Source organism: Prinia subflava, chromosome 6 (genome assembly GCF_021018805.1).
Source record: "Prinia subflava isolate CZ2003 ecotype Zambia chromosome 6, Cam_Psub_1.2, whole genome shotgun sequence".
In the NCBI taxonomy this organism is placed as follows: Eukaryota; Metazoa; Chordata; class Aves; order Passeriformes; family Cisticolidae; genus Prinia; species Prinia subflava.
Window position 1 is genome coordinate 34,517,225 of NC_086252.1, and position 144,179 is coordinate 34,661,403.

Below are 144,179 nucleotides of genomic sequence, written 5' to 3' on the forward strand. Positions count from 1 at the left end.
GACTTAAAACACAAAAAAAAAAATATATAAGACAGTTATAATAATTATCCAGCACTGGAAATTTTTAATCCTGTGTCATTTAATCCAGAGAAATTCACAGAAAAAAGCGAAATATTGAAGAATATAAATGTAAACAGATCTTAATGAATCAATACTATTCTCTGAGAAACACTCACCTGCAACCTCACAAAGTTTCAGTACAGGCCAAATAATGCTTTGGCCAGTTTAACTTCTGGGGGTTTTTTGGATGCTGGGCCCAGTGCTAAACCCAATGTGCTGACACAAATTTTGATTTTGTGTAATGCTCATTGAACAAGCACTATGAAACAGTTGAGCCTTCAAGAAAAGAAATGATTCCCATCACTGTGAATAAGAACTGTCATATATTTTATGACAGCCTGTATCCTCACCTGGTTCTATAAAAATAACTATTTGCAGTTTTGTGAAGTCAGCAGTATCGTACTGATTAATTCCAGATGGCTCTTCTTTTTTTTTCTAATTTTAATTTTTTTTCCCATGTGGCTTACTTTTGGTGTAGGCTTAGATTTTACTCTGACAGCTCTGAAAATATGTCCACATGAAATTTTAAATTTTAATTTAACATTCTGAACTCTACCATTCATTGTATCTTTCACTGTATATTGTCTTTTTGGATCTGTCTCTGAGTTTCTGGTTTGGAACATGAGCTCTGTTGAGCATCATCAACAATCACTCATCACTCATCTGGAAATCCACTAATTAAAAATAACTGATTCAAGGTACCCAAGATTTGGCCCTGTAACTATCCTCAATGCAGACCTCAAAAAGTCATCTCAGTAGAGCTGAGATAATAAATATTCTGAACTTCACCAGTTTCTATTTAAGGTTTCTCATTGTCAAAATTTGGTGACTACACTATTAAACAGAAGATTATTTCCATAAAACCCTCCTGAAACAAAGTCCATGTAAAATAATGCTCATAGCAAATTTGATATATTTTTCAGTGGTTTTCTTTAGCTTTTTTTTTTTTTTTTTTTTTGGGCAGAAGTTATAAGAAAAAGAAAAATCATCCTGGCAAACAGTGTGCTGCCTAACTTTGGCTCAGTAAAGAGCTTCCTCATCCTTTTTTGATAGAAGATTTTCCATCATATCAGCTCAGTAATTAATGCAGCAAAAGCCTGAAAATCTCTGTATGCTTATTACTTGCATTTCATTCACACAAAAAATACGTATATTTTTTAAATTACCTTGAAACACATATTAAAATATGCTTCTATCAGTTCACTTTTGGTTGTTTTACATATATTCAGGCACCTGTATATACGTATCTGTATTCCCAAGGAGTAAATTCTGGTTCTTTTTGAATTTAGAACTGAGGTTTAAGCATTTTTCACTCACCCCTGCAATGCACCCCTTCGTCGTAGCCGTCGGAGCAGTCGTAGACCCCGTTGCAGAGCTGGGACAAGTGGATGCATTTGTTGGTACCAATGCAGCTGATGAAATTCGGGCTGCACTTGAAATCCGATTCCTCAGGACCTAAAGAACAGATGGAAAATTTCTTACACGTGTTTTTACATCCACCACAAGGCAAAGAAAGTTCTGTGCCTTGTTTCCTTTTTAAAGCTAAGGGCAACGCTCTGTATTCGTTCATTTTGAAGGTTTTGTTCATTTTGCAGATTTTAGGGCCTTGTTATCACACATAAAGTCATCAAGAAATAATTAGTGCAATTACAAATCAATGGCTCAGAGGATTATTTCCTAAAATACAGGTGTTTTACAAAATCAGCTTTGCAGACACTAAAAAGCATCATAAGATTTTCAATTGTCCTGTGAATACCCTAACAAGAATCATATCAAGAGCAATAGGTACCAGTATTTACTTCCACTGTTGAGCTATGCAGATAATTGTAGATATTTATGAAAATACATATAAATGTCACATATTTGTGGCTGCATTAGATGAGAGAAAGTGTTGCTCCAGCCCAGGAGACTGCCTCAGAAACTGCACAGCCCAGGATAGGGGGAGGAGGAGGATGCTGTGATTGCCCCCTTTGGGATACCACCCCTGCTGCAATCACTTATCTCTGTCCCCTTTTCCCTGAAGTGTTTGGTTCAGGGAGTTTTGAGGGAGCTTGGGGACTCTTGAGAATCACTTTTGTTTATCCCTTAGCAAGGGTTCTAGCTGATAAAATTCCCCACCGTAATTCCACATTATAAAGACTTTGAGATTTTGAACACAGCAAAGAACATTTAGAGGTCTGAGGGGTTTGGCTCAGTTAGACGCTGCACCGTGATTTATACATTGTGTATCATTAGCTACTCAATTTTTTAGGAAAAAACAGCTTGAACCTCCTTGATTTCTTGTGTTGGAGCCTTGGGTCTGTGCTGAACTCTGGCAGCTTGTACCAGTCCTTTGGGGAAATCTATCCTTGGATGCAGAGTGCTCAACTGCAAGATGCTCTCACCTCCTCCGAGGCACCAGGAGAAGGACAGAAATCACTGGCAGCAGCTGAAAGCTCCCTAATTAAAAAGCTGGAAGATCTCAGCTTTCTCAGCTCTTGTCTCTTGGAGTCAGCAGGACAAACCATTTGAGGCGAGTCTACAACTTCCATGACAAATGGAGATGCCTCTCAGCACAGACCATGGAATATAAATCTAATATACAAAATGTGTCCCAATTTGCAAACCCCCAGCACAGGGCAGCTCTCCTTCCCCAGGCAAAGCACGAGCACATCCCTGGTGGAGAAAAGTGGGATGCAGTGCCCTGCTCCCTCCTCTGACCTTCCAGCCATGGAGGGACACCGAGGACATCCCTGAGGAATTCCTGGTGAACAGAGACACGGAACAGTCTCCAGGGATGGAAAGGTAATGCTGGTGGGGATGAATGTACCCTGTCTCAAAGGATTTGTGTGCTCCCAGCACGAAACACAAACTGTTCTCAACAAGCTCTGGGTTAAATACACACTGTTCAAACGTAGAGGGATTAAAACGTTCCACAAAGAAAAAGTATTCCCTGTATTTTTCAGTAAAATATAAGAAGAACTTAAAGACAGAACATTGAAAGTTGATCAAAATTTATCCTAGATGTCAGGATTTGATGACTATGGCAATGAGAAACAGAGAACCAGAGAGTTTGGGGCTCAGGCATTTTATTCCTCCTTTTGTACCCTGGGGCAGGACACTGCCATGAAGGCTCCCATCACATGAAGTTCCCTACAGTACCCACAGCCCCTGGCAGTGCCAGGCACTCCCCCAGCACTGTCTGACTCTGCAGACATCCCAAGGAAGAGCATAAATAAAGCAGCCCAATGCTCAGGTAGGTCACGGAAAACCACAAGGTTTAATTTCATTCCCATTTCAGCTGCATCAGTACTTGAAGGCACATAACAAGTTACAAAACCCAACAAATTTTCTGATTTGCCAGTAATAAATTGCTTATTCTTTGTTAGAGCATCTGTGATAAAATGTGAGGAGTGAAAAAGGTCTTTTCTTCTAAAACAGAGAACATTCATTTAAAAAAATGAGATCTGTGAAGCACATGAACCATGGTACCTGCACTACTATAAAACTTAGATCACTAGAGGGTTTTCATACTTTAGCGAACAGAAAATTTTATCTGTGACCTAAACTATGTAAACATATTTACATATATCCTAAACTTAATAAATGAAAGAAGGAATCTCTTATTACCATTTAAACTGTTAATAGACTAGTCTGACATGTTCTTGTCTACAACATTTTTGATTTGATGCCACTTGCTTTTAAAATACAAGATTCCTCCAGGAAACAAACACTGTGCAATTCTAAAAACATGCTCTAACTCAAAATACTAATAGAGGAGCTTCCTAATTAGATTTCTTTGATTGGGAACATAGGATGGTACACGGAAAAACACTTCAGGAAGTATTACTTGAATTGTTTTGGTTTCAAGAGAAATTTTGTGCACCACTTGTGAAAGCAAAAGATGGGAAGTGATTTTCTTATTCATGGCATTAAGATAAATTCATTTGTGCTTTGACTTGTTACAAGGATGATGCTTTGGAAGGCAACTTGACCTAAAAATGAAGATGAGCTTCAGGCCCAAAAAGTCCTGTTTTATAGAAGCTTTGTGACTTACTTTGTCTGCAAAGAACTCTAAATGGTAATAAGTCTCCACCATCAACACCAGTAGAATAAGAGAGCAGGCCTGCCTGCCCACAATTTCTACCACCTCTATTGAAAAAATTTAAAAAAAAATTAAAAACCAAATCAGGCTGCATGTTGTGATGCCTTTGAAGCAGCACTTGCTTCTCCCACTGAATCCTTCCCAGCTGCTGCACTTTCTGAAATGTCTAATGCAAATGAAGAAGAGGAGCTTTTTATCTTGTTTACTCCTCTTCGCTCTCCCTTTAACAGACAGCCACTTCTGGCAGTGTTATCAAGTGAACTTCGGGAAAAGGAATTTAAAAGTGTTCTTCTTCAAAATAATCTCGGTGTATTTTACATCAGTGCAAGAATGCCAAGAATATAAAAGACGGATGGTGTCTTTTCTTCCCTTCAAAAGACATAATAATTCCTAGCCTTGCCAGTTGGTGGAAAAATAGTCAAAACTACTGGCTGCAATTATGGTAATACAACATCTCAATGTTTCAAACATTCATCCTGGGACGCTGCTTGGAGGGCAAAGAGGATGCAGGAGCTCAAGAGAGTCGGCTCAGGCAGCAGAATATCCAACTGTTTCCGTGAGTGATTGTCTCGGAACAGATGGCAGGGAACGGGAAAAGAGCTGAGCTGCAGGAGCTGAGCCAGGGCCAGGGGGAACCCCGGCCTGCAGGCAGGGCTTCCCAGCCCCAGGGGAGGGGGTCTGGGCACTGGGTGCTTCCCCAGGGATGGGGATTGGCCAGGGGGGTACCACGGCCAGGGACATTCCGTGGGCAGGTGGACGGACTATTGCTGCTGTCCCTAAATGTCCAGAAAACAACCTGTGCCTGGAGACAGGCTGGAAACAAAAGAGAGAGTCACTTTGGATCCAGATTCCCTTGGCTGTCACATCACCTAGGAAGGCCATTTCTGATCTGGTCACACGTGTCACACTCACTGGAAGGGAACTGGATGGTGTTCTGGCAATTCCTGTGCAGCTCTCAGGGAATCCAGCTCGAGCCCCTTCAGGGAAGGTGCCCTAGGTTGGGAAGGTTGGGGAGAGGTAAGGGAGTCCTTGTGATGTGCCCCAGCAGGACACGAGGGGAGGAATCGGTCTCTGGGAGGAATCAGTCTCTGGGTTCACACTAAAGCAGCATCATGAGAAAGTATGAGAAGTATTCTCAGTCAGAACCAGCAGACATTTCACCATGGACTCCTCACACGGCACCTGTGACTTTGAGCTTAATGAAAACCCTGCCTGCCTCACCTCAGGCTGCTGCTCTCCTCAATTTCAAACTGGAGAACGCAACTAAGACTCTTCAAACTGGTAATTTCCACTATTTGTATATTGTATATTCATATTATATATGAAATTACCATGAGCGATATACCAGTGTTAATTAGCAAAAATTATGAATGAGCATTATTTCATGATGTACATTTCCTTCTTCTGAAGAAAGCACTCTCTTAGAGAAACATTCTCTCTAATCTAACATAAATTAAGGTACAACTTTACATACTTTAAGTATGTATAAGTTTAGGGGGGTTGCAAAGTATGACAAAAGGATATTTGCAAGTTTCCATCTTGGGCGCACAACACAAATTCAAGGTTCAAAGGAAGTTATTAATTACAGTAAAACATACATAACCATTTATTGGAAGTTCAGGAAATGATGCTTCTATTTGACAACTGTTACCAAAAACCCATCAAAGCTGCTGTTTTTTGGTTTATTTTTTCACCTTTGTCTCTCTCAGCTATGTTTTTACAAAGCGCTTTCTGCTTGAACAACTTAGGCGAGTAGTTGGAATTTTAAGCAACAGGCGAGGCAGTCAGATGTGGTACATCCTTTTCCATCACTGCATCCAATTTGCCTCAGGACCTCAGCATTTTTTGAGCAGCTCTAATCCTGGGCTGTCCTCAGCCATGAGAACTAATTATACCAGACTGGGGGATGTCTTCAAAATTCCCATTTGTGCTGTACACCAGTGACTTGCACACCCTTCCTGCTCTCCTAAGTGTCTCGTTGGAGTGAAAGTTCTCCACAGTGAGCAGTTATCCTGAGAAAAATCTTATTCCACAGCCTCTGAATTCAATTCTATCCTTAAGAAGAAGAATCAACACTAATTTTGGGATATGTCTGGATAAATACAGGTTTAAATGAAAAATAATGGTAGAAAAGAGTATGTGGCTTGTCAAACACAAATGTAAAATTGTGAGGATTTTTCTCTCTGTTCACTTTCTTCAAAAGCACTGTGGTACATCATTTGATATTTAAGCTTGCAGAATTGATTTCAAAACTTTATTCTTTAAAATCACTCTTGGCAACAAGAAATGACCTGCAACATGTGGCCAAAGTAACATAAAATATCTGATATAATTTTAATTGTTAGTAGTCTTCTCACAGATGGGGTTTTAAATTTATTTTCTGCCCAGGTAATTACTGAAAAACAGAGATTTCAAAAGTGCTTATCTTTTAGAAAATTTAAAATCACAACATCCTAAAATAATATCTCTGACCCTGCCAAGACAAGATATATTGTACCTTAATGAAGATATTGCTTTTACGGGAAAATCAGGTGGTTTTGTATTGGGTTTTGCTTTTTATTTTTATTTTTTTAAAGTTAAATATTTGAACTCTCACAAGAGGTTGAACACTGTCTATTAATTTCTGTAGTTATGAGTTAATGTAAGTGTAAACTAAACACATAGGGTATCTAATGGTATCACAACTGCTTTATAAAGTCAATTTTTACACAGAGTAGAGGCACATTTCTAATACCAAGACTTTGAAACAGTGGGATAAATGTATGGAAATTACTTAAAATCTTTACTCTGTGCTATATTATATATATGCAAAGAAAGAATTTCATATTTAATAAGGATTTATGAAGCATAAGTAACCCCTTATCCATAGTTATTTTTATCCATATGCTTGATCCAACCACGTAGACTGATAATTAATATAAATTTGAAGTCACCTTCAATTAAATCAGGTATTCAGCTGCCCATGTAGAAGGACAATAATAAACATTTACAGCAGGACGTGGATAACTGAAAAGAAGAACAAAGTAGAAATACTGGGCTGTAAAAGCACAAAAAGTGTAAACTAATGATGGCTTAGAAATGCCATGGAATAGGAGGGACATCGTTGAGAGAGAAATAGAACTGGAAACAAGTTTCAAAGGATGGCCTTGCAAATAAGACTGGATACTTTGGAGAAGTAGGACTATGAAAGATGCATTGTAATAGGACCTACAAGGGGTAATTTTAGATGATTGGCTTTAAGGCATTTACAGCATTGTGTGGCAAAAGCTGATATGCCAAGAAATGCTTGTGATTTATTGTAATTAAGAAATAGTTGGCTTCTGATTGTGATGGCGTGAATTGTAACATCTGTATTGTCCCAGCCTTCACATGAGACAGAAAATGGAATAAAAGTTTTTGAAACGCCTCTCAGTTGCCCCGTCTGAGTCAGAAAAGGGCCTAATCCCACAAACTCTGACCTCGCAGACACAGCATTTTATCTCCAAAATAACCCTTCCCAAGAAACAATAAAACCAGTGGCAACCGGTGGCCTGGTGAGTTGGCAAGTGGGCAAATGCAGCTACAGCACTCAAAAGTCACAGCCTATGACCAAAGCTAAGAGAGGAGCTGTGACTGCAGAAACCAGCACTGAAATGAACAGAAACCAAAGAGCAAATGAGGAACTCCAGAAAGGAGAAGCTGCCTTTGAGCCGCCGCAGTGTGACAATCTGTGCTGGCTCACCTGCCTGGTGACAGCCTCTGCTCTCTGCCCTCCACGTGGGGGACGCCAGCAGCTCCTTCTGCTCTGCACGGGGAGCACAGAAACAGCAACCAGGGCAAACATTCCAAACCCAACAGAGCTGCATCGACCTCGGATCCTGCGCTCAGTCCTGTGCTCCTCACACACCGCAGGCTTTGAGGGGCTTCGGGGCCAGGGAGGGGAACGGAGCTGGGAAGGGGCTGGAGCCCCGGGAGGGGCTGAGGGAGCTGGGGAAGGGGCTGAGGGAGCTGGGGAAGGGGCTGGAGCCCCAGGAGAGGCTGAGGGAGCTGGGGAAGGGGCTGGAGCCCCAGGAGGGGCTGAGGGAGCTGGGGAAGGGGCTGGAGTCCCAGGAGGGGCTGATTGAGCTGGGGAAGGGGCTGAGGGAGCTGGGGAAGGGGCTGGAGCCCCAGGAGAGGCTGAGGGAGCTGGGGAAGGGGCTGGAGTCCCAGGAGGGGCTGAGGGAGATGGGGAAGGGGTTTTGAGCCCCAGGAGAATCTGAAGGAGCTGGAAAAGGGGCTCAGCCAGGAGAAAAGAAGGCTCAGGAGGAACTTTTTGGTTCTGCAAAACTCCCTGGCAGGAGGGGACAGCCGGGGGGGGTCTGTCCTTTCTCCAAAGTGATAGGGCAAGAGAAAATGGAATCAGTTTGAGCAAGGGGAGGTTTAGATTGGATACTGGGAAAATCTTCTGCCTCAAAAGGGTGATCAGGCATTGAGACGGGCTGCCCAGGGCAGTGGTGGGGTCACCATCCCTGGAGGTATTTAAGACATGTAGATGTGGCCCTTGGAGACACGGGTTGGTGGTGAACACAGTGATGAACACTCAATAATCTTAGCAGGCTTTTCAAATCTAAGTAATTCTGTGATATATAATTTGGTCAGTCAAAAACACATAATTAAAAAAAATATTTAAAAAATCCACATTAAAATTCAGTTCCAAGGGATAGTTCCCAATTCTGTGCATTAGAGCAGGCAAAACAGCTCAAGAGGTTATCTGGCTGTAAAGCTTAACAAGGCTCACAGTGGCTCACCAAACTCCCATTCCTGCACTCCTGTGCCACTGTGGGCACCAGAATTGTGCACAAATGCACTCACAGGTGCAGCACACGGCAGAGGGACATTGGCTGTATGAGCATCACACTTTTAGAGTGGTGCTCTACACTCATCTTTTCCTCTGTGTGCATTTGTACACACCAGACAAAAGCAAACAGCAAGGCAGTCTAAATCTAGTATCGCACAACAACTCGAATTTTTTAAATACTTCATTTCAAACCACGAGCACTGTTTGCACAGTGCCACAGAAGGGCTCTGACAGCTCTGTTTGAGAGGGCTCTCCAGCAAACACTTCCCCTCTGGCTCCTTTCCTGCTCACTGCTTTCTGCGTGTCAGACACTTGCTCATCTCCACTGCACACACGTAAATAATTAACACAGCCACAGGACTCATCTTTCTCCTGTAACGGAGCTGATGGCCACTGGAGACAGGAGGAAATCTGTGCTGGAGGTTGCACAAAAGCTGATGAAGAGGAAAAAGGAGGTGGAGGAAATCCTCCTGCAACAGCTCAGCGCTGAATCATTATCCAAAAATCCCTCTGGGCAGTCTCTGGCTGGAGCCAGAGCTCAGCTCTTGGGGTGCTCAGGCCAAGAGCAGCCACCAGAATTGGGATCTGAATTAAGTGTGCACGCAGGATGTATCAGAATATAAAGGGAGGTCCTTGTATGTACCAACATAAGCAAAGTCATTGAAAATTTATATTCCCTTATTTATTTTATTTTTAGGGAATGGCTTTGAAAACATTTGTCAATGAAGAGGAGAAAGGAAAAAAAAGTTTGTTCTCAGGAAGCAAAAATAATTAATATTCTTTGTACTTGCAGGGAAAAAAAAAGCTTTGCTAATGGATTTTTTGGTGATTTACTACAACACACCGCAGCAATAATGTATGATCAATGAAGTAAAAAATGAATATTGTCCCATGTAGATGGTCACTCCTCATTAGTTATAAGGAAGCTATTTTTAATTTGGAGGTTTTGATTTAATTAGTGTCACACATCTCAGGGCTGCCTCGTGTCAGCTGCTGCAATGACTCGGTGTCTGTGTGTGCCACACAGGCAGCTGCCACCGGGCTCTCACCGAGAAAATGGCACCAGGTCAACTAAAAAAGTGTTAATTACCTAAATATGGGAATACACAAGACAGAGAGTCAAACAGACTGGATTAGCATAGCTGGTTTGATAACCAAGATGCCATGGCAGGAACAAACACAATGCGAAAATTACAGAGGATGAGATTACACCTGCTTACAGGAAGAGAGAAGATTCAATCAACTTCTGCAAGCAAAGAATTGTTGTAAAATGCATGAGTTTTCTGTGTGATTTTTAATCTAATTATTGTAGTGGAAATTATTAATCTGTTTGAAATAGTATATAAGCTTTTGGGAAACCTGAGTAAAATCGAATTCTGATCACCGAATCAGTCTTCCCCTCTCTCAATCATCACCAATACCTAAACAATTAAAGCACCCAACACCAGCAATATTGTAGCAGATCAAGGCTCACATTATCGATGTTTACATAGCCAAAGTGTGTAAATGTCATTGGGAAGATGTTTGTAGATGTTCCTTCTCCAGCAGAGTGATGTGAAATAGAGCAGCTGGGAGGATCTGCAGCACCCAGGTCTGTGTGACACTGGGAAAGGGTGTGTGAGAACATTTACACACATCACCCATCCATGGACCTGCCCATCTGACACTGGGAAAGTGTGTGTGAGAACATTTACACACATCACCCATCCCTGCATGGACCTGTCCATCTGGGAAAGTGTGTGTGAGCACATTTACACACATCATCCATCCTGCATGGACCTGTCCATCTGACACTGGGAAAGTGTGTGTGACCACACTTACACACATCATCCATCCATGGACCTGTCCATCTGGAAAAGTGTGTGTGAGCACATTTACACACATCATCCATCCATGGACCTGTCCATCTGGAAAAGTGTGTGTGAGCACATTTACACACATCATCCATCCTGCATGGACCTGCCCATCTGACACTGGGAAAGTGTGTGTGAGCACATTTACACACATCACCCATCCATGGACCTGTCCATCTGGAAAAGTGTGTGTGAGCACATTTACACACATCATCCATCCATGGACCTGCCCATCTGACACTGGGAAAGGGTGTGTGAGCACATTTACACACATCACCCATCCTGCATGGATCTGTCCATTGTGCTCCAGCTCAGCTCCTCACTAGGCTCAGAAATCACACTCAAACAAGGTCCCCTTAGAAGATTTTAGTGGGTCCTAGCAATACCAAGCTCTGGAAATTTTGACAGAAACCCCAGGTCTGCATTTATGACCACGCTCCCACACAAGCTCACAAGTGTCCATGGACTGAGAAGAATTTACCAAGCTCACTTTTCCATCAGCAGAACTGGAATTCACACACACAGACTGTTCTCAAGCCCTAAATAACACGAAATTCCACAGGGTTGGATAAAATTTGTAATATAAGACTTTTTTAAAAAAAGAAAGGACTAAAACATGCACTGATACTTTAACTCCTTTTAACGGCAAAACACAAAGTTTTCATATTTGCAACACATTAAGACTTGGCAATACATTAAGATACATTGCAATACATTTGCAATACATTAAGACTTTTCAGCAGATGACGTTGGTATCAACATGCATGTTTTATTTATGATTTTGGGGTAAAAAAATACCATTAAAATGTTGTGTTCTATAACCACATGAAAAAATAGCTTTGAGGGCAAATGTCTAAGTATTTGAGCTTAAAAAAAATCTGTATTACTTATTCATTTTAAAATTATCTTATATGTGTAATTCAGCTTTAATACAGAAACCTAGAAATAGTTCTCATGCATTTTTAAACCAAGCTAGGCAGTTTGCAATCATAAACTTATTCATTTTTGTTTTGTACACAGACATATAAATTAGGTCCAATTAAAGTAAGTGTTTTACTTGTCTTTTACTACCTAGTCATGCACTGAAAGGATGAGGGCCAATTTCAATTGCTACAAGTACAAAATATAACACTATAAAAGATTTAATCAGCTTTGTTGGAGTTTACAGTGTGTCAAAATGATAAAAATGGCAGAGCTTTGTGTTGTCCAGGCACTGAGGATCCTATTTGATTGAGAATTGGCTCATAACTATAAAGTGACCTGGAATTTCTTTCATTTGGAACAAGAAATAACATATGTTGGTGTGTATATCACAGTAAAATTTCCATTTGTCACAACATCTGTGTGTCTTCCCTTCCTTAGTGATGAAAACAGGAGAACAAAACCTCAGATGGGCAAAAAAAGATTAGAACAACTGATAAAAGAATCTTGCATTGCAGGATTCTATTACAGGAAATGTTAGATTATTGGTTCTTAGAGACTTCTAAAGGGCTTTGTAGTGTTACAGGTGCTGCAGTTCAGAGACAAAATTAGTTTCACGTGTTTACCAGGAAGAAACTAAACAGCCTTCCCTGCTCGTTTCTGTGCTCTTAGAATATTCTAGAGAGGCACTATTGAAGGTGATTCAGTCCTGGCTGGATCAGTTTCCCTGCCAAACCCCAAAGTGCCTCCTGATTCCAGCAGGGTGGGAGCAAAGAGCCCATGTCAGACACAGCCAGGGGTATTTTGGCCCTTTCAAGGCAAACCTTCCCCATTATTGGGCAAGTACTGATGGAATTCATGGGCAAACTTCCAGCTCATCCTGCATTCCCTCGGGAACAGGATTCTGCTGGACCCAAGGCCAGGAGCACCTCCAGACGTGATCCTTACCCAGCTCCTGGAGCCTTCTGCAGGTGCAAATTGCAAAGAGCTGCAGTGCTCAGGGTGTGTCTGAGGCTTTAAAATGCCTTGTTCAGTTCCGTTCTGTGTGATCACGTTTGAAACAGAAATTGGTGTTTCATCATCCACAGAATAGTCCAGAACACTGGAATTCCCAGGAACCCATGCCTGGATTGTAGCAGAATCCTCACCAAGTGAAGGGGACTGGCCAGGCTGAAGGAGCAACAACTTCATGTGAAATTCAGAGAGAATACACTGGGGTTAAAACTATTATTTTCCTGCAAAGTTCTGCTCACCGGGGAGAGGCACTGAGACATTTTCCCCCTCATCACCAACAGCACAGCTTCTCAGAGCTGGGCATTCAGATTTTCACTGTTTATGGCATATTTTAAGCTTTCCATCATGTTTTCGAAGAACTAAACACTTCAGAGAACTCAAGAGTAAAGGAAGTCCAGAAGTGCAGGGCCACTGACAGAGAGGAATGAATGAAAACACCCCAAATGCTGGAAGACAATAACCAAAACCACTTTCAGCTTTCCATCTTTCACCACATCCAGCACCATTTTTTCTACAAGTTATAATGCCAAAAAATATTCTATGCTCTCAATCTTCTGTCTCTCTTCTCTCTTCAAAAAAAACCAGTGTTGCTAAACCACGAGATTCATCATTTCTGACTAAGGAAATCACTTCCATCATGGGCAGCTTCAGAGAGTGGTGACACAGAAATCCAGCCTTTACTGGTACTCATCAAGGTCTAGCAGAGAGGTGTGTGTGGCAGAGAACAATCTTAAAAATTTATACACCAAGATGAGAAAACACCCTTTTGGTTTTTATATATATATATATGTGTGTGTGTGTGTGCGTGTAAACCAAAACAAAAAAAACCCAAACAAACCAACCAAAAAAACCCCACCAAAAACAACACAACCAAAAAAATTTTGCATGAACCCAAGCCCTTAATAAAAGCCTGTGCATTAAAAAAAAAGAAACAAAAACCAACAAAACTTGTACTGAAATGATGAAATAAAATCAAACCTCTTTTATATAAATCTATGAAATGGTAATAAAATTACCAAGTAAAAAATACAATGTATTTTTACACTGTTTTTAGGAAGTTTTTTATGTACCTGAACTAGAAGTTTATGGTAATAAACTAATTCTTAGGTAAAATTTGTGTGTTGAAGATAGAAATGAAGACATGCTTCTATTTTTTAACAGGCATAAAAAACAGTTTATGGAAACTATTTCCTCTCTTTCACAATAGGACTGGTGGTGGAAAGATTTCCAGATAATTGCAGCAGAGTGTACTGAGCTGGACTGATGATTGCTGCTAAGACTGTTTCCTCCAATATTGGACTTTACCTGTCAAGAGTTGAGATTTAAAACTGTATTCAGGTGAATAGTTGTAATGTTTTCAAATATCAAACCCAAGAAAGTGTCAAAATGGTTTATAAAGAAGATATATATTATGTTGGTTTTATATATAATATTCTAAACCTTAAAACATGCTACTTTGTCAAAATGAAAGTAGAGTTTCTGTCTAAAACTTTTTTTTTACTGTCTTGTGCTAACACATTGTGACTCAACAGCTAAAGTTCAATATGGGGAAAAAATTCTTAGGCCTATATTTAGCAAATATTCTAAAGTTCTTATATAGAGCTGAAAAAAAATTTTCAGATTTAAACAAAAAAGCATATAATTGTCCTTGTAATTTCATGACGATTAAAAAATATAATCCTTTATATTTTTGTTGAATATATAAGTGTTGAATGCAGACATCACACCCTTCCCACTGATTTATCTGTAGCAAACAGGCCTGGGCCATGTTGGTATGGAAAGTTCTGGAATGAACTTGGTATTTTCAGGTCCAACTTTGTAATGAGTCCTCCTCTTCCAAGAAAGGGATGACATGAATGACATCAAACTGATTATTTTTCTATTTTATATATATAAAAAAAGCCCGAAAAAAAATTTAAATACATGGTTCCAAAATATTACCAGTGACTCAGTATTCAGTAATTCTTACTGAGAATCAGCAATGCCTAAAGAAATGGAAAGGCTCAGTGCAGCTGGGAATAAGTGCTGCAATTTAAGTATCTTTAGAGCAGGGACATTTATTGTTCACTTAAAATAGAAAGCAGACATTTTCCAGGAAAATGACAGTATATAACAGATATTGTTGGAGTATTGGTGGTTTTTTGGTTTTTTTTTTTTTTAAGTCTACAGTGGTTGACTAAATAATGACAAAGTCTATATTTGATAACTACCCAAGACACATGGGTGAGTCTGAGTGCTGCCAGGATCATTTACACCCTTTACAGAGAGGTTCTAGCAGAAGGAGTTCATTTACTTGAATATAATTTCAAGAAATTCCCTTTGTGTTTAGTGAACCTATCTGCTGTGCACTGGCATTTGGTGAAGCACAAAAGACACTTTATTCTGATGAAAGCAGCTCAGAAAGAAAAGAACGGAATATTCATATTTTACCTGAATACACTCCTAAAGACTTTTAGGACACATATATTTAAAGGATTCAATTTGGAGCCTGTTACATTGACAACGTTATCCAATTAATCTCCATAGTTTGGCTTTGTGCTGTATATTTCTGGGTTAGAACCTAAAAAATAACATAACTGTGCTCCTTTTCTTAGCACTGCTTAGTTTTCATCCATGCTCACTCATACTGACCTTAAGCAGCTTCCACAAGAGCAGGATGTGATTTTAGTTATCACCCATTCACATTTTTATAACATCCAGCTTCTCACAGATAAATATCTTCTATTTCTTTCCTACGTAAAGCAGTTAATGGTGTCCACAGATATTTTGCTTTAAAAACATTTTGCAAATATTTAATTTTCTGTCTGTTCATTACCTCTCACACCTTCAAAAAGTTCTAGGTGCAGATCCAGAGCTCACAGAGCATGTGGGGTGAAACTCGATGAAATTTGGACAACTAAACTCAATGCTAGGACTGGAAAAATCTCCTAAAGTCACTGAGGGAAATTCATTTTCATTCCAAAGCACTGCTATGTAAAGCACCTCAAAGAGCTGGAAAGGGAGGTGTTTGCACAACACACAGGAAGAGAACTCAGCTGCCACAAACTAACTTCAAAATAATTAATTTCCCTTTATCATTAATTCCAGCTGGGATCAGCCTGGGCTTTGAGGGCGGTATCTGCATCAGTGCTGGCTCTAATTGCTCCAAGAGGAGACTGAATATTGCTTGTTATTTCCTGGGCTAAGACCTGAATTGCAAGTTGAGAAGGCTGGAGAGAAGAATTTGTGCTGTCCTTTAGTGTTTGACTGAAGAAGGTGGAGGTGGGGCATTGCCACAGTCTCCTTTTTCTCTCCCTTTGCTACAGGAACACCCTGCAGCAGTTTGCTCTGTGAAAATACCTCATTTTTAAGAACAAAGCCTGAAGGGATCCAGTCTTGTGCCCAAATATCCATTTTTACCTTGTTAGTTGTGCTTAAAAAAAAGGAAAAAAAAATGCCAGGGCCTCTCCACAGTGAAACTTGCATTTGTCCTCTGACTAAAAACAGACACCAAAATCAATTGTGTTGGTTTTACTGTCCATTAGTGATGGTTGAGTCGCCCACTCTGTCTGAGATTTTTCTGATGTCCTTCTAAGAGGATCAGTAGCTGGGATGGCATTTTATCCCCATTTTGCTGGTTCAAAAATGATGTTTCATTCCAGTGCCATTGAAATTTGTTTCAGTTTTAAAAGAATGTAGGATTTTTTTTTTCTTCCTGATCTTTGACCCATGTGTCTCAATTATAAAGAGTTTAAGTAAACAATGGAGTTGGAGGGAAATATTTTAAATCTATCTTTTATTCATACCCTTTCTCACAGAAGCTTTTTCTTTTTTTCCCATGCTACAGATGATTAAAAAGGAGAAGTCTACACCATGAAGAATGGTCTCTGTCTCGGGACCTCTTAACTACAACAAATATTTGAAAGGTGATGTTTCCCTTTCTCTCTGCTATTATCCATGGATGCTTTTATGGAAAAAAAATGTTATATATATATATATATTCAATATGCTGTTTGGAAGACCTATCTCCCATTTTTGTTATCTCTGCCTCCTGGTGGTCTTTGTTTTTTGAGTTTTTATTAAAAAAAAAAATCCACTTTTAAGCATTTCTTTAGTCCTGACTCATGTTCTGCTATTCACATGTCTTTGCCTGACAGTCACTGGCTTTACCCTGGTGCATTTATTTTAAACATTAAAAGAAAGGTATTGAAGCTGAGATCACAATACCAAAGAATTGGCCCCATTTTTCCTAGCAAATACACTGCCTGCTTTTCAGATCTCTTCCTTGGAATCTCATTCCTCAACTTTGCCTGTCTCGGGTTTGCTTCAAGGTAAAACTCACTTGCCAGAGGAACAATAAGGACTCACCCTCCCAGCCTGTGAGCCAGTATCCAAACAAATGTCAAGGCCTTTATTTTGCACTTAAACAGAAGTGGTTTTTTTCTCATTTACTTTCATAAAACAGCAGTTGTGAGGCTCCTTGCTGCAGGCAGTGGCTCGTGTATATATCAGTTTACAGAGTTTCTCCCCCTCACGCTGCCTGCAGAGCAGAATCCATCAGTCAGTGCAGACATCAAGGAGAAAATAAAATGAAAAATGGTATTAGTGTGAACATATCTGCATAGACAAAGAAATACTGGCAGCATAACCCAGGAGCAGAGAGAGAGAGAAAGCACAGAATGTTTTGGGTTGGAAGGAACCTTAAAGATCATTTAATTCCAACCTCCTGCTAAGGGAAGAGATGCCACCAAGAGACAAGAAATTAGGCAACAGACACATGCAGCAAATGGGGAAAAAATAAAAACAAAGCCAACCCCCTCAAGATCTACATCTGCTATAACATTTTTGTGCACTTTTTTTCAAGACCTACAATGCTTGCTGAAAGGCTTTGACTGATGAGCAGGAAAATAGTTTCTTTCCTAATTTAAATGAGTTGAAAAAATCAGGTCTGACATATGTCTGTATTGAATGACTGTATTTATATGTCCACAAATAGATAAATGGATTGTTTATTCACTTCCATGAAGGCACCTTTATATGTTGGAAGATAAACAAGAGGGAGATTTGTAGAGCTCCATAAGAGTCCCAAAACCCTGTCAGTACTCACATTGTTTCCCTGTGTTTTACTGGTGTGCAGACACAACCAGCTATTACCTGAAAGATTTTCAGTCACAGGTCTAAGTGAACTTCTTTAGTTCCCAGTTGAGCTTTTAGAGAAATTGCCATGGGTTCTGAGAAAAAAAAAAAAGAAAGTCCTAGACTTAAGTGCCTCAAAGCAGAAATCCATTTTTAAGCTACTTAAAGTCTTGAGGCGTTCTGAGTTCCCAAAAATCCTTTGTAGTCAAGAAATTATTCAAAGTTTAAGTTTTACATCTTCAAATTCAGTTTATCAGATTATTGGAATTCTGTACATCCACTGCCAGGATCTGAACTGGTTTAGGAGGTGGATTTCAAGCCAGGCACGGTTTTATTCATCACTGGGCTCCTTTTTTGGGGGGTTATGTTATTGCTGCCTGAGTGCTGTACTGAACATCCTCCTCCCTGTTCCTCACGCTGACTTTTACACAGTTTTGGGCAGGGTACAGCGAGCTCTGCCTTCTGTGCCATGGGGATAATGGAATTCATGCTTGGCCTATTGTGCAGAACTGCCAATTTCGCTCCGGCCCGGCTGTTTCATAGCATGACTTTTAATTCAGAGCAAATCTCTTCCTTTTCTGAACATGAACTGTGAATTATACAATTAGTGTCCTTTTATATCTGAAGAAAGAAATCTAAATGTTAACTAAATACAATTTTCCTCTTGATGTGTATTCACAATGCTGGCTCAGTCTTCTTAGTCCACCAACCACACACTCTTAATAGCCCTTTTTTATTTTCCTTCAGACCTATTTCATCTCACTTCTAAAACTCTATTTACTGCTAAGATTTCATTTTTTCTGAACACTTTTGCATCTTTGTTTTCATCAGCTTCAGTTAGTGCCTGTGCCACAGCAATTCCAGGGGGACTCTGCATTTCACCATCATTCCCTCATCTTCCAGAAAAGCAGATTTCCCAACAGAGCTCACTAAAAGCAAAGGAGATTTTTGTAACAAAATGTAGGCACTCTTTGGAATGAGCCCTTTTGTCATTTATAGAATTGTATGGCTTTTTTAACCTATCCTTTCTAGTGAGAATTTTCCTAGCTTTTCTGTAGCTAATATTCATTAGCTGATTTGCTATAACTTTTTTTTACTTCCAAGCAGAAATGCAAAAGGAAGAATATTTGTTGTTGTTGTTGTTTGTGAACACTGTGCACAAAATGCTGGAATCTTATTGAGCTATCTCAACTGGAGCTGAAGAAACACACGAACTTGAGTTATGCACATCTTTGATGAAGAGTCACTGGATTAGTCCATGCTTTCTGATTTCATAATTTGCTCAATAACATTGAATTAAAACTGATATTTCCCATGCATGGTAACTACTTAAAAAATCAGCAGCTTCTGTTCACCAAAGTCTGTATATTCCGAGACAACCACATCGCTCCTACACACCAATGCCATTTTCTCACCAGTTCATATCTGTGAGATTACACCCAAAGTGCCTTCACTGCTCATTACTGCAGCTCCAGGACAACCTTGGTTCGATCAATAACTAAAACAATTTTGTTTTGCTTTGTTTTTAACGGGCAAGCTGAGACTCCTTCAGCCTGTAGCTTAAATTGTTCGGCATTCCCGATACCATCTGCTTGGAGCTGGACACCTGCCACAGACAGATAAATACTCCTAGAAAGAGATGTGGTTGTTACTGCTTAATTCATCCTTTGGCTCTGGTTTATTTACACTGCAGGTCTTTCCTGGTTTATAACCATATTTACTCTCACTTGCAGGAAATCATCCCCTTTTAATAAAGTTTGGGTTTTTTGTTTGTCCGGGGAAAAGGGGGTTTGGGTTTTTGTTTGATTGGGGGTTTTTGTTTCTGTGGTTTTTTGGGGGGTTTATTTGCTTGGTGTTGTTTCGTTTTGGTTTCATTTTTTAGTACAGCATCAAATGAACTTAAGAAAACAAATAATCAGTTTTAATAAGGGCTTGGAACCCTCTACCTCCCATCACTTCTGATACAAGAGCAGGTGCTGTTATCACGTGGGCAACTTTCAGACCAAGAACAAGTGATGTTCCAAGAGTTATTCCAGCCTTGACTGACACCTCCAGCCCCCGGCCCCTCACGGACACGTTACGACTCAGTGAAATGAAAAGCAGCTTTCAATGGGGACAAATTGATTTTATGCCTGCGCTGAACTTGCCAAAACTGCCTCATGAAGAAAGGAGTATTGCTTTTTCTTCCAAGATTTGAAAATTACTTAAAACAAAAGTAAGTTTTTCTGCTCTCTCTCTCAGTTTTTTGGGTTTTTTAATGAAAGGGTATTTCTTCCAGTCCCAGCCTGTTGGAAAGCCAGGGCACAGCCATGTGTCTGCACTCACAGTCCAGTTCTCCTCAATTCTCATTATGTCTTCTAAGAGTTTCCCAGCAGAAAGCTGCAGGTGATTAAACCCTTCTCCCTCCCCTGTGCAAGTCTGCAGGCACCGTGCCCACGGTTCTGTTTTTCCTTTACAGGAAATTGGTAGGAGCAAACTGCAGCAGTGTGGAGCTGCAGGGAAGTCAGGGCAAGCTCAGACATCCCTCGAGCACGGCTGGGTTTGATCGTGTTCATCCTGAAAGCTACAGTGCATCACATGTTCCAGGAATGGATCATCACTCCTGATTCGTGTGTGTGTCTCCAATTCATCCCTCAAACCCACAGCTTTCTTTTTTCTTGGTGGCAAAGCTGTAATCACCAGCTCCACCCCTTGGATGATTTTTTTTAAGCAAGACTTCTTGTCTGAAGGCTGCATCATCACAACATATTTCAAGAATTAAAGTAGGAATTTGAATTTCTTCATAGTTACTGATGTGAAGGAATTTAACCCTTTATGAGCTGTTTTTCCAACTCTTATGTCACTTTTTCACCTCAATCTCCCTGTGCCTTCTCAAAAGTGGTTTTAGTTTTGTTTTTTTTTTCTCTTGACCTGAAGTGATTTACAACTTAAGTATGTTCAACAACTGGGCAGACTCCTGGAGTGCCTCGACATCAGTTTCCATCCAGCTGGAGATGTCTGTGTCACTCGTGATGCACAGAGACTCAAATGATTGTCAGATCTGACTGTGATCCCTCCCTGGCAGAGCTTCAGTGAGCTGCTGAGCACTCCCCAGCTCAGGAGAACAACTCCCTCAGCTCTGACATTTATTCCTTAGGCCAGCACAGCAATCAGGCTTTGACCCTGTTTTGGGGCTTGATACTAAACAATCCTGAATAAAAACAGTAAAGAGGAAAAAAAAAAACAACAAAACCTTGCCCTTCCCTCATCCAAACCTCACATCTTCACCAACAAATAAAAGAGAAATAAAAGCAAACAAACAAACAAAACCACAAAAAAACCCCAAAACCAAAAACAAACAAACAAACAAAACAAACAAACAAACCCACAAAAGCCAGATGACCCTTACAAATAAGGTGCATCTGATCAAATCTCTTACTAAGTTAAAATTATTCCAGATTCTGACAGGACTATGAGATTTGATCCTAATAGAGTTCATTAACCCAATCTTATCAAAACCCATGTGCATCTGACACAAAATGAGCAAGGCAAATGTTAAACCTTGCAAAATACAAAGTGTCAGTGCAGAGCAGGATGTCAGAGCTGTCTGGAGGACGTGGGATGAGTCCTGTCCACACTGGTTAAACTGGTGAGAAGACTGGGAGAAAGGCAGGTACAGGTGGGAAATTTGGTTACTTGTCCCTGAGTTCATGTCAGAGGAAGCAGCTTTGTGAAAGGAAGGGACAGCATAGGCTGGATAAAAAGCACACCCAGCATTGATTTTTTCTATTTCTGCTTTAGCTAAGGCATGAAGAAAGCATGTGAAAACACCATTTTACACTGACAGAGACTTCAAAAAGAGAAAAGGCAAATATCAGCAAAAAGATACAATATAATGTATGTGGAATCATTTTAAGAGGACAGAAAGAACAGGAAGGTTGAAGAACAGTAATTACATTTAGAACAGAAAAAAGCTTTGAGAGCACTGGGTTTGATAAGTGTTTCAGTGGATACATCTTCAAGAGCAACAGCTTTTATGCTGCTGACCCTTTAATGAAAAAAAAAAAGCTACCAACTCTTAGTGAGAGAAATCTTTTCTGTTACTAAGTCACTCAGCAAAAGCCATTCCTGGTGTGTTTGTGACTGATTTTTTTTTATGCTTTTGTAGAGACACACCTGATCTGGGTTCTTGGCAGAAAACAAAACCATTAATCTCAACAATTAATGTAATCAAATGACCCAAGTCACGAGCTGGGAGAAAAACAATAATAAAAATACTATCAGACATCCGAAAAAGCCAGAGTGAAATACCAAGTACAAGAAACAGCAACAACACGCCTCTGTGATGGCCTGAATAATTATTCTGCTTATTCAGAACCATTTAAAAGAAGTTCAAAATGACAACTTCCCACTTTGAAACAACATATTCAACTGCTGGACAAATAATTCAAATCCCTGTGGAACACAGACACTAGAGCTGAACACCTGCAGAACCACAGCACATTTACCTTGACATTAAATGTTGCTACTAAAGGTATATAAAAAAGGTAAAATTAACTTTATTTTAATTATTCTGGAACAAAACCTTTCTACACTAACCTCACACATGGAATAAGGACAACATGGTTTAATATATTTATGATACTCACTCTGTTGCCACCCACTTCAAATAAAGTGCTTACTGTACTATGGCACCCTGTAACTCCCTCCAGAAATATGTATAATTACACAAATCATCCAGAAATATTAATGGAAAAATGTGAAAGTTTCATTTCAATAAAATCTTCCAACAAGGTGCAGATGGAGATTTCAATGTGAGTTTTACTCCAGACTCTGAATTCCAGGAGGAGTTGTCAATATTGGTTGGTCCTTCTCATTTTTCTGAATTATATATTTAGCTTCATTTAACATAACCAATGAGGCTTTAATGTGGGAAACATCAGATGAGGGTTCCCAAGGGTGTGTTGATGAAGAGTATGTAAATTATTAAATTCAAGTAATCAAATATAGAGGAAAAGCAAAAAAATGCCTGCTAGATCCTGCATAATTAACTGCATACTAGGAGCACACACAATACATCTTTGGGTAATTTGTTTATTAGGCTCATAATTGAATTTTTTCCTTCTGTTCAGGGCTATTAATATTCTCTAACCTTTCTGTAAAACACCTGATGTTCTTTATTCCAGACTTTCGAGTGGGATGCTGAGAGGCTAATCCAGCTCACATCTGTATCATTATGTGGAGATTGTGTGGCTGTATTAGTTAATATTTGTTCTTTATTTATTCATAGCAACATCAATCACAAATAAGTTCACAGAAATCAAGGATATTATTGGGCCATAAAATAGATGCAGGTAAAGATGACCTACCCCATTAAAACTGAGGCTCATTAAGGCTGCTCCTCAAGTTGGAAAAAGTGATGGATGACAGGGGGATTATTTCCCAGGGGTAAAGTATCCCAGAAATATAGAACCTTTTACCTGGCAGTAACGATCACATTTAGCCATTACTCAAAATCAGATTAATCATTAATGCAATGCACTTGCCAGCACACGCCTCTCACTGGCCATTTGATTATTTATGCATCCCATGGTGCTGCACAATTAATTCCTGAATTCCAGTGACATTCCTGCCCTGATCTGAGCTCTCCTCAATCAAACCTGCTATGAATACCAGGTCACAGAGCTGTTCTTATCATTCACTCTGCACAATTTTTTATGAAAGCATGATATTCTTATTGTGACAAAGTGAAAATAAAAGGCAAAAGGAGAAAATAAAACAAACAAACAAAAAACACATGAATTTTCTTTCAACTTGGACCAGCAGAACCCTTTTTGCAATATTTGCTTTGCTCTAATTGCTGATATATCTTGACATTTTTACTTAAACTAAAGATCAAATCAAGGTTATTTGCAGTAATTAAGGCTGCAGTCTCCAAGTACCGACTGGGTGAGAAAAAAAAAAGTGTACTGGAGGAATTCCTTCCAATTCCCCTGGGCTCTCTGCTGTTCGTTCTGTGGCTCCACAAGTGGAGTTAGCAGCACAACATCCACCCCGTGTTTGACACTGGAGAAAGATCTGTACACTGTTATTCAGATTAATGAGATGTGAAAAAAAGAACCAAAACCCCAAAACTAAACAAACAAACACAAAAACCCCCACAAACCAAACCAACCCCAAAATACCCTTCATCCTCCTTGCACACTCATTGCCATTCCTTCCTCCAAAATTTGGAAAACCTCTTCTATATGACAATCACAAAATGTCAGTAAATTAAGGATCTATGTATATTTGTACCCTTTCAACATAATCTCTCTCCATTTAAGTGAATGAAGAAGGGAAGTATCCAAAATTGCCAGAACAGAAAGAACTAGTTTTGAAAAACTGCTGATATTTCTATGGTGAACTTCCAGGGGATTTGAAGATCTCTTTTATTTACTTAAGAAGTGCACCATAAACCTTTTCTCTTTTCATTTAGTAAAGATTTAACCTCATCTGTTTAATGAGACACTAAGTAAAAGCAGCAAGGTGATATTTTCTAATGATATTTTCAAGTGCAAGTTGATTTTCAGTCTATACTCGCTCACACGATTTTTTTAACCACTTTTAAATACAGTTCATGTCACTGAAATCTATAAAACTTCTTTGCAGAGTATCCACAAAGTAATAGATAACTCAAATTTATATCCATGTACACAGTGACACAAGATTCATCAAAGTCTTACTTCTGGCTTATTTTTCTTAATTCAAGTTAGAGACATTAAGACAGGAAGCTTTTTCTGACATTGGTAGCTGTCAAAAAGCTTTCCTAAAAAAAGAACCTGGGAGACAGTGCTGCATTTTAATTTCCATCTGATTTCAAAACAAGATATTTTTCTGTCCTACAGGCAAATTACTTCAGCACACAATGGTGTGAATGTGCCATTGTTTCAGCCTGATAAACGCTCTGCTTCCAGCTACTTTCTCCACTCCTGTGCTTTGGCTTTCCTGTGTAGTCCCTGTTGCTTTTGCTAATCCTTCTTCACCTTCAGGATTTCTCAGATACCCCTGGTTGGGTCCTCTGCTCTTGGATTTGATGTGGTTTGAGTTTGATGATTTTTTTCCCCAATTTTTTATCTACTTTCTTCTTTAATATATGATCTTTGCTCTCAATAGTCCTGGTTGTTTCATAGTTTTTTTTCCCCTTAGTTTTCACGACAGAACTTTTAACCCAAGTCCTGGCAGTAGCTTGACCATTCACTTTGTATTAAGGAACATATTTTAGTATTGCCCAGTTACAAAGCCCATGTGAAATTTAGCTAAAATGTACTAAGGGCTAAATAGAAAATTCTTTGCAGGTAGGCCCTTGACTTATAATCATTCACTCTATGATTCCGTGTGAATAAACTCAAAAAGGATTCAAAAATTTCTTCTTGTCTTGAAGAAACTCTGAGAATTTCATCTGTCAGTATTCATCTCTCATTTCACAGCTATTTTTCTCTCAAACATCAATCTGAATAGCATTTGCTTTCCACAAGTGTTTGCAGAAAGAAAAAAAACCCAAAAAACTTTTGCATCTTGTCGGTGTTTTCTAAAAAAATTATTTGTTCAACAGCTTTAAGATGCTCTTTATCTTCCCTCCATTCCTAAAAGTGTGGGATTTCACAGGAATTAAAACTCCATTCACAGTTCATTACTCTGCCGACTAACAGCGTTAATTGGTCAAATAATTATTTGCTAAGAACATTTCAGCCAATTATCTTGAAGTATGCTGCCGGGGAAGAGGGAGGGTTGTTTGTCAAGAGGATGCAGCTGCCAAACACATTCCACATAATCATAAAATAATCTGTGTCGGGATAGGCTGAGGAACATGGCTTTTGTAATGCTTTTTTCATTAAAATGAATCTAAAGGAATCCTTAAGCCAGCTCTTCCTTTTATCCAAACTTCCCAATAACTTTTAATCTTAGGAAAAAAAAAAATCAAAACCCAAGAACTCCAAAAACCTCGATGGGAGGTAATCCTACTACAGCAGAAAAGGTAAAATATCTGTTCAACCTTTGTGTCCTGCAACAGGAAAAAGTTGTAATTGCCCCACAACTCCACTGTCCACAGGAGAACAGAGAAATTCTCAGCAGCTGGTTACAAGCAGAATTAAATTTCTTTAGAACAGGACCTATCTATAGTGGCAACACCACCTTATCTCTGCAGCTTTGTTTATTTCTCCCATTGATTTAGATCCAGAAGATAGGACTTCTTTCAGTGATAAACTTCTGAACAATGTGGGTGCAGTATTTATCCTCTTCTGTGCCATCTTTTCAAAAACTCATAAATCTTTTTATTACAAGCACACCTTCAAAACGCTACTGATTTCCTGAGATGTGCCCCTCAGTCACACTTCATGAGACAAGGACAATATGAAAGTTCAGATTTAAAGGAAAAAAATGCTCCAGTTCTCAACTTGGAAAATATTAAGATTTTAAGTCAATGGGGAAAAACCAATCAGAAGAGCATATACCAATTTCAAAAGACAATTTGCCAATCATTTGCTCTGCTCTGAGCTTCTGTGGGGAAGTTCTCCTAAATAACAATAATTTGACTGGTAAATTGAAGAGCTGCAAAAGCTCATCTTTGGCATCTCCGTTAAAAGGCTTTCAGCTACTCCTTAGCTCACTGAATGTAGTTTTATTTTGTTTACTTGTTTGACTGTAATTGCATGCAATTTGTAATTGTGTCTTCCCTATAATTACACATGCCACTTTTCCTAGTGAAAAAATGATGCAGCAACGTGGCAGTCTAAAGATATATGTGGTGAGAATTGACAGATTTTCACTACTACATGTTTTTGGTGTGTATAGGTGCCATGGAAAGGAATGAAGACCTAGCAGGGCACACAGATCAAAGCTGCTCAGTTTTGCAATGGAAATCTAAACATGCATTAAAGTTCTTTTCATCTTGGTGATCACAGTGCAATAAATACTTTGCTAAATGAAAACCCTTTCATTGTTTCAAATATTTTTTTTTCAGATAACTGTGTAGACTCACAACACTATAATTAGCTGAAATAGAGATTTTTGCAAACTTGTATAAGGTGCCCAGTGATCCATGAGGGTTATAAATACAATGCTGTATTTCACTAATTTCTAAAAATAGGGCTGAAACACCCAAGTCTTTCAGTCACCAAAGGGATGCTTTTGATAACCCTTTCAGAAATAAATAGAACACTCTGTTTATACAGAAATGGGGATGAGTTATATGGAGAATTGTACAGCAGTAGAAACAGATGTTAAATGCGATTCACTGAAATGAAAACGTTATCCAGAGTTTAAGAATTCCAAACCTAAACAATCCAAAATTTGACCCTGAACTAAGATTACCGCAACTGTGGATGAGAAATGATGAGGAACTAGAGGAAATCCTCATTTTCCTTCCCTCAGGAGATGAAGAGAGGACAACACCCTAAATGCCAGCTCATTAAAAGCATTTGGATTCCTTTAGGATCAAAGTTAACCAGGAGAAGAGAAGGAATAACACATCTCAAGCAAGTGGCCACACTGACAACATTTCAGTCACTTAGATAAAGAGCTGCAATTTTATCAGCAGCATTCCTAACATGCATAAAAAGGCACGAGCATGAATCCTACTAACCACCAGCAGTGTGTGTGTTGGTGTGGGTACTGCAGCCTCCTCCAGGCACACCTGGATATTTGGAAAACATGGATTAAAGGGCTGGTTGTGCTCACGAGTCACTGGCCACACTTCTGTGATGACAGCTAAATTACAGTTTATCTGTCACATCACAGTCACTCTGCGTGTGTGGATGTCTGGGTGCACACAAACCACACCTCATTTCCCAAGGATAGTGCACATGGGTTCAGCTTTCACATTTTACTCTCAAAAACGATGGAATACCCACACAGTTTTTGCTGCTGCTTTGACAAGCAGTAACTTCCTGAGCTCTTGCAATTTGTGGACGTGACCACGTTCTGACCAACCCACCCAGACTTCCTACTGTCCTCATTTTACAGGTAAAACAACTGAAACATTACACCACAATGGTGACAGATAAACCTCTGATTCTTCAACTCAAATCTGCCCCTGCTGTCTCCAATTTACAGCCAGGCTTCAGTAATCTTCCATACTTTGCCTTTTTTTAACATTTTTTTATGATCTTTTTAGTACTGCAATAATTGTAATATATGTACGTGTAGATCATGGTGGGAAGTAAAACTATTAAGAAATTTTACTAAAATAAAGCATGTCGGGTACTAGAGAAGCTTCACTGATGCGACTTTTATTGTTTTCCAATTTTATTCACATATTTTATCCCTCCCAACCCCAATTGTTATTCGGAGCAGACTTTTGTAATGCTATGCACAACCTTTTACTGTCTCCATCAGTAGCTGGAAACATTCAGAATGGGTAAATATAAAAATGCAGATGGATTTCTAGGCAGTGCAAGTCCATCAGTCTCTAACATTTCCATTGGCCAGTTATTTCTGGTGACTGGGGAGGTGGAGGGAAAGAATGAAAAAGCCAAGCCTTATTCAAATGCCTGAGAATATTCCCTTCAAAAACAATCTTAATTTATTTCTCCATCAGCATTTCAACTGACTTCAGAAAAAGAAACTATTCCTGATTTCTGTGTCATCAGCAGAGAACAGCAGATGTGATGGACACTGAGCATTTCTGGGGCAGGAGAGGAGAGCAGGAGTTTCCTGAGACCCTGCTGGGCTCCAGCCCCACTTCCCATCCTGTCCTTTGCCACTCCGGCCGTGAGCTGGGCACAGCCTCAACTCCAACACTCCTGCTCTCACTCAGGTAGGGATTTAGAGATGAGCTGCAATGAAGTTCCCCCAGTGTGACACCCCTGTCACCTGCTGGGGAGGGTTTGATCCCCGTCAGAGGTGGGGCTGTGCTCAGGGACTGCCCCTGTGCACGTGAATCACTCATGGCTGCTGCCTCTGCAAAGTTGTGTTTGCACTAATGAAAAACATTTCCTCTGAGTACCTACTCACCTGTGTTCTAAAATCTGACATTATAAGAAAAAAAAAACCAAAAACCTCATGTATAAAGCTACTGTTTAAATATATCCAAGTTTTTATCCCATACTAGAATATAGTCTAGTGAATCTATCAACCAGAGGAAGCTTTTCTACATCACACCATGGGTATTTGGCATTCTAACGTCAGCCATCCCCAGCCACCCGTGGTGCCTTTCTCAGAGCATTCTTTTGTAATTGTGTGTTTGCAGCTTTCAGAGTCTGTCACCAACATCACAGAACGGTTTGGGATACACAGGACCTTAAAGCTCATCCCATTCCACCTCCCACCATCCCAGGCTGTCCCAGCCCTGGCCTTGGGCACTTCCAACCTCACTGGGCCACCTGAACCAGCGCCCTGCCACACTCAGAGTAAAGAACTTATTCCTGAAATACGATCTGGAATATTTGAAATCCGGATAATTGAGACAAAATTTGTGTGTTGCTTCTCTTCCACACCAACAAACCCACTGTGGGGTGAACCAGCTCTTCTCCAACATGTTCTGCTGCTGCAGATGGCCACAATCTACTGAAGATCCCCATTTAAAAATCAGTTTGCAAAAACAATATCAATTTATTTCCTGAGTTTCCTCCAGGTACAGACATATGCAGCTCTGACTGTGGGGGTACCAATGGAAAACAGGAGTTGCTGGTACTGTATGCATTTTTCATTTAAACTAATTCTTTAGAAGGCTTATTATGTCAAAATAAAAGTGTTAGTATCATTTATATCCTTCTGAGAAATATATTACCTTATATATCAAGAAAACTAATTAGAGCCAAGAACATTGTTCTCTGGTCCTTTCTAAATTGTACACAACCTTTTTATTGGCACAGCGAATTGTCCCTGGTTGAAAGTGATGATTCCTTCAGAGCCAAACACTTAAATCTTTATTTAATAGTGGAGCAAGCCCTGAAGAAACAATATTCCCATGTGTCAAAGTAGTGTGGTTTTGAAAATACAACCTTCTGCAGAAACAGATTTCAGTTCCACTTCTTTCACTCTTAAAATGCAGTTACCTCATTGACTAATTTTCCATCCAGCATATAACTATGGAACGTATAACAATTTCAATATAAATGTAGCTGCCCATAACAAAAAAAAGAGAAAAAAAAATACTTGAGAAATGAAACACTGCAAATCATTGCTTAATTGACTCACAAATGTCACTAGCTCCAACCGTGTCACAGCAATGACAAGTTACTATGGAAACTAATGTATAAATTATGTTTTAGAATAATTAAAGTGTGCATTACTTCCCATTGCAGCATTTAATAGAGCTCTGTAGAAACAAACCATCTTGCAGAGAGGCATCCCCCATCCCAGAAGTGACTCCTGAACCCCATGGAAATGGGAAAGGATGCATTTTCCTGACAATGGAATACTTGAGGCTTGAGCTAGCGACACTCGTACTCTTTGAGAGGAGCCATCATCTGTGTTTTGTATCTCCATCAGGCACAGAACTAAATGCAGAATGCACAAGCTGTGGGCTCTATTTCTGCTTTTTCCCAGGGAGACAAGGACAAAGCAAGCTGGAAGGAGGGAGACAATCAGGTTGGATACTCTAAACACCAGTGATGGAAAACAATTCTGAAGTGGATGTAGACGCAAATGCATCCTCCTGATCTGTGTCTTCACAGACAGCAGCAAAGTAACTCATTGTTTTCCCTCACATGTTAACACTGTGATAAGCAAATGAGAAAAAAGAAAAAAGAAAAGAAACAAAAACATTCCAGAGAATTATTTTCCCCAAAGATCAACGCCTTTGTCTGCAGAGCATGTCAGTGTATCTGCAGAGGGATCCATGAGAGGGGAGGGAGTTAATTGCCTTGTGAGTCCAATGCACTGTTAATAGAAATTTCTTCTGAATAAATAATGAGGAAATAAGAATATTAAACAGCTCATGATCTCCTAATTCACCTTAATTGGCGCTCATTTGGAATTGCCAGAGCTGAATGTGTTCTGTTTCTCAGCCGAGCCAGGAGTGCAGAAAGCTCCCCCTGCCCTGGAGGTGAGGGCTGGGCCGGGGGAGCTCCCGGACTCCCGAGGGAATTCCGTGTGCTGGAGGCTGAACAGGACCACTGGGAGATGTTCCTTGAGCTTTATTGCAGCATCAGCCTCAGAACAAAGTTTGAGACAATTGAAAGATGGCAACAGCTCACGTCTGCCAGCAGCAGCCAAAGATTTCTTTGTCACAGGGCATTTTAAAAACTTTCTAGCCAATAGCACATTGCTAAAGCTTGCAGACAATTGTTCTAGCCAAACACTGAAAACACCAAACACCTGCTTCAAACAATGCCTGCTTGTGTGCCTTCTATTAACAACACACAATATTCTACTATTAAGCTTAAAACTTTCTTCTTTCTTGCTGGGCATATTTCTCTGCAGCCTTAAGATCTATCCCAGCCAACCCTGAGACTCCGACTATTGTTTCATGTCTTTGCTTGCTGTACTCTTCTAACTTTTCCTTCTTTCAAACTTTGCAGTTGTAGCTAATTCTAAATTCTTCTGCTCTTTCTATTTCTGAAGCTTCTGAAAATCTTCTTACCTTCAGTATTCCCCACAGCTCTGCAGCCCCCAGGGTTCTCACCTTACACCTTCTGAGGGACAACAGTAAAAAACAGCTTTTTTGGGTATTGACTCTCAAAAAGAATAAAAAACTTCAGTAGAACTTGATCCTTCATCATTTTGGGCAGTGCCATGTCTCTTCTTCCAAGTGATAAATGTCCTTTGTGCCTGCCTCTTCTCTCCACAGCTAGTGAAAGAAGTGAAGTAATTAAAAATATTTCGTATCTCAGATAATTTTTGTTTTTGGGAAGAAGCCTCCATGCTCCTATGACCTGTACATTTATATTTTTTTTTCCATTTTGACTAATTAAAATCCTACTCACTAATAAACAAATAAATATTTATTTTCCTAATGCAGTGTGGCTTAGTTTTAATACAATATTTGTGCCCAGTGATTCAGACAGGACCTGAAACTCAGGACTGCTCGGTTCTGCTCACAGTCCTAACTCAGGGAAATAAACACTGGTTTTGCAAACTTTTGCTTTTCTTTATTATCATTTCCATGGTTTTAACAGTTATCTTCTACATCACAATTAATTATGTGTATATAACATTTGAACTGTATCACTGGAAGGTGCTATATAAGTGTTATTTAACCTTGAGTTCATTATGAAGTCTTAGAATAACTGGAAAATCTCATTCATATTAAGTCCTCACCAAAACATGAATCATTCAGAAGGTTAGAAACATTATTAATACCAAATCTCTTTCCTTTTTCAGCTTTATGGAACAACTTACAACGGGAAAAAAAAAAAAAAAGAGGGGGGATAAAAAGAGAACAATTAGAGCTTTTGAAGAGAGGTGTGGGTTATTTATTCCCACCTCTCCATAACACCATTGCAGACAGCTTTGTGTTGTGAGAGCTGCTGGGTCAGAACACATTTCAGTGACAGAGAATCGTGAGTTGACACTCATTTGCAATTTCTCATTGCTGGGAATTTATTTGAGAAAGACAATTTTTTTTTTCCTTAAACTGAGTAAGTTTGCTAAGAAAACACCGAATTTTGCTGTTCAAAAGACAGTGCTACTGCACTGGTGACAATGAGTTTGGAAAATTGCCTTCTAACAGCAATGGGAAATGTTCCTTAAAGGAAAGCCTAGCAGGACTTGCTTCTTCCTACTGTCTTGGGGTCTGCACAATGTCACATTTTAACTGTTAAATATTGAATTTTCTCAATTTTCTTTCCCCCCATATAAGTTGATTATGGAAAACTTCATTTAGAGATGGATTGAGAGTTTCTAAATGAGTTAAAATTCTGTTTCACTATATTCTAAATTTAATCATGAAAGCTAAATTTATATAGAACAATTCTTCAGAGGCAAGTCATCATCATAATGTGAGCTCAGTAAAACCCCAAATTTAAAAAAATTGCTAAGGGAATCTTTTTTTTTCCTCTTTATGTAAACAAATAACCACAATCCAAACATCCCCCAAAGTAAAATCAATGCAATGCACTACAAAAATTAAAGTATTTCTCTTCATTTCCATTTTTTTGGAGGACAAATGAAGAACCTACATGTGACAGATCATACTCACATCCCTCAGTAGCAGGAGCAGCATTACAGCAATTAGAGGGTTATTAGTATTCACATAAAACAGAAGTTGCTAGGGACAAAATGAGACTTCCAATCTTAGAAAACAGGTGGAAACTGTATCAAAAAAAGAACCAACAAACACATGATAGGGAAATTAATAAGATACATAAAGGAAGCTAAAAAAGGCATAGAATTAAAATAAAAATTAAGTGTCTCTCAAGTTTATACAGGCCTATTAAGAAGGTGAGAAGCTTCTGGAAAAAAAATAATGAATTTAATCTATATCTATATGATAACATTTTTACTGGAGTCCCTTACCTAAATATCTTAAAATAACTGTGCCACCATGAGGTAAGAGAGAAGGTCACCCTGTGAATTATAGAGTCTCTGAAAGATTAAAAGCATATGGCAGAATTTTTATTTCCCCCTGTAATAGATGTTAGGTTGTTTCAAGGGTTCAGGGCTCAGAGCCGTGATATTCAACATTTAGGTAAATGTGGCAAATTGGAAGGTTTGTACATAAATTTGATGGAAAAGGCACAGACAACACAGACTGGTGATAAATGGCAGATCCACCTGAATGGCAGCACAGAAGTTAAAATAACCCAACCCAGAGCAATACTAAACCCTGGATAAGACATTGCCACTCACACAAGGCGTCTGGTGCTGTGTCAGACAGCTCCCTGAAAGTGTCAGCTGAATGCTCAGTAGCTCTCAAAAAGGCAGATAGAAAACTATTAAGAATATCTCAAAACCATCATCGTGCCATTGTGTGAATTCATGATGCACGGCTGGAATTCTCCACGCAATCCCAGGCATCTCACCTCAAGAAAGCCTTAAGGCAGAACCATGAAAAAAAGAAAATAAATAAACAAATAAATAAAAAGATATGCTTCACAGAAGTTTCTAAATAGAAAAAAAAATACACATGTAATGGAAAAGGGGAAAATACTACAAGTAGAGCAAAATTTTTCAGACCAATGAAGAAACACAAAGAAAACGAGACAAAATAAAATACTAAATCATATGAGGACATTAAAAAAATATATTTCACGCTTTTCAAGAAAAAAAAGAGAATAAACTGAAACAGACTCTTATAAAGCTACCATTTGAAATGACAGTTCTGCAACAGTGTTGAGGATTTGATTGAAGCCAGTGTGTTCAAAAAAGGGTCAGGGCAAAGTCTGCCATTGCCAACCTGTCAGGATGGTGCAGGTGTAAACCCTGGCTCAGAAGGGCTTTTTCTTTGTCCTTTAAACTTCAGTTTAAATCTGTGAAGTATTCCAAGGTTGGATAAGTCTCCCTGTGCCCTGGATGCTTTATGTTTCCCTGCTGGCCACTGTCCAGAAGACTTTATCAAATTGCTTGGGCCTTTGGATTCTCCATCTTAGAAATTTTTATGCTTCTGAATCCTTAAACTTATTTATTGTTAATGCACACCTGATCCAATTAAACTTTAATTTAGCTACTATTTAATATTGGGTATGAATTATCTAGTTGAAATATCTCTTTATAACCGTTTGTTACAAAGTTATTTCCAAGTATCACACATTTTCCCCCTTCCTTATTTCTCATTTATTTTTTTTTTGTGGCTTCATTCTCACAGCTTTCCAAATAAAAGTTATTTAAACAGCGAGACAGCATTTAAACCAGTGTGAACCTCCTCACACAGACCTATTAGCTAACCCAGAGCTGAAAATTGGTTGGAAATTTGCTGTACTGCAGAAAGTGAAAGACAACTCCATGGCAAAGGTCAAGGACTGAAATAAACAGGCAGAGATTCTGTCTGAGTCAGTGGACGGTAATATCTGGAATTTTTCTCCAAAACAACAACTTAGCCAGCAAATTGCTAAATTGCTGCCATTCAAGGGCCACAGGACTCAGACAATACTCTGGGAGTGCAGTTTGAAATATCTGCTCCTGCTCTCCTCTGTTCCCAGGACTGGCTGTCCCCTCCTCTGTGCCAGCGCTGGCACTTGAGGGATCCAAGACTGCACAGAAAGCTGGAGCGTGCCAAAATTATCCCAAAGGATGGAAAAGCACAGCCTGCAGAGGGATCAGCTCCCAACACCCAGAGCTATCCCAAAGGATGGAAAAGCACAGAGAGATCAGCTCCCAACACCCAGAGTTATCCCAAAGGATGGAAAAGCACAGAGAGATCAGCTCCCAACACCCAGAGTTATCCCAAAGGATGGAAAAGCAGAGCCTGCAGAGGGATCAGCTCCCAACACAGCTCACCCTGCCCATGGTAGATTCTAAGTGACAGCAATGAAGGAAACAACAGAAATGCTGCTGTTTCTGCTGAAGACTGTTTGCATATGCAAATAGTCTGATTCAATCTATTTTTATCATCATCACCAACATTGTTATTCAGCATAAAGCAAGAGCAAGTTATGTAACTTCCATAATATCTTGTATCCACTAAAAAGTCCTTACTGAAGAGGAAAAAGCTGGAGTTTTTCAGGACTATTCACTTCTCTCTACAAAGATATTTTTCCAGAGAGATTTAAAATGCTTTCAGTCCCATGGATAAATAAAGACCTGCCAGCAGTACAAGGAGATTCTAATGGATTATCATTAGCAACATGTCCAGCTACAGAAAAATAATTGAATTGGTCAGTGAGCAGCTCTGCTTGCTGTGTTGTGCCATTAGGAAGGCACAGGAGGACAGGGAGAATGTGCTGTTACAGAACCATGTCAGGTTCTGTACTCCCAGCATTATTAGCAGATCAGATCTTGTAAAATCCCAGCTGCAGGCAGATAAATGTGATGTAACACTGGTACTGCCCATGCACGGCACCTCTGGGAGGGTTTTGTGGGATCAGTGCAGACTCAGAGTTTGGTCTGAGCTCTAGGGCCCCATCCTGAAATGGGAGAAATGACTCTTCCACCACAGCAAGCCACAGGCTACCAGAGTAAACAACAACCTCTTAAATCCATTCTTTAATAGTTATCTTTAGACAAAAAACACCAACACAGACATGCAACTAAACCCTGGCAAGGCTACTTTGCCATAGCATTTGAGTATTTCAAAACCTATGGTTGGTCTAAACTGCGAAAAATTAAGTGTTTTGAATGGTTATCCAGAACTGGCAGGTTGAAATATTATTTTCAAAGTTATATTCACACTCCTTCATTTCCTCATAAAAAGGAAGAGGGTTCTGTCACTGTTGATGTGGTTAAATAATAAGGGATGTAAATCCCTGCCCCTGTGTGCAGGGCTCATCCTCAAGGCAGTCTTGCTGTTGTTATATAGATATTTTTAACTGCCTTATTGTTTTTGTGCATTACTCGAACTTCAGGGTAATCAGGATAATAATTAAGTATTAAGGATGGTCTTTGAGAGGAATATAAAGCCCATCACAGCCCCTGCCCAAGGCTCTGCTCTCCGTGTTCAGAACATTCCAAAACACGCATTTTAGATGATTTCAGCACAGTTCTTACACAGTGTTTTCGGAAGCCCTTCTTCCCCTTCCCCTCTTCACCCAAAACATCAAACTGACAGATCCCCTGCAAAATATTTTAGCTGTACAAAGCCAACAAGGCCTTCATGTAATGTTTGCTGTTCACCAGCACCTTGTCATGTCACAGGAGCCGCCTTTTCCCTGCCTCCCTCCTGACGGGTTTGCACAGAGCTCCATCTCCCCTCCTTGGCACCGTCAGTGACGAGCACAGAGCGTTTAATCAGCTCCAAACAAACCTCCCAGCCAGCAGCGAGGCTGAGGAATAACAGCACTGCCTCAAAAGGGAACGGGATCCTTTCAGAAATAATCATCTCTCAGCCCGTCATTTTTCAATAGCTTAGATGCGGGATTTCTCTGCCAGTTCAGGAGGCTTCCAGATTTCCTTTCACGTCTGCTCAGAGCTGGAAATCCTACTCGTAATGAATTTTGTTTAGCTTCTCCAGAGGGAATTTATGTAATCATTTAATTGAGGATTCCTTTTGTTCAGCTGGCCAGCCTGGGTCAGGGGCTGCAGGGATCCCGGGCCCAGGCAGGATGAGTGTGTGTTCTGCTAAATCACGCTAATGGTGGATTACACCGGACTTTTTAATATCCCTTTAAAGAAAAATGTCAATAGAACTGAAAAAAAAAATTGCTTTCAATGAAATATTTGTTCAATACCAGCTAGAGATGTAGTTAATTGAGCCTGAGGCTAATTCATGAGGTGGTCATTTGTGTTTCTGATTTTCAAAAGAATCTCCTGTTAAGAAAGAAGATTTGGAAACTCAGAAATCTGCTTCCATTGGAAGATTTAAAGCATTCCTCATATTTCTAGCATAGCACAAATGACAACTTGCCTTAGATTATATTCAACAATTTTCCCCTCACCCTAAGAAGAGGTCATGAACCCAAGGGCAGAGTTCTGAAAAAACAAAATACAGGATCACTGTGTAAAGCATGTGGGTGTTTAGGAATATTGAATGAATATTAGCTTCAGGTTTGACAAATTTTAGTCTGGGTTTACTCATGTTCTTATTATCCTGATTACCCTGAAGTTCGAGTAATGCACAAAAACAATAGGGCAGTTAAAAATATCTATACAACAACAGCAAGAGTGTCTTGAGGGTGAGCCCTGCACACAGGGGCAGGGATTTCCATCCCTTATTATTTAACCACATCAACAGTGAGGGAACCCTCTTTTCATGAGCTCACAGAGGCAGCAGGAGAGAAGAAAAGCAACTTTAGGTGTGCTCAAAATCTGGGCTTAGGACTATTGTCTGATCCTTTCAGAGACATATTTTAGTCAAGTTAGCCCTTGACACAAAAATGAATTTGCACAGAAATTCTAGGTCAACTCTATATTAAAATTAGCACTAACTTTCCCACTGCCAGGTTCTCCAGTCCTCCCTACATGATCATCTGCTTTCTCCCTTTACCAGAAAGAACCTCTCTTAATTCTACACCAAATCTTAACCCAAGGTAATAGTTAAAATTAAAAGCAAAACTGAGAATAAAACTCCATTTCATCTCTTCTAGTACTCTCAACGTAGTTCTACCAGATACTTAGCAAAAATTAAACAGAAAATTATGATTTTTTTTAACTGAAGCATTTAATCTCCTTTTTGATTTAACAAATGAATATGTGAAGACCATTTCTCCAAGAAAGATCAACTGTAATGGCTTTTTTTCATTTGCATTATGAAATGCTGACAAAATTTCAGCCTTCTCTGTCCTATTTCATTATCCTTCCGCAGATTTTAACAACATATGCTTTGTCAGCACTCTTCATTTATAGCATATTGCTCTGTTCTCTACCACTGCTTTATCTTACTAAAAATAAAATTGGGAATCTGTCTTGCTTAACTTGGCTGTGGGGCTTGTTCTGTGTGTCTTCCTTTCTTTCTCACCCTCCAAAAATCCACTTACTGTCATCCCTGTCTTGAGGCTTCTCAAATAATAGCTATACCAGTAAGGTTTATATTGCTCTTTCTTGACAACTGATGATTCCTTAGTTTGATAAAGATTTTCCCAACCTTACATGCAGCACTGGAGCAGCCAAAACTGACTCACCTTTGTGTTTATGCATGGAATTTTATAACGAGTCTTTAGCTAGAAATTCCCACTTCACTGCTATGAAGACAGAAATGTGACAGGAGTTGCATGTTTCCCCATACAACTGTGAGTGGAATTTTTTGTTGTAATAAGTTTTGATGTCCTCACTGAGCAAAGCTCCAATTTAATTCCAAAGTAATTCTTCTAAGTTTTGGTGAGCAGTGGCTCAGCTGCCCTCCCAAATGCACCAGTGCCCCCAGCCTGGTGATGGTCCTCCAGAGTAAAATGGAGAATGGGAGTAAAATCTCACTGCAGTGACATTGATCAGTCAGCTCTGCAATTAAAGCTAAAAAAAGTTTGGATTTTCTACTCTGAGGTGCCAAAATTGTTTAAACCAGAACTGAAAATCCACCATCTGGTTATTGCTAACCCACAGCACTGAGTTGTTTTGCTGCTGATCCTAAGGTAGCTCATGCTACAGGTATTTTTTCAAAGGTGCATGATTAATGTTAACATCTTTGTTTTATCAATCAACTTCTAATCTCATAAAAAACCAATACCGAGGTAGCTTGGTAGGATCTATTTTCCCTCAGCCAATGCTAATAGGCATTAATTACATTACATTCCTTACATTTTTATTAAGCAAGCCTTGCATTAACCACTGCATTATTTTGCTCTGGATCAATACCAGGCTAACAGGCCAGCAATCAGCAGGACCAGCAGTGACTATTTTTAAATATCAGCACAACGTTACCCTTCTGCCTCATATCTGTACCTTCCCAAGATGAATTATTTTAGTTATTAAAAACAACAATTCTACAAAAACAACAAAAATGGCATTGCTGAAGTAACTTCATTCATTCAACCACAATTACACAGTTATTCATATATTTAATATTAAAGACCCTACTGAAATAAAAATTGGCATCCTGATAGGACATGAAGAGTACTGGAAGTTCTGAAACAAATGAAATGTCATTTCTTTTTCCTTCTACTTTTGGATATTGGACCGTAGAATAATCACCCACTTGCTGTCTTAAAAAAAAAAAAAAAAGAAGGAAAAATTTACAGCATAGATCGAGCATAGTTTATTCATCTCAATAAAAAAAAAAATCAAACTTGTGAAACAAAAATGGAATAATATGGGTGTCCAGCTGAAAAGTTTTGACACTATCAGAGACAAAATGAGGAGCTTATATAAACTGACTGAAGACAGCAGTGATACAGCTGGGAGCTAATAAAAGATTTAGGTCTTGTAAAAGTTCATACTCTGGTCAAAATCAATGGATAGAAAATTGGTGCAATTATATTCATATCCATCTTTTTTTCTTTTTTTGGAGAAATAAACAGTCTTCCACAAACTATACAGTATTTTGAATCAGTGCAAATTATTTAATTGACTTTCCCTAAAATGTTCGAATCAGTGACATAATTACAATAGTTCTTTATCAATTTTTTTTCCAAATATGGACTCTTTTGCTTATGACATTCAACTCTCAAGTGCCCAGCAGATTTCCTTTTTCCCTTTACAAACTTTTGAAGCAGCAATATTAGAAAACAAAAGCACACAGTACCCAGAGGAGCAGTTTCTGTTCACTGACTTTCTACCTCCCCACTGAAAGTAACCATGTTCTTAGGCTAATCTGGGCCTAAATATTTAATTTTTTTACTTTATTCATTGAAAAGAGCCCCAAAAGTGGCTAATAACTCTAAACCACATGAAATAAAGTTCTGCCCTGGCACAAAGAACCCAACATCTTTGAAACTTGTGTCCCAGCTCTGCCTGGGAACATCTGAGAGAAACACGAGGTGCTGTGGAAGTCTCCCTGACACATCTCCCAAAATAAGAGAACTGCTCATTTGCTGAGTGCCTGTGGTGTATGAAAAAGGAAAATTTTGTATTGTTTCCAAACCTTTTCATCCACACAGCACAGCAATGACAACGAGCTGTTTGCAGTAAAGTGAATAAGTGGCACAGGAGTAATTCCAATCCCCTTCTACACGACTGTGCTCAAAGCTGAACGCTTTTCCATTTCACTCACCACCTCAACAAACACACATAAATAATGCACAACAAAAGATTCTCCATGGAAACATTCTGCTTAATGGTTTGGGGGTTTTTTCCTACTAATTCTTAATGCATAATGAAATAGCTGGTTTCTCACTTTGCTCATCTAAGGAAAGTGGAAGTCAGGACCTGTACTGAATCCTGGATTTGGGTTGGAAAGGACTCCACAGATCATTTTGTACCAATCCCCTGCAATTGCCAGGACACTTTCCACTAAACCAATGGTGTCCATCAGCTGCCTCATTTTGACACAAATATTCCCACCATATTCTGAATAATTCAAATTTTGGCTTATGAAACCATCCAATATTAAGAACATTCTAATTTTGAATATCCTGGCCAGCCTAGCTGGAACAGGCTGGGAGGAGACAGAGGTTTAAAGAACATCTCTGGAGGCTCTGCTGCTGGAGATTTGCAGAGATAAACCTTTGTGCCTGATACAAACACATCAACAGTGACAATATTCCACCTGGGCTTTCTGTTTCCTCAGTCTTTCCATTAAAGACTCCATTTCTTAAAAAATATTTCCATTTGCCTACTGTCAAATAAACTGCTGCTGAGCTACAGGAATTCCAGATATTTGTAGCTACACAAACTGATTCATTAGTTCTCAGAACAGTGTGGTAGACAGCTCTAAAAATCACATTTTCATCAGAGGAAGGTTGCCTGAGCTTCAGGGGGTAGTTATAGATCTGAAATAAAATGTATTCTAAGGAATAGTTCCAGAAACTACAATAGAGAATTAGTAGAAAAATGCTGAAAAGAACAAATTAAATGGCCCTTTTGGTAACAGGATTCTAGAAATTAGATTGCATTATAGGAAACATGTCACAGCTTGACTTTGGGTGGTTTTGATAACTCAAGAAAAGAGTTTTTAGAAGATTACATTTCTTAAACATTGCTTCTCAAATCAGAAACACAATTTTTATTTATAGATATGTATTTAAAACCCACGTGAGCTTTCTACAGGTTCTGTACTTTGCAGAATTCAGAGCTGGAGGAGAGAGGGAAAAGAGGAGACAGAGAGTACCAAAAAACCCCAAAATATGTTAAACAATGATGCTTCAGTGGCAGGAAAACATGGAAAATTAAAATGCCTTTTATCAGAATAAGCTCTGTAAAAAAAAAAAAAAGCTGTAATTTAAATTCCTTGTCTAATAATTCTGCATGATCCTAAAGAGAAACAAGACTCAGATTAAGTTTTGGTGGTTTTTTTTTCCTTTCCAAGAGGCAAAGTTTGGAGAGTCCCACCTGCAGCTTGGTGTCAGCCCCATGTGCTGCCGTGTCACCAACAACAGAGCACTAAACCCAAAGGAAAAGTACATGCAATTTTTTTGCCAGCAATTAGCAGGGTTTATGAGCTCACTCAGAACGTTATTCTGTGAATTGATGGAAAAAACTGTTATTTCTTTCACGAGCAGTTGACATTTGTGAACAACAAGGCACCAGACCATCAGGTGGCTAATTTAAGCATTAACAGTCCTTGGCAGTAAAGGCAGCCAGACTGCACGCAGGCATTCATGACAGCATTTCTAAATGTAGGTTTTGGTCTGTAATCCTATAAATGAACATTCTTTTGTGCAATATTTTGACAAATCAAGGGAAAAAATGCCAGGAAAAATCCAGCAGATAGCATGAGTCACACCTTTCCTAAGCCATTTCAGGCATCTGTTGCTATGGGACCATATGGGTAAAACAGAAGATGCAGGTACCTTTTCCAGTCACAAGTATTCTAAAGATAAACATATGGGGAGAAAAATGCTAAAAAAATAAATAAAAAAGAGACTGATTTAATTGTTTGTTAATACGATGTACTATGCTCGCAACAGCTTTTCTTTTATCACTGTTACAGTTAATTGTGATTCACTGTTGCTCTTGGCACTCTGACATCCAAGTGCCAAAACCAAAAGTAAAACAATTTTAACTTTTAAAGTTGTGGTTTTACAGTTTCTAGGGTTTTGTTGTTGTGAGGGTTTGTTTGTTTGTTTGTTTTTAATTGGGAGTAGGTTTCTGTGACAACATAAACCTCATTCTTCACCCACATTTTAAATTTTGATCATTATTCTACAAGTTTATTGTACCGTTAGAAAATGGACCAGCTGAACAGAGTAGGCTGAAATTGTATTTATTTTCCCCATATCAGAAGGTTGATGAATGATGAATAGCTTTGACACCAGGGGTTAATGGATCATTGCCTGCATTTGCATAAAAAGGACTTAATCATGGCTTGCTCTTTTGTTTTGTGGTAGAAGATGATTATAAGAGCTATCAGCACCTAAAATAAAATAAAATAAAATAAAATAAAACAAAACAAAACAAAACAAAACAAAATAAAATAAAATAAAATAAAATAAAATAAAATAAAATAAAATAACCACAACCCCTTACAGGCATTAAATGCTATAAATAACATTTGCTGACTTCATATATTTCTATATATGGCAGACCTAAGAAAAATCAAAACCCTGGGGGCAGAACAGCCCCTGCTGGCACTGCCTGTGCCCAGCTGCACCTCAGGGAGAGGTGCCCCCACCAAAATCCAACTTTTACCACAGATATGGGAATCAAAGCACAGGTCTTGCCAAGGTTATTAATCTCTCTCATACTGACCATAATTAAGAAGTGACACTGACTAAATTGATAAATGTTGTGATTTTTGCACTTTGTTCATGGTATGATTATCAGGTTAAGGTTTGTAAAAGTACAGGTTACTTTTACTGCACTTTATCATTTTGAGTACCAGAAAAAATTCAAGAGCAGACTGGTAGGTAATTTTCAAGATGCGAGTAAACTCTAGCAGTTCCCAAAACCATGAGAATTCACAAATTTGAGGAAAGTGCAATTTTCAGGCACCTAAAGAGTTACAAAAACTAGAGAGCAAAGCCTCAAATAATGTCTCTTTTCAAATAAAAGATCACATACATATACATATATATGTATACACAAATACCATAAAATGGTTTAGGTTGGAAAGGATGCTAAAAATCATCTAATTCCAACCTCACTGCTATAGACACTTTCCACAAGACCAAGTTGCTCAGAGCACCACAGAGATACAGACAGATAAAATCTGTATATCAGAATTTCAGTTCAATTCAGCTAGGCTAAACTTACAGCAGAAGGTGAATTACAGCAACATTTAAAGACTTCATCACAATATTTTGAGGAATATCCGAATCTTAAAATAATCTGATTTTATTGTGAGTGTTGTGCACTGTGTTTATTGCACTGTTTATTGCACTGTGTTGTTTTATATGCATTTTTTGTTAAATAATTGGTGCTCTGTCCTGGATTTCAGCTCTTTAGTTTGCATTCACACCTCCAGCCCTGCTGCAGCACTCTGTGCTGATTTGGACCCAGCAGAAATGTTAACACTGTCAAAGCTTTCACCTTCCTTCCCTCTCCTCTTCCTTCCAACCTGAAGATTTTTTTAAATACAGTATTTCCACTCCAACTTCCTTATCAGCAAACCATATGCAGAGCTAATCATGAAAGCTCTGTTATCAGCCCCGCTCTTCCAATGACAGTCCAATAACAGAAATCAGCTTTAGATCACTTACAGCATCAATCACCCTCCCTGCACTCCAAATTCAACAGGACCTCGTGTTTGAAAATACTCACTCCAAAGGAGGGGCTGACAATATGCACAGCTGTCTCTCCTCTTTCTCTCAGTGGCAATGTCTTTTTATCATAATGATAAGCAGTGACACTTGAAATAAAAGTGCTGGAAATCTGAATATCACAGCCTGAACAATGTTAGTGTCTCAGGACATTTAAAATGAAAAAAGCTCAAATCAAAGCCTAACGCTGCCCGTTTTATCTTCTGGGCCTCTTCCTGTCAGGTGAAATAAAAGCACAAATCCATGGAATACACGAGGAATTTGAAATGTTCCTGCTTTCCCTGAACACCCCTTGCTGGCCTGCACTAAAGGTAATTGCAGTTGAGTCAGAAATTACTGAAAAATAAGAGAAGAAGCTGCAAAAGGCAAGTGCAAATGTAACATAACAGAGGTGACAGGACCTGCCTCAGAATGTGCTCTACTGCAAGCCAGCATCCTCCCATTTGTCCTTTCAAATCTGGCTAGAAAAAAGGATTTATTTTCTGTTACAAGGTTGTGTTTTTTTCCAGATCCAATACACAAATAACACTTCTCTACATTGAAATGTGCATTTATTATCTGTCTCTCAAGTTCATATTTCACTGAAATTGTATTTCTGGTTGTTTTGTTTGGTTTTTTTTTCATTAGTAAAATGTATACATCAACAAATAATTTTGACTTGCACACCCCTCAGTGTTCCACATGCCAGTCCTAGCACCAGTGTGGCTGCAATTACATCCCAGTACTGCTGAGAGTTTTATTTGGGCTGATTGTGTTTCACATGGCCACAGAAATCTTTCAGTCAACCTTCACAAACTGCTGTAATGATATTCTGCTTTGAGATTTCCATGTGTGTAGCCCAACACTAAATTTTAAGCAGATTTGAAAACAAATACAGCATTGAAACGTATCCTAACATATGCATGGGGGACTCTTTTAGGTTGCTTTGCTTAAAAGTGGACCCAGATGTAAATTAATATAAATGCAAATGGGTTGGCTTTTTAAAATCAAAATAAATCAAGAAAGATGGTCTTTCTTCCTCTTTTTGTTTACTCCAGAGGAAGTAACCAAGATGCATTTTGAAAACTAAAGGATATTAGTGCAAAATTATTTTACTAGGTACAATTAGAAAATAATCCTATTTCCAATTGTCAGTGAGAAATATGTGCTCTTACTAAAACCTTAATTACAGATAATTTAATTATTACTCAGAATTAAGTTTTGGGGATTTTGTTAAACTTTTATTTCTATTTAAGGCACTTCACAAACCTCACTCTCATAGTGGTTAGAAGATGTCTTTTTAGAGATAAGGAAATAATAGCACTAAAATATTATTCAGTGAGAGCCTTTGACCAAATCCAATCCCCAGTCTGAACTGAAGGCTTTGTAAATGTTCTCCAACATTTCATTAGAACTATTTGCATATCCTTGATCTTTGTTTCTCTCTGGGCTGAGTTTTAAGTGTCAAAATAGAAAGAACAAAACCAAGTCCAAAGTTGGAAGTGTCTACAGTGACCATCAAATCCAAGTGTCAATCACTTAAGGGATGACCAAAAGTTAAACTCTATTATTAAGGAAATAGTCCAAATCCCGCTTAAACACAGACAAGGATGCAGCAAACTCCCAGGCAATATTTCAGTGATGCTCCCAGAGAAAGAGAACCTCCCTTCTAACAGGAATATCCAATTATATTAATTTTATTCTGGGAGTATAACAAAGGAGTAGTCAGTTTTCTTGTTAAACCTTGTAAACAATAAGTGTGAAATAAGAAAACACACTTTGGGATAAGAAATTAAATGTTGCATCACAGAATAACTTGGGGTTTTTGGTTTTTTATTTCCTCTACACAGATGACAAACTCCAGCCATTATTTTTTGTCCATTTAACAACCCACAAGGTTGTTATTTAACAATCTACAAGACTTTCTCCCTTGTTTTACCTCTGTGTATGAACGCTGCCTCTATAGGCACAAGCTCTGCTCGAGTCAGAGGCAGAGGTGAGCTTTCTGTAACTGGCAAAAAGACATGGGTTTATATGAAAATTTTAAAATCTAAGTTGGCTTAAACAGAGATGCACTGGAAGATCTTCCAAAGGGCCTTATCCCCTTGGGGAAAGGCACCATTTACTGTTCATTATCCCAGCAATCTTCCCCAGTATTATATTTAACTATGCATTTAAGGCAAATCAGCAAAGCCCAGAGCTGTGTGCCTACACTTGAGGATGTGTCCAAGTCTCTCTGTGCCACTGACCCCGTCCAGCAAAGCACTCAGAAATCCCTGCACAAGCCTGAAAGCACACACACACTGAGAATCTGCAATGTGCATTACCACCAGTTTTGCTTAAAAGCAAGTAAATTGCCTACAAAATACTTAAATCATCGCCATGCATGTAAAATACTCTTATTCCTGTTCGGTGTGATAAACTCCTCTCCCAGGAGTTAATGGCTTTGCTATGTTCAGAGCTCTGCAAGTGCACAGAAGAAAGTGAAGTGTGAGTTGCTCTGTGCTGATAGCAAATGTTGCAATTTTCCTCAATTTCTACAGTCCGGCCCACAATGCAATCCTCAGTGGAATATGGTTAAACATTCAGCAGTTCAATGTGTTTGTCACTCGGCCTCTTGGCTCTGCAGAACCTGAGGAGAAACAGATAGGCCACTTGTGGATTCACTCTGTGAGTGTTACACAATCAGCCTGGACACAGGAGATGTGTGCCCTGCACCAAAGACACTGACATGATGTGATGGTGTGCTACCAGTCCTGATCCTCCCAAAAAAACCCAAGATTTAAGAGAAAATGCACAGAGGAGAGGAAAAGAGGCACAACAGGGGCAGGCTGGATGAGGCTGTGACCAGCCTGGCCTGGTGGGAGGTGTCCCTGCCCACGGAAGTCTCTGAGGTTCCCTCCAACCCAAACCATTCCATGATCCTAAGATCCAGCTCACCACTTTGAATGACACCACACAAACACCAGAATGAGTTTTGACCTTTTAGAATCTGCTGAAAGGTCTTTGACAAGTCTGTAGGTTGAGAGGTTTTCTCAGAATTTCCTAGGAAATCAATCAGAAATAGACTCTATACACATATAATAGATTATGCTTTGCTCAAAGCTCCTAAATTTGCAAGTGTTACTACAATTCAAAGTATATTTACAAGACATTTTGTTCAATCCTCACACAGTTTTTAATACTATGGACCGTTTGTTTGGATTTTTTTTTTTCCCCTGAACTTGTTTCTTGGTAAATCAAGAGATCATAAAAATACAAATGGTCCAAAGAATTTGCTTTGACAAATCACATCAGTAAGTTACAAAACACAAAAAAACCCCACCTGACTTCAAGGACAGAATTTCCCAAAGACTCTACTGGGAAGACAAAACTGCACTTAGTATGTGAGGTTATTGTATAGAAAGCCCCGGAGAGTTCTGTATTTGCAGATCAGACATCTGAATGCTGCTTTAGGAAGGCTGGATTCTGAGAGGAGCTGTCGCCCAGAGGCTCTCGGATATTACCAGCAAATCACTCCTGATGGTGTGTTTTGAATCCCATCATGGCATTTTGATCTTTAGTTAAACATTCATGTAATAGCCACGAGGGTGAATAGTAACTGCTCTCCAGTGAAATCCCTCTTTGCATGTAGGTGTCAATATGAAAGAGCCACAGAGGAACCTTTCCTTTTGGTTGTTAAGGGAGAGCATGGACAGGATAGAGGAGTTCTTACAACTCCCAACCCAAAGTCCCAGGTTTAGCCTGATGGTTTGTGTTGCCCTGCCACGAACCAGAGCTAAGGTCTCATTGTTTCTGAGTGTTCAAATGCTGCTTTTGTGTCCCACTTCTGTTTCAGCAACTACAGCGATCTAACAGCATCGACTTCCTGAACCTTCCAGGGTTTTCTTTTTTTGATATTGAATTAATGTGGTCTTAGGTAGAAGGCAGAGATTTAGGAAGCTATGCCAAGTGATTCCATCATGACAGGTTTTTTTTTTTCCCTCCCCTTCATCTTGTTTCATGTTGTATTTAAACCAAATTAACCCAGCCTTAACCCAGCTAATCAACCAGTAGAACACAATGGCCTTCACCCTGTTTGTCTGATATGGCTTCTTGATGAGATAAAGGCTGCTACTAAGGAAATTATTACACTACATTTATTCTAATTTCGGATATTGATATCTCAGATATGAAATTATTAGAAAACATAATGACCTGAATTGTAATTAAACCCAATATTGAAGGTGTTGTGCAATAATGAATGACTAATGATGACCCTGCTACCACTGGAGAGAAAGCAGACTGCAGCCTAAAGCTCTTTATCTCCCTGTAATGGGAACATTTCCTTTCCCTCCATGCCCTGGTGAAGGTTTGGCCTTTCTGACATCGTGGTTTGAGTCAAAACCCCAACAAAGGCTAAAGAGAAGAGCTGATCTATTGAGCTTGCTCTGATATTCTCCTTCTACTGTTTATGAGAATAAGCATTTCGACCTCGACCGATGTCACCGCAAAACACCGACGCAGCCGGAGCTGAGGAGAGAGAAAAGCTGAGGGACAGCGGGCTGGGCTGTGGATTAAACTGAGCCCTATCCTGAGGCTGCTGGCAGGCCCTGTCACCGCAGAGCAGTGACAGTGACAAGTGCCACCAGGCAAACCACAGCGCTGGAGATGCTCAGTGTGTGCAGGGACAGGGACATCACCAGGAGGGCTCATCCTCCAGCTGTCCCCTACTGACTTCTGATGAGAACCACAGCCCTCAGAAATACCTGAGCAACACCAAAAGGAATCTTTAAATATCTTCTAAGGTGATTTTAAAGAGAATTAAATACAAGGCTCTGCTCCTGGAACGGTTCATACCCCAAAGCTAACTTACTTCTATTTCATGCCAAATAAAAGCTTTATGGATCACATAATAAAATGTTATGGCTGCTGGCACAATTAATTAGAGATGGAGGACAGCACAACTTTTACCTCAAACAGAAGAGTCATACTAAAAGAAAAAAAGATGTTAAAATACTGTGACCACAACCAGTTCAAACTGATTCAGTACAGAAATTAAGAGATGTAAAGAAAATATTAATTTAACGGAGATAAGGACAGTCTGCATCACTGTGGTGTTTGTAAAACACCTGGAGATCATATTGAGAGGAGGGTGGATCAATACTTCAGATGACAACCTCTAATTTCTCTACTGCTACTTATGGCTACAAAAAAGGTGTATCAGCATCTGTACATGGGTCAATAAAGCCATTTACACATTTGGGAAAAGAAACTTTCACAATTAATGCACTGATTTCCAACTTCCTGCACGATTCTGAATCTTCCTTCTAGACTTACAGAATTACATTCCTAACATTTCAGAAAAGAAAAATGAATTCACGAATTATTCAGGATTGCTGAAAACTGATTGCCCTGCTGAAGGGTGACACGAGTGCCATGGAAAGGAAACCCCACTGTGTATTTTATTTGTGGCTGGCTCCATGGAGCACCATCTTTATGCAATTTAGCACATGAAGTCCATACACTACGTGCTGTGCTGACCTGCACTGCACAAAAAGCCAGGAAACACCTTAAAAATACAGCAAAGCAACAGTTTTGAATCAATGAGAACAAATGTGACATTTTTCAGAGAATATTTCTACTTCAAGCACAGGTAACCCCCTAAGTGTCTATTAAGTACCCCTTCAGTTCCATTCACACTGACTGAGTTCCAGGTGTGACAGCTTAACCCGAACAGAAAACTTGCAGTCCTTGCTCTGAGTTCTACATTTCTGAAGTGGCATGCATGGTTCATTTGGAAGAAATACAAATACAACATTGCTCAGGTTCAAAAAAAAAAAAAAAAAAAAGGCAGCTAACAGTGGTCAAAACATTCCCTCTGCTCACCAAACCTGCTCAGTCACTGCTCTCAGAAGAGACGTGGATTTGGTTTTGGCATGGCAGGATTACCCTCCCCACATCCCACTCCCTTCACACAAAATGAGCAGTCACCCTTTGCACAAATCATTGTGTGACTGCACAGTGACAGCTGAGATGGCACTTGCAGCCTCTGATGCCTGATTATGTCACTTTGGAGAAACTCTATTTTAGAAGTGCTTATGCACACAGTGCAGCGCTGCAGAAATTGGGGACCCGCTTTTGACAGAAGCAGGCAACGGTGACACAAGGGCTCATTCATAATCTGCCTGCTATGTGTCAGTTCTAATTTCTAAAAATGTCTATTTGGAAGACCTAGAGATTATATGGAAGTATTTTGACTAGATGTAATTATTAAACATTCTCAAAGTTTGTTTCAGCCTTTTTTAAGAGAGGTGCTGTTCGCTATGGAACCCGGGAAACTTTCTGCAGAACAAGTTATTAGAAAATAAGACTTTTCTTGGTCTTTTTTTTAATTTGGTTTGGGGTTTTTTTGTTTGTGGGTTTTTTGTTGTTATGATGGTTTGTATGGTTTGTTAGGCAGGAGTTCTGCCCGACTGGCTCGATGCAAATTGCAACACTTCTGTCTCCACCACCCCTGATTAACAACGAGCATCCACGAGGAGCTCTGCCTCTCACAAATGAAACTTAACTAGGTTGCCTTCTGTGATGTTTGCCCACAGGGAATGAGGAAAAATTTGTATTCCTGGTTAGGATTTTTTTCCTCCTTGCATGTAAGAGGAAGCAAGTTTCCCCTAGGTAAACATCCCTCTATGTTTATGAACAGATGTAGGAAGGAAGCAGAGTTTATAGTATACTACTTTTAAATTGACTCATTTGTGATCTCATTAAAATGCAGAATAAATTTGATATCCCCAGGCAATATTTCAACAGAATTCTTTAGGTTAAGATTTTCTATTTCTCTAAAAAGCAAAGGAGATTTTCTAAAGGCTTGCTGATTTTATATATAATTTAAAGTGCTGTTCAAAGAGGAAAGGAAAAAAGAAGAAATTTTATTCCTCAATATTCTTCATTACTTCTTGAAACAGCATATGTTTCATGAAACTCAGAAACTCAATCAGAAAGTTAGAGAGCCTCCACCTGTAGAGCACCTGTGAAAAATCCACACAGAGTAAATGTCTTTGCATATGTTATACTTTTAAATTCTCTTTTTCTTTCTGCTAATGTATTTATTCTGGATTAGCTTAACATAACTTTAGGCACTAAAAAAGGAAAGACAGCTGCTGAAGTTACAAAGAGTTACAAAGTGCAAGAAACTACAATATTTTTGCCTTCATGTCAGGAGTCTGTAAAATAAACATGAATATTTCCTAAATTCTATGATCAACTAAAAAAAAAAGTTCCGTAGTTTAGCATTCTATATTCTATATAAAATTTAACCTTACAACCTACTTTGATGATGAACAGTCAACTTTGGTGAACAATAAAAGGTACCAATGTACTTCTGGTTAAATATTCACTAGGCCTGGAAAATTTTTATCTTTAATGACATGACTAAAAATGCCATTAGTGACCCTAGATTCCATCCTCAGACAGTTTTTGAGCTGAGGCTCGAAACTTTGGCACACACCGCGTGCATCTGAAACGCCCAGATGAAAAACCATTTCAGAATCTGGAAATTACAGTGAGGTTCTATCCAGGCAGTAGAAGATAACCCCAGAGCTGTGCTGCAGGTGATCAAGGGGTATTATTCTTTGAGAAATCTCCATTTCTGCTGTTGCAACCACAGTAATTAATGGAGGAAGTGGCAGGCAGATGCTTTTGACAGAGCCAGCAAGAGGGTTTGGAGTCCTCCACTGCCGGCTCGTGTCGGGCTCCTGGTACCAACCTCTTCTGGCTGAACTCCTCCTGACTGGAGTGCTCCTCACACCACAAAGCACTCAGCTGTGGGATACATGGATTTTAGTGGAAATTGGGCAGTCTTTTAAATTTATTAACAGCTGGACTTTCAGCTCGGTACCAGGAATCGCTTAATGAATGTACAAATTGCTGCTGAGGCAGGAGACGTTGTCTAGAGGTTACCTGAAATGTTTCTCTGATCAGGAAAGCCACAGGGCAAACAACACAAAACAGTGTTTGTCCTACTCTGCTTAGGGTGAAGAAATAATAGAAATGTAGGGGGAAATAATTAAGAGAAAAGCACCTTTATTTTTCCATCACTTTCCCACCTTACAGATCCATCATTACAGCTATTATTCTGTGAACAAAGAATGAAATTTAGTTTTGAACGCTTAATTGAAGTTTTTTGGCTTTGTGACAGAACCAATTCAGATCTGTTTGCTTCAAATAATCTCACTGCTCCTTCAGAATTCCTGGACTTGAACAACAGCAGTCAAGTAAGTGATGTAACAGATTCTACCACTAAAACCCTCTGAGAAATCTGGAGATTTTAACATGAATTCCACATTTCTTAGTCTCACATGCTTCTATAAGAAAAAAGTAGAATTATTTTTATGAAGCATTTTTTGTTAGCATACGTTTCTTATTTATAAACCAGCTATTTGAAAATCCTGACCCTTGGGCTGCTGCAAACTGTTCAGGGAGAGCGTAACAAACAAAGATTAAGGGATGAGGAAGATCATGAAACTGGGCCAGGGCTCACTCCTGAATTACCGTGACCTGCTGGGACTCCTGAACTTTTCTAAAAATTGGAATTCAGAGGGAAACATTCAGCGTGACCTACGTATCTGTGACTGGCCTGAATTAGACTGCAAAAGCTATGGGGACAGCCAGACAAATCTTCTCCCTCCTGCATAATCCAGGCAAGGAGTGATGTAAAAGCAGGCAGCATTTCCCAAGTGCACACAGAAGGTAAGTGTTGCAATCGAGGCTTTTATTATTTCTGTCTGAACTGCTTATCTTCTGAAAAGCCCTTTCTCTCAGAAAGAGATGAACAATTCATTGCAAAGTTAGCTGGAAAGGCAAATGTGGGACCCACTGGGAACCCGAGGTTGGAAATGGAAGGCACTGTCACTAAGTAATAAGTCCTATTTACCACATTAGGGGATTTTCTTTCATTTTGGTTTTGTGCTAAACAACTGTAAGTGAGGGAAAAAGCCAGGCTCCAAACCCTTAATTTACAAACAGCCTTGTACTCTAGACAGGGTAGGGGGAAATAGATGTATTCCACTTGATTAGGTTAGAACTGCTCTGAGAACAATATAAATTGAGTAGAAAACAACTATGGGGTACAGAGTGATGCAGGGAATATCACTCCTCTCATGTCAGCTTCCAGTTTCAGCTCAAATCCATATATTTCTTCCCATTAATTAGTGCATATCTTTATTACTTCTCCACTTAACTGAAGAAATTTAGTTCTTCTGTAAATGGATGTTACATCAGGTATTTCAAAGACTTAATTTGGCCAAACACATACTCTGGAGCTCATCTACGGATTTCAGTTTCTCTCTGATCCTGCAAACATTGAAATTCATGTGAAAAACACCTTTTTATGTCTTATGCATTGCTCACTTCCAGATCACAAAGGGCTAATTAAAAATGTGTTACTTTTGCAAGGTTTCAGCTCTGACTATTAACACTGAAAGTATGTGAAGATGAAATATCCAGAGGCCAAACCTGCCTGTCTAATAGGCAGATTAATGCACATCAATTTTGGTGAAGAATCCCATTCCAGCAGGGAACCTTCCTGGGATGACACCTGAGACTGTGCTTTGTATAAAGCAAACCCTTAGAGGAGGGCAGATATGGAAGAACCTGTCCTGTGCTGGGGACAGACTGGGAAACAAAAACCAAAGAGAGGGGAAAACAACACTGCACCACTTTCATGGGTGTATGGAATGTGCCCTGTGGAAAAGAGCACAGGAGCAGCTAAGAAAGTAGGTGCTAAAATGTAGGAAAATACACTAAATATGCAAGAACTTTGAGATGTTTATACCTTGGCAAAACACAGATATGAAGAATAAAGATACAGCTGTACATTATGGGCAGGAGTAAGAATAAGTGTACTCTTAACAACACCTTTTAATGCCTGAATGAAGAAGCTCATAAGTCACTTAAGGAATGGAGGAATAAAGGAATTTGGGAAATGCTTCCTTGCTTCATGGAATCTTTACAACACATCCCATGAAAGGCTGCACCATTTGCACATATAATAATTTGTATACCATTTGTATATATATATAATAATCGGGCAAAGAATATATTTTCCCATCATCTCTCTCTCTCTGAAACACAGAACACATTTCACTGACTGAAATATCCTGGTATTTGGCTTAGCTCATACAAGTGATGCTAAAGTTTCTGCAATATTTGTAAAGCTGAGCAGAAGAGAAGCATCAGAGAGCAGGGTATGGCCTGGGAAGGCAGCAAACAACCTCCCCAGGAACCCCTGGGTTCTGTGAGTCCTGCCAGGAACAGACACCAAGCAGAGCTTTTCCCACAACCTCCAAAGAAATTACATTGGATTCTTGTCAACTACCAAATTATGAAGCTGTCTGTGACTGAACTGAGCTGCCACTTGCCACATCTCTCGTGGTAGAGAAGAAGTTGCTTTCGAGAGGGAGCTGTGACTTCTGACTCCTCTAATGCTTCCTCAGAAGAGTAACAGAAACAGTCTGTCTGAAGAGTGTTCAAAAAGCAATTTACATAGCAAAACAACACACAATAACAGAAAAAAAAAAACCAAAACAAACAAACCAAAATAAAACCACTCACTTTTGAAACAGGAAGGGCACTTGCAAACTAAGTATTCCATACAATTTCTATTTCATTTATAACTATACAAACAAAACACACACTGTAGGCATAGTAGGTGGCAACTCTCAGTTGCTCTTATCCTTGACCCAATTTCAAAACATTAGGTAAGATGTCAAGAAACCATTCTGAGGGACAGTGAACACTTTCAACTCAGGACTTATATACTACTATTTTTTTCAATATTTCATCTGCCTGTCCTATGCCTCCTTAGTTGGAATGTTCTTTATTAGCCTTCACGCAACACGACTGAGTGCCAAAAATACAAGCACTCTAAATGCTCAGGATGTTTCTCTCCTGAAGATGGTAAGGATAATTGAATACTACTTGCCTGGGGAGATTAGAGTTGCAATATGCCTTATATATCCTAGTTGATTGGGTAATATACTTAATGGGACATACCTGGGAAGATGAACTGCTTATCTGGCCATAGCATGTCTCCAGGAAAGATAAGACAATTGACTTTTTTTTTTCCCCCTGAACTGATAATTCTTGATAATTCACCTGTTTGTTCATTTGCATATACCAAATGTTTTATGAAGCCTTTTACACGCACTCATCAAAGGGAAATGTGGAGAGCAGCAGCAGGCAGGCAGCAGCTCTCTGAGAGCCCTGAGCAGGTCTCTGTGCACAGAGCAGCAGATCAGACACTGCACATGCCATGGTCTGTAAAGGGCTGGGGCAGGGAAAGCTGCAGCCCACTGACATCAGCCCAACAGCACCAGGCATGAGCGCTTTGGTTTATGATCCTTCTTTTCAGAAAACCCTTTTATTGACTCAACAGAGATGAGATTTTAATGTGACAGGGTGTGACAGCTGGCTGTCCCAACTTTGAGTCATCCCAGAGCTTTCCTGAGAAGGTGGGAACCATCAGCAGGTAAGTGGGAATGGCAGGCCAGTCTGAGAAGTGATTTTAGTCACAAATAATCAGAGTGGGGTCCAGCTTGGAATTCAAGCTTCAGTCTGGTGGGTTTCTGTATGGCACAGCTCTGTGCCAGGCAATAAGGCAGCATTGTGGTGAAGTGAGGTAGGAAACCAACACAAAAAACACCACTTCTAAAGCCATTTGGCTGACTCATGGCCAAACTGAAGAAAACAGTGATATAAAAACAAAAAGTCTACAAAACTTCAACATTTCTGAGGATTCTTTGGTGTACTTTGCTGTGCCACATTTAAATTCCAAACTCCTTATGCCTGTAAGGGTCAGAATTCCAACCTCTCCCTTTCAGTACTCCACAGAAAGAGCTGCTTTGGGAAGGCAAAAAGGCTCCAGAGAAAGATGTTGACAAAAGAGAGAGAAAGAAAATGGCTTTTGGCAAATTCCTTTTTTACTTTCATTACTAAAGCAAGGGAATGGACACCTTTTACTGCCAACAACCCTGCTAGCCAGCAGTTCACAACAAAATGACTTAATAGATTTAATAGGTGAATCATTTCCTATATTAAGTTACCAATAACTATAAATACAGTTATGACAGCTCAGGTTCCATAGTCTGGAAGAAGCAGGTCACCCTAGGGCCACATTTTCTCACAGCAGCTGGTTCATAATTTAAAGGTCAGTTTTAAGAGTTTAAAAACTCACTGAGTCACCACTGCAGGAACAACAAGTTCTTGGTTCATGGACATTACATCACTTAAAAATGCTGATATTGCTCACAACTGAAAAATAAACAAATAAACAAACAAATTCAGACAAAAAAAAAAAGCTATAAGCTTGCCTGCAGCCTTTTATTTAGGCAGGTTGGTGTTACTGAAGGCTGAACACCTACTGTAGTATGTGTTATTGTAGTAAACAGTAGGTTGACTGTAGTAAAATCTTGGCGTAAATCACCATAATCCACATTAAATTCAACTGTGTTCCCTTTGAGTTTAGTGAGAACAGTGAATTGGATTGAATTTATACATTAAAAGATTAACAGACTAAGAACATTCATGGAATCACAGAAGGGTTTGGGTTGAAAGGGACTTTAATCTCATTTCAAACCTCTGCCATAGGCACCTTCCACAACAAAACTTCCCTATGTGATCAGGGAATGTCTTCCTGAAACTTAAAATTCTCTCACTTTTAAACATTTCAAAATATTTTCTTTCTATTTGCTGGAAACTATCAAATGTTGTGAACAAAGTAGTTGTGAAAAGCTGAGTGCAAAGCTAAAATGTCTTTCTATTTTTAATACAGGTCAGACTTTTAGAGCAGGGTAGAGTTTATGAAAAATCCTCTTTTCCTCTGCTCCTTTTCTCACTCCCTGTTGTTGTTTTCCTTTTCTTGGTGATGCTTTTCCACATCAATTTCTATCAAAAGAATTGTTAAGTTTTACTGTCTACATCTCAAAATGCCTTTCAATAAAATGAACCCGCAGGTGCAGTGCTTTGAAGGGAGTAACTTCTCCAGCTGGGACAAAATGATACCATTTTATTGACAATAAAGAACAAAACCAAAAAGAATGGTGTAGAGAAATAAAAACACACCTAGAGCCATACCTTAAATCAGATAATTGTGGCACTAAAGATGGGTCAGTAAAAGAGAGCAAAACCAGTATTTAAGGGAAGGAGAAAACCTACTCTGATATCTTTTATTTGGGCTGGTATTTGAGGAACTATTCCAGATACTTTGAAAATGGAGAATTTGACTGGACTTTTCTCTTGGAAGACTGCTCTTAAAAACATGTAGAGTATTTCTGTTGATGTTCTTTAGTGTCTGGTAACAGTGTGAAAAATGGAAGAACTGATTCACTAATTCACATAAACATTTTACTCAGAGTCCGACAGAAGGCAATAAGTAGTTCAATATTAATTGCACTTGTGAAAATGAAAATGCTTCAGAACCAGTCACACTGATACACAGCCCTGGCACTCCTAAACACTCAATGCCAGCAATAAAATGTTGACCACCACACCAACCCATTTTCAAACCTACAATTCATATTTTAAATCTCTCCTCCACCCAAATACAAAGCCTAACTAAAACATGAATTTTAAATTAAACATCCAAGTGACACAATAAATTAAAATAATTATGAAGTGGTTAAGAGTAGTTTTGATCTGTGTGTTTACTTGGAATGGTCAGCTGCAGAAGCAACACAAGTCAATGCCTGTCAATAAAACATTTTGAATACAAAGTGCAATAAATGTTTTCAGTCTTGATGTATATATGTCTCCAACACTAAACTGCACAAAAGCTTTATACTTCCATTCCTTTGTTTTCCACAATAAATCTTTTAAAATGCCTAAAGAACAGAAGTTCAAGGCCCAGCTGCTCTCACAATCAACTTTATCTTTCAAAGCAGTTGAAACAAATTAGATTAAATTGATTATCTTGAATTTCATTGTGATTGGGGAACATGCTGTTTCCAAGCATTTGGATTAATTGCTTCCCTTTCAGGCCTCCAAGGCCCTGCTGTGGTACAAGGAACCCATAAGTTCTAACTAAGTTTATTTTTATAAGGTGAAATACGCCAAGCTGGAGGGAAAAAAAAATACAAATGGAAGAGTGAAAGCAAAAGAAAAATATAGATAATCAAAAAGTTTCTGTTCCTTTGACTTGAAGTGTGTTAGCTGTCTGTCCTCACACCATTCAGCAACCACAGAGAGAAACTTAGGTTTCTGTTCTGCTCTTTAAGAGAAGGATTAGCCAGAACTTGGAGTTGCAAGTTTTAGTTAAGCCTGGATTCTCTGCTCCCGGCTAAAAACAGCAAGATCACATGGATTCATATGTCCTGACAGAGCTTTCAAGTAAATGAAACCAATTTGGATGAGCTTACTTGATTAATAAAATCCTCAAGCTTCAGAATGTTTCATTTTGATGGACAGGAAAGAAAACACACAAAGCTGTGAGAGAAGAAATGTGAGCATGTTACTGAGCTGGCACAAAGCTTTGCATCACCAGAATTCTGATACCGTGCTCAGGGTGTCTCCTTGTGTTTGTGGTGTATCTTGGCAAATCTCCCAAATTCAAGGGCATGTAGCAGAAATAAAACACTTTCCAAAGAGTTGCCACCAGTTCATTTTCCAATGGTTTACCTTTAGTGACGCAGTAAAATGTAACGATTTTTATCAACCTGAGCTCAACAAGAAAATTTATTAAAAATTCCAGATGAAGAAATGAAAACTCCAGACTTTGAAATCCCATATTAGGATATGGTACATGACAGCTCACTATACTGATAGTGAATAAAAACATAACTTTATCTTAATGACAATATTTTTAAATTGGTTTTGAAGTACTACTGTGACTCCCTAACGTGAAAGTCAAAAATTGAAAACTGAATAGTTAGATGTTAACATGTTAAAAATTTCAAATCTTCCAGCAGTTTAGCATGCACGTTCATACATCACTGACATTCATTTTATAATTCATGAAACATTTCTCCACATTATCAGATTCAAAAACATGTTTCTGCTTTTGTTTTGCAAATGCTACCATGAGAAACATGGAAGGATCTGAGAAACTGCAGAGAGGAAATCACCGACCCAAATTTGCTACAATAACCCAATTCTACCTACAAAATCCATCTGACTGAGCAGATTAATTGTTCTTTTGCAGCTCCCTTGGCAAGATAAACCCCACAGAAATAGAGCAGGACTCCAGGAACTCCTATCATTTCTCAGTTTCATGCAGGGATCAAAGCTCCACAACCACACACAGATTTGAGAGAAATGAGAAGGGACCACCTGAAGTTACAGCAGCTCCTGCAGCGATGCCCACAGGAGCACCAGAATGATTTAGGTGCCGACACCTTCCCACTTTACTGATGGAATTGGTTCAGTCTGCAGTGCTGAGGTGCTCTGGGAACACCTCCCCTTCACAGTGTGCACTCAGAGTGTTGCAGCAGTGCTAGAATCACCACGGGGTTTAAATGTGCAGTCCTTTCTCTCAACCTGACCCAAAACGTGTTTTGGCACATGACAAACTTGAATTCCATCTGCCTTCACTGAGTCATTCCAAGGGATTCCCTGGCATGGTGAGAATTGAGCAGCATCTGCAGTAACAGAGGTGGGAAGGGGCAGGTGAAGACAAAGCATCTTCACATCTTCCTTGGGAAAGTCTAAAACCTCAAAATCTCATGTTCTGCCTTTTCAAGGAAACCTAGGGATTTTAGCTGTAGGAGTTACTAAGGGTTGCTCTTTGTCTTGTTAGTAAAGCACAAGAATGAGAACAAACAGAGGAAGAATATTTACAGAAGTGCGCTCATTAGAATAAAGTCACCATTTCTTGCAAATTTTCATCCTTCAGTGTAATAATTACAACTCAAACCCCAAGGTCAACCTGAATAAACACATTACAACAAACACACTTTAAGGATCAGCACTAAATCTCTCCCACTGAGCACTTTCAAGCCAAGTACGGACCAAAATGAGACCATGCACAGTTACAGAAAGGAGGAAATGTCAAATAAAAGCAAATTGTGCACCAGAAGTAAAGAGAAAGATTTTTTTCTTGTGAAGTATCTGTGTGGCCTCTTATTACTCCAAGAGACACCTACAGAGAAACCTCGTCAGTGAAGTCACACACTGCTGTTACTTCTGGTTTGAATTTTACACAGCAAATTACTCATGTAAGATGCAAACTGTTTTCTCAGTAATCTGATTTTAACCTGTCTTTTGAGGCTTCTTTTCCTTGATTAATGGTAAATTACTGTGACTATTCAATGTCTTTCAGTAGTCTACTTCTACATATTAACAACAAGATAATGATAGGTAATTCATTTTAACAAAATTAAAAGCTTTCACATGTGCTACTTTCAGCCCAAAGATGATTTGCATTTATTCCAATAAGACCGCAGCATATGGACAGGTGCCAGTACTTTTTTTATTGCCACTTTACTCCTGGAGTTTTGCATGGCTTCTGCTTTTTAATTCTGTAGTCTTTTTATTCAACATCCACACCAGGACAGCTTCTCAAGCTTTTGAAACGAAGCCCAACATCATCAAAATCGACATAAGCAATTTCTTGCAGCGAGGCAGGCTGCACCTGGCATTCAGCAAATACCCAGGGAAGGCTGGGAGGGGCTGCAGGGGCTTTTTAATTGCTGCAGCCTGTCCTGCTGCCTCACGCCCGGGCTGGCAGCAGCAGTGACTGCTCAGCCTCCTGCAGCAGGATGTGTAGCAATGCATTTGTGGCTTAGGCCACAGAGTGCTCCAGCCAAACCACCCTTAATCACTCTTATCAAAACCCCCTGGAATTCATCAAGGTTACTAAGACATAAATTGTACTAAAATAACAAAACACCAAGACTGCAAGAACTAGATAAAGGAGGGCCATGAAGCACTGGGTTGTAACCAATCCTATTTCTGGTGACAGAGGCACCAATCTGTCACCCTGGTTTTGAAGACTTTTCTAACACTTCTGTAATGTCCTTCATATTGGAGTCAGAAATTTTACTTTATCACACTTTCTACCACAAACACTGGCCATGTTTTGCTAACTGTCTTTCATTGTTTATGTATTTCTAGGTGGGAGAAGAAAGTTGATTGGCAGTTGGCTTGACCAATGTGGATTGAGAGGTGGAATTCCATCCTCCAATCCACAGGCCCCATAGGAAATGTATAAAATTGAGTTTGGTAAATAAACTCACCCCTTTTTCCTGCTTTGCTCACCAGCGTGTCCTCGTGTGATTCTTTTCGAGTCATCTGTGACACCAATCCAGTAACGCGTGATCACGTGAAGAGTAGAACATTTTAGAATGTATAAATACAGCTGAATGTAAAGAGTAAACAGCTTCTGCTCAATGATATTAGTCAGTTGCCCAGAAGTCCAGAGCTCCTGCAAGGATGTACCCTGCAATGAAGCCACTCTCTGTGTTTCCACCTCTCTCGAGCCTTTTTTCACAGTCTCTGCTCCATGTGAGGACCAAACCTGGCCATTAATTTCTGCACAGCAGTTCCCCATTGATCAGGAGGATCAATAATGCGGGGCTGCTGCCGAGGCAGCATCCCTGGGAGGCAGCAGGGATTCCAGGGGAGCACGGAGCCACCCCTGCTCCCACAGCGCCGCAATCCACGGCCAAGAGCCTCCACCACCCCCAGGGCCTGTCTGCAGAAGAAACACGCCACAGAAACCAGACATATAAATCATGTGCTGAATAAAAGTTGCTTTGAGGACAGGCTTGGCAGAAAATAATCCTTTAAGGCCCCCAGCTATTTTTTATTTTTACTGTGTCATTAAGACTCACGTATTCCCGTCCTGGATTACCTAAACAGAAATGCACACACACCTGCAGATCCCATGGTCGGTGTCTCCTGCTTGTTTGGGCTCCCTGTGGAGCACAAGCCCTGATCTGTTGACCCAGCGTGGCTCAAGAGCAGACCTGGATTTTTCCAGTCTAACCAAAGCACTGCCCATGGCACAGCTACAGGATGTCTGTCCTGAAATTTTCCGGTTCAGCCAGAAATGATGTTCATTAGGAAAGTAAACACATCTGGGAATAGACACACAGCAGTTCTATTCTGCCCAGCTCTGCCAAACTAGAGTGCAGGAAAAAAAAAAAATTAAAATTTCAAACATAGTTCTGTGGTGCAATGTCAAACTGCACTACAAAATTTTCAGGAAGAAACACAGATAATACAAACCAAATTCAAGAATCAGAAAGAGCTGAAAGTATAAAAGAAAATAGATTCAAACACAAGCAATGGAAAAACTTTATGTACATGAAATAATTCTCTGCCACAAAACATAATTGAGACAGGCTGCTCAGTAACATTCAGTGTATGTTTTGGCATCTATATGAATCCCTAAAAGATGTCAGAGTTGTCATCACTAAGAGTTGTGAATTTGACAGAACAATATAAAAAAAAAAAATCTACGATCAGAAATAACTTTACTCATTTGTACATAATGGTAGGAGCAAAATAGCTGACACTTCATTACAGTGTTCCCAAACTATCAATTAGAAAATCAATAATTTCATCAATAAACAGTTGTCAAGAGATGTCACTTTCTCACAAGTCTCTGACTCTGAGGGTGCTGAATTCTGTCATTTACTGGCTTTCCCACACATTTTCTGTTTAATGTGTGTTTTAGTTGTCTCCAGATGCAGCAAGTATTTTTTTAATTCTCATAGAATCATTAAGGTTGAAAAAACCCTTTAAGATCACTGAGTGCAACCAATGCCCTGGCAACCACTGAGCCCTGTCCCCAGGTGCCACAGCTTTTAAATCCCTCCAGGACAGGGATTCTGCCACCCCCCTGCCCAGCTGAGCCAGGGCTTGACAACCCATTCAGTGAAGAAATTTTCACTAATATCTAATCTAAACCTCCCCTGGTACAACCTAAGGCTGTTTCTTCTTTGCCTATTGCTTGTCACCAAGGAGAAGGGACAGACTCCACTTGGCTGCCCCCTCCTGTCAGGGAGTTTGGGAGAGTCAGAAGCTCCCCCTGAGCCTCCTTTTCTCCAGGCTGACCCTTCCCCACAGCTCCCTCAGCTGCTCCTGGCTCTCCAGACCCTTCCCTGGAAATGCTCCAGCCCTTCAAGAGTTTTCTTGCAGTGAGGGACCAAAAGGGACCCGGGATTCACGGTGTGGCCTCAGCAGTGCCAGCACAGGGGGCAATCCTGCCCTGTTCCTGCTGAACACAACATTCCCCACACAATCCAAGCTCCAGCACCAGGAGTCAGCCCTGATCATTCATGCCATGACCACCTCTGGTTGCCAATCTCTGGTGCAAAACCAAGTGTGACCTTCCCAACCAATCCTAATTGATGCCACTGATTCATTTGTAAAGAGCAGCCACAAGGGAAGCCTAAACCTTGCTAAATAGACCATTGGTGAGAGAATATCCTAAGGAAATAAAAGGTGAAAACCCATTGTTTGGGAGCATTAAAACACAATGTGACAAAATCCATTGTAAGGATATCACCTGGAACATCATTGCCCTGGAGGGGAGATTAACTCCTGTGTCTGCTCTCCAGTGAGCCTGAGCTTATTTGCTCCGTATTGAGCTCTGCTATTCAAAGCGACTTGGAGGCAAATCACTTATCACTAATTGCTATCTGTTCACCAAGCTACGAAAATGTACACATCAGTTTTTAGGGCACTTCTCCTGTATTTCATTTGTAATTTAAATTAACTCTCAAGTCAATATGAAACATCCCTCTTTAGCTCAGTGAAATGCTCTTAATTATTTTTGTAGTTATAGGAGCTATAAAAATCAATGTCATTATAAAGACAAATACATTTTATGCAAGTCACAGAAAATATTGTTACAGGCAAGTTCCCTTTTCAACGTCTATTTTATTTTCTTTGTAAGAAAAATAACCCTTCTTTTAACAGCATAATTCTGTCCTTACATAAATCACAAGCTACCTAGAAACTTTTCTAAGTGAATTAACCAGACCCTGCAAAATTCTGGATTTAGGCACTGGAAAAAATGATTTTTCAAGTGGAGAAGGGCCATTCTTTTATGCTAAAGTAGAATTTAACTGCACAAGTTTGACTAATACCCAAGTTGTTTATGAATCAAGAGAAGACTCATCCTCACAAAGCACTTCTGAGTCAACCTCATTGAGTAACCATCAAAAAAAAGCTCCACTGATACTTCTGAATATTTATTCCATGTCACACTGATGGGCTGCAGAAAAATCACTGTTAGTTGAGTTAATCTACTGTGGTTTTATGAACCAAAGGAAAAGAGAGATAACATTCTACGCCATATTCTCAAAAAACAGTTGTTTCCCCTTTTATGCTACTGCTTCAACAGTCTCAAGGAGCCAGGCCCCATTTGGATCATTCAGAACATCTGAAAAAGTGAAATCCAGGGAGAGAGAACAACAGAGACATTGTGTGAAGGCCACAGATGGGTTTGTTGTTTGTTTTTTTTTTTAAGTAGGTAAAGGAACAGAGGAAAACCATACCACCATGGACTAAAAATAATAATAAAATTTAAAATCTTTAAAGACAGAAAAACTACCAAGAGTGAAGATCCTGAACCACGTTGGAGGAAAGAGTTTTAGGAGACAGGAATGTTGTCGCAGCCCCTCACACTGACCCATGGTTTTGCTGAAGAGTTTATCCATGAGGCTGACAAGCTTCAGAGACACAATTTTATATATTTATTTATTGGCAAGAAGTGACTCAAAATTAAAAAGTTCCTAACTTTGCAACAAACTGGAGAGTGAAATCAGGAGCTGACATTTATTGGGATTTGCTTTCCCCTTTTGTTGCCTCCTTGTGACATTATCTCCCTCGTTCTGTTACAGTTTACATGTAAATCTATTTTGTGTGTTTTATGGTAGTACCTCCACAGTTTAGCATTGTAATACAGAGAGTCCATTTAAAGCTCTAAGTGCTCCCAAAAGGTATCTGTCATACTGCCTCGTTTTATTATTCTCCAGCATCACTGAGAGCAGGGAGAGGGCCAATTCTCATACATTATGCTGCTTTACATCCAGTTTTTCCCCCTGGTTCTGCAGGAAACTGCACATCCGTGCACTTTTGGATTGGTGCTCATAAAAAAAGAAGAAGAAAAAAACCAGAAGCAATTTTACTTTTAGGGTCACTAACGCTGAAATGTAAATAATTTGTTTCAAACTACTTCCTATTAAGATTCCCAAGTTATTTAAGAGGATCTCTTCAAGCATCCCTCTTGTCTCACTAAAGTCTCCCCACCTTAACACCCACCTTCATCGTTGGCAGAGGCAACAGAGGCAGCACAGCCTGCCCTAGGAGGGTCAGGTGAGTCCCCACCAGGCAGGAGCTATAATCACATTTATCAGACAAAAAACCCCCCAGAGCCATCAGGGTCACAGATGATGCTCAGAGCATCCATTTCAGTGACACAGGGTGATTTCAGTGACACAGGGTGATTTCAGTGACAGGGTGATTTCAGTGACACGGGGTGATTTCAGTGACACTGGGTGATTTCAGTGACAGGGTGATTTCAGTGACACGGGGTGATTTCAGTGACAGGGTGATTTCAGTGACACAGGGTGATTTCAGTGACACGGGGTGGTTTCAGTGACACGGGGTGATTTCAGTGACACTGGGTGATTTCAGTGACACGGGGTGATTTCAGTGACAGGGTGATTTCAGTGACACAGGGTGATTTCAGTGACACGGGGTGGTTTCAGTGACACGGGGTGATTTCAGTGACACTGGGTGATTTCAGTGACACGGGGTGATTTCAGTGACACAGGGTGATTTCAGTGACACTGGGTGGTTTCAGTGACACTGGGTGATTTCAGTGACACAGGGTGATTTCAGTGACACAGGGTGATTTCAGTGACAGGGTGATTTCAGTGACACAGGGTGATTTCAGTGACACGGGGTGGTTTCAGTGACACGGGGTGATTTCAGTGACACTGGGTGATTTCAGTGACACGGGGTGATTTCAGTGACAGGGTGATTTCAGTGACACAGGGTGATTTCAGTGACACGGGGTGGTTTCAGTGACACGGGGTGATTTCAGTGACACTGGGTGATTTCAGTGACACGGGGTGATTTCAGTGACACGGGGTGATTTCAGTGACACTGGGTGGTTTCAGTGACACTGGGTGATTTCAGTGACACAGGGTGATTTCAGTGACAGGGTGATTTCAGTGACACAGGGTGATTTCAGTGACACGGGGTGATTTCAGTGACAGGGTGATTTCAGTGACACAGGGTGATTTCAGTGACACGGGGTGGTTTCAGTGACACGGGGTGATTTCAGTGACACGGGGTGATTTCAGTGACACGGGGTGATTTCAGTGACACAGGGTGATTTCAGCATCTCCTCTGACTGAGGTCCAAGGCTGCTTTGGGTACGGGTGACTGCCCTGCTCCACACAGCATCACGGTGATAGCTGGCTAATCAAAACTAACTGCACTAATTACATCATCAGCAACACCATTTCTAAGATGCAGCTTTCTGATTTAACACCAAGTATGACATAGGTATTAACGAGCAAATAGCAGAGCGTTTATCTCACCTGCTTCAACAATTTTCAGAATAAAAGACTCAGGGAGGAAATTTAGAGTTACAGAAAGCAGTTTGAGATTTCTCCCCATGACTGAAAATGCAACTGTTATTTCCTTTAGTCCACATTAAGCCATTGTAGGAAAAAAAATGTTCCTGCAGTCGATGCATGAAGCAAGTTCTCAAGAAAAGCTTTTGAGAAGATACCTCACAAATTGGTGGATAGTAGGAAATGCCAGGATGTTTATGTATCTCTTTTAAAAATACATACATTTAGAACAGGAGAACAACTCAGAAGTATATGCTCTTACCAGTTCCTTATATGGTATTTCAGTCCTATATACAAGTTACAAACCCATAAAACCAAGTTTATTTCCCAATATGAAATGGTCACATGATGCTCTAAATCGTGTGAGATGACCAAATCCTGCAGCACCACTATTGCAAATCACATCTGTTCTTGTGTTCTTTACCATCCAGAGGATGGCAGATCAACTGATATTTTTCTACCATATAAACATTGCCAATGAGATTATTATTAAAATTATTTGGTATTATGCATTCCATCCCTCCTTATGATTTCAATAAATACTCACTAAAACATAAACAGGTTTTGCAGCCCCAAAGTCTGTGTTTCATAGGCTGGGCTGAGTTTCCTGCTCACTTTTGTTTAAGTTGGATTTAGGTGTTTCAGTGCTCATGCAACACAAAGCAATATCTTCTCATTTGTATGTGTCTGACCTAATTGGATTCCATGTTTTTCCAAAACCTCGGAGGTAAGATACAAATATCAATACAAATTAAACTCTGGCCAGTGAAAATCTCTTTAGTCTTTTATTTCTTTTTAAAAGAAAGCAGTGTGCCAGAAAAGAAAGAAACAAAGAGAGAAGCAAGCTTCAATCTCCTGTGACTTTGGTTTGAAAATAACTATTTAATTAAAAATTAGCATTATCTTGAGTATAAACAGCCGTATTACCTTCCACTAACTGCTACATGTGAAAATTATGATTAATGGTTGAATGTGCACAACTGAAAATTCTCTATCCGATGAAAATTCTACATATGTCTTATAAACAACCAGTCCAGCTTCTCATTCAATGTCTTTAAATTCAGTGAGTATGTAGAAGAGATTTGTAAAATGGAAATTTTACAATAAACACAGAATCAGATTCTTTATTTTATTGAAAATTACTTTAAAAAAGGACATAGATTTTCTATGAAGCTATGAGAGAAACCTATGGTATTTTCTGAAGTGCCTGTATAGTACTTCAGCCTTCTCACTGTTTACTGAAATCAGAACAATTATGTATAAACAGAAGTAGACTTCCTCATTTTGAGCAACAAAAATCCTACCCCCATCCTGTCTGCAGCTCATGAATGTGTGGGATGTGTTTAATGCACATTGGGACAGGGAGCTTTGGATATCACTTCTCCCAGTTTTTGTTCAGCTTCCAAAAAACCTTTGCAGAACAACCAGCCCGTGACAGTGGGAGATCTGGGACCAGCATTATTCTCTTCCTCCACCCTCCCTCTTCCTCTCAGATCTGCTGTGCTGCCTCCACCACCCTCTTGTGCCCACAGCACCAAGCAGACACATCCAGGCTCTGTATTTATTTCTCAGGCTGTTTAACAGCTCCTTGCAGTAATTTACCCCTTTTTCCAAGATTTAATCACACTCCAGCAGACGTTCTGCAAGTGTCACTACCGTACTCCAAGTGTGGGATATATTACAGGGGTTTTATCTTTATGAAGTTTTACAAAAGCTACATCAAGATTGCTGTCTGCCTTTTCCATCAGTGCTGATAAATAAACGGGGTAAAATAACAACTTTCTGCTGTGGAGTTTATAGCTGGAGCTCCCTAATGAATGAAAATTAATTGGCTGTGCTGGCAAAGGATGAGATCTTCACTTCCCTCACCTTCAGCTTTGAGCTGAAACCTTTTCAAAGTCAGCCCAGCAGAGCAGTTCCTGCTCCAAGGTTCAGAAATCCCCACTGCTGGAAGCTCCTGCTTCCCCTCTCCTCCCAGCTACCTTTCCACATTGTGTTTTATTCAAAAATATCCAAATTTAACAATAATGACTGCTGCACATCCCACTCAGTTCAATGGCTGCTCTTAGTTTCAGATGAAATAATATTTTCAATGTTTATTTCTTGGCATTGGGGGAAGCAGAAAGAAAGGAAAAGGATGAAAATATACTCTTAGCAGACTTTTCAAAAATACATGAATAACATTCACTGCTCAGAAAACATGAAATAAATTACATTCTACAACAAGCTGCTAGCAGGAGCTTGAAACAAATTCTGCTAATTGTACTTTTCAGAAAAAACCCTGCGGTTAAGATAACTAATCAGCTGGGAATATTGTAATCTGGCAAAGAAAGCTGTCAATTGGGGGAGGAATTTTTAGCATTGCTTATGAGCCAGAATTAGGACAGCTACAAATGGTTCCTAGTATTTGGAAATATTTGAGGAAAGTTTAAGTAGGTTAAAAAAGAAAAAAAAAAGAAAAAAAGGAAAGAAAGAAAGAAAGAAACTGAAGCTATGACCAGCAAAACAAGATGGTTGAGGAAAATAATCTGTATTTTTAACACTGCATATATATATGTAAGCACTGCAAATACACACTGTACATATGTTTAATGCTAAAATCCAGGTTTCTATTATTCCACTATTCTCATTTTCACTGGAGAAAACCACATTACTCCTTTGTGCCTCAGTGTCAAATCAAGTAAAAGAGCAAGGAAAATAATTGTTTTTCAAACTCTGAAGTACGCTTAGAGATTTCAGTGCTAGAAATTCTCAGGAAACTAAAGAAAAAGTGACTGACAGTTAAAAAACCAGCTCAAGAAACTGATGAGACATTACACTCAAATATTTAAAAAAAAAATCCCTTCTCCTGCTGTTTTCTTGTCTCCAGTCCCAGCTCCTACATCCTGTCCCATGTTCCATTAAAAGAGGGATGGCTCAAATTGGTCAGAGGGCTTTTTCTGCTGTGTTATACAGCAATAAAAAGCTGAAATGAAAATAAAAACCCTGATAATAAAAACAAAAACAAACAAGCACCTAACCAAAACTTACATCCCTGTTATGGAGACTTCCCTGTCCGACTGCCCACATCACTGAAGGGGATGGAACCATTCTCACATATATCATACAGAAGAGACCCAACTGATGAACAGCTGAGAGCAAAAAGAAAACTACAGAAAAGTGTTACCAAAGCTTCAGCCACCTCAGTTAGCAAGTGAAATTATGATCATCAAAATAACCCTTGTGTGTTCTAATTTATTGATTTTATATCTTAGTTACGTATTATTGGTATTTGTCACCACAGATTGATGAAGTGTCCTTGGATTACACTCGGTCCTCTCTCTGAACAGAATACAACACCTGCTCCAGCCTGAAGAATTCAAATGGGTGGAGGCTGTACTCAAATGTGGGGTCTCTTACTTGACTAGTAAACATAATTTTGGTGTAAAACTCCACAGCAAACAGATAAAATACAGAGTTTTTATTCAGATAGCTGCTATGTACAAGGCTTGTATTTTTTATCTGTATCAAATTACAGACATTGCCCACCCCTACAAAATATGAGTCTTCAACCTTAAAACAGTAAAATTAGTGAAGATGATGTTATATGACAGTGTCACTTGACTTTACTTCCTATGAAGAAGGAAAAAAAAAAAGAACTTTAGATATCCATGCATATTTAAGGAGTTCCTCAGACTTTTAGTTCTTCACTGGGGTAGATGAAGTATTTGTACTCAAGGCTAATAAGCTCATCAGGGGAATAACCACTAATGATTAAAAGCCAGAAAACAAAATTTGCAACATTGAATGGCACTCAGGCTGAAGTGATCCGGCACATTTAGGAAAGATCACATCCCAATTAACTAGAATGTTTAAGGCATTTATGGAAATGTGTAGTTCTGTTTCTCAAAAGGTAATAAATAGATTTCATATGATTACCAACTGGAGTATTTGCCTGTGCATATGTTATATGATACCTTTATTTAAAAAAAAATTAGAGGATCTATATTAAAACTAAAATATTATTGAAAGAAATCTAGAGCTTCTAAATAAAAAGTAATTAAATAATGGCTAACAGATGAGAGAGAAAGAAAACTAATGGGTTGCATTAAGTAAATGATGTGTGTTGGTACAGGCATAAAGCAAAGGAAGAGATTTACTTCAATTGACTTTACTCCAATCTAAAAGCAGTAACGCAGACCCAGAAGAAAAAAAAATTAAAAATTATTCAGATTGGAGTTAGGACAGTGCCAAGCAGCCCTGATGTAACAGGGAAATGCTGATCAGAGAAAGAGTATCAAATTCATCTTCTAATTGAAGACTAATTGATCCCAGTCCACTGGAAATCGATGAAGCCTTTCCCAATGACTTCAGGGGCAGGGAAATGCCAAAGGAACCCCTGCAGCCTCTGCCCAGGGCACAAGGGCACCCCAGAGCTGGCCCTGGGGGCTCCTCCCAGGGAGGGTGCCAGGGGTACAAACCTGGCCACAAAGCACTCACTCAGCACGGCTCACTCCAGGTGGGCTTTATGATTCATAGTTTGATTTACTAAAGATCACAGAACTGTAAAGTTCCAGTGAAATCCAAAAATGGTATGGGGCATTTGTTTTGGAGATTTAAATAAAGAATCTACAGAATATCCAAAGAAAAAATCTGTCAGTGCTACCATAAACAAAACGAGGTGACAGGGTGGACGAGGAGTGATGCACACAATGATTCACAAGTTACTGCTAACAAAAGATGGGCCATGACCATGTCTTTTAAATACAACATTTTTTTCTGGATCTCCCATACATTGGCACAGTCATCAAACACTTACATTGGGACTGCTTATAAAAAAAAATAGTTGCTCCTAGTCCTACTACCAGAACACCTTTTCCCCCTGTGTAATCACTATTTAATCCATCTCCTGCTTCTCCAGTTATTCATTGCTTTGACTGTGACTCAACTGGCATTTGAGTGACTCGAGCTGCTTTGGCTGTGACTCAAGCTCAGCCTTTTCTGAACACACTGAAACAAAGTCCCATTGTGGGGATGAGTTTGTTGCTTTTGTTGCCTCTCTCAGCAAGTCCCCTCTAATCTCTGACTCCACTCCTGGGGACAATTTGTGGTGCAGCTGGAGGTGCCCTGAGCCATCACCACAGGGCTGTCAGTCTCTGCACTTCCAAAGAACACCTCCAGCTTCCAGACTCCAGGGGAAATCCACCCAGCACAGAATTTAGGAACTGCCCACTGACAATGAAGTTGACACTGCACTGGGCAAGAAATGTTGACATTGCAGAGAGAGAGACTGGAAGCACTCTGCTCGTTAAAGGAGGATCCATGTCCATTCATCCTTCCATGGGGATTATCTTTACCATTGTGTTTTATCTGTTTCTGATTTTCTGTCACTGCAAAAAAGTTTCAATAAAGGCTGTTTCAGATCCCAACTCAGAACAGGTAAAAGTGCAATGTCAAAAGAAAAAACAAAGAATTAAACCCCAGCACTGCACAACAGTCAGCCCAAGCTGAATCATTTCCACCCATACAATCTGCAGCCTTGTGATTCTGTATTTGCTTCTTTTTTTCTGTCTCTGTTGAAAATTACTACAATTATTTTCACTCCCATCTTCCAGTTAGTACCCTTAATGATGATACTGAGGTAATTAAATCACCTCCAAAATGCATTCAGGTTTTACTACTAATTCAACATGAACACAACAATGCATATTCTGAGTCTTTTGACAGAAACATCTCTGTTCCATCGGAATTAGCAGGTTTGGAGCTCAATAAGCCTCAGATGCCAACTCCCACATCCATGTTCCAGGTCAGCTCTGTAGAGCAGAGCCCTTGGCACCTCAGGACTGCATGGAAAGGGTCGCAGGGCCCCACAGCCTGAGGGAACAGAACTGGCTGAGAAAACAGTAAGAAACTTATGGAGGAGTTGGAAAACAACAAGAAAAAAATAATGAAACTCAGGGAAAATTAAATAGAGATGTTTCAAGCAAACTCTTAAAATTAGCATGCTTTTAAGCAATTTCACAATATCTGTTCTAGGCTGTTTAGAAGCAATCAAAAGAGGAGATATTACAAACCACGGGTGTGGTGTTTATACAGAGGCCACTGTTCACCCTCCAGGAGAGAAATCATTTTTGGGGGGACCAGGGCATGCAAAGGTATTAGCTCTGAACCCAAAACCACAGCCAGATGTTGCAGACTTGTCATTAGAACCACATGAAGAGGCTGTTTGAAAACAGTTTCATCCCAGAACCTCTTGACTGATGCTTGAAGAGCAGCCCAGTTTGCCAACTGGCACCAGTTAGGGAGGCTCCCAGGCAAATTGGCATTTGTGTCATTTGTGTCATTTGCTGGTTCTTATGGATGCAGCACTTCCCCCTTCCCCACCCGCAGAGCAAAGGGACAAACACAAGTTTTTTCTGGAAAACAGAATCACTGTAGATTTCCCCTCTTTGCAGTGTTTGCCAGGCCGCTCTCCCCAGCAAATGCCAAGTCCTGAAAGCCTCACAGCACCAGGAAGGCTGTTCCTGACGTGCTCTGCACCCAGTCCCTGTGCTTGAAATCTGCCTCAGCCTTCTGCTGCTCCTCCACAGCTTCCCCTGGTTTGCTTTCCCTTTCAGGACCTGGACTTTTACAGCAGCAGTAAATAACGCTCTCCCAGGCCTCTGTGGACAGAAATTGAGAACGACCAGGGAGTGGAACCTGTTTTATCTCCACGCTGTTCTCCTTCAGAGGATGAGCTTTTATGATTTTGTACACCAGATGGACTCTGGAAACTCCTTTCTGCAGGAGGTCATAACTTATTTCACACAACAGTGTCTGTGTTCAAGTCCCGGAGGTGAAGGGAAATTATTGTGTGCCCTTTCTAGTTTAGTGGGAACTTTAAAACTGCTTGTGCTTTGTTCTCCACAATCTTCAAACAGCACTAATAAATAAATAGGGCCAGTTTGTTTGGGAAAAAAAAAAAAAAACACACCTTGAATAAAGACTAGACTTTACTGGTTTGGAACAAATTATGGGATTAGTCCCAGCCAAGATTTTCTTTTTTTGAATCACTGTCTTTTTTCTTTTCTTTTTTTTTTGAACTAAATGACACCTGTAAGTAATATCAGTATGGCAAAGCCACCAAGAGTATAGTTATCCCACAGATAAAATATTCAAACTACTACTTTAAAAATGAAAGACATTAGTTGCACTGGAATAATAAGTTTTCTCTGAATCTAATATAATTCCCACTGAAACAGATTTCCTGAACTGAAAAAGATGTAGTTGAACACTATTCCACTTGAAAAATTTTTGAAAGCAATTCTGTAAAAGGAATTCCTTCATAAACCACATTCCTGCTTCATTAACCCTCATATAGTTACAAAAAATTATAATGTAATTATTAACCTTAACAAAGATTAAAGTGTGTCTGCAGAGACCCCTACGGTATTAAGAAGTGTGGTAGGACTCTGAATACTTTTTCATTTAGTAGGTTCAATTCCTATTCCAAGGTTTAATACCTGTGACACAGACACCACGTTATAGGAAACAAATACACCAAAGGGATGTTTGAAAGGGAAAGGCAGAGGATGAAAATATTACACTTTGCAGTTTACAAGTGAACTTTTCTTGTTTCTGCATCACATTGAGAAAAGGGGTTTTTTTACTGAACCACTGATCCCTCCTTTCCCCTGAACACCCCACAAGCAAATTGGGTCACCCAGGGCCATTGGAGGGGCACGATTTGGGCTTTCAGTCCCCGAGGGTGAGGGCACAGCACCTCTGGGTGCTGGTGCTGTCAGTAATTGCCCCAGCAGAGAGGATCTCTGGGCCTGCAGCAGCACAGCAGCTCACCTGCCCAAAGACAGGCTTGGCTGGCCAAGATCCTCTGCACAAACTGAATTTCAAACCGTCCTTCAGCCCACTCCCATCCCCTTAACCTGGCAGGGCAGGATGAAGGGGAAGGCAGGATCAAGAGATTCCTGAGTTAAAGTTAAAAGATTCTAAGTCTATCATAACCTAAATGAGGAGTAGTAGAAAGTGAACTGGAATGTTGAAGGTGAAAAACCATTTATGAATAATGAGCTTTTTATTTTTCATCTTTCTGTAACTTTAATTAAAATACGAAAAGCAGATATGAAATGCAGCCCTTTGCTTTGTGGCATTAAGATGAAAGCATGCTGCTGCTTTCATTCCCATCTCAGGGCCACTCCACCACACCTCTGCAGTAAGTTTGTCTTTCATGAACTGTCCTGGGCCACATCAGAGGGGTCTGAGGGTGCATCCCCTGTTCTGGCACTCCACAGGCTGCCCTGTGCAGCATCTCTGGGCAAGGCAATCTCTGCTCACTGGCACTGCTCCACATCACAGACAATATTCACTGGAGAGCATTTGGAGTCAAAACTCGCATTCCAGACCCAGCTACCCAGCACAGCCAGCTAATGACGACTGCCTCACTCAGAGCCCTGCTCCAGCGAGGGCCAAATCCTCCATCTCCAGCTGCCACCAGCATTTCCTGCATACCCCAACCCATCATCCACCCTCCGCAGGGCTGAGCGCCACTCCCGCACAGGCACGCGCGGCTGGGGAAAGCTGCCAGTCTGAGCAGCAGCTGAGCTGCCTGTGGAGGATCTGAAGCCTGGAATTACACCTGAGAAGCGACAGGCACCTGTCCTACCTGTGTGGAGGCAGCCTGGGAGTGCTGGGCAGCCCGGGCAGGCGGGAGCGCGGCCGTGCCCGTGTCGCGCTCCAGCGCGATGTGCCCAGCACGGAGCACCAGGGGAAAGGCTCTGCCAGCTGGGGCTGCTCACCTGAACCCACAGAGAAAACGAGCCCTGGGCAAGGGCCCTGCTCCAGGATGGGCTCTGCTGGAGGCAGAGGAGCAGCTCCACTTGTAGATCCAGAGGGAGACAAAGCGAACAGGGATGTTCTGGAGGAGATCTCTCCTCACTGCTACCCTCTGTGTAACTGGAGTGATGAAAACTAACACAGCCTAGGAGAGGTGCCACAAACGGGCAGGTAAAGTTCCAGAAGGCAAATCTGTAAAACACACAGGAACTGAGACCCATCAGGGCCTAGGGCTGCAAGCTGACCTTTGCTTTTCCAACCCAACCATTCCTTCTGGATTGGGAGACAAAGGCATTTTGCAATAACTTTCTTTTCAATTACATTACCCCTTTACACTTTGCAATATAAAAATTAGGAGCACCTTGCTGATACAGGATAATTCCTTCTGTGAATCTGAGGTTTTGGCATTGTACTTTGAACAGCAACACCTGGGAGATCTGCATTAAAAAGTGTAGGAAAAACACAGTCCCTGGAGGGAGTTTAGACTGCAAATTACTGATGTGCTAATAAGATTCCTTATGTACAAACAGGAATAAAGAAATGAAGAATACAGGCAATTTCAGTAGGATACATACAGACAAAATTAAATAACGCTGTGGGAGTAATCCTCTATAAAAGACATACTTTGGGGCATTTTATTTTTCTCTGCTTAGTTAAATAAATGAATTGCCTAATAGAAAGACAGAGGGTTTTGTTTTTTGGTTTTTTTTTAATTTAACTAATGCTTCATTTTTTTAATTGCTTAAAGAGTCTAGTTTTACCAAAAATACCTATGCAATCAAAAATGCTGGAGCTATGAAAATTCATCCTCATACATTATTTTAGAAAGTTCTCCAGATAAGAACTTAAAATTGAAAGCTAAAAATATGAAAAATAAGGCAGGAATTGCTGCTTTTAATCCCTCTGAAACATGCTTTATGCCTAGAACTATCCAATGTACTTAAAACCTCAGGAAAAAAAAATCAGAGACCAAATTGTGTCTTTCTTAATCTGGTTTCTTAGTTCTGTTTTATTTTAGTTAATCAAGTCTGCTCATAATTAATTTTGGCCTTCTATCAAGAAAATCTATTTCTCTAAGAGCACATGGACTCAGGATACTGAACATATAAACCCATTTTTAGTTTTTTGTGGTATAGGGCAGAAACCTGTTTCCAATCTTCAGCAGAACAAATCCTAAAAATACTTAGTGTTTTACTTCTGAAGAGTATATTCTGTAGAAATAATGAGAAAAAAGGTCTATATTGATAACTAAGAGGAGTTTCGGACAAAAAAAAAAAAAAAAAGGAAAATAGAACAAAGGAAAAATCACACCCTGGGGTTAACACCAGATAGAATCTGATGCACAAGTTCAAGAGGGCAGGTTCACACAAAATTCTAAAAATCTGAGATGTTTCCTCTTGCTGTATTATCCAAAGTGTTCTCTCTTTCTACTTTTAAGTAACATCAATCATTTTCCTGCATTAAACATTAAAAAAAAAAAAAAAAAAAAAAAAAAAAAAAAAAAAAAAAAAACCATAAAAAATAAAAGACCAATTATGTTGTGGGGTTTTAATCAGCATAAGTGATTTAAGTCATCCATTGGCATCAGAGAGAAGAAAAACTAATAATTTACAGGGCCCTTCTTGTGATAATTTTTTCATTTTTTCACAAAGATTTTTTCTTTTCATTTTTTCACAGAGATTAAACCAGGAGTGATTGGGAAATTGGTGATATATTTCAGAACTACAGATGAGTTTTAATTTCTGAACTGATGTTTCAGTCACTGGCTGTGACATAAAATCCAACGTGTCACCCCGAAAAGCAGAAAGGAGTCTCTCTCATAAAAAACGTTTTCTTCTTTTTCCATATAATTTCAATTTTTACCTCTTTGGAACAGTGTAACAATGAGTGAGTATCTCTTATTTAATTGAAAGCTTAAAAAGAATGGGTACATTTTATACATTACATAAGTCAGAGCAAGAGATTAGAATTCCTCCCTACAAGAATTTTTTCCAATTTCCAAGGGCTTGAAAAGATGGAGTTTTCTAATATATAAAGTTCTTAGAAACTGACTTTGACAAAAGATTTTTTTTAACTTGGGATATTCCAGAAGACAAATAACTTTTAATATTGTAAGAAATTCAGTATAACTCAGCACACTAAACCATGGGCATATGGTCATTCATATAGGCTGCACTCTGCTGGTCTCAATGTACTTAGGACTGATGTCTGAGCATCTTCCCCCAATTTATTGAAAAAAAACCCCAAACATTTTTCCCCCTTTTTAAAAATAAACCAACAAAATTAAAAATCCTACTAATTACATTTAAGTACCTGGTAATATTTTCCTAATTATTTTCCACCTTCAGTCATTTGTAGCCTCATACCATTGCTATTAATGAGTCATAATAACAGTTTAAAACTGTATTAAAAGTGATTTCCTTTAGATGCAAGAGCTTCCATCCATGTGGACAGTTATTTGGTTATCCTGCGTAGAGCATTTCCTGAAAAATTGTATTTTTGGTTCTTCAACCAAATACTGCAAATCCTGCTTGTGCTTATTCTGCCTAATAAAGGGAAATTACCTTGGTGAAAGGAAGGCATCTTTGGCAGGAAACAGACTCAAAAGGCTTGCAAATATCACTTTTCTCTGAAAAAATGACTATGAAAATTCATAGCCTTGACTTAATGCTGGACTGAAGATTTTTTTTTCTTTCAACTCCCTCCCACAGCCAGGTTCTTTTTTTCCTCTTTTCTAGTCTCGGGAGCATCCTCCCATTTCAGCATCCTGCTCCTTTTACACCTCCCTCTTATTTTTTGGAGAAAAAAATATTAAAAACTGGGGAATAATGCAGCTATGCAGCAGTGGGATTTCAACAGCTACTACATGAAGGTGAAGAAACAGCAAGCAGGCAAGGAGCCAGAAGTGAAAAGGTTTAAGGATTTGCTAAAATCCTGCTCAGGATCAACTGCAGTTGGAGGAACAGGAGTTTCCAGGAGCTCTGGGGGGACCGGGAGCTGCCCATCCCCTGGGGGATGCTCCAGGGGCTTCCCGACAGCAAATCTTGGCAGAAGCCTGGAGGCAGCTCAGGAGCCTCACACAGAGATACAACTGCTCATTTTCTCCCTTGTCTGAGCTCAGTGTCCCTCTCCAGGAACGCTGAGAGCTCTCCCTGATCCCAGGCAGCATCAGCAGCCTCCCTGACACACCCTGGCTCCTGCACTGGAACTCGCTCCTCACTGGCTCTGCCTGTGCCTGGGATGGACAGGGACCTTATCCATCCTTAACCAGAATGAAACAGTGAAATGAAACTCCCCAAGGCTTCTCCAAAGAGGACAGCAGATTGAGGAAGCAGGAGAGGAAAGCTGGAGGTGCTAAAAGTGCCTCTCAGAAACACCAGCAGGATCTGGGTTTGTCTGCACAGTTGTTCAGAGGGATGAAACTCATGATTTTCCATTCTATTTTTCCATTCTATTACATAGCTTTAAGATGTGATTTTCTATGTAATTGAGAGATCCAAAAGCACCACATCACTGGTTCCAACAGAATTTAGGTCAAAACCATTCTTGACCACAACACCCATCACACCAACTAACACTCCTCTGCCTCCTGTGCTACAAGGCAGTGTAAACAGCGAGTAGCTACAATTAACAGAACACCCACACACGAGTTAATGTTTGGTTAACGTGGCACTGGAGCCGTAGATGATGTATTATAGAGACTATTGCTACAAAAACTCTGCACCGATCAATTTAAAATAACCTTGTAAAGCTTAATTGCTATCTTACATGAGTAATGAATTGAACAAATGTCACATCCCAGTAAAAGTGCCTTTTATCATAAATCAGTATTCCACATACAATAATTATCCCATTAATGCTGAATGAAATGCTTATTGAGTTTGTTTAGCATGCACTGTCAGTGGATAAAGTGACCAGGAATACCTAATAATTTTCTGACAGGCATATTCAGAAAAATATTACTTTGTAAGGGAAATGATAATTTATTGAAAAAGTACTATACAGAAGATAATTTAAACAGAAGCAAAAGTATAGTGCCCTGAATTCCCTTTAACATTTTCTGAGTTTAATAAATAAAAAATACACCAGCAAACTCCAGCATCTTCCTAAAGCAAGAAGGCTCAATGTTTCATTTTGGTTTAGTTCTGTCTTATGAGATAAAAAATGGAGCAGTTGCCAATTTATCTAACTTAAAAAGTCCAAGACTTGCCAAGTATGCTGTGATAAATAGTTTTAACTACCTTCTGCTCATATTTTATTATAGGACATGACAAAGGGATTTGTAGATTAAGTCTTCAACTTTATTTGTGGTACTTTGCAGAAGATAGATAAGAAGGGCACTTTAGAGGTTTAGCGTGAAAAATACAGTTAAAAAGGTAAACAAACAGCAGAACTGTACTTTACATTGAAAATATCTACGGGTTTAGAAAAGCCTTTAAAGACAGCTCAGTGTTGTTGCAACCACTGAGCAATGACCTAAATAACCACAATCTTCTTGCTTTCTGAAATTCATCTGTATAGATTCTGTCTACAGAGGCAGCCACGTGCAAGTACTCGACTGTCTCAGCCTGGGACTGTGAGGGAAGAAATCCTTTGCTATGACATGGAGAGGAAATGTAGACAAACACACAAATGTGCCAATAATCCAATTCAGTGAGCTCTGCACAGCTGGAACACTCCTAACACAGCCTCCCACTGCCACAACAAAGGGACGCCACCAAAGCTGCCATCTCCTCCTCCTCTTCGCTTCTCAAGCTCAAACCCATCACACACTTTTCTCGTGTGGGTTTCAGAGTGAGAACTCCTTTTCACATTTTTCTCTGAAAATCACTGTGACATGAGTCTTGGCCCTCACTGAACCAGTTTGCCTGCAGGCCACCACAAACCCTGCCACAGCCTCTTCTGACAACTTCACGCTGCCGTGACCAGTGAAAGAAACCCTGCATCTGTATTTGCCACCTTGGAAATTAAAGACTTTCCAGAAAGCTTAGGAAAGCTACAAGTGCTCCTCCTGGTTCATTAGCAATTTATGTGCACCAGTGATTACCACTATCATTAAGTCATTAGCATAAATCATTAGCATTACATGGTTCTTGCCCTCATCCTCTAGAGCACGTGAACGGATCCTGCATCATGACAGAAAGTTTCTTGAACTCTTTTATTATATTTTGCACAACGTATCAGGTAGGGAGGCACTTTTTACCTGCTATGGAGCAAATGGTGCCCAAGTTATTTGGCATCTTAATTTACATTTTACCTGTTACAAAGCAACTCTTCTCCCAGCATTTCAAAGCAGTGGTTCTAACCTGCCAGTTTTAACACTCCCATGTCCCAAAATTATGAGTCTGGAAATACATGATGATTGCAAGACAGGGAGAACAGTCAACAGTTTAATTATCATGTTATTCTCTCATCCTCATGACAGAAGCCTGGCAGTTCCTACAAAACCATCATGTAACAAACTACTGCTCCTGAATCAACCTGGATTTGAAAAACAGTGAAAAAACCTCAACATGTTTATGTAAACGTGGAAGGAAATGTAGATGGGATAGAAACTTGCTAAATATGAATCATCACAGGCTCTACCTCTGCTTACTGTTTCTGGCACTCAATATACTTTGCTCTTCCCTTATATATGCTTAGATCATTTTGAAACCTGTTTTATTTTACAAGATAAGTATCACTGTGATCTTATACATTACAAAATAAAAATATTTACTGGAAAAACATTAGACAAATGTTTTACTACAGTTCATTAAATTTTTAGGAAAAAAAACCAGGAAATTGCCCTGAAGACTAGTACTGCAAGAGCAGAGGAGAAAGGTCTATTTATACAGGACCCTGTGCAGAGGATGGAAACAGCCCCTCTGTCTCACCAGAACACATTTCCATTGCTGGTTTTCCCTGTTTTGCTTCATGGACCTCAGTGCTCTCTCAATAGTTATACTGCCAGCTCAGGCCATGGGTACAGGCAATCAAATATGATCATCCTTAAAATCCCCCAACATTGAACTTGCTGAAACAATTAAGTGATTGTGAACTACTGGCAAAATAACTCATCACCAGGAGATAGAGTCATTCTGAAAGATATTAGTCTGCTGATTGAAGCTCAGAAACCTCAGTGTTTGAACCTCAGTGCTAGCTCAGCTTCTGCAAGTCCCTTGTGCAGCAACATCACTGTTCTCACACCGTGTTTTCTTGTTGTTCTGTTAGAATCGTGACAACACACCAGACACAGCACCTGCTTCTCTCCCCACACTCACACACTTCATCTGAGGCACCATTAAAACCTTTTCCAGAATAAGCTACCACTACAAGAGACAATTTTTGTCTGGAGGTCTGGCTCTTGTGTCCACGTGTGTGTACGTGTCAATCTTCACCTGAATTACCTCTAGGAGAAACTGAAATGCTTTCCCTCTTAGCTTCATCTCCCATGTGATATCTGTGACATCTACTGGCAGAACTCCACAGAGGGCACATAGCTTTGCTTTTTTATTTCATATGAGAGTCTTTTCATAAAGGATCTTCTCCAACAGGTATTTATCGAATGTTGACAAGCTGATAAACTGATTATACCACTGCTCACCACAAAAGCTGATGATATTCCTTCTTCCACCTCACTGCTAAACAAAAAATAAAACAAAAAGGGGAAAACACCAACCTTTTTTTCCTTCCAGAGACAACCTGTAAATAATAAAATATCAAACATTTTTTCCTTTATGCATTTCTTTTCCAGACAGAACAATATTCTCTATGTGCTACTTTACATCTTGAAATCAAACAAGATATTTCTGTTTCTTGTTTTCTACTCATGTTTCCACACACTTCACAGATAAATCCTTAAATGTGGGACTAACACATTTCTTATCCTCCCACAATTTGTGGAACTTCTTAGAGCAGCCTTAGTTTGTGAGAATCTGTGTAAGAAGTCTCTGGGAAGAGTGTGAAAATGCTGGTCATGTTATGCCAAAGCTAATATTGCAATATACTGGCCACATTTATATGGCTACACCTAACCAATCTTCCTTCAGGCCCTTCCTGGCTGAACCATTAAAGAATAATATTTTATACTCTGTAACATTTTTAATGACAAGACTGAAATCGAGTCTATCACTTCAGGCTATGCTGCCCCTCAAAATGGGTGAAAATTCTGTTGAAACAACAAAAAATTTCCAGCTGATTCACACTAGAAAAACCAACTGTAAAACTCAAGAACAACAGAACTGCACAGAATCAATTAGGGTGGAAAAGGCCTCTAAAATTGCTGAGTGTAACCTCTAACCAATATGAGACCACAGCACTGAGTGCCACGTCCAGGCTCTCCTTAAACACCTCAAGGACTCCACAACCTCCCTGGGCAGCCCGTTCCAATGTCTAAACATCTTTCCTGAAATGAAATTCCTCCTCATGTCCAACCTAAACCTTCCCACTGCAGTCCACGTAAATATGAAATAACAGTGACCACTATCCTGTGCTGTAGGTTATACAGGAAGAAAGGAAAACCACAAGAGATTCAAGGTAATGCAAGACTAAAATGAGGAAGAGCACTGCTCATGAATGGATCAGCTGTAAAAGATAATAAAAAGAAGTGTTAAATTTAAGGACCAGAATTCAGATGGGTAGACAATACTGATAAAAACCTTGGAGGTAACACAACATGGAATCAATGCCTACTGTAAAGCAAAGGCTGTGCACCCCAGGCATACCCTGAGGATCTGCCCTCCACCTCCAAACAACCTTTGAGGGGGCTCCAGGCAGCACTCCTCCAAAACTGGGGGTTTTACCACATTTCCAGCCCTCAAAGCGTGGCCCTGGGCTGAATGGCTGCCCTGACATGCAGAGGCAAACACCAGGCCAAACAAAAAGGCAGCAGAGGCTGAGTCTGGAATTAGCCAAAAAAGCAAGGGAAGAACCAGAATTGCATCGCTTTGCAAGAGTTTGGAGGGCATAGCAAAGCTCACAGAACCACCTCCTGAGAGAACAAATCCTTCACAGAAGGAACTTCAGTGCTGGTGATATTGCAGCACAAAATGAATTGACTATTAGCCTTCAGCAAATGGGGTATTTATTATTTTTAAATCGTGCATTAGTGCTCAAGCAACAATGATATTTATATTGCACATCAAACCACAAGAGCAGAAAGTGGTGAGCTAAAACTGAGGACTTGGATTAGTGATCTTGTATGCCCTGAGGGAGCACGAGACCTAAACAGATGCACACATAAAGTAAATAAGATACAATGATACTGGGGAAATGATGCCAGCTGAGTCAGCAGGATGAAAACCCTGCTGCAGAGAAACGTCCAATGGACATCAGACTCCAATAGGAACAGACAGCTTGGGAACTGGAGAGATGTTATCAAAAGAGGGAGCAATGCTGAAACAGCAGCTAAGAACACCTCCAGGAAAAGCACTAATTCCTTCACAGCACAATGTCTAGAAAGCAGCACATGAAGCTCCTTGCAGAGCACTCAGTGAGAGCTGGCACACACCAGAATACACCATCCTGTTACATTTCTGTCTTCGGAAGTTCTCCTCAGAGAGCAAGCTGAAACATCAACATATCATGATTAAAAATTGCTGTTATCCTCATAAGCTTTTAAGTTGTAGATATTAACAAAGATGAAATGCTTATCTGTTCAAATAAGAAAGGGAATTTTGACCTTAGAGCATTAGTGTAAAAACAAAATGTGCTGTTTTGATATTTACAAGATGCCAGAATTAGCTGCAGTTCATAATCAGCCTCGTGGCATCCCTGCTTAAACAGCCCTCCACAAGTCCCTGTGGAGAAGGAGAGAAGGTAAAAAGCAAGAAAAAACAGTTACCAGTAGAGGATTTACAAACCAGACTTTAAAAAGCCCAAACTGAGAACTCAAGCTCTGTAGACAAAGGATTGATGAAGCCCAGACTAAGAGCAGGCTTTGCATTTATGTCAAACATTTCCCAAGGCCAGCTCAAAGCCCGTGATTGCCAGAGCTGCTGGGGAGGATGACTCCTGCTGTCCAGGGACCCCTGGAAGTGCCACGTGGATTAGGGAGAAAAAGCTGCTTTGCACAAACCACGTCTGTCCTGATTTGTCTGTGCACCCTCCCAGTTCTCTGATAAAATACAAGGCAGAGGAAGTTCACCTGGAGATGTTCTGGCCAGTGCTGCTGTCTGTGAGCCACTCACAGCTCAGGCACTGAGCAAAGCTGACAGGCAGCAAAGACTGGTTTTAACTAATCTCTGAGCCCTCAACAGCAGCAGGCAGCAGCAGCACGGTGAGCACTGCAGTGCCATCAGTGACTGGCTGTGCTCTGTGGGCTGCAGGAGGCCCTGACACCCACCAGGGACACCATTCACACCACAGCCAAGCTTTTTATTCAACATCTCCCAGCAAAACACCTGGCACAGCTCTGAGAGATTTCTAATTCTTATTTTATTCACCCCTGATTTCAGCAGCAAAGATCCTGCGTGCCTTTAGAGGAATATTAATGATGCAGCAGACCCAACCCTGAACCCTGTGAAAGCTATTACTGTTTGCTCAGAGTAACTGGGCTGATGCCAGCTCAGTTGATTATATCGCCTTTGTTTATTTCCCTGAAAACACGATGCTACAGTGAACCAGGGGATGTTAATGTATTTCCATGCCATGCTGCATTTGTTTTTATTGCCAGGACTCCTTACTTAATATAGCTGATACCTTCTTCGAGGCTGAGACATCTTAATGAGCTCGGCACATCCATGCACGGGGGCCACACCGAAGATCACTGCCTCGTGAGCAGTTTGCTGGGGAGGGCATGGATCACTTTCCAAACACTACTGCTGGCTGCAGACTAACTAATGCAGCTTTAACAAGCTAAAAACATCCTGCTGAAATGAATCTGTCATTACAAATAAGTAACAATAAAGTGGGCACACGGGGCATGTACTGAGGCTGTTATAAGGAGTGGGAATTAGCTTTGGTACCTGGCACAGAGGGTTTTGCAGGCAGGCTTTTATTCTGGCAATTTCAGTTGCTAGAGGAGACCTTACTGTCAACCTGATGCATCATAAGGCAAAATCCCTTCAGCACCCCAGGTTCATTAAATGGTACCACTAATAAGGCTGTGCCTGAGAGGAGTCCTGCTCACTGGAACCCCAGCACCCCGGGCACAGCCTCTGATCTCAGCCCTTAAAAGATCACACAGTGCCATGCCAGAGGAGCTCTGCCCTGCTGCCCTGCAGGGCTGCAGCTGGACCACGCACAGAGCTTTGGTCAGGACAGCAGGATGAGGGATGGGGCTCAGTCCCACCCAGCACTGCACAGAGCAGCACCAGATCTGCTGCCAGGTTTGACTGAACCCTGCACTCTGCAGCTCTGGGGCTCCTTCACAGGCAGGGGTGGAATTGTTACAGAAACATGCACATACACGTTAATGACAAGGTTCTTTTGCCTTCTCTGAGAATTCTTTAAATTCAAGCGTAACTAAAAGTACATCCAATGAAGCGCTGCTCTGTGCAGCCACAAAAACATAAACAGAGATCAGAACTGAAAGAGAGATCCCAACAGACCCATATTAAATACAACACCTCCTTCTGCTCTCAGTAACTTTCCACATTGATTTTCCAAGTGTTGCGAGGGGTTTTTTAGTAAAAATCCCCTTTCAGTGAGGGTCATACATGAAAGGAGTCAAAATCTGCTGCTGTTCAAGACCAGGTTGGACAGGGCTTGGAAGAACCTGGTCTAGTGGAAGGTGTCCCTGCCCACGGCAGAGGCTGGAATTACAGGAGTTTTCAGGTCCCTTCAAACACAAACCATTCTATGTTCCTATGAAACACAGATTTCTTTTTTTAAAAATGGAAGTTTGAGGTAATTGTGGGTGCTGCATCATTGCCTTTTCCTCACAGGACGTTCCTCAGGTACAATTTTCATGTCTCAGCTTCCTTCCCCACAATGGAAAAGGAACATTTCCCTTGACTGTGTATGAAGTTTGTCAGCTCTTTACTGTCATACAAAAATCAAACTGAAAAAAGCAAAATCTCCTTAAAGAATCTCACAGCATTTTTTATACACTCAAAATTATAAGCCTGCTGGCAGCTAAAATGTGGCCACAAAAGCAGCTGAGTCACAGAAAAACAGAATAAACACACCATGATTTATGGCTTTATGATTCACACCAGAAAAGCCACTGAGCTGTCTGGATGACTGCAATTTTCTCTTCCTTTCTCAACTTGGATTGCTCCCAATTAGAGCGAGGTATTTTAAGTGCTTTGAAAACTAATTCCTAAAAAAAAAAAAAAAAAAAAAAAAAAAAACACAACTGTAAGATGCAGACAGGACAAGATAAATCTGTTTGACTGTAAGGAAAAGGAGCTGAGCAGTGCTCAGGGACAGGGCAGTGACTCAGGAGTGCCAGGCTCTGTGAGCTGTCCCTGCCTGGCAGCAGCACTTCATAATCCAGGTGAGAAGCTGCTCCATCCACACTGACCTGTGCAGGCTGTGAGAAGACCTGAAAACTGATTAGATCCTGCTGCTCCTCCATCTCCCCCGGCCAGGCCAAGGGCTCTTGCTCAGCCATTTGTCCTGCACGGCCTCAGGAGGGTTTTCCAAGGGGCAGCAGCAGCAGATCCCTGCAGCAGCAGCTCTGCTCCCTCCCTCCCTGCTGCCTGTGGCTGCATTATGGATGCTGGCAGTGTAACCACGGCGTGCTCTCATCTTTCTGGGTGCTGCTTCTGACAGCAGCGTGCCAAAAAACAGAGAGATCAGGCCTTAAAGGTCAAGGAATATTATATGCATCATTTCAACCTATCATCAGCTCAAAAAAAAAAAACCTACGAACCACCAAAGCTCTTTTTCTTTAAGCTTGGCTTAGTCAAGGTTGACCTTCTTCTGGGGCTTATTAAGGAACGTTCATCTGTTTCACATTTCCAGTTCTTGTAGAAAAATACAAAATGCTAAAAAAAAAAGTTTGAATCCATATACATGCTTGAACTTAGTAGCACCACACTTCACAGAAACATTAAATTAGCCAAGTCCTTCCTCCAGCATCCCTTCCAGTGGCAGACTAAAGAACAATGCTGTGAAATGGCTCTTTTTAATATTCTTGCTCACCTGCAGCATCACTGTGAGCAGTGCTGGTAAACAAGGAAAGGGACAGTCCAAAGGCAGTCCTGTGCCCAGGACTGTGCTCTCTCCTCCACAAGCAGAATGGAAATCAAAAACGGCCCCATCTTCCCCACAGCTCTGCATCCTACCTTGCACAGACATGAAATTATGCTCCTATTTTCCTGACCCCAACAACCCAATCTGAAAACTGAAGAAGAAACTCCCTTTCATCTAAAAAACCCAAAAAAGTATTGGTAGGATTTCTCCATTTGGGGATATTCAGCAGTGTGGACAGTGTACTACACAATACTTTCTGTCAACAACACCAGATGTGTTTCTAGTAGAAATAATTGGCTGAATATTTATTTATTGACATTTCAGATGACTGAACACTTTATCTCTTGGTCTTAATCATCATTTGTACAATTTGCTGTCTGAGTGAAGATCAAGGACCTTACCCGACCTCTTTTTAGAGGTATCAGCAGTGTTTATTGACAGATTGGAATCCTGAATATGATTATGGAACATGGACATGTGGAATATGAAACTTCAGCTGAATTAATATGGCATAACTATAACTAAATAGCAGCAAAAGATTCTGGTTTGGGTCAGTATGAAACACTTGCAGAAAGGAAATAAGCACATAGCTAAATCTACACCAAATTATCAATTTATAACCACTTGAACCCTCAATGCATCAATTATTCCTGCAGTATGTATTTCTGAACTCCAGCTCCAGTCTCTAAAATGCTTCCAGCGAATGGAGGATTTTTCTCTGCCACAGCCTTGGGCCAGTTGTGGACAGGTAATTCACAACAGCCTGTTCCTCTGGCCTGGGCACTGCGAGCACGGCTGAAAGGCCAAAGAAAATAACTCCAAGGACCAACATTTAATGCACATGGCCAGAGAAGGAACCGTTCATCACTTAAATTGTTCCACAGACCATCCTCTGTTCCTTCGGCTGCAGACAGGGCCGTGCTCATAGAGAGCAAATTTAAAGATCAGGGTTCTTGACATGGTAGATTAGGCTCTCCTTCCATGCATTCTGCTTGCTGTGTAATTTGATCATTAACAATCTTTGTGCCACTTCCAGAAGAATGTCATTAATGTCTTTTAAAGGCAACCTTTTTTCTCTCCTGAAATAAAAACCTTTTCAGGTTATTTTTTTAAAACACAAATTTTCTGCCTGCTAGTATTAGTAATATATTAATTATTTAACGGAAATAAATGTATCTGTTAATGTGTTTAATTAAGCATACAAAGCTCTTTATTTGATGTTATTTGTATTTAAGATTTCGTGTTTTCCCTGAAGTATTTATTATCCAAGGCATGATTTTTCTAATCTTAGACATACTCTTGGACTGAAGTACTATTTTATATCAGCATTTCTCAGCTGCTTTTATCATGAATAAATATATTACAAACCATGTTAATGAGCTGTTTAGTATTCATATATTGGACTGCTCCTCATTTTATATGGAAATGCCACTATAAAAATTCTAAGAATACTAGTTTTATGTGCACGATAATGATGAGATTCAAAGCAAATAAGGAGGAGAAAATCTGTGGTGGCAGTGAATATGAAATGGATTAGTGCATCATCAATATGCTTTACATTGGTATAAAATTATTAAGCAGGTAATTAAGTAGGATCAATGGCACTGTTTGTTTTGGGGGTAATGTTTTAACCATTTTAGATGTGTCATCTTTAAGAATTTAATTTCACACTTTAATGATCTCCTTGTAATTTCCTCCTCCTGCCATGAAGTCACACAGGGTACGCACGACATCCACTGCAGATCAAGGAGGGGCTCGGGTGGAAGGCCAGGCCAAAGCCACCGTGAAGGAGGATGAGAACAAGGCAAATGAAATGATTTTGTAAATACAAAGGTGGTTCATTTCAGCTGACCTCATTCATCAGGCACATTCAGATCCCTGGGATTGTTAGCAGGGAAGAAGTTCTATGGTTATTTGCAGAAACTGCAGCTTTGACCTGCCTGACCTCAGAGACAACTCCAGTGCAGCCAAACAGAAATGAGACTTGGTGTTCAAGGAGTCTAATGAGTAAAACCACAGCCCTCAGTACACCTACATCTGCATGCAGAAATTAAAAACAAAATACAAACCCCAGCTTTGGGTAAAGAGGAGAGAGAAGATTATGCTCTGCCTTGGGACAGCAAACTTACTACTGGTTACTGAATAAAAACCCAACTGTGAAAATAAGGCTGCTGCTAAACTGAAATGTCTCGTTTCGAACTCAGACTCACAACTCAATGGAACAAAGTCTTTGTTATTATGGAAAACACAGTGTGTGAACGTGTTCCCTTATTAATTTCATATGCTGGACAAAGCCCACACTGACCCTGGCGCCAGCTCACTGCATGTCCTCCTGCCCAGGGGTGACAGCACAGCCAGGGGTGACAGCACAGCCAGGGGTGACAGCACAGCCAGGGGTGACAGCATCAGCTGGGACTGGAAAGGGTTTGGAAGGTGGAGACAAACCCATTGAAAGGCTAAGTGACAACAGCTGCTATTCTTTCTATGAAAGACAGTCAGATTTCAGTAGAGAATAATGTGGTTTTTACTTTGTTATTGAACCAAACAGGTGTTATACTATGTAACTGCTCTCTTCATAGCAGAGCAGATATCCATTATTTATACTATTCATTATTTGGACCTGGTTTTTTGTACCTGAGCTCGTTGGCTTCAGGTTACACAGCACACTTGTAAATGAAGCTACATCTTGCAAAAAGAGGAGAACCACCTCAGACAACTTCAGCCTAAATAGTTTAAAAATTGCCTCAGAGATCAATAGCCTGGTGCAGAAGCAGAGCAAAGAAAATAAGAGTGAGTTAGAAAATGCCATCACAATATTCTCCACAGCCTGAGCACAAAGGCAGCAAGAGACACTCCTTGTAGCCCTGGCCTATTTATGAATGCTTAGCAAGTGATGGGAGGAGAAGGAAAACTTCAGAGGTGATTTTATTATACTATGAAAAAATAGGCTTCTCCCCACACTCCTAGATTTTGTTACAACAGTTAAATAATAAAAAAATAAGCTTATCACATCTCTGAAATAACTCATGTTATTGCATACCTACCATTAACAGCTACACCTGTGCCTTTAACAAGTTTATAAATGGCAGGTGGTAAAAATAAATTTAGCATTCTCTGTGAAGAAGTAAAAACAGAAATTTGGGTCCAGTCCTGTAAATGGATGCTCTCATGAGTAAAACTAACTTGAAATTACCTCCTATCCCAATTTTTGAACACAGTTTCAGACTGGTTTCTGAAGGCACAGCTCACAGTCCCCCAAAGTGGTTGCCCATGCACGCTGATGCACCTTTGAATAATGTCCCATGAAGGTGTTTGGCAACACAGGGCTGAAAATGTTTCCTCTGCACAGCTCAGTTCTCCCAGAACTAGCTGGGCATGAGTAAGAGCTGCTAAAACATGGACTCCCTGGATTAGATCTGTACATTTGTAACTTCAGGAATTAAATCCTTATTAAATCTCAATTAATTTGAAATTATTTTTTATCTTTTCCTTTTCTGCTTTAGTAAGCTCCAGTCCTCTGTCATGGTTATGCACTGCTCTTTGTGAGCAGAGGTTTTAGTCTTGCACTGTTTCTTCATCCATGGAAAAGTGCCCTCTTTGCTGACTAAAACTGCTGTGCCTGTCATCACTAAAAACGTATATAAACTCTTACTTTAAATCACAGCCCTATTTTCAAAAAGAGCAATTTTACTTTTCTTCCAGAAATTCATCTGCTTGCTGATGAGAGCTGTGTTCATTGGTAATTTTGAAGGAGAAGAAAAATGATTATTACTCTGGCAATTTCGAGCGATAAATAAGGATTCCATCCAGCCCTCTATTTAAGTCCATGACATTTCTCCCAGTGTAGGATCTACAGGCCAGATGTATCATTATAATTATAAACATTTGTAATGAGCCTCAGTGCAATTGGGTGAAGTAGCATCACCTCAGATAAAAATCTTTCAACAAGCCATTCCATACCCAAGATTGCTGTAATTTATAAATCCCTGCATTATCAAAAATTACCTTTTGATGTCATCAGAGCCAAGAAGGGGTTTGATGATGCTATATACTTGTGTTTTCTCCTAAATATGTTTCTACATTTTATCAATGTCTAATCAACACACAATGCTGGGATCCAGCAATTTTTCCACTTCCCTTATACCAGAGCTATTCCTGGCAGAGAAAGCCTCAATGAGAGCCTCAATGAGAGCCTAAAAATCGACACCCTCACAATCAGCTCTGAGATCTGGCTGAAATACCCTGCAAAAGGTGCATTCCTCATTTCCCAAAATATTCCCTTTTCCTGATGCTGCCTCTTGAACCACAGCAGCATCACAGGACAGCAAGGCACAAAGGAGTGTTAATGGGAAGATAAAAACTGAGACAGAAAATGAACGAGTGGGTTTGGGTATCAGCAAAACTGATGAGGCCTATGAGAAGGGAAAGGGAACCTGTTGACAATGATGAGAGAGGAAAAATAAAGGAAAACAGAAAATGAAAAATAGTTTTCATAGCAATTTTAATAGTTTGTCAGCAGAACTTGGAAAAAAAAGCAAGAAAAGTGTGAAAGTAATGAATAAAGCAACAGCAAGGATTAGGGAGAAACAAAATACTGTGTGAAAATGCAGTGCTACAGTGAAAGGGCTCAACGGATGTACAGAAAGCCCTGAGAGATTTGCAAGGACATAAATATGAAAGAGGAGAAAAGAAAATAAAAAATAAAACTGTTGTTAAACAGAACACAAATTAAATGGCTTGTAAAGAAATGTGCAGAGAAATGGGGACTAAATTATCAGAAAAGGTTTCTAAAAGAAGCCCAAACACACACGCAGGCTGCAACCTCACATCTCTGCTCCCTCCCTTGCCCAGTGACCAATTCCTGCCCCATCTGGAGGCACTTTCTGCCCCAGTGATCTCGGAGGTGCCTTGGGGTAAATCTCACTTGGGGCAAATGCTGTCAAGAGGTCAATTCCAAAAAAGAAAAACTAAAGCCATTAGGCTGGGCTTAACAGCCAGCACAACCTCAGCAAAGACAAACCATGCCCTGACTTTCCATCTCTTCTCTCCCCATGTGCAATTCTTTTTTAGGGTTTTTTTGGGGGGTAATTTGTAGCTTAGCTATGAAAATAAAATTGTTTTGGGTTAAAAAACTTAAAAACAAAGTCTTCTTCAAAGTATGAATTACTTTTATAGCTTTTCCAAAAGACTGATCTTTTAATTTTCTTTTCTTATGAGTATACATCCCATTAGATCTGCTTCTGTGTAGGAACTGCAATTTTAGCAAGCAATTAATCCATAAATGAGCTATTTCAGAGTTTTAGGTATTGGGCATCACCCTTCAAAGGCTCTGTGCTGGCCTTGGATTACATCTCCATGTTTCCACAGACCTCAAAAGAAGCTCATTTTGCAGGCAGTCATTTAACTGAATTCCCCATAAATCACTTTGGAAAATCGTGCTCAGGATAATCAGGTGCAGGCAAAAAGAAGAAGGCAGTATTTCTAATAACTGTGTCACTGAGAGGTACAGTGACCTTTACATCCTTCAACACTGAACTTCTTGTTGCTTACTTTATTCCAAAGGAAAACATGCAGCCAGAGAGCCACAGAAATTACACTTATTTGATCGCCAGGGCTGCTGAGTTTCTGTGCAGTAACAGGTCCATGATTCCTCCCCATGTAGATCTCATCTTTGACACCGACTAGAAAACTTGTGGTTTTGACACCATCAACCCCCCAAATTCATAATTAAAGATTCTGAATATTTTGCACCATGTGCAAAGGCAAAATCAAATCTAATTTTATGCATTATGCTGCATTTTATGTACTCGGTGACAAATCCTAGCACTCTATTGAATAGAAGTGAAAATCTTTTATACAGATACTCTTATTATGCATTGAAAGCATTTAAAAAACAAAGGAATTCTTCTTTCTTAATCTTTTTGTGCATCACACAAATCTTCTGCTATATGTTTGCAAGGCAAGAATTGTTCCTAGCACACCAGAAATGAGCTCACCTTACCAAAACCATTTGCCTACAGTAAGACTTAATGTAAGTGTTTACATTGGCAAGGTATAAATAACTGTTTAAATAGCTGCATATGTAACACACCAACTTCAGAGTGATAATAAAATTCTGAGTCTTCAGCTACTATTTCAGGTAATTGTATTTGGCTGGAACAGGTTTAGGTGTTTGGACTATGTAAAGGACAATGCTGAAGAACTTTCAGACTGGAAACCAAAGTGAAATGAATACAGAGAAGAGAAAATAAACTAGGGAAAAAAATACCTGAAAAAGCACCAAATGTAACTGAGTATTTTCACTCTTTAAAATGCTTTAAAGAAAATTAGCAGAAGCAAGTAATTCTATTCCCTGTCAAATCCCAATGTACACGTGAGTGTAGCAGAGCACTTGTAAATAATCATTTAAGAATAGAAGTGGCCCATTAGTTCATGAAGCTGCAGAGGGCCATGCTGCTGTTGCCAGCCCTTCAGAGCTGAGGCAGCAGTGCCTGACTCACCAGGAATGAGAATCTCTACATTTCTGATTCAAGCACAGACTCACACCTTGCTCTTCCAAGATCTTTATGTTCAGCCTGCTGTAAATTTTAGTTCCCACGGTGGTACATGACACTGTCTAATCCCACCAAGTATTTAAAGCCACTCCCCCTGAAAAAAGTGAATAAACTAATTTATGCAGAGAAGGCAGTGATGGGACAAAGCGCTTATGCCTCAGAAGTTGCATTAGAGCCCATTGGGAAATTATAAAAAAGGAATTGCCTCTGAAAGCTCTCTGGAGACTCAGCAGCACTGCCTAAATGCTGGCTGGAAGTAAATGCAGCAGCATCAAAGTTATCCCCTGGCCCAAGGCAAGCACTCCCAGCAGCCAAAGCTGGGGAGCCCAGAGGGAAGAGGAGCAGAGTCAGGGGAGTGAAATGCAGAAACATCCTCCAAGAACGAGCCCCCTCAGGATGGCACCTGGGACCATCAGGAGCAGCCCAAACACCGCAGTGGGACAGGCTGAGCTCCTGCACACTGATGGCAGTGCAGGACTGCTCTCAAGGGGGTGCTTCCCTGCAACCTTAGAGCACCATGGACACCCATCCTTCCCAGACTGATAGCTCTAATTCCCCATTAACCAACAGCAGCAATCCCATCACACCAGCAAAACCATTTCCTGGAGAGACTGAGCTCTCTAGCTTCCCAAAAGAAAAAGTAAGGAGACAAAAAAATCTCAGTCACAAAGATATTTTCCAGCAGACAGCAGCAAACTACCTGGATGGGATAAAGCACAGCACCCTGACAGACTACATGCCAGTAAATAGGATGGCAAAGGCTCCAGCCAGAATAAAAATGCCTTTATAAGTCTTTTCTTTGCCAGTGTTCACCAACCACAGCAGCTTTTTCCCAGGGTAATCTGCGAGAAGAACCACATTAAGAAGCATGTTTTGTTTCAGGTCTGTAAAACAGTATCAGGAAAGTTAATACTCCTTCAAAACATTCATCTTGTTCTGTCAGGAACACTCCTCACCAGCTAACATAAAAGCTGGCAACATTGTATTGCTGCATTAAGCATTTAACTTAATTTTATGTAAACTAGCAGCAGTTTGATAAAATTTGTTGACATTTGTCATTTTGTTGTGGTTCATTTCCTGTAACAGCTTTAGAAGTTTTACACTACTGATAGGAACAATCCTGCTGCAGAGAGAAAAGGGGAGTACCCATCTCAAAGCAGGTTAAGTTACTATCTGGCCAGTAAGAAGTTTAAATATCTTGCTCAAAATAGGTGTAAAAAGGTATTTTGTATACCAGATTCCTTGTTCAATGATAACTACACACACCAAAGTCATACAGAGTGAAAACACAGGACCACATTGACCACATTTCCCCCTCGTGTCCAGTGTTTCCTTCATTTACCTTTAGCAGCCTCATGGCAGTGCACCTTCAATGTATGCACATTATTTATTGAGCTGGGATTTTCCAAAGCTACTAAAGAGTGGTTTGGGATCCCAGCTTCTATTGAATTTCAATGAATCTACTCATAAAAGAATTAGGAGCTTTAGGAAATTTTATCTTTATTGTTTCATACCACAAGAGCAACATTGCATCCAATTATCTTATCCTTTGCTGGTAAAAGAACTACAACAGAGGTACCCAATTAACAATTTTTAAGCTTCTGAAACTAGTCTCCCATAATTAGCACCCAGAGAATGAAAGGCACACTTTTAGCAAACAAAGGGAGAGTCAAGCTTTTAAACAAGGCACTTCTGCTTGCTGCATTTCTTTTGCTCTTCCAACTTCAGTTTAATCATGATTATAGACACTGACAGTTCCTAAAATCCCAGGGGAAGATAATTATCAGAAATAATTTCAACATGTTACAATAAGGGTTCATCTCCTCAAACTTCCAGAGACAGGACCATTCAGATTTGATGATTTATTAATGGCAACCAGAGTTGCTCCAACGCAGGGCTAGTCAGCCACAAATAAATTGTGTGGGTGGAGGTATGCAGACAGTATTTGGTTAACATTTAGGAAAGCCCAAATACCAGATCATCAGTGTCAGGATCACGAACAAAGGGCAGTTGAGGACAATAGAAGAGAGAAGAATTGCAGACTGGCTGTGAGGAGTGAAATGCTTTCAGGATTTTGTTTTTCAGGATAAATGAGCGTCAAACACTTTTGGGCTTGGCAGCTCCTTTCAGAGCTGTTAATGGGGGATGTGACACTGTAGGGTTTTGTCCCCTCTCAGGGGTTACTCATGGCATCCAAGCAGTCCTTGGGGTCATAGATGGTTCTGATGATGGTTCTGTGCTGCTGCAGAGCTCTGCTGCCTGTTCTGCCACAGGGGGATACGAAAGGAGCTCAGGGGAACCTCCCTCATTGCAGACCTCGTGTCTCTCCTCACTGATGACTACCAGGCACTGTTGAAGCCCCTTCCCCTGCTCCATGGCTGGGAGACAAGCAGCAGCCTTGGCTGGAAGTGCTGCACCCAGCATTACAATACCCAAACATCATCAGTGTGCGCAGTTTCAAAAAGCAGCTACAGAAATTAAGCAACTTCTCTCCCTGCTCCTTTGTTTCACCTCGCCCTGGCAGAACACATTGTGACAGAGAGGCACTGGTGAGCTGAGATCTGGAAACAATGTGCAGGCTCGGTGAGTTCTAAGGCTGCAAACACAGAAAAAGCCTTAAGTACTAAATGGAAGGAGTAATTTGCCAATGCACCTTTTAGATCTCAGCTCCGTTAGTAGGAGGCTGAGGAGAAGAGCAGGTAATAGCACATCACATCAAATATTTGTCTGGTTTCAGAAACCATGGTATTCCTTGGGTGTGGCTTACCTAGGATGAATATGTTATTGAGAGGTACAGTTGTGGAAAACAAAACACACAGGTACCTAAAAAAAAAGTTACTAACTGGATTTCTAATATATAAAAATTTAGTGAAGTTCTCTACTTACAGTTGCTGAGATAGGCAACTACTTACAGCTTAGGACCAACACTAGTAGCAAGAATGGTATAATAAGGCAAAAAATCCAATCAAAACACCAAAAATAAAACAAACAAACAAAAAATCACCACTGAAGTCATGCCCAAGAAAAGGAGTATTACATTGATGTTTCTAGGCAGTAACTGCCTACAGCTGGCAGTAGTGGAATAAGTTGATGATACCAATATACAAACTGTTGTCAAAGTTATGTTTTTAAACTCTGTGCTTTTCAACAATGGATTGGAGTTTTGTAATTGTCTCACCAAAATCACATGTCAGGTGAGTCTGCAGGCAGACATTTTATTTTTCCTTTTAACAGAAAGGCCATCTGAACATTTGCATCAACCTCCAGACTCCCAGCTATCTGTAAAAGCCAAAGTGTCTGGCCAGATTCTGGGCTGGCTGATAAAGTTCTATTGATTTTGAGAGCTTGATGATTTAGCCGACTGAAGAACCCAGCATCATCTGATTAGATTGAGTAAATTGATTTTTGAATCCCGACTATTTGCAAAAAAACCCTGAACAACCGAGAGACCACCCAAGAAAGCATAAAAATTACTTGGTCAAAAGTGTTATGAATATGTGGGGGGTTTTTTTCAAAAAAATCAATTTTCTCATGAACAACTCTGGAACAGAAAAGCAACAGAATTTGTTCATTAAATTATTCATTATAAATTACTGACCCAGGTTCCTTGGTACTGCAAAAAAAGAGAATTTTCAGACAGCAAGAAGAACTACAGCTGCTGAGAGAAGACAACACAAGTGTAGGTGCTGTAGGAGTTCACCTCTGGTTTTCCAAAGCTGTTTGTGAGACCATTTAGAGGAAGGTGGAAGCAGAAAGGGAACAGATTGGTGCTGGAACCTTTCTGCTGACTGCAAACACCACAGAGACAGAGCCAGGACACCTCCAGCACACCACTGAAAGCCCAGGGAACCTGTGCCTGCACAGAGCCCTGCCAGAGCCTTTGGGTTTCACACACTGAATTCAACAATAACTAAGGATGTCACCATTTCCCCCTCTGCTGTCCCATCCCAGATCTCCTTACAAACACTAATAAAGGATTGTAGGTGGGTTCCTGAGGAAATTAGTTGATACAGGCACATCCTGTGTGTCTGTGCAGACAAATAATTTCCAGGTTCTATTGCAACTCTTGGTTAAAAAGACGCCAGGAGACTGCTCACAAAGATATTTAGCTCCTCTAGGTTTTCTGTAAATAGATGCTTGAGCAATGAGACTAATAAGACTTCTCATATTCTCACCATGGGAAAAGCTGCAGCTTGAGAATTTCTCTGTTTTTCTGCACTTTGAAATCCCCACAGGAGAGAAGTTAAGAACTTCCACTTGCAGGAAAAGCTTTGATCAATGCTTGCACATTATTAGAACCCAGAAAACCCTATTACTAGGCACAAATCCACAGAAAATCAATCAAAATCCATTTGTTTACGGCTATAGGAACAACTAGCAATATCTGTCAGGCTACACCAAATAATTCATCATACGTAAGTCAAAAAAAAAGCTGACAAATTCATCTAAAACAAACAGACACAAGGCTCAGTGCACAAAAACTGAATGTGCTGTGTCCCTGGCACTAGCACCAGGGATCAAATACATCATAAGAATATTTTTAATGTAATTTATAAGTTCCTACAGACACTGCAGTGCAAAGTATCAGCAGGAAAATTCAGAAGCATCATATTCATTTAAATGAGAAACAACTTACCTGATGAAGCCAGAGTAGGCACACACATTTCAGAAATTTGACAGCAAATTGTGCTGACTAAAAAATACAGAACCATTTGTGCAAAACAGAATTGTGAGCAATTATGTAACAAAATTTCACCAATGCCCCAGCGCTGTGGCTTGGGTCTCACTCAGCCCTGGGCTGGGTTGCACTGGGAGAGGGCAGCAAACCTAAGGCAATTATTACCTCAGCCCACACACCTCATTAACCAAAGGGCCATGGAAGCTGGAAAAGAGTCAAGATTCCAGCATCTTCCTTCTCTAGAACCAGAAAAGCCACGGTGCTGACCCCTGCCTTTGGTTTAGGACAGCCTAAGGAAAGCATCTGACAAGAACTGCTCACATTTGCAAAGGGGAAGGGGTTTCTGAGAGGAGCATGCTGGTTGGTGTTAGAGAAGTGTAGACTGTTTGCCACTCCTTCCCTTTTCTTCAAGCCATCAAAAAACTCCAAATGTCATGTTTTTAACACACCACAACTTTAAATGGCATTGCTGAACACAGGTCTTACAAAGCAGTGCAATAACCACACAAAGCCCTCAAGAGAAAAATACCTGGGCATCCAGCAAGCTGTTGGACTTGGAACTACAAAGTGAATATCATGAAACAAGTGAAAAACTCTGTGTGTGACCATTTGTGTGCTCCCATTTCAATATTCATTAGATTGAGAAACTTTTCCCTGCACATATTAACGCTGTGCTTGAAAACACATCAGAGAAGAGGGTACCCAACCAGCAGTGCAGTAACAAAACCCCTGCTGTACCCAACACCTCCCATGCAGGATTCTGCTGCTGCTGAGAGTCCCAAAGTGTGTGGAAGGTGGATAATCAGAGCACCCTCCACAGCCCCCAGGCAATTTTCTGATCAGCTGCAGAGCAGCAAGGCTGCAATCAGCACCGCCAGACAGAAATGGCTCCCAGACATCTTGAGCTTCTGCCCCTCATTTTAAAGATTAGACTCCTAAATACTGTCTGATGTTTGATATTTTCTTTTCTTTGAGCAGCAAACCCCATTTCCAGCCTTCCTGATTGTCAGCGTTGCTTTGATACAAAATACATGGTTCTCCTCTTACATTAAATGATTATCCCAGGGATAAAACCAGGAAATTCCCTCATTTTCCTCAGAACACAGGAAACAAGGGAACATTAAGATTTAATAACACCTCATCAGTAGTCTACAAGGCTGATAAGAAAGAAGTCTGTAAGGTTGCTGCTCTGGTGTTCAAAAGCTTTTAGCCACATTAAAAAAATCAACAAGGTCTTCACTATAATTAAATATGTTTTATTAAAGTTTTCCATCACCTTCCTTTCTTTGCTTATTTCCCCCTCATAGCTCTCACATCGTCTTTCATTCCTCCCTTTGATGTTGGTATGCTTTTTATATCTGTATTGAAAATATTTTGCACTCCTCTCTAGATGCATTTAGAGGAGCACATTTGCCTCTCCCCTCTCAGCCCATCGCCAGCTCGGGGAGAGCAGAGGGCATAAATGCTCCAGTGGCAGAGCTCATTACAGAGAGGCACAAGAACAAAACACCTTCCTTCCATCTCATCCATTCCTTCTGTCTCCCACCTACACAAAGATTCTAACCTGCTCCCCTGGCAGGATTCATAAATCCCCTCATACGGGATTCATAAACCAAAATGGAATCAGCCCTTTCAGTTGTGCAGTCAGCGAGAATGAAAACTGCAGTTTAAAGGGAGATAAAATCCAAGAGTGGCTCCTCCTTTACTTACAGGTGTCTAAGGACTCATCAGAATCGTCGGGACAGTCGGGCTCCCCGTCACACAGCCAGTGCCAGGATACACAAGTGACACCATCGTGGCACAGGAACTCCCCTACGTCACACAAGGGGTGCTCTTCTGGAAATGAGAATGGGTTACAGTGAAATGGTTGAAGGGGAAGGGAAAAAGAAATAAAAAAATGGCACAATGAAAATCAAAAGTGAAAATGAAATGATTCAGAGAGCAAAAATCAAAGCAAATGATAGGAGCAATATGAAAATGTAGTGGTGCCTGATACCCTCACTCAGGGAACTCCAACATCCAGCTGAGGGTTGGAGGGAGCTGCCCATCACCCTTCCAACCTGACAGGAACAACATCGCCATGATCTACTCTTACAGAATAAAATGTTAAGAAAAATCTGCATTTTTCTAAATATTTCACCATGAAGTAGCTTTACTCACTAGGTAGAAACCAACAAGTTTTAATGTCATGTTATCAGTAGGGAGGTTTCCGACTCATCTCTCCTGCCACAGAAAATATTTTTAAATTGTTTCAAATAATCAGATTTTCAAGGTTGTATTTCTGTAAGCGAAGTTCCACTTAAAGACACATATCTATTTTCACCTATTTCCTTAGACACATTTTAATGACCAAATCCTTCCTCCATTTTCTATAAAAATTATATTTCATGTGACGAATGTGCAAACAAAGAATTGAAAGTCAACACTGGGGCACCTTGAAAACAATGGCTTTTAAAAGAGGGCAATTCTGGAAGTTTGGCACACCCACACTATCTGCTGCATTCAACCACCATGGGCTGATGTCCTTGAGATCTAGAGTTAATTAACTCCAGACTATTCCATCATTATTCAATGTAAAACTATTCTAATATTAATTAAAGCTCACAAAACCTCCGTGCAATATATTATATTCATTTTATCAATATATAAATTACAGTAGTGTCTTCCACAAGGTTACATTGCAGATTGCTGGGAAAAGGTTTCCTCATTATTCTTCCTCTGGCACAAGAGAGAAATAACTTCACTGGAGTCAATACTGCCACAAGGAAATAAAACCAAGTATAAAGAAGGAGATAATCCACTTGTAGATATCTCCATTGGCTTAGCTCCTCCCAAAGCCATGGGATGTATTCTTAATGAAGGAAAAAACAAGAATACTTTATTATTAAAGTTATCATTTAATCACTTCCTGTTTGCAGGCCTCATTTCTGAGGTCAGGTTCTCAACTACTGATGCCATTTAATTTTACAACAAGCCAAATTTACAACTACTATGTAGATAGATTTCACATTTCTTAAAATAAGTGTATCACAACTTCTTTTAAGCCTGCAAGAATGAAAGGATTTTTGTTGTATCTTAATTCCCTCCCCTCAACAGCAAAAATGAGCAAGTGTATAATTAAGAGTGTAAGTTTACACGGAGCAGTTTTGCTCAAAGCTTTCAGGGAGATGATTAAAGGCCTTGCTTTGATAGCACATCTTGAAAAACCATCCTAGAAGTCAGAAAGAGGGAGAGAGTTTGGCAAGTTTTAGCATTTCAAAGGTGTAGAGCAGTATGAGAAACACACAGAAGAACTCAGTAATATTTGGTTTTAGAGTGTTCTTGAAATCCATCACACATTTCTGCTTTCACTACAGGATGAACTGTAATTTTCTGTGTATTGCACATCTGCTTCCAACAGGCCTGGGAATACTAAAACTAGCATTGCCAAATATGTTCACTTATTTATTCAGTTCTGCAATGATTATTCAGCAGAGCAAAGAATAGTTGAAAATTCTTTCATTATTAAGAGTAACAAATTTATTTATTTATTTAGAGAGGTCTCGGAACTGACAGCTAAGTGAAAAATTACTGAATAAATACAGAAATGTAAAGTTGTGGAAACACTTCTATAGTCAAGGTCACTCAGGTGCCTGGCTCTACATAACCTCCCCAAATAACTTCATGTCCTACACCTATAGAACAGAAATCTTGTCTCAAACAAAACCTGGCAGGGTGATTATCCCTCCCCCAGTGCAACAGCTTCTTTCAAATCTGCAGATGGTCACACATGTCTACAACAAAAAAATCTTGCATTTGTTCCTCTGTTGGGCAAAGATTATGAAAAGAGCCTAAATGACTGGATATAAAGAAGTTCTAAGAAACAATTTCACATAGAGCTCAGTTGAATACTTAAAAAAAGGCTTGTTTGCTGCGATTTTTCTAATAGAAAAAAAATAAGCCATTTCCCTACTATTAAATTCTTGCTTTCCAGGTCATGCAACAGTACAGAAATTACGGAGATGTAAGATTTTTATATTCTCTATCTTGAGAAAATCCTAGCAGAGTGAAAAAACCCCTAACTTATAAAACACTTTAAAAAATAGATTTTGTTTAGAATAAAAAATTTTAATATTACCTCGGGGTTTTATTGGCTCAAAGTGCTTTCTCAAATGTTTTTATTTTGCATAGCTATGGAATGATTTTTATTTTCAGTTGTTATTTTTACAGAATTAATTTGACCCATTAATCATGAACACTCACTAATTAGTGGGCCTTAAAAAAATAAAACAAAAACCAAAACAACCCTCTTGCTAAAAAATAGTCATTTATGATGGCCCAAAAGTGAAACAGTTCTTTTCAGTGACACCTTTTTCCTCCTGTAATACGTGAGCTGTGCAGGAAAGCTCCCAGTGGATGGGAAAATTCACATTTTTAACATCCCAGTTCTTTGAGATACAGAGCAGATGGTGAGAAATCATCCCTCTATGGGCAAATGAAAGCTTTGCCTCCCTAAGGATACCACTCCTATGCTCCTACCCTGTGCTGCAAACACCTGGCAGTGCCTCTTAGAAGGAAAGCTTTAAAAAAAAAAAAGAAAAAGAAAACCTGGTGCCTTTGTTTTAAAGTCAATGTTCCCACAGCCAAAAATGTGTTGATTTTTTAATATTATTTTTTAAAGAGCACAAAGCTCAAAAAAATCTTCATTAGGAAAGCAACTAGAATTATAATGAATGAAATTACACTGAACTTGGAAAACCAAAATTCCATTATGATGGAACAAAAGAGAAAAAACAGGAAACAAACCAATCAACCAAGCAGCACACAAGGCAGTGAGTGACTGATGCCTGCCTGGACCAGGGATGCTCCTGGATTAAAAAGGCTTTTGTCTCTAAACTTAAATTCAGTTCCTAAATAACCAGGGATAAAGATCACTGCCTGTGATCACACGGACTACTCAGAGTCAAAGGGATCTGGACCCTTCCTGCTGGAGGGAAGGCAATGAAGAACAGCAGGGCAAACAGGGCTCTTGAAAAGAACTGTCTGGGAGATAATATTGATATAACTGAGCGCTCTCCAGCTCATGAGACTGGAAACAACTCAGTGTCAACCTAAATAAGAACTGCCTAGGTCAAGGTGCCCAGAGGAGCTGCTGAATTCCAGAGTTGTGCTTCCCACCTCCAGCAGTCCCTTGCTGGGCTCTGTGGCTGTGCCAGCTCCTGCTGTGGCCCTGGTGTGGTCACTCAATGCTCGGGTGGGAGTTGTTTGGTGCTCTGCCTTCCGAGAGTCTCCAGCTCCATCTGCCAGAGCACCTGAGAGAGCCTGGAAAGAACAAACCCCCAGATGGCAACGCTCTCCAAAGTGAGCAACGCTCAGCTAATAAAGTCTTGATTAAGGGAACCTGCTCATTAGGCCTTCACTAAATATTCAGAAAAACCACCTGTGCACACTAACCCAAAAATACACATTCCTAGAAAAGCCTCTGAAGAGACGATACAAGCATGACGGAATGAATGTTGAGGGATAAGACATCATCACAAGATAATATTTTAAAGCTTTTATAGCAATAGCTTAAGATCAAGGTGAAGTAAGAATGCCTCACAAATTGATTTCATTTAATTTTGCACATAAAATATTTTCACTGTGATTCAAGTAAAAAAAAAAATCAACCAAAAAAGCGCTAAAATTTTCAATTCTCTCTCCATTTTAAAGGAAGAAAACATGCTCAAAGATTAGGGGGATGTATGTGTGAACATGCTTTTTTTTCCACTTGAGAATAGGTAGATCAAGGAATGAACCATGAAATCCATTAATAAAAATGATAAACTGATAGACCACAGCTAGTTTGTCCCCAGCTGTGTACTCAGAGAAAACTCAAAGTAGAGCAGAGGAATTTCCTGCCACAATAGTATTTTTTTTTTCCAGAAGCAAGAGAGCAGGAAGACTAACAAAGAGCAGAAAGGCCAAAAGGAAAGGTCAGAAAACTGCAATCCAGCTGTACATTTCCATTGGGATCCACTGGCATCACCTGTCCGCATGACCAGGAATTCTGCCAATGATAATAAACCCATTCTGCCATGTTTCAGGGATATTATGCAACCAAAAACTTGCACTTTTAAGCTCCTAATTAGTTTTGCTTTGATTTTAATTAAGTCATCTTCATTACAAGAGTTTAAGAACTCAGAACTATTTTTCCCCCCCTCTCAAAAGCATGTTTTCCATTTGGGATTTTCTTTGATCTCTCACTGAAACATGGGAGGGTTTCCAGATTAATTTCAGCAAAATTTACTCCAAAGTTGAAAAGTATATTCCAGTATTAATTTATGACAGAATTCATCATACGCCAAACACTAAATTACTGTAACTGAAAGAGAGATGTGAAGAAAGAGCACGCACAGCACTTCCTACTTAGGAATTTCAGACTTTATGTAATACTTCTCAAACATTTCATACCTTTGGAGTTAAATCTACGTTTTAAGAATCCAGCACAGAGTAAAATATTTACATTTTGGCCACACTAATCTAAAAACAAAATCCTTGAGATGTCTTGCAAAACAGTAAAACAAAGTTTTACATTCAGAGTATAAAAATATGATTGTGACACCAATTTATTTCTGTCCTACCCAGTTCAGTAAAATGCTGTGTTCAAAGTCATGAAATGTTATTTACAGAACCCAAAAATCTCTCACAAGATCTACCAAACCCTGATTTGTGCTTCCACAATGCAAAGGGGCTCAAAGAGCTGCTGGTATGTTCACATGAAGCATTCTAAACAGGAATGTGGATGTTTTAGGTGTATTTATTCAACTCTCGGCACAGCAGTTATCACTTCCTCAACAACTACTCATCAGCTAATTGCTTTATCCATGGGCAAGGCACACAAGTGCTTCACCTGTCAGTAAAAGCACCATATGCTCAGTTTAAGTCACATATGTTGAAATTCCATGTGTAAATTCTTGATATTTTTTGGACTTGCTCTGTGCTACTATAATTTATGGATCAGATTAAGCAAATATTGATAGAGGTCAATACTAACAAGACAACAAGAAACATCAATTGATTGATGAAAATCTTGGAGTATTTTTGGGAGTGGGCAGGTGGTAAGTTTAGGGACCATCTTGTTCCTTATTCTTTTTGGCTCTTTCTTTGCCAAAAACACATTTACATTAAGGAGGGGGTGACCCCAAGTCCCCTCCTAGATTTGAAAAAGAGAAGGTTATTCAGACTCAACTTGGCACAATGTGTGGACAGAGAAATTTAAGAAATACTCAGGTAATGAGAAACACCCAAATATTCCTGAGCCAATTTTTATCTAATCAGCAAAGGGTCACAGAATAATACCAATCTCAGCAAACCACGAAATGACATGATAGTTATGTTCCCTAATGGCTCAAAAATACCACAGAATAGCCAGGTCTAACACAATAGAGAGTCCCTAATAGAAACATTACCTGCAATCCTGCCATTTGCCAATCCCTGCTCCCAGTAACCCTAACAAAAACAGGAGGCTGAAGGCCCAACAAGCTCCCTCTGAACCATTTCTCCACAATTATCTCTCACCTCCTTGACAGCTGGAGGAAACAGGCAAACACATTCCCCAGGGTGAAGTGGAGCTTCTCTCCAAAGAGCCTGACGTGGATTACATGTAAATGTCAGGGAGGAGGGTCAGAGTGACCATCACTTCTCCCTGTGTGTGTGCAGAGTGACAAGCCCTACACCAGAGCCAGCACCGTGCCCTTTCAGCTGCTGACAGCCAGTGCCAGGGTGAACATGAGCAAAAATGTTCTCACTTGTGCAAAGCCTTCAAAACTTCCACTGAAACAGCCCTTCTTTCAACCACGTCAATGAATAAAATGACTTTGAAAAACCATCTATGTGGAATGTGAAAACCTCTGAGCCTCTCTGCTACCTTAGCCTGTATTAGCATAGTGTAGCCATAATATTGTAATTTCATTTCCTACTTGACAGGAAGAAATGGTTGCGAGAGAAGACTTGAAAAAGTTAATAAACATACAGAAATAAAAAATAGGTTTTTATAAGGAACTGCAAGCATCTTGGCAAGACCTTCATAGCTTTTCCATAAGGATACTCCCTATACACTTGGATAAGCAACACAAACTTTCACATGAAAAAGGAATTCTAGGAGCGATGACTTCAATAACACATTTCTTGTACACAGACATGTTTCCTGCTTCATCAGGAGGCTCAGTGGAGAAAAGACTGAAGTTTTCAGCTGCTCACAGGATCAAACCTCCAAAAGGTCTGACAGGCAAACTCCTGAAGAGCACAAGAAACGAGCAGACGGACGGGGACTGAGGACAAATCACGCGGCGCCGATTTCAAACCGGCGCGGCGCAGAGCGCCACTCGCTGTGCCTCCAAGCAGGACTTCAAATGAATCTTTTTCATCTCCCATCTCTGCTACCTCTTGGAACTTAGAGATTTCCAAGTTATGCTTCTTTCTTTGCTGAGTTGTAAAGCTTCCAAATTCAATTATGATGTTTTCATGGCAAAATTGCTTCTTTTTCTTAAAGTGGGATGGAAATCGTGACTGGAAACAAATTATTTAAATAAATGCCACAGAAAATATTTTCTCTTTTGAAAGCTGAAACATTCATTACATAGCTTATTACAATACCTTTGATAAGCCCTCTGCTGAGCAGATGTTCTATCATGGTGAATTTTCACATATGAACGTTTTTAGCAAAAACTAAAAGATAATTAATTTAGATAAATTTCATCTATCAAAGGGTAATCAGTGATGTCATTGTTTTAATTTGGCAGTTTTCTTACCATGTAAAACATAACAAAGCCATTTCACTTGAATATTTCAAACGCTCATAGAATGACATCTGTCCACACAAGGAAGGAAAAGCACATAAACTGTTGAGATATTTTAAGATATGGGGAATATTATGGGAATAAAAAGAAAAATATGCTCTGCTTATCATCACTTTAAATAAAAGTTATGTTTTCAGTTTTCTTTTAAAGCATAGATAATTTTATGAGGGAAAGATATAGATAGATAAGATCTAGGTAACTTAGATGACTGCATAATTAGGAAAACAAAGTTATGCTGAGAAAACAGAAAATAAGTTATCATAAAGGATTAAAAAATTAAAAGCAGTATGGAAGGCACTACAAAGTATCTGGATTGAACTATCTTCTTTACTTTCTATTTCCCTGGAGAAAGATGTTGAGGCTATGCTAGCATTGGTGCTTGACTGTTTGTTTTAGGACTCAAGGACAAATTTTATTGCTTTTACCACATCCAATAATTACATCTTGGATACCCAAAAAGGTTAATCCTGAAATCACAGAATCTTCTATCAGCTGAATGGTTTGTTCTCGGGAAGTTCCCCACTCCAGCTCCCTCACAGGCTGACAAATGCAGTTCTCAGAATTCCTGCCCTGCCTGGCTCCCGTTGCAGCGGATCCCCTTTGCCCAGCTCCAGCGCGGGGCCATCCATCTTCCCTGCCCACTCCCGTGGGGCTCCATTGCCAACCATTTAATGCTGCCTGCTCTGCTGAGCGCCGTCAGTGTCACCCAGGCTGGGGTGGGGTTGATGGATGGCAGCGCTGCATTGATGCAATGCAGCACCGTGATCTAGGATGGCAGCGCTGCATTGCTCCCACCGCCATCCAGGACGGCGGCGCTGCATTGCTCCCACCGCCATCCAGCATGGCAGCGCCAACGGGAGACACGGGGAGGAGCTTGCCTTGCACAGTTTAACAGCACAAATCAAATACAGAATCTTTCAAAGGTGGCAAGGCTGGAGGAGTTCTCACCAAACTCTTGGAGAAAGCCTTCTCTGAAGGCAACACATTCGTTTTTGCAGGTAGAAAGGAAGGAAGCCGTGTCCTACCCTGCCCTCACCGCCAGGAGAGCCAAGCCTGCTGTCACTAAGCATTTCTCAGAATGCTCCTGCTTAAAAGGACACAAAATAATGATGAACAGGTTTCAATAGCAGATGGAAGCCTGTTACATAATTCACTTTTAATGACCAGAGAAATCTTAAATATGATGGGGGTTTTTTGTGCAACAAGAGAGTTATATTGAAGGAAACAGCCAAATCTGCTTCCGTAAGCAACTGCATATGTTTAATACACATTTGTTTTATATTAGGATAATTAATCTAGAGGGAAACAGGGTTAAATACTAACATAACTATAAACTATACTCAGTTATTGAAAAGATGAGAGAACTACAGGAAAACCAAGCTAAAATTCCTTTCTACATAGTGTCTACGTTAAGAGCTAAAAGTAAAATCTCGTTACCAGGGTTAACTATTTTATTCAAGTTGGATATCACCAAATACTAAAAATGTAATAGTAATATCAGAAACTTGCAACTAAAATAATCTATTTCTGATATAAACCTTTAAAAATTGACTCTAATCCTACAAATGTCTCCACAATTATGCTGGGCCCTACTGAAATTGTATCCATTATTTTAAATAACTACAATCAACAGTTCTAAGTTAGATTATACGAATTAAGTAAAAGGCACAGCAAAGGGTTGCTTAATATAGGTTTAATTGCAATTTAACAGTTGGGAAAGTAGTTACAATTGTGCTCTTCTGCAGTTCAGGTCTGACCTTCTAGCGTGATCCAAGACCAATAATTTAAGGGTAATTTGGAAATGCATACACTGAACAATAATTTTCCCACCACTAGAGAGCAATACATTGTGATATTAGCTGCTGCTGTCAGTAGGTCTTCAAGGTGATTTTTTCTGAACAGGCAAACATATTACTCACAGGTAGCAAGATGCAATATTGAACAAAAGGTTTCTGCTAAAAAATTCAAAATGGTGTTTCGCAGAGCAGCTTGCATTTTGCCCAAAAAGCCCATGTTACAAAGAAGGATCAAAGTAAAGGACAGATGTGGTATCAGCCTGGTGTCCCCCAGCTACCTACAAACAAGTGGTGGAACCCTCTGTGCTTGGATTTATTGTCCCCAGGACAGTGGGAGTGGCACGACGTGAGGCGCGAGTGACCGACCACACGCAGGATTCATGAGCCCGTTGGCTCCTTGGACACAAGGAGGAGATGGCCAAAGCCTCCCACTAAGAAGAGCTGGTTGATAAAAAAATGAGAAGACTGTTACAGGCTTTGAGTGTGCACTGATAACAAAACCCTTTATTTCTGAAGGGAGCAGAGTCACCCTTCTCTGTCAAAAGCTTGATTGCAGGAACAAGCTCCTGTCCTAGGTTGCATATTACAGTCACAACTGGCTCGTCATGCAAGAAAAATCAAGTACTGTTGGCTCAATTATTAAATGTTATAAAAATAATTTTAAAATATTTGACTGTTTTAAAACAAACATCTTTTAAAAAAGACAACTGCATATAAATTAGCCATTGAATTATTAAAAGGAAAACAAAATCCAAGCAAGCACCAGTTCAGATAATTATTCCTTTGATTTATTAACACAACATTCTATTATAAATCACAAGTATTGACCACTATTAAAAATTCTGTAAAAAAAGTTATCAAAACAGATACAAGGGAAATAAAGACAGCTTTGGATATAATGTTATCAACCAACTCAGTCAAAATAATCTTAAAAGTTTTTTGCCAAGACATTTGGACACTTCACAAAAACCAAAGGAGCCCCACATATCCTCATGGAGGAAACATTTAATTCAAAGGCAGCATTCCTGTGGGAAGGCTTTCCTCAGCTATCTTTTTTTTAAATCCCCACCATCCCTGAGGCTATTTGTGTCACACAGGATGGTCAAGAGAACCAGGCAATCAGAAAATTAAACACAGCATTAGGAACAGAATCCATAGGATGGTCTGCAGGATTACACACACAGAGTAAAATGCATTAGTTGCACAAAACCCAAGGAAGAGATAATTTAATTTTTGACATAACTGCTTTCTTCAATCTATCCTGGAGTTTGGGGACTGAAGGGTGGCCAAGAAACTCTAACTTTCAAGAAATTCCACTGCAGTCATGGAAATGAGGCTCATAACCCTGATGTGCTGAACAAGGAGTTGGTGGACACCTGAACAAATATGACATACCCGGGTTTCACAGGGGAAGCTCTCACCACAGAACAGGCTGGAGGAAATCCATCACAAATACAGACTCAGGCTCCTCTTTGTCACCTCTCTATCCAAAAATCTTTAAGTTATTTTTGAGACTTTCCATATGTGAGGAAAAGATAATTACAATTTAAGTGATGGCTGAGGAGACAGGAGAGGAAATCAAAAACTTCATATTCAGAAAAAATTGGTCATCTTTAAATAGAAACCAAAAGGCATGGGACAGGTGGTAAACTCAGGCTCAAACCTACAGATGGAATAATTTTAGCAGGCCAAAAGGATGATGGATGTTTAACCTTTGTTAGCAATAACAGATCTCACTTCATCAGCAGGGGTGCTGAGGAATTTGTTACCAGCTTTTCAAGCTGCTGAGATTGTGAAAAGAAAATTATGCTCTGATTTTACCACACAAAAAGTGAACAAAGACTCTTAGCATTGAGCTGCTTTGCCTCTAAATGCTGATTCCAGCTCACCCTTAAGAGATTTCATGCATACCACAGGTGAGCCGATACTTTAGACTGTAAAATGGGTAAAATCTTGACAACTGTCACTTGCCAGTTGCTCCCAGCTGCATCCAGGTGATGCAAAAACATGTGCTCAAACTCTGCTGAGATCATTAAACAAATAAAGTGTTCTGTAAATTAACCCATCATTAAGTATAATGTTGGTATTATAAAAGCACAGAAACTATGGCCCTGCTTGTTCTAGTAGTTTCCTTAGCACTAAAGATGTAAATTCTCACAGCTAACATGAAAGTGGCTGTTTTCAGTTCAGAAGTCTCCTCTCTTGTGATGGGGGAAAAAAACCCAAACATTTCTACAAAGTTAACAAAGACAGCAGATTCTACTGTATATATATGTTCATATATGCATATATGTATAAATGTGTACATATGTATCTCAATTTTAAAACTTCCTGGGACTTTGGATCAGGCCACAAATACGGAGTTTTTACATCCCTGTGCAGTATGGACCACTTAATAGAGTCAAGTGACATTCATCTTTACACCATCTCCTCCCCTGAGATCAGAGTAACAGCAGCCGCCTACACAGAAAAAACACTATTAGAAAGCATGTATTTTTAGCAACTTTAATTATATTCTAACAGCAGGAAAGAAGGAGATGCAGAAGCGCACGAGCAGGCAATTCTCCCCAGAAGACAGACACAGCTTCGGAGCTCTGCAGCAGAATTATTTCACTTGTTTGGGGGCTGGAGTCAGAGAATCACGGAGGGGACTGCTCTGGTGGTGCTGTGCATCCCTGCAGCTGCTCCACACACTCGCAGTAACGGAGCTAATTCACTGCAGCAGCACAATCTTTAACAATTCCTGCAAAATCTGTGTACACTCACTCCAGAAAGAGATGGTTTGGCCTGATCTCTGTGGCCACAGTAATAACCATACTTCTTAGTTTTGTTTTTTCTTTTTTTAAGTGGCATCCCATTTCTAAGTTTCCCCCAGCTGGGGATTTGTTACGAACAGTTCTCTGTACTTTAGGGCACAGGCAAAAAAAGCAGTTTTACCTCTCAAATCCACTGCTGTTAAGAAGTTGTGGACCTGAATGCCAGCCTAGGTTGTGCAATATTCTTAATATTTTTAATAAGTATCAAGAGTAACTAATATTTCAGCCATGTAGTGGTCAAAAAAACCAAGAGAGATCCAGAGAAACAGTGTTCTGAACTAACCCAGCTGATGAACTCAAGTAACTTCTTTCAATACACGGAAGCAGTAGCTTTTCTGGGCAGTAGGCTGAGGGAAGATACAGGACAAAACATTCAAATCACTGCTGCTGCTGATTACAGGTAATCAGACTTTCATCACACACACACTTTCATCACAGCTTTTGCTGTGTGAAGGTCGTGAGGGATCATTTAGATTGCATTTAAGATGTGAGTGAAGAAAGAGCTTCATCCCATTCACAAAGAACACATTTTCCTCCTGCAAACTCTGTGCCTCTCCCTGAGCAACAGGATTTCGAAGAAGCTGAGCTTAGGAAATATTTACATCACAAAGATAAATGTTTAGTTTGATGTTTAGTGCCATATCAGTTTGTGGAAATAAAGCCTCATTTCTGGGCTGTGAGGGAAGACCTGCATTGCTCAGCGCTGCTGCCCCTGTGTCCAGCCCAAGCTGAGGCAGCTCCACCTTTTGAGGATATCAGAGATTTAAAACCTGCAATAGAAAATTACCATTGTAACAAGCAACAGAGCATCCCATGCATGTTACATTTTCAGGGTGGATGTTATCAGTGTAGACAAAATTATACCCACGCCAGAGACTCTCTATTGCAAAAATAAATTACCAGTGAAAGAAACCCTCGCTCAAAACACCAGCGCTTTAAAGAACTGCATTTAACTGCTGAGTTTTACAACCACTATTAAAATAAGCGTTAATAAAAACCACACACTTAGAGCATATGAATATACATTCTTATGGGGGTGTCTATTACAGCTTCAAGAACCAGGACCAGAAGTAAATACTCCCCAGGTGGCTCAGCCCACTTGCAGCTGAGACAGGGGAAGGATCTGTGAAGATTCCTTCCCACTCTTATTTAAGCAGAGCTGAAAGAATTTAAAGCCTGGCAATCAATAACCCAGACAGAGGCCTCCTGTATGATGGGTATAAACATTTTGCAGTGCCATTAACACATCCCTGTGCACTTCAAAACTGAACCTTGATGTATTCTTTAATAATCCAGGAGGATTATAATGCTGACTGCAAGTTCTTCTTAGCAAATGAAGTTGTGCTCACTCAGGAATACTTTTTGTCTGAAACTCTGCCATGAACACGTGCTCTGCAATATCCAGTATGATCCCCTTTGGACACTACTGCTGGGGCTGGGCCAAGTACCAGCTCTTCTAAACCAACAACAAATAATTAAAAATACCAAATTATTAATCATTTTATGCTAAAAAACCACACATAATATCAACTGTTTAGGTTATCACTGGAAGACTTGTGTATAAATATTTTAAATACTTTATTTCTCAGAAATTCTTGCAATAGCTCACATGTGTGACAGTCAAGAAATATTCACTTTTGTTTCACTTCCTATATTTGCAGAACAAATACAAGCCTGAATTAAGGCTCAGGGAATGGAATATTTGGTTTGTACAACCTAAATATATCTCCCAGGGAAAAACAATTAATTATCTTTGTTACTGCCACTACTGCTGAGAACAGCTGCAATTCCTGGCTTGCCAAGTTCACGTCATTGAGGGTTACTCCTATTAATATCAATTAAGATCTAAACTATTTGAGTCTCTACAATAATGACACTCAAGTAGATTTAAAGTGTCATCTCACGGAAAGCACATCTGTGGCAGAACAGTGACATCTATTTTTTTGTATCTTAAAAACCAAAAAAAAAACCACAAAAAAACCCCCCCACACAAAAAAACCCCACAAGAATTATAGGTATGACTCACTGAAATGCGTTTGAGCACTGGTAAGCAAGGCACATGAACTCCTGAGGTGGCCCCAAAGACCTGTGTGTTTACTTTCACTTGAGAAAAGTGGTAAAAATTGAGTTCCTGAATTGAATCAGAGCCTATTCCACCTTCATTTGGCAGTGCCACTAAAGCAGCCCCCACTAAAGTCATGTCACACTGGTGACAGTGAGTGACTGCACTGCTGAGTGCCCCTGGAGGAAACTCCCACCCAAACTCTGGGATCAGCACAGACATTAATCCTCTCAGCCTAAGAGAAGTCCAGGCGTTTCCTCACAGACTTTGACTTTTGTAGGATATTTAAATCTATTTCTCATTAAGCTATCGTGAGCTGATGAGTATAAAAAACAATTCTCTCATTGCAACAAGTTTCTTTAAACTCCAAGCAAAAAGTTCACATAGAACACTGACATTGTTTAAACCAAGTCTAATTAAACTGACCTCTAGGAATTCACAGACTAATAATTTTTCATTATTTACCTTTAACTAACTTATGAAAACAAAGCTTTTTTCCCTTTTTAGATCCATTTTCTGTACTAGTGTTAAAGGAGGGGGGAAAAGACCAAAACAAACGAACAAACAACACACACACAAAAAAAAACCACTCAAGAAAACCACAGGAAGGGTTTTGAAGATATTCCCAAAAATTGCATTGCACAACTAAATTTATGGTAGCTTGGCAGGGAATTTTAGGTAAGATCCAGCAACAAACCAAGGCTGTTCAAAACCTGCTTTGTGTATCTGCACAAATAAATGTTTTTCCTGTCATTTTCTTCTTAGTAATGAATACTATCATAAATACTGAGATAGTTGAGGCAAAAATAAGTCTTCCAGTCCTGGCAGATACAAATACCAGAAAAAAAAAAACCCAAGAGATTTTAAGGGCAATTTGACAAGAAAAATAAACCATATGCTTCATTTTGAAGAAAATCACATGTCATCACTGAGGACAAAACCAGCATTCCAGGTAGAAGACATGAATATTGAAGATGACCTGAGGTGGTGAATGCAGATGGATACACAGGGGAAGACTCTTTAAACTCACACCACCTGTTTAAAGATATTTCAACAATCCCTTGAGGTATTCATTAAAATGGCTGGATATTTGAAAGCATTTTGGAAACGTGCCTTTTGAGGAAACAAAAGTAGTATTGTAGTATTGTAAACAGGCTTCAAAATTGTGACATTTTTGATCAAGGAAAATCAGAATAAAACCAGGATAAGATGCTCTGCTCAAACAATATTTTATTAATGGCTCTGCTAAATGAAGTGAGGAATATTTTTATCATTATTACTAGAATTTGACAGAAAAGATGGTAAATCAAATACAGGTGATCAAGAACTTGCCAAGACCTCTGGCTGGGAACACTGATGTGTTTTAAGCAGCCCCTGAAGGGGCAGAGTGAGGCCTCCTGAGGACACACCAGGAGAGCTCTGTCTCAAACCCCAGCAGGATTCCAGGCTCTGCCGAGATCTCTGCACACCATTCCCATCACACCATGGACAGAGGCTCCAGCAGGCAAACTACTCACAGAGACCTCACAAAACAAAGAATCCTGGAACTGGCTCGGCCACTGGCTCACTTCTTCTGTTTCCATCTCCTGCTGTGCTGATGGAGAGCCACATCAGAAGAGCGTTTTACCCCAGCCCACACCCGGGGCAGCACTTTTCCCTTGCTTTTGTTCCATCAGAAACAACCCACTGGGAATGATTTTAGCTTAAAAGGGACGTGACACAAAGCAGTATGGAGAGTGAGGAGGTAGAGATATGGATCCATGATTTCTCTTTAGGTGGACATGTGAGCAGTTTAACCTCCCACAGAGAATAATCTGCCAGGACAAACAAACTCTACCTTCTGCAGCACAGAGATTTGTGGATATGTGAGCACTAAGGGGGAACTGTACAAGCTCTCACAATTTACAGTGATGAACAAGTTACAAATCCCTGTTTCCAGAGCTTTTCTAAACACCACTGATTTTACCACTGAAAAGAAAATCTTTAAGGCTTTCATTGGACACTTGCAAGAACAGCACTTTTCATGGTTGCAGTCACTGTGCCTGGCCTCAACAAGGACATTGTTTGGTCCTCATGGTTTCCTGTGCTGGCCCAAAAGTCACTGGACACCATCTCCCTTCTCATGTATACCAAGTGACATTATTTGTGATTCAGATGAGCTCCAGAGGGGACCACAAAGGTGATCAGCAACTGGAGCACCTCCACTAGACAGAAAGGCTCAGGAGGGTCAGAGGTGTTCAGCTTGGCAAAAAGAGCTGGAGTAGAGGGATTGCCGACAAGGGCCTGGAGCAGCAGAACAAGGGGAAATGGCTTCAAAGAGGGCAGGGTCAGATGAGGTGTCAGGAGGAAATTCTTCCCTGTGAGGGTGGTGAGGCCCTGGCACAGATTGCCCAGAGATGCTGTGGCTGCCTCATCACTCAAAACTTTCAAGGTCAGGTCAGAAAGGGCTCAGAGCAACCTGATGCAGTTGAAGATGTCTCTGCCCATAGCAGTGGGTTGGACTAGATGGCCTTTAAAGGTCTCTTGCCCAAAATATGTGATTTCAGGATTTAAGAATGTCCTGGACAAATTGATGGGAAGAAAGAGCTGTCCCTCATCTGAAAAGGGAAAAGGACAGCAGTAACAGGGCTGCTCTTAAGGAAGCTAAATCTAGATGAAATTATGTTAAGATAGACAAGAAAGAGATGAAAATAGAGATAACTAAAAATATTAAAAATTAACAGCATGAAAGCAAAACAAAAAGCAGATCAAGGAGTTACTATCCTGTGTGAAACAGCTTTCATACTCTTAGAAACTGGACCTCAGCACACCCAAAACCATAGAGGCAGCAGGTGAGGCAAAAGGAACCTTTTATCAGTGGTACACTGAGTTTGCATCAAGAGAGAAAATTTCCTTCAAAAGTGAAGCCTTATTCATCATTCAAACCCAAATGCAGGATTGCTCCTCTTTAACTCAATGCTGCTTCTAATAAAGTGGGGGAGAGTGACTTTACTGGCTTGCAAGTTGATGTTTATTCTGATTAGATTCACTGATAGAAACCATTGTGCTTCCTCATCTTGTCAAAGGAACACAGGACCAAGACATTCTCAAGGCTGACATTTCAGTACATTTTCAGAGGACATTTATCACTCAAAAGCAAACTTCTTATTTTAAAAATGTCCCAATAGCATCCTGTGGCAGGGTAAAATCCCTTCCAAGTTCTTCTAGTCATGGTCTGGTTGCAAAACAGCAACATAAAAGAGAACACTTCAAGAAGAATTCTGATTTCCCCCCCAACCCTGAAGGTAACTGCCTTAAGTGCTGCAAAAATTAAAATTCAACTACACCAAATTTAATATAGATAGTTACTTTATGTAACTTAGAAATCTGCAGAACTACAGGAACTGTAAGAAAATAATTCTAGGAGTTACCTAGAAGTAACAACCTCTTTGAAAAGTTGCCTTTTCTTTACCAAACCCAGCTAACATTTCCCATCTTCTCCATTTTCTGTTATTTTTTCAACTAGCTCATGAGAAATCCTGTTATAATTTTTCATAATTCCTGGCCAGACTTTTCCTGCTCTAGGCATGGAAATACATCATTAATCCAGGCAGGCTCTCTTCCCCGAGTTTTCTGGTGTGCTTCCCAGGGAAGGAATTCTATTCCTATTCCACCTCTATTTCTGCTTGCAGCAATGCTACACTGCTATCACACAACTGCATTTGTATAAACAAAATTCACCCATGCACCAACATGAAGCATAACTTCTTCCTTGAGTATTGTCACACCCACATAAATAATTTAGAATTCCAGCTTGCTGAAATATCATCTGGGGAATAAAGATCACCAAGAGAAGAGATCAAGTGAAAGTTATGTATTCAGCAAAATGAAACAGAGGTTGATGGGAAGATCATCAGCTCTGAAGAAGGTAGAGATTCAAGAAAGAGAAATATTTATACAGGTATCCTTGTCCTTAATATCTAGACTGGCCATGATTTAATGTAAAGAAAGTTAACAAACCTACATTTTGAGAGTTTTTCCCTAATGATCAATAAAGGCATAAAATAATATTAATAAAATACAGTGGAACCTAAAGAAAGTGATGATTAGGATATAAAGCTGTTGTGTACAACACATTCTCAACATTCCTCACTCAAAGCACAGACAGTATGACCAAAACTTTCCTAATCACCATGTTTATACTTAATTTTCATGTGTTTACTCAGACCCACGATCAAAAGCATTTTTTCACTGCAATGCCAAGACCAGGAGCTGGTACCTGCCAACCTGCATTTAAAAACAGCAGCCAAAAGGGAAATACAACAGTACCCCTTGAAAAATCTGTCCTCAGCTTAATTGCAATGACCCCAAGGTAATGAGCATTTCCTGGAACACACAATGTATTCTTTTCTGTCGAGGACAGAATATATTTGTTTCCCAAATTAGGCAGAACCCTACAGATGTTGGCATTAAGTGTACTGATGGGAATCATGATCATCTGTCAGAAAAATGTATAAATCCTCTGGGCTCTATAACAAGTTGACAGCATTCCTGTGAAATATTAACTAGGCACAATGCAGACATTGACATTTAACTCTGCTTCCACTGGATTTTTTCTTCTGTCTCATCATTGCTCTCTGCAGTTTCCTCAAGCTCTGTATTTTATAGAAATGGCCATATGTTTAGATTTGTATTTGAGGACATAATTGCAAACCTGCAGCGAGAGAGGTGCTCAAGCCCTGCAAAGGAGCTGCAAAACTGCAGAAACATTCTGCACTGTGGTGAAAGCCTCGTGAACAGCTTCCAAATCTCAGCAATGAAATGGATATTTACTGTCAGTTATAGCAGGAGACCAGGCAGCCTTGAACATCAACTACATATACAAAAGTACCAGAAGAAATGGTGAATTTGAATCTCTGCAGGTTTTTGGGTTCTGTGGAAGAGAGGGGTTGGCCTTTCTGTAGATCCATCATCATTACAAAACAGCAATATGGCAAGAGAGAAACTTTATGATGTTTTATAAAGTTGTAGAAAGAAACAGCTTCTTGCACAAAAGAGAAAAAACTGGAGTTAGATTCCTTTTCCTCAAGAATTCCTCCATGAACCAAAGGACTCTGCCCTTCAGGAAAAGCTTCACTGGAAGGGGTATGGCCTTCCAGATACAGGCAGGATTGATCATTTCCTAAAACGACTGATTTTTTTTCCTGAATAACCTACTCAATAGAAAAAAATTCCAACCAGCAACTTCTGAAACAGCCAAAAGAGAACACTCAAGGACAGCAGCACAGGATGGGCAGGGGCATTTAACCACAGCTCCATCTGTCCTGATGTCTCATTCCTCTCTGTGTGGATGCTGAGACACTGAGGCTCAGGTTCCCCAGACAAGCCGGGGCTGCCCCAGCCCTGGAAGTGTCCAAGGATGGAGTTGGGAGCAGCCTGGTCCAGGGGAAGGTGTCCCTGCCCACGGCAGGGGCTGGAACTGGATAATCTGTCAGGTGCCTTCCAACACTGCCATCCCTTCATGGCTGGGCACCCTAGAGCACCTCCAAGCTGTGCTGGACATCAGCTCCTGCTGGGCTCCCCCATGCAGGAGATCACTCCAGGCAGTGCTTGCAACACAAACTTTTGCTTAAATTGCTTTACTCTTTCTGTATTTTTACTTTCTATAATTAATAGGCTTAGCAATTACAACTGAAACCAAAGTACTCATTTAACTTTATGCAGTTGTAAAATATCTTTATACATTATGCTAGGAAATACCTGATTGTATTCTGATGCTACAGAAAGCCAAAATCCAAAATCTGACAAAATGGGACAAAAGTTCTGTCTTATTCATTTTTCTAACCAGAATATTAAAGTAAATAAAACTCATCCAACTGAGTTAATTATCATTTTAGCAGAAGCAGAACTAAGATTTTAAAAGGGAAGTCTATTAAGAAAATACAATCAACAAAATCTTAGAAAAACATAATTGTTCTAACTGGATATGGATGTACATTATTTCTTGGATGCAAAAAGCAAAGCTTGATTACAGCAGTAGAGAAAGCTACCGTGATTATCCTAATTAGAAATTCACCAAGTTATTTATAGTATAATACAAGGAAATGACATTCATTATCCTATAAACTATTCAACAAACCATTAAGCACTGTAATAAAATCAATTGGCAAAAAGAGGTGCAATTACATATATACTCATGTAAACTCCTTAGCAAACTGGAACCAAATCATCCCTCAGTCTGAGCATTCCTTCTGCAAGCAGTGCAAAGGTGTTGGGGAGATTTGGAAATACAAAAGGAGCTCTTGATTAGTATGTGAACAGTGATTTAACTTCTCATTTGGTAGTCAACTGCAATTACACAACAGGTTTGCAGAGCACAGTCCAGAAGAAGAACAAGAAATGTCAAAAAGCAGGTACAGCTCAAGAACCATAAATACAAGTCAAAAACTATTTCACCACCTTATAAAATGTGTTGATTTACTCTTAATTAACTGATGAGGCAGCATTCTGAAGTCTTTCTTTCACTACACACACAATTAACTTATAAGCAATCAGGGAAATTAGAGGAAAATTAGAAACAGGATTGTCACAAAGTGTTGATCATCCTCACCTGCAAAACACACCTGCTGGAATTTAACTCGCATCAAGCAACAACTGGTTTGTAAAACACCACTTCATTAATTTTATTTTCTTAATATAATTTAAGAACAACATTGTCCACAACCTGGACTATTTAAGCTATAGGAAATAGCTGCCCTATGGGCCCTCCTTTGTGATTTGAACAGTAAGAACTGATTTCAATGAATATTTCACAAAGGTAGAAGCGAACACGCCATAATTCACCAACACCTTTGCAGTGCCAATCTTATTTGGGCCCATTTAGAAAGGCATTACACTACACTTCTATCAGTTTTGCTGCCCTATCAATTTCTCAAGCTAGAAAATACAAGTTCATGCCCCTTATCTCTATCAGCATGTCCTACACCAGCCCCGACACCCAGGCCGGGACTGACCTTTGGCAGCGCTCACAGAGAGCCAGGCTCTGCTCTCCTGTCAGCTGAGCTGCAGAGTAATCCCTCATCCATTCAGCTGCCATAAAGTGCAATCAACTAAATCTCTATTTTTATTTTTTTTTTGAAGCTCAAAGGTTGGTTAAGCACCTGCAATAACACAGCAAAGCTCTGTGGCTTTGTAATATATATGTATTTTTTGGAGAAGAAATTAATGCCTTTGAGGGAGAGTGTTAGTGGAAGGGGAACTCTGTGCTTTGATCTCATTAGTGAGAATGAATCATGACTGGAATTCACCAGGGTGAATAAAACCAGGAGACTAAGCTCACATCCACCTCTCCTGCTGAGGAAAAACACGAGAATAACTAGAACTTCCTCACAATAGTGTAAATTACTCTGCAGAGTCATCCTTCCACCTTTGAAAAGGACATAAAATAGGAGCTTTGCTGCATTTTTTTTTTAAGTAGCCTATCTTTTCCACCTTTGATCTAAGAGACGTTTGACAATTCCCATGTATAGGAAATGTTTGTTCTGCCTCTCACACATGCTTAGTCCTCTGAACAGGAACACCCCCAACCTTGTTACACATATTTACTAAAGACTTTGAAACGAGCATTACCTGCAGCGAAACTTCCATTTACAAAAGCCATTAGTTACACAAATAAATCCAATACCCTGCATTGAAGGTGTAATTTACCCACAAAAGCCAGCTCTCCCCACCCTCTGCACACTCCTTGCTCTGCACAAACCGCTGGCATTTGCAGGCAGCAAGGGTCTCAACGCAGAGAAAGCTGAGCAGAAAGATTACTGGGAATCTGGAGTTGGAGCTCATGGAAACAGCTGTTTTCTCCCTGGTAATGCACAAACTAAGTTTCATATCACTCACTTCTCACGAGAAATATGAGCAATGAAAAATCCAGTTTGTCCCTCTGCAGTAAGACTCTGGTTGAGAACAGCAACATCTGTTTGGGCTGAGCAACCCCTGCCAGCTGACAGCCTGAACTGAAAAACACTCCAAGGACCAAACACTAAATAGTAAATTTTGATGTTTCATATCATTAATATTTCCTCCCTTAAAATAAGGCTTTTGTTTGGGTTTCTTTTTAATACTCAGTATCAGTTGAGAGTAAACAGAAGAAATATTGGAGGGGAAGAATTGCCAAAATCTAAGAGCAGCACATCTTCCCACTTATTTGTGTGCCCCTCAGGTTTCTGCCATAAGCAGTGATGCATATTCATGCTAGCAGAACAATAATTAGAGGGGGAAACATTCAGCACAAGAAATTGAGGCATCAGATTTAGAAGCAGGGCTACAAATAAATCCAGGAGAGAGCTTCAAAGCCCCTGACACCCCCTCAATAATGTACCTGCTGGTCAGCTCCAACAGCAGCTCCCTCCTTCCTCCATACCCCGGCAAATGACTCAGGCACAGAGATTCAATTAAAAATGCTCTCCTGACACAAGAGTTAGGAATTTTCCAGTATGAATTTGTGAAAAATACAGGATGTTAATTCATTTTCTTATATGTTATGACATATTAAAACTATGAAAATCACTGTATATATGTGGAATATGAGAATATAAGTTTCAGTCTGCCTTGAAAATTTGTTAAGACAAAAGCAGGCACCACCCTGGAATTTAACATTCAGAAAAGAGACAAAGGGATTTACGGGAAAATCGGTTGTCTCTTCAGCACCAGGAGAAGACACATTAGGATAAACCATCAGTCTTCTCCTCCCTGGATGGCAGAGCCATCAGATCGTGATCTTCAGCCATCACCATTAGAGGAACATCAGCCATATCTGCGGAGATGGACTTTGACCATTCATCAGCCAGGACGTCAATACACTCAATAAAAACCAGAATTGACACCTCGCAGGAAAGAAGGAACTCTTTTCAGCTAAACCGGAGACAACTATGAATGTGAATAACTAGCTTGGACACAAAGGGACTATGAGGAAATTTTTGCCAGAGGTGGAATAAAGTGTATAAAAACTAAGCCCAAACAATGCCAATTCTTGAACCTAGGGAGGACGGCAGTGGCCAGGTACTGCGTCCCGGTTCACCCTTGACATTTTCCCGGGTAAAAATAGTCAAGCATCTCCGTTGTGGGTGCTTTCGACGAAATTCTGTAGTTTGATCTTTTTGTTAATAAACCAAATTATAATTTTAATTGGAGATTATAAGAAATTACTGATCAAATTCCTATATTTCTGTACGCACACACCTTCATGCTGCAGCTGGGGGCAGGTGACACAGAACAGTTCACCTGGAAGGGACGTCCAGCCCATCCAGTCCATGTGCAGCACAGCACAGCCACGACCTGCTGGCCTTAAATCCCACAGTGCACAGGACACAGGGCAGCAGGATTCGGCCCTTCAGAGCCATCAGTGAAGTTGGGATTTCTTGTTGTGCCTCTCCCTGTGTGTATTTCAGCTTCATGCCCTCTCCTGCACTGACAGCACTATTCATCTCCTGGAGAAATACAAGGCAATTAAAATATTACCTTCTTCCTTCAGCCTCCTGGGACTCCTGAGCAGTGCCATTTCAGAAAGGAGAGGAGAAAAGTTCAACCACGCTTGTTTCTCCTCTCACCAGCTTCAAACTTACATGTTTAATATCCACAGTGAATTTAATGGCTCTACTGGACTGCACTTTACAGGGCAGATACAAAGCAACGTGGGAAAATAGCAAAGACACAAATGAAACTCAAACAAGCTATTAAATCTGTTTATGATCCCTCCTTTCTGAATTTACACAGCCTGGGACTTGCAGATGCATCCAAGCAGTGCCCTGGCTGGAGGGGAGCCAGGGTTTGCAGCACCCAAGGGTGCCATCAGCACAAAGCTGAGAGAAGAGGATGAATTTGGGGCACAGAGCAATGAGAAGCCATGCTGCCCTAATTTTAACAGGTTTTTTGATAATATAGGAATATTTAAGGAATCATAAGCAAGGAAACAAGCCCCCCCAACTATGGAACCTGAACCCATTTTTTCCTTAATAAAATGCTGGAGTGGCAGCAAGTATTTTCATCCTAAGAAATGTTGATTCTACTCATTTAGTATAACTGAGAGAAAAGATAAAAGGGAGGATGAAGAGGAGGAACATGCTTTGTGATAAATTTATTATGAGAACACACTGGAGTGAAAAACCTCACATTCCTCCCAACTCAACTTTTACAGTCCTGTAGACCCCTATTCTTGCCCCACACAAAGTTCATGTCTGGTTTCTGGACTGATGACCTGTTTGCAATTGTAGCTCATTGTCATAAGCCACCAAAGGGATCATATAATATTTTCTGAAACTGGACTCTGGAAAGGACTTCCATGAACTTTAAAAGCAGGATTGAGCACCAGCACACACAGAACACTGCAAGCACACACTCATCCTGTTTTCAAACCCAAGTCTGCCACCTCTTTTTAATTACTTTGTGTAGGACAAGGGCAAAGCCAGGCAAGAATGTGTTTTTCTCCCTTGAAACAGCCCCTCTGGTAGGGTTATACCTTTTTGTATATATTCTCTGTTGGCTGAATATTATTCCCTTTTTGCTTTTTCAGCTTTTTAGTTATTTCAGTTTTTATTTAAATAGAAGATAAAGACTAACAGCTTCTTTTCCTCAAAAGAAGGCAGTTCTTGTCAGACATCCTTATGAAGTGACCACGTTTTTCTGAAATCTTGGTTTGGTAATGGGAACAGCTAGAGGCTGATGTTCTTCAAAAATGTACACCCCAAATTACCTGCTGCTTCTCTAAGCCTTCTAAAGAGATAAAGGAAATGAAGACAGGGAAAGTATTTGATCTTTCATGCTATCTCCTGGTACAAATTCCTTCCTATCTTTTAAACACATTTAAGGCAAGTCCTGGAAGTAAAAGCATATAAGCAGTTGAAGGTAATTGTATGATACTGCAGAAGATCTGGCTTTGAAGAAAATTAAAGTTCTTCAATGTATAAATAGTACATCTGCTGAATTTTGCCTCGTTTTAGTGTTCTGCAAAACTTGCATGCATGTACAGAGGTTTAGTCAAAGTCACAGGAAAAGTTTATTTTCTTGCATGGTCTTGTTGATACTCAGAAACTTCAAGGCTGAACCAGTCAATGGCATTTTGCCACTGACTTCAAAGGGGTTGGGATCTTCCCCTTAGCAAAATTATATTCAGAAGAGCCACAGAGCTGTTACTTTTATATAACATTCATTGGATTAGCATAAAATAAGCTAAGAGCTTTGCTCAAAATGACATTAACCTTTGCCAGCTTTCAGTGCAAGACCAGCAGTGCCCTGTTTCCAAAGAGAAAAAGCTCTCTGGCCACTCAGAGTGTTTGTCACACGCTTTATGAAAGCAGGGATGTGAGCAGGGCACGCACCTGATCCCCAGTCAAGTGCAGCAGGCTCTGAGCCACCCTGCCAAGGCTCCTGCAGAGAAACAAAGCCCTGCTGAACCTGTAACAACACCGGGCCCGCAGCCAGCAGGGGCTGCATCTGCTCTGCGTTCCTGGGGCTATCAGGGATGTACAGGGAGGCCCCAGGAAGAGAAGACTGAAATCCCAAGCAAATGGAGCAGGTCTCTGTTCAGGGACACCTGAAAAACCCCAGCACTCGTGCTCCAAAGCACACACACTGCAGGAAGACTGGCCTAGGATTAAAGTTTATAGATTGCTGCCTGCATGGGTTTGAAATCCTGCTCCTTCCAGGCCCCTCTGATGGAATCCATTGGTGTGTTCCTCCATCCACACCGCAGTGTCACACCAGGCCCTTCCTTGAGGCTGATATCAATGTCCACTAGACAAATAACAAGAATTACCTCATTCTTTCCCTTTCAAACAATCATTTTGTTAGGACCGTAATGGTTAAGGGCAGGTACATCAAAACATTTGGCCAACTTCTCAAATTCCTCAGCTAAAGCAGACAGTTCACCCAAAGTTCTCCCAGGAGACCAACCAAAGGAAAGGTTTTGTCTATGGACTCCACTCTCCTCCTCTGAAACCTCACCCCTGAGCATCTTTCTCCACATGAGAGAGCTTTTGCACCATCAGACAGGTCAGGATGGGCTCCAATCTCTGTTTCTAGCAGGGCTCAGCCAGTTTTGCACTGAACAATTACTGAACAATAAAAACAACCCAACAGTCACCTTGAAAAATCTAACTTTTCCAATTATACCTCTTCATCATCTCTCCAGGAGGATGCTCAAACCTCCCTGAAAAAAGTTAATGGAAAAGTTTAATAAACCTGTGAAATCTATCTTGAGAAATCAACCAGAATTAATTGCCAACAAAAATCATCTTCTGTTCGAGATGGAAGGGAACAAACCACCTGGGCATGGCATTATGGACTGCTTGCAATAAAAGATACTTGATTAATCCTTTCAGAAATGAAAATGAGTGAAACACCAGCAAGAGCTGATGGTAAATAGCTGAAGTAAAACTCAACAAATACATCCCACATGCTTGGGGTGTTTTTGGTGGGATTTCGATTGTTCTGCTTTCAGAACTTTCAATCTTATCATGTCCTTCTAAAGAAAACCTAAGTTTAGGTTTTCTTCTTAAATTTATAATATCAGCTGGCAGTGAGACACCATCAAGCCCATGATTCCATGGAGTTACTCTGTGCCCTTTTCATACCTAACTTCTAGAAATGTAAAAAAAAAAAAAAGTATATATATCTTTAGCAGTTTATCCATGTGACAACTGTTGGTAAAAAAATGCAGGTAAATGTGCCAGAATAACTGAGCTACACTACAGAATGATGTTATCAGCTTGTTTAGAATTGCCACTGGATACAGGCCAGTTATCAAGACTTTAATTAACAGCTAATTAGAGACACAGCCTTATCTTGGAGGTTCTCAGTAATCTCTAGATCTCTCACTGGTGGTTATCACATCCTTTACAACTGTTTGGAGGAAACTGGAAGGATCCTTTGCCACATGTGATGTCCCACCTTGGCTTCTCTGAGCACACCTGGGCATTAATGCCAACAGTTGTAAGTAAGGGCAGAAATGGCCTAGGAAAAAAGGAATCAATTCATTTCAAATTAAACTGTATTAAAAAGGTTATTGTTTATTTTAAAAAATAAATAATATTTGTACTTCCATTTACTGAAAAGTGAGTTTTGAAAGATTGATAAGCTCCCGTTTTTCAAATAAATTAAGATACGACTATATTTGAAGGATGTTTTCTTGCAACAGTGCACAAAACAGAAACTTCTTACAGATTTCAGGTATTTCAGTGAAGGAATGCTCCCATCACTATTTATATAAATTTTTTAACAGAAGCAATCAGTCAAGCTCCTTAAAAAGGAAGGAAGTACTTGATACAAAACTCACCTCTCCCTTGGGCAGACACATTTTCCATTAGCCCTGGCCTACAAAGCTCAGTGCTGAATAGCACAGGTAGGAAAAGAGAAGAGCAATTTAGATTGTTCTGGGACTTGAGGGAACACTACAACATCCCGAGATGTAACCCTGGCATTTCAAATTGCACAGCAGCTCTGGGGCTGCCACTCAGCCTCCAGCTCCAGGCAGAGCTCCCCAATTCAGATGAAGAAGGGATCCACTGTGTGACACTGATTACAGGGATGCATTCTGCTGCCATGGCCAGGAACATTCATTTTAATACAATGGAGGAGGGGGCTGAGGCAAGTTTAAGTTTGACCTTGAAATAAGATATTATGCAACAGAGAGTCTATGATATATAGAGAAGTATGGGAAAACTAAAGCAGGTAAATCAAAATGTTCAGCTATGGAAGTCAATACAATTTATCTCATTGAACCAAGTTTGGGGCCAGGCCCCATCTATGTTCCAGATTCATTAAATTACGCTACACTTATATTCACTGTGGTGATTTCAGCAGCCTCTTTGCCTCTTCCCTAAGATACAGGGAAATATGAACAACATCTTTGCTGAACAGAGCACAGAACCAAAGAACATCCCAAACTGGAAAAGCTGTAGTTATTATTTAGGCATGTGGATACACCACACTGTGCCTGAAGAAATGCTCTATCTTTGCTTTCCAAAGTGTCTCCATCAAGCTTCAGGAAACTGATAAAACCCAGACACACAGATCACTGTCAAATAATCAAACCCATTTCTCCATCCGTTTATAGCCAAGAATCTCTATGATTCTCCCCTGCTTTCACCAGGGACAGGGTCTGGCATGGCAAAAGCCCTTTGATATGGCACAATAACACATGCAGGCATTTTTCAATCCAAATGTTACAAACCTTGGATATGGTTTATTCCAACTGATAGAAACACAGCACTACTTATCACAAGGAGCTTTATCAATACACAAATAAACCTCTCAGCTGGTTCAAGCCATGAAAACTCACTGTGCTTTCACAGCCAAATCCAAAGAAACTATGCAGGAGCATTTCAGAAGTTGCAAAAATCTCATCAGCTCTGCCAAGGTTGACACCAGCTCCCATCCAGGTTTCTCCTGTGGCATCAGGGCAGGTTTTTCTTTTTCCTTCAACACTCCTGTGTCTCTCAATCCCTGCAGCACTGCTGTGCTCACATTTCTGTAGAGCAATTAGCAGTCCCAGTTCAACCATGGCTAATAATACAACATTTAGGTGTTTCTCTGTTCTGTATTTGAACTTGCTTGAATGGATCTTCCATAAAAATAAACAAACTCCCATCACCCCCACCCCATCTCACCCCCTAAATATTCTCTTTCACAGACTCCAAGCAAGCAAACAGCAAATTTCTCTCACCAACAGACCTGAACAACACTTTTCTGTTTCTCAACACTGAAAACAATCTTTGCTCTTCCCCCAAGTGCAACCTGAGACTCAAAAGAGCAAGAATAATTTATAATAGGGGCAGAATAAGTGCATGAAATGCTGAGCAGAATTTACACCTGAGACCTCCGGGGCCTCCAAGAGCAGGAATGCTGGAGAGCAACCCCAGAGACAACATCCCCTGCCTCCCCTTCCTTGTCTTCACTCAACTGTTATTTTTTCAGTGCAATCACTGCCTCAAGGTTTCTGTTGGGTCCTTTCCCATTTCCCTTCCCTGCTCCTCACCAGCCTCACCCTCATGAAGCATAAAAAGCAACTTTTTCCAGACTCAAAGCCTCCCTTAACTAAGATCACTTTCCCCTTTCACCTCCAAACTGTGTGTTTTATCAGAATATAATTATCACTCACCTTTTTCACTCCACATTACCCCATATTTCTGATTATTCCTTCTTCTCAGACTAAATCCCAGAAGCTGCTTCCCCTTTGAGCCCCACAAAGCTGCTGCTGCTTTTATTTGCCCACCCTTGGCCCCTAAATCCTTATTGGGTTCAGGTGTTTTCCACCAAGTCCAACGAGGATGCAAATGAATAATCACAGCTGATCTGAATTCTTCTCATTAATCCCACCTGACCTGAACTTTCATGATGTTAAAAAAAAATCTGAAATCCTGCTGGATGCTCTGTAGCTTTATGTGTGGTCTTGGGGAAAAAATGTATAATAGAACATAAATAAAATTAAAAATGTGTAACTACAGCTTGTGCTGTTGCAGTGGTGTGTTTGTAGATACGGAGATCTTAGGGGAAATCACTACTTTTTGTAGTGTTTTGGTCAGAATAAGCAGTGTCCCCTCACTCCAGCAGCACAGCCAGGTCTTTCCAAAAGGAGAAGAGGGAAATAAACCAGTTTCTGGCAAGATCCCAGTATGTTTTATAATGGTGTGGGGTCCCAGCAGCTGGGGAAGGCTTACATCCCCTCAGAGCCTGGTACCTCTGTCAAAAATAACAAGGGGTTTCTGCAGAATGTGGATGTCTGGGTAACGTGCAGCCAAAAAAACCAGCAGCTGCAGGGTGGTTGTTGGATCTCAGTTCTAGAGCAAGTACTTAAATACTTCATAAATCTCCCATTAGTGTCTGGGTCTCTCAGGGAGGATCCAGTGATGGAGTTTATAAAGTTATAATTGCTGCCATCAGACGACGCTTAGAGGGAAATGATAGATATGTGCAGGCTCACCTGCCAGGGGGGCTATTAAAGATCAAAACAAACTGGACAGGAAATTATATTAATATACGGTGTTAAAATAAAACTGATTCTAATTTCACCCAGCTTTCCAGTAATATTACCTAATGCCCTGCCTTTCCTGTGTTGTTTTTCTTACCCCCAAAAATCCCTTTTAAGTGACCCCTCAAACTCACACATCACCAGGATGGGTTTTGTGGGTTTGCACATTTGAAAAGCAGCAGGTTGCCAGAACCCTGCTTAATGCCTGGTTTTCCACTCTTGTTTTTGACATCACTTTTTATAACTGCCTGTTGATATTTCAAACAAATTACTTTTACACCACAGCCTGTGGATTCATAGAGCCCAGGGATGGACAACTCAAATTAGCAGTTGGGAACACTGTTCTACTTCTTCTCCTATTTTTCAGGGTTTTTTTTTTTGCACATGTTAATTCTGTGCCATCTGCACTCATTCTATGCACAAACCCTGTCCAGTTTCCTTGAAATCTCTTCACTGATTAAAGATGGATACTAAGTTAGCATTTATCTGAGTACTATAAAAGTTTTATGTGTATCGGGAAGTTAAAATTTACAAATACAAATATTATAACAGACTATGTGTTACTGCCCCAGTCAAACAGGAGTATTACTTTAAAAACAATTTTATTTAAATATATTAAAAAATAGTCCAGAGAAAATCAGACAAAATCACAAATCTGAGGGTCAATATGATCTTCTGATTCAACAGAAAACAAATACTTCACAAGCTATGGCTTTCCAGGGATCTTATTGATACATTTTTGCTGTCTGACACTGAGAACTAATTCTTTTTTCCAATACCGATTTTTCCTTTATCCTGTCTTAAGTCATTGTTTTGGTGAACAACAATTAGGCTCAGGATTTTTTTTTTGTCATATATTTTGCATTTTTTTTCCTAGAATAATAGCAAATATCATCTGCAAAGTAGAAGATACTGATTAGGTCTATGATTTGACATCATAATTTTGTCTTGTATTTGCATATTAATGGTGCTGATGGGAAGAACAAATTGAAAGCAGTTATTAGAACATGTAAGGTGAATTTTCTTGCATAAGCCATTTTCATATCATGTCGCCATTTAAAAAAAAAATTGTGATGAATGTTCCCCCTGAAGCTGACAAGTTACAAGGGCTTGTACTAAGGGAATAATAACTCCAAGATTCATAAAAACGGTAATTACTTTATCAACCTTCTAGTCACATTGCAGACACACACACTGAATCACTCCAAAATAACACTGACAGAAAAATTAGACTTTATGTTGATATTGCACTTCTTACCTGAGGTTTCCTTCTAAAAACATACAGGCCCAATCTATTGCTAATTACCCTGAAACCAAGAAAATCAGGTTTGTGTCATGGATCTTTAAACATTGAGGTAAGGCTGGATGGGACAGGGAGAAGAAGGAGAAGGTATCAGGAGGAAGGAGGATTCAGGTTCAAGGATGACACTGCCAAGGGGTAAGTTACCATAAATTTCCTCTAGGAATTGCAAGGCTTAGCTTGACAGCTCCTTGTAAGACACCATCAGCTTCAACAGTGTCCCAGGAGGGGCAGCAGACATAAAAGTACACCATAAACCAAATCAGCTTCAAATGGTGTTCAATTAATTAATAATAAAAGAGATTATGTGGTCATGCCACTACCAAGGAACATCCACATCCCATTTGGCTTTGTCCATTACCACACCACCTATGAATGAGGTCCAAAAAAACCCTAACCCTATCTGATTTCTCCTATGAAACTGCCCAAAACATCTACATCTGAGCAGGCTCAGCCATGCTGAGGAATAGATCCTTGGATCCCAGCAGATATTCTTGTGTCCAGAGGCACAACTTCTCCTAGCACAGCTGATCCCCCAGAGCAGACAAGAGAAGCTTCTCTCTGCAATAAAGACAAAACGCTAATTGTGATCCCAGAGCTCATTCCTGAGTGAGATGGGGATCGCTGTGCTCCCTCCCAGGCTGGTTCTGTCTGTAAAAGTGGCAGGGTCCTGCTGACCCTTTGCCTCCACATCCCAGTTTAATGCTGGGCCCTGGGGCAGCACAGCCCCTCTGAGTCCATTCCCAGCTCTCATCTGTCCCGGGACAATCCGTAGACAGGGAACATTTTCCTGGGGCTGAGGATACCAAAGCAGGGCAGGTGTGGGCTGTGCAGCACTCGGGTTCTTTCCAAAGCCCCAACAGTTAATGCTTTGCAGTGTTCAATGTCTGCATCGGCATCCCTGTGAGATAAATAATATTACCATTGGGGTCTGCAGGTAGAAGTATTTAATTTACTTCTCAGAGATGAGTGGATAAGCAGTGTTAGTTCTGTGTTCCAGTAAAAGGGTGCAACTGGACAAATAAATGCTCATTATTTGTTATTTAACTCATTCATCACTATGTGTTCTTGGAGCAACCTGAAGAGATGATATCATTGCGGTGGAAATTAAAGGGATAGTGTTCTCTCCATTTTTTTCCCCACCCCAACATTTTAACACACAGTTTGTCTCATCGAGCAAATCAGAGTTTAGTGGCTGGAAGATTCAAGGTGGTTCTCCCTTTAAAAGGTGTCAGTCAGTTCTCCCTCAGGGAGTCACTGGGTCAGGAAGCACAAATTCGGTTTTAGGACGAGAGAATGAGATTGAATGCAGTTCAGTGCCTAATGTCCATGCAAATGCATGGGATTAGAAATGCATGGGATTGGAAATGTGTAAAATTAGAAATGTAAATACTATTATGATTTTTTTAAAGAATGCTTTCAGGCTGAGGTAGAACACCATCTTCAAAATAATGCTGCAGTTTTTCTTAGATATAGACTGCTTGTTCTCTCTGTAAGAGCCTGAACTACTCATTTTGAAACTCATAATCACATTATTTTAATTTCTAATGAGTGACTGGACATTTGAGCCCTTTCAGAAGAGTGCCTTGCAGATGGAAATCTCTTCACAGAGGGACTGAATCCTCCCTGGGAGCTCCCAGGCTCAGTGTAGCCTGAAAGGAGGCAATAGCTCAGCCTTTGTTCCAGCTGGGTGCTTGACCTCCTTGTTTACAGTGCTAATGGGGACAGCAGTTAGTCAGAGTCAGGATGGCATTTCTGAGAAGTGAATAATCCCACAAGAAAACCGGCTGGAACAGTCGGCACATTGACAGCGCCGGCCTAATCCAGCCACAGGCTCGTTGTGATGTTCAGCCACCGCCACTGATCCGAGCAGGAACAGGGACAGTGACCTATAGGAAATATAATCTCTGTCCCATTACCAACTCCCTGCGACATTTTTCTCCTTCTAAAGCCCAAGCCTGTCAATGCTATCCTTCTCTAAGACCCTCTTTCATGTTGCTTTTATCATCCTGACCTTGTTCTGGTGGGAATTTCCATTCTGCCTTTTGAGACATGCAAACGATGCAAAGATTTCACTCCTCTCTGGCTGCACAAAGATCCAAAGAGTCAGAGCCCAGTTTGGGATGTGTTCTGCCTTCCCCAGACTGTGTGGCCAGCACGGAGTGTGTGCTCCTGGTCACGCTGCACAGGCTGCCTGTTCCCACCACGGAGTCACAGCTGGCCCATCCCTGGAGCACCAGCTGCGCTGCCAAGACCATGAAGTGTAGGAAGATTTGATATATTCAATAGTTATTATATACAAACTCCATTTACAGAACTTGTTTTTTGCAGAGGAGTGAATTATGCTGTTTGACAATACCGTCTTTACAAGTGGAAAAGTGTGACATTCAAGACATCAAATATCCGTTTTGCTTGGCAATCAAAGTCCCAGATTACAATCCTCGAGAATTTAATACACCTCTTCAGCAATTCCCTGAAATGCTACTTGAGTGAGCATAAAGCACTCTGTGTTGAACCACTGCGGCCTGGATTTCCTTAATTATATTGGAATAAGATGGCGATTTCCCCAAAGCAGAGCTGTGACTCAAATGCCCTCAGCTGTGCCCAGCTAATGGGGTCACACCCTGTGCAGACACCAGGTTCACAGGTACCACGGCTGTGGCCTCAAGCCCAGTGCACTCAGCAGAGCTGTAATTATAACATTAAAGCTATTCCAAAGACTGAACCTACAAATGAAGTAAAAGCAGTAAGCATAAAACACTGTATGGAGAGTATTGTTTGCACGAGCTCACGGGTTTAAGCTTTCTAATTCAAAATCTTCAGCTCTTATCACTTTGCATCTGAGTTTTTTATTAAAAAGCTGTGTTTGTATCTTGGAGCCAGCAAAACACAGGAAAAAAGAGGAGAGTGTCTGAGGAGATGATCAAGGCTGTGGTAATCTGCATTTTTCATAACACATTCCTTACTGTTCTTTAATGTGGCTGTGAGAAATGAAGGCTCTGAGGAGAACTTAAGAGACCCTTGCAGGATCTAACGGGGCTCCAAGAGAGCTGGAGAGGGGCCTTGGACAAGGGCTGCAGTGACAGGACAAGCCAGAATGGCTTCAAACTGACAGAGGGCACGGGATTAGGTATCAAGAAAAATTCTTCCCTGTGAGGGTGGGCAGGCCCTGGCACAGGGTGCCCAGAGAAGCTGTGGCTGCCCCTGGATCCCTGGAAGTGTCCAAGGCCAGGCTGGACAGGGCTTGGACCAACTTGGGATGGTGGAAGGTGTCCCTGCCCTTGGCAGGGCATGGAATGAGATGAGCTTCAAGGTCCCTTCCAACCCAAACTATTCCATGGTTCTGGGATCCTTGGTAAGTCGAGGAATTTAACCACCAGTATTGGGATCATGCAGGAAGAATCAATTTAGAATAAAGAGCTCCAACCGTTGCCTAAAAAAAAAGATATTATTTTTTTCTACATTGCTTTTTGAACTCTGATCAACAAGAAACAATCTTATCCAGAAACCTCAGGAACTACTTCTCTGTATGTTGGTGGAATCACAGCCCCTTCTAACTCAATTCAAGACTTGATAAGTTCTGTCATCTGTTCTTCCAAGTCTCACTCCAATGTGCAGAAGAGCCTTATTTTAATTTATCTGTGTAGGAAATGCCAGACTTGTACAGTACATACAGAAATCGATTCCCTACAACAGCACTAAGATTACACAAATAAGAGCTATCATTTCCTGAATTTCACAGATGAAGAGAGGAACATCACTCTGTCTGCTGCACCTTTTAACTTGGGAGCTGTATAGAAAAATCAAAAATAATTTCCATAGGAAAGAAGAGCCATTGCTTCACCCTCAATTTTCCTGTAACTTCAATGCGTTCAATTTTCAAATTAGTTTGATATAAAGAAAAGGGACATCAATGAAATGCTATTATCCATCTGACTTTCTAAGTAGAGCTGCAGCCATGAAAGATTACTGGAAATGATGTGGTTAAAGCACTGCAGTACATGTACAAAATGTAGCAAGTAAGGTCAAACTTGCAAGCAAATTCACATGATAAGAAAGAATTGCTTTGATGATTTTTAAAACATCATAGTCATACTATATTGGGTCATCCACACTAGCTTGAATCTTTTTAAAAGTTATAATAAATTGAAAAATCCAATTTCTTGGATGAAATATTTTTATTTTTAAGTCAAATTCAAGCTTGATTGAAATGTACTTGCAGGATTTGCAAAGTAAGCCAAGTCTGTAAAGCAATCAAGAAATTTTGATGTAGGTAGCTGGAATAGTGTCATCCGTGATCTCCAAGTTCCCAACACAAAGTTTCTCAGCAGTGTATGAGGGAGGGGAGCTCCAGGGTTCAGAGTGTCTGGTAGATATATTCTGTTCTGGTGGAACTAATGCATTTAGTTGCTAAAACTAAATAGGAAAGTTTTAAATGTGTATTTGAAAATGCATTAACAAATCCCCTAGAAGCTCTTCCTGATCTGAGGAAGTTGAAATAAAATAATATTAAAAATTTCCAAGTAATTTTGGGGGTTTCACCTGCTTCTCCTGCCAATTAATAATATTGTGTTTGCTGCTGTAGAAACTCTAATTTAAGCAGAGAAAAATGATTGCAGCAGTAATTTGGACAGGTCTGATCAAACAAAATTCTTGCACCTATTTTTCTGAGCCAGGTCCAGGAGTGGATCTGCATCCATGATCCCACAATCTGCTCTATGACACAGAGATAATACACACAGAGTATTTTCTGCAGAACACACCCTGGGAAGCCTGTCAGTGCATTGCAGTGTGTATATCATTTCATACCACTATTTGTTTTAAATCCAGCTACCTGTAAACTAAATGGGCAATCCCACATTTTACCCCCCAGTGTATACTGGCTGCTCCTTGAGGATTTCTGGATGTCAACATATAACCAGCACAGTCAGACTTTTTTCCTGAGAAATAAAAATATTTTTTTCTCTGTTACCTTCTGCTTGAAATGTGATTATCAGGCCAGGGACTCATTGTTATTTCATTGTCTGACAGCTTCAGAATGGAATTGAGATATTACATATCTGCTGCCCTGAAAGCCTTTGCGAGATTGTGTCTTTGAGCGCGTGTGAAGCTGCATTTCCCTTGGATCTCTGGCCTCGAAGGGCTCTGACCTCTCTCTGCAGCAGCCTCTGTGCCCCGTGCTTTGAAAGGAGGCTGTGGCACAGCATCCATCCTGCAGCCCAGCCCGCAGGGTGCCCCCGGCCAGGCCTGCAGGAAAAAAACACCTGGCAGATTTAGGAACTCCCCCGCAGAACTGGGGGATGCTAAAATAGAGAGCAGAGGGGGGCTAGCAAGGACTTTGGACAGCAGGCTATCTCTGGGTGACGTGAACTGGAGCGAGCTTTTGTTTCTCTAACAGCTGGTGGAGTCGCAGCTCGCTGGCAGAGAAACCCCAGAGCAGGAGAGGAGGTTCTGGACAGAGGCAAAGCTCGTGCAGAATTCCTGTTTTCCACAATGTTGTAGAGAGAGGGCTGGAGGGAATCATCCTCCAAGGAGACCCCAGCTCGCTCACTCTTGCAGGTTTCCCATGTGCTGTTACTCTTAAACAAAACTGCCCTGTTTTTTATATAATTTTAGGAAGATCTAAGAGAGTTGCTGACTTCACTCACACACTCTGCAATGGCACTGCAGGGGGCAAAACCACCCAACTTCAAATGCAACCCACAAATACCAGTGTTGTTTCCCTTGGATGGGCTACCAAAGCATAAAGCAGTATTAAATAAATCTTTCATGTCATCAAAGAAATCCTCATACCATTAGGCATTTGCTGGATAAAAGTATCTATATATTGCTTGAGGGGATTTTTTCTGCTCTTTCTGTATAAAAAATTACTGCCAGAAGTTGAGAAATGAAAACTTAGTGGAGCTCATGGCAGGTATGACGTACACACCTTTTACAACAGGCTCAACACAGCTCTTCACTGCTTTTTACTCTTAAAACTATTTTAAATTGTCTTGGGTCCAAATTGATTTTCCTCAACCCGTGTCTCAGTCGTAGCTTTGAAAATGAGACAGTTGGCAAACAGCAGGAAAATCCCTGCTGTGTCCAAAGCTTTCTGGAAGGCTGGGAGCCAACTGCACTGCTAGAAACCCACCTCGAAAAGGCTTCCTGAGGGATCCTGCTTGGCTTAGGGCAGAATCACTCCTGCACCGTGGGCACAGGAGGGAAAAAAAAAGGTTATTATGCCTCCCTACTCCTCCTACACCTTTCTGTGCCTAATTACTCCTAAGAGGGAGAGTCCCTGGAAAAGAGGCTGGGAGGTTTCTCACATCTTCATCGCTCCCCAAGGTACCCAGGGCAGGGGCTCACATGCAAAGGCCATCAATGTGTGGGCTCAGCTTTAAATTGCCTGTCACTGGCACGGGTAATGGTACAATTACTGCCATCCCTTGACATTAAACTCTGTTTTATACTGGTGGTATATATTGCTGGTTGCTGTGGGATTTCCTCAAGTTCTCTTTAAGGCAGAACATTACACTTTTCCCTTAAAATATCCTGATCCTAGATGCAACTCATGCCAACATTATTACTTTTTTAAATTTTTTTTTTTAATCTACCTGCAATTTCTCTTTTCTGTTCCACAACCACTCCCAACCCCTGTCCTCTTTTGCTCTCGGACACTTTCACCAAGAACAAATGAGGTCTGTACTGGTCTGAATTTGCTGAGGAGCCTCAAAGGCAGATTTTCTTACTAAAGAGAAGCCCACTTGATTTGATGGCAGGGGATTGGAATGAGATGATCTTTAGGGTCACTCCCAACCCAAACCATTCTATAACAGCTAAAGAGCTACAGAATCAAGGCATATGAGATTAATTCATGTGGAAAAGTTGATAATTGACCTTTTAGTTGACCTTTTTTGTTGTTGTAAAACAACAAAACAAAGTTTGGTATTGAACAACCTACTAAAACCATCGAAGTGAATAACTAAATGTGAGATTCCAGGGAGTATTTTTGCTACTATTAGATATTGCACATAAGAAAGAAAAGGCTACTGAAAGAGGTGACTGATGAATGTAACCCAGAAAAAAAACTTAGCAACAAGTAGAAAAGATAAATAATACTTAGAAAAGGAATCAGATGCTGGATCACTCTTTTATGTTTTGGTTTAAGGTGCAAAAACTTTACTCCCATAAACATTATTAAATAAAAGAGTGGAACTTTTTTAATACAAACTTTTAAAGATATGACCTCAGTACACTTTTATTACACTGGCAGTAATTAATGAAAAAAAACCTCTAAACTTATTCTCCCATCAGTATTATGAGGAAGGATAAAGGAGAATTTCTGATTTAGATGTTTTCATTGTTTTTATTTCCAAGTAAGACCACGGAAACACGTGAGAAATGGACCCTTGTCAGCAGCACAGGGCACCTGAACAAATCCTCCCAATTGAGAGGTGGATTCTGACAAAAGTAACTTGTTTTTGTATCTTTTGATTATTGGAAACTTCCACCATGATCCCACCTAGCACTGAGATATCTTGTGAAGGACTAGAAAGCTCCTGCACTAAACAAGAGGCAACACTTTAGATATAATTTGTAAAAAATTGCCAAAATGAAAGCTCTATTATCACCTGTAGTGCAAAACTGTATTGTATGATGACATGATCTCTGTCTAGATAAAGAATAAATGAGCTGTGGTTCATCAGGGCAGTAAAAGACACTTCAGATGTTGATTCCTCAAGCAAAATCTGTACAAATGTTGGGGAGACATTTCAAGGAGAGGGAATCCACCTGAGCAAGCTGCCCTGGGATTTTGTGGAACCCAGCGTGTCTGACTTTGGGATGCAGGGCAGGTACGTCTGTTCTGGCAGCCCCTTAATTGAATCTCTTCTCTGGCACAGAGGCAGCTCTGGTGTGCGACAGTAATGTGGATTTATGGAAAATAATAAGGTGATCAGCTGCCCCGCAGAGTTATTATTTTGTTTCATGCAAAAAGAGAGGCGCTAGGCCTAAACCGCTGGGTTGATGTATGCGGTGACGGGCGGTGTCGGTTTCATAGTGCAGTTAATGGAAAATCTCCCATCGCCATCACTTAGAAATCAACCTTTTATAAACAAGGCAAATAGAAACTGAGAGACAAAAAACCCTAATGTTAGGTAAGAGCCAGAGCAGGCACCGTTTTATAAATATCCACAGAGTTAAAAAAATTTCTTTTAACTCCGTTCTTGTCCCTTTGTGTTGCCCGTGTTTCACATGTTGGCAGATTTATTTAAGGCAAGATTAATCACCAAAGCAGTGAATTTAAAATTAATATCCCAGAATATGAAAAGAATATAATTAGAACATTAATTTTAAATTTATATTCATGTTTATGCATAAATAATTATTAATTTTTTCACTCATGTACCTCCTCACAATTATCTCATCCTAATAATAACTCCATCAGATCAATGAAAGTTGTTTCTTTGACTTTGCTGGGCACAGGAAAGTGCCCTAACAGCCTCCTAAAGAGATCAAACACCCTACATGATCCAGTGCATCCAAGTAAAGCTGCTTGGATTTCAAATTTCAATCTACAAAACCACTCAACATTTGTATTTTGTCCTCTGCAAAGAAATCTCTGGGAAAACACTTTAGTGTGGTGAACATTAACAAGAAATTGCCTAGGGCAGAAATTACTTACATGTACATACCCCCTTCTTTTCTGTTAAAATTACAACTAGACACAGCACTTTTTGTCCTTCTCTTTTTGGCTATCAGGCCAGAGACATCTTCAGGAAACCAGACATCTGCAGTTTTTCAATTAATATTTCCAAAACTTCTTTTCAGGGACACAAAATTATGCTGAAACAGCTGGAAGTACCAGAAGAATGCAGCTGGCTTCACAAGAAATGGAACTGTGGTTCTCACCACATACAGTATCAGCTAAAAAATATCCTTTGTTTAACCACAGGGAAAATAATCCTGGTCACAGGCAGGTCGAGTTGAGAAGGAGGCATTTTTCCATCAGAAGACAAGATGTAACCATCACCATGCAGAAAACCCCCTCAGCTGAGCCCTTCTCCACCCAGAGGAAACATTTCCACTGCTCCTTTTCAAGTGCAGTAGTGTTTGAGATGCTGATAGCACATCCTTTTAACCAAGAAATCTAAATACTCCACCGTCCTTTGAGCCTTTTCATGGGTAAGGAAGTTTCTAACTGAGGAAAGAGCAATCTTAGTGGTTCTCCATCTGTTATTTCAGCTTCCTTGCAAAGGTTTTTCTCTTCTTCCCCTCAGAACACACACGCAGCACATTTACTGGATAGGGTTAATCTTTATATACTTAATTGGGGTAGATGAGACAAAGTAAAGAGAGCAGAGAAATGAGGCAGAAGGGTAGTGGGGAGAGGAATGGTGCTCTTGATCCCACGGGCAGAGCTGCACCAATTTATCTCCTGACATTTTGTCCCATGTCCCACCCAACAGGCCTGGGAACACCAGGCCAGGGCATTGCAGCACTGTGAGACACAGACAGAATCTAAAATTGTTCCCTGCTCCTTTTTAAAGGATTGTGCAGTTGAAACTTCATCTCTGATGAGGAAAGTCAGGGATGAGCAGCTCCCTGGAGAGCACTGTGACGTGAAATATTCCCCCCCTCCTTTGCCTGTGTAAATGGCAGTAACTATTTGGGATTGACATATGGCACATTAACTTATTCCTGTAACTTTCACACAGTCAAGCACCAGCAAAACGTGGAGGCTGACACTTGAATACTTTGCTTGGTGCAGCAAGTCCTCTGACACAATACAGTTTCTCATATTCCTCGTGGCAGTGCGACTTGTGGGAGAGGAATAATTTCTCTCCCTTTTCACTTGGCTTTTGAGTCCAACCCTGCCATTGATCAGCTCACCAAACTCCAAGTGACTCCAACGCGAGTTCATGTACAGCTTCCTGGAAAAGTGGGATTTATTAACACTCTGCTGGAGCTCGCAGGCTGCTGCTGCTGCCTCATCGATCGGATCCTGTGAAATGGCACGTCTACCCACGGAGATTATGGGTAGAATCAACCAAGGGCCATCAGGCTGACTGATATTTTTAACAAATTCCATATTGCTTGTTATTTTCCTGGTGCTGCATGGAGGGAAACAAAGGCGCTAACAATGTAGGAGGGAAATAATCTCTAAAAAGGGAATATTAGATGAATTTACAAGTTTAAGTTCGCTCTAGGTAAGAAAAGATTTTATCTGTATCTTCTCAACAGTACTTTTCAAGGTATGAATTTCTACAACAGATATTCCCGGGGTGGTTTTTTTGGCACTTTTGGTTGGTTGGTTGGTTTTGGTTTGGTTTATTTTTTTCTCTCCAAGATTTAACTTTTCCAGCTAATCTACCCCCATTTTTTTTTAATAAAAAAAATCCCAGCTGATCTATGCCTAGGATCTACCTAAGTCTTCTGGGATTTAAAAGCCACGTTTGCTTTCCCATTCAATACTCCCAGGCTCAAGACTTTGGGTGGACTTTAATCAACTGCACATTGCCCTTTGCTTGATCTGAACAATCAGCTCAGAAAATTTCTCATTATGGTTTTGTAAGAAGAAATAATAGCCTGTCTTCTTGCAAGCAAACACAATTTGAATGAGCAAAATTAATGGCTGCTTCTCTTATTTTTTCCTCCTACTGATGTGATAGGTTATATATGAGGTGTAATTACAATAATGTCAAAGTCGCTGCAGAAAGAGTTAATCCACAAGGAAAAAACCCCACCAGGAAAAATAAAATAATCTCTAGTATGCAGATGAACTGTTTACTTGGTAGCTCTTGTGTGATCAAAATGAAACTAAGCTGAACTGCTGAAACAATAAAAGTAAATTGTTACTGGAGCTTTGCAAACCTCAATTAAATAAATACTATGCAGTAAACAACATTCTGGATTTTAATTAGGATAAAACAACTGAAAAAGGAGTTACCAACCAGTTGTGTTATCTCACAGTAGCCTTCATACACTTCTTGCAGGAAACCTTTTTATTATAAAGAGGTTTAGCTTAAAAAAAACCCAAACCTAAAAACCCCACTCCCACTGTACTTTTATGAGCATCAAAAGTCATCTCATTATGTATTTTCCCTCCTAAAAAAGTTTCTTTAAAACTTTTAATTAGATAAATATAGGTATTGATGGTGGTTTTCTGGTCGCAGCTTTTCAATTACTTTTAAGAAAGCAAAGCATTTTGAAAATAATGTGATCAATTTGTTGCACTTACTCTAACAAAACGAAATCACCATCTAATTATCCAGTCAAACAAAAAACGAGTGCTAACTGGGGGGTAACTAATTTTAAATGGCAGGTACCAGAATGGAAATCATGCCTCATTTTGCATTTTTTTCTGGTAGGTATAATACAGTGCAATACAAGATTTTCATTATTCATTTGGCTTTTTTGGTTTTTTTTAGTGCTGTGCACGCTGTATCAGAGATGAATTCCTTGCTGAGCTACCAGATCCCAGGATGCCTTTGGCAGTGGTAAAGCAGATTTCTACAAAAACTGAAGCACAATCCACACCAGTGGACTGGACTCCTCACCTGTGTGTCCCAGCCCTGAAACTGGGTTCCTACAGCAAAACATGAGTTTTTCATCATAGAGCACATGTCAGGATGGCTTAAAAGGGAATAAAATGTCCTGTTACTTCTTCTGAAACAAACTTCACCCCGGTCTCCAGCAGCCTGGAGAATGTCACCTTCACAAACATATTTATGTATGCAGACTGTTTAAGTGTCAATTACTGTCAATTAAGCTGTCTTCAAAATGTTAAAATTGCAGCCTTCTTATAAACATTGTTCCATTAATCAGCAGTGAAACAGCCCATTCTCAATGGAGAAAAAATTATTGGCCTAAAAATGAAAAGTTGAGCTTGTAAAGAGATAGCAATGACATTTGTAGGGGCTGACATTTCTGCACTACTGTGGTGAGCTATTAATTTGCTAATTACTCATGTAACACTATTTTAGTGTATCCTTTAAGCAACAGTCTAAATTGAACCTGAAGATTAAAAATCTCGCCCTAAAGGCTTGGATTTCTCCCTTTGTTTTACACTACCATCTCTGAAGTAAATTAACCGGCTGCATTTTTTGTGGCTCTCCCAGGAGGGAAAGTGAGAAGCTCAAGGGTCAGACTCTGCAGTGCCCTGGGGGCACAGTCACCACTGCTCTGTAATCTTCTCTTTACCTGCAGAATTTGTACATTTGATTGACCTTCCTGCTCTTGAGAGTTCCAGCAGTGTCCAGAAACACAGCTGGGCTTTGCCACCTCTCTCTCCATTTTTCCCCACTGTTGGCACAGCTGCATTCACACCCGGAGTGTAGGGATCACACGTGGAGGTGTCAAATCCTCCTGCTGCTGCTTCTTTAGGCGATGATTCTCTTAATCGGCTCCTAATTCCTCTTTAAGAGACAATGCCTTACAAAGTGTCATTACCCCAGACCTTTGCTGCCAGGTAATTTTCACCCACCCAACATCCTGATAGAGAGTGTTCATATAGAAAAAACTGTTTTTTTCCCTAAGAAAATG

The 144,179-nt window shown here is 40.1% G+C and overlaps 1 long non-coding RNA gene across 1 annotated transcript; it reads right to left on the bottom strand.

Moving 5' to 3' along the window:
- Positions 1–986: 986 nt before the first annotated feature.
- LOC134552379 (uncharacterized) lies at positions 987–100,693 on the bottom strand. The gene is made up of 2 exons (XR_010080848.1): positions 100,572–100,693; positions 987–1,515 (listed from the first exon to the last, which is right to left on the bottom strand). It is a non-coding gene; the product is annotated as an uncharacterized LOC134552379 (long non-coding RNA).
- Between the last annotated feature and the right edge of the window lie 43,486 nt (positions 100,694–144,179).